The sequence below is a fragment of the Aquarana catesbeiana genome, linkage group LG05 (genome assembly GCF_042186555.1).
Source record: "Aquarana catesbeiana isolate 2022-GZ linkage group LG05, ASM4218655v1, whole genome shotgun sequence".
Taxonomy (NCBI): domain Eukaryota; kingdom Metazoa; phylum Chordata; class Amphibia; order Anura; family Ranidae; genus Aquarana; species Aquarana catesbeiana.
Window position 1 is genome coordinate 101,041,510 of NC_133328.1, and position 144,179 is coordinate 101,185,688.

The following is a 144,179-nucleotide window of genomic DNA, read 5'->3' on the forward strand; positions in this document are numbered from 1 at the left end:
ATATTTGTAGTCAGAGTCCGGATACTGGAGGAAACGTAATACCCTAACTATGACGACCTGAGGTGTGCCATGGTTGCATGTGAGAGTATGCTTAAAAGAGGGCATACCCCGAGTATGAAATATGGAAAAATGGGGAATGGGTGGGAGGAAACGCTAGTCGACAAGTGTGTAGGAAAGAGTAGGGATTATAAGCCCCAGACTCCTCCTACAAATACAGGCTAGCCAATGGCTAGCTTTCTAACATGTAGTCAGAGTCCGGATACTGGAGGAGACGTAATACCCTAACTATGACGACCTGAGGTGTGCTATGGTCACATGTGAGAGTATGCTTACAAGAGGGCAAAAAGAGACACAAACTAGGTACAGTAATGTGACGTTTAATGGAAAACATAACAAACAACTAATCCAGCAAAGTAGTAAAAGCTTGTTTGACTTCCACATGGGGATCAGGAATGTAAGGACTCTAACATGACGATTGCCAGTGCCCCATGTATTTGATGACATGGCATAGGACCCCCTGGTTGGATGCTGTGGACGCTGCCCCAATCCTAAAGAAAATTACCCACAAACTGTTTAAAGTTTAACCCCAAGTTAGCAGTCAGAATTCTGACATTTGAGATGAACTGTCTGGAAGCAAGAGGCTGCGTGGGGAAGGGAAGTAATGGGCTATCGAGAGGGGCCACTGCGAACATGGAGGAGAGCTGATCCAGGACCTCAACTGGACACCAGAAAGCACTGGTTTGTAATAATTGGTCACGAAACCCTGACCTGTCTGCCGGTTTTTGTTATTGGGAAGTTGAAGTAAAAAATGATCTGTTATGGCCGGCTTGGGACACCTCTCCGGGTCTGAGGAAACCAAAGTAACTAAGGAAAACAGCCGCCTTGAGGACCAGGCTGGGACCTGACCCAAAGGGCCACGGAAAATCTGGCTAGAGATTGGCATGCATTTCAACTGTGGTTTCCCTGACTTTTCTGGATACCTTTAAGCATGGCTTTGATAGGATGAGCTGCAAAAATGGACAGTCTGTCAGGATTGTGAAGCGAGAAGAGTTGCTGAATACCTGAAAGGTAGAACTTGATGGTGTCGAATGAAAGTGATAACTTGTCATGACAATAGGTCACAAAAGCTATCATGTACTCGACATCCCCAACCCAGTTGCAGGGATAGAGGGAAGTGAAGCTACAGAGACATCTCCACGCTCCAAGTTCCAGATGACTGACAGTAGCCACAAGTTGGAGACTTCTGAATGCCTACAGAATAGCTCTGTGTCAACATTGCTCCAACATGTGACCAACTGAAACTGCGCCCAAGTAGCAGCGACCTTAGCTGAAAATGACCGGTGAAAACGTGGAACCACCATATTTGTGGGCTAGATCCACCACCTTGTGGTGATAAAGATCTAACTCCTCTCTCCTGCCGGGACTGACCACACAAATAACATCCGTATAAATACCAAAGCAGAGTACAAATTTGGCAATGCTCAGTTTGCGGTTAAGCCTTGGATCCCTGGTTTTGAGGACCACCAAGACTTCCCCGCAAGCATAAGCCTTGTTCTCGACAATGTCCTGCGACGCTATGAGCAGGGATGCCAGGTTGATGTCCTTCCCTTCCATAATATCTTTTTTCAGATTGGCAGGGATGAAGTGCGCAGTAGATACGGATGGTAGTACTGTAAGTGGTGAAGGAACAGCCAGAGGTAACGGCACACTGGTATTACCTACAGAGGTTCTGGGTGGCACAGGGCCTATGGAAGCTGCTGAAACTTGCACACTGGCTGGACGGGCCTCCATCACATCCATCCTATCCTGTAACTGCTGAACTGAAGTGGAGAGCAAATTTAAAACAGCGTGGATCTGAGTCAGAGATGTGACTAAAGACACATGCTCTGCACTGGTGGATGGCTGTGGCTGGGACAGGATTGGAAAAAGAAGTCTAAACAACTCTGCTTTTCTGGCTGTGGCTGAGAACGGAATGCCCCTGCGTTGGAGCTCAGCTATAAATTTTGGAATAGTCCAGTTTCTTAGGGATGGAGTGCTTCCATGCTCCGAGCCCCTAACTGCAGTAGGAGGGATGAAGACACATTTGTCACTCTCCGATACCTATGACATGTTCAAATCTGTGGAAAACCAATTAGAGATAGTTAGACTAACCACCAACAATACCCTAACACGCTAACTCTGCAAACCAGTATGTGGTGCTGAAAGAAACCTGAAACAGCGCATGTGGAAACCTACTGACCGTAACCCCCTGTGTATATGTGGTGAGCGAGCCTGAGTAACCTGCAGCGCCAAGACAGGCAATTAAAAACGAACACTCAGGGATTGGTATCTACAGACCGTGGTAGGCGGTAAATAGGAATGAAAGTGACGCGCAACTTATGACGTATGACTGTACGGACGAGAAAATTTGTAACTAATACAATCCTTTAAAAACGAAACCTCAGCCTGCACAGATCTGAAAACGTGACAGATCCTGCTATGCAATGCACCTAGCTAAAAGACCCTGACTGAAAGATACACTGAACGCACCTTGCTGCTCCAGCACGTAAAGTTGAATCCACCTGCAACAAAACCATAAAGTATGCACTTAAATGATGGGGAAGCATGAGCCAGAAATTACACAGATGAGGAAGCGATCACCTGAAGCGTGTGCAAACGTGCTGACCTGGTGAAACCAGGCTGCTCGCGTACCACCTGCCCGACATGAACGAATGCTGGTGGCGTGATTGTGGCCACCCAGTGAGGGGCTGGAGTGTGGCCACCAAGATGTGAAGAAACAAGGCTCGGCAGTGTGCCTGGGAATGGCAGGAAATTCCTATGACAATAACCCCAGATGCTGGAGTGGCTGCTCGCTACCAGGAATGCCACCAAGGACTGTTACGGTACACCATGTGCGTGGGTGTTAGCTCCCCAAAACCATGATGCAGAAGACCCTAACAGCCACCAGGAAGGTGCAGCTGCCATGCCTGATCTGGTACCCCTACAAGGTCGGCACCAGCAGTCTCCCTCCCCTACCACCTAGCCCTGTACCTACCTGACCAGAATGTGGTATCTGTAACAAACCATGGAAGGACCTGTGCTGAAAAACTGTCAGACACACCCAGCACTCCTGTCTGAATGAAACATGCTAATCCTGTGAAACCCTTGCTAGGTACCCACACCACTGGCTGAGACTGATGCTGCTATGACAACGGAGGAGAGCCAGAGGGTCCAGAGCGTCCACACTGCCTGCCTCAGACCGCCGTATGGAAATCAGAAGTGACGTCATCGACCGCATCACAGAAAGGAAACCCGGAAACGCTAGCCAACAAATGCGTAGGGAAGAGGGGGGATTCCTCCTACAAATACAGACTAGCCAATGGCCAGCCTTCTAACATATTAGATTGTGGTCACCCGAAGGTTTGCAGGAAAGTCTTACTACCTACCTCCTAAGTGTAGCTGACTATCTCAGTCTTCCTTGCATCTGCACCATTTCTACTACCCAGATTAGAAGCCCCGTGGCAGCCAGGAAGTTTTACCTGCAATTTTCCTTTCAGCCTGGGTACTTACAGCCTGCCTGGTTCCCTTCACGGTTGTCCACTGCACCCCTCCCGACATGGGGTCTCCTCAGACAGTGGAGAGCTCCTCCCCCTTCACTCTACTGGTCCGCGCCCATCAGCTGACTTTCTCCTCCAGTTTCAGCCTCCCGACATGGCATTTGTCTTTCTGTAGCTGAGAACTCAGGTGAGAGGTCCGCTGTGATGATACAGACAGTCAAAACTAGAAGCGCCGTCCCCCCCCCCCGCAGTTGTGGAGCGCTGGCCGCCCACATACCGGCAACAGTGTGGCCACTTTATGGGGGCGCCACTTGCCGTCCCTTAAGACTGGCACTACACTAAAAGTGTAGGCGGGGACTCTTTTCGTGCCTTGTCGGCCTTGGACAAGATACAGCGTTGCTACATCGTGTTGTATGTTTAAGGCTATAAACATGGTATATACTGTATGTATGCTGACAATACAAATTACAAATTATGGACATTTTGGCTTCTTTGGAGTATGCTTTGGGGAAAAATCTGACAAATACCCAGTAAGGGCCAGTATTATTTTGCTCCACAGTATTGTATTTTTTGGTTGCCACTTTTCCAGTATTGAACCTCAGCACTGAAGCATGCTGACAGGTGTAATCACTGTCTAAGCAAATATATTATCTGTTTTACAACAGTTTGCATATAGTTTGTTTTTTATTTCATTGGTGAGCAGAGGAAACAATATTTTGTTCATGCATAAAATATCACCCAAGATCCTTAAAAGATTGATACTATAATAACTTCAATTTAGACATAAATAAATGATGATGTTTCATACAGGTAATTGTTATTTTTCATAACAATCCAATATGTATTTTAGTAAATATGATATCCGTTGTTTTCCATTTGCAAACTTCATGCAGGTAGAAATATAAATGTGAGTAAATTTCAGACACTAGGCTCTATAGACAATACTGCACCATGATCCGCCTATAGCATCCATCTTTCTTGCATACTTTATGTGCATAGTTGATAATTTGGGTACCCCTAGAACGTCTGAGGTGGACTATAAAGTCCTAGAGGGATTTTGTAGCCCAAAGTTTACAGAGCTAGAGGGGTGTTAGTCGGTCCAGAGACAAAATTGGATAAGCTGAAGCAATCTTTTACCCAGTGGTCACATGACATCAATTATTCTCTTTACCTTGCTTATCTAAAGGGTGAGGGGCATGACTATATCTGCAGCAACTGGCCAGGAGCCACTGTAATTTAGACTGTGCAGGGCTGGGTAGCTTAACATGTATGTCTTGCCATGTAAGAAGATAGGACGCAACATGACAACGCTATAATAGAATTGCATTCATCATCAGGACATAACAGGAAGCCCAGGAGTGGGGGAAACTGGCAGGATCACCAGGTGTTTAGTCTGCATTAAAAATTAGGAACAAATAAAAGCCAGCATTATATTTATTAAGAAGCAAAGAGGAATTTACAATTTGAGAATTGACAATTTTCTATTTTAGGCTTGCATGCAGTTTAATAGTTTACATAATGCATCCAACATGTAGGAAACATAAGAGGTATTTTTTTCTTACAAAGCAAATACACTTTTGCATGCTGAAACTGACTGATAATGCAGGATTTTTCTCTTTAATTTTCTCTCCCCACGCAGCCAACATGACCCCAGTGCTGACAGAGAGGGGTCAAACAAGTCGACTGGTGCCTGATGTCCTCCGCTGAAGGATGATCCGCATGGTGCCCAAGGTTGTAAGGTTGCACAATGAAAACCTGTGACTGTGTAACAAAAAAGTCAGGCTTGAGCCACCTGCTGGCTTGTATACAATTTTTGGGAAAATTGGAACAATTTTTTAGGCATTTTGCCAAGACATCTATGAAGAACCCAGAAGACACCTTGGTTAAAAAAGACTATTGTGCCCTACTGCTGTTGTTGTCCACAGTTTGTTTTCTGCTACAGGTTTTTTCAGCAAAGTTTTAATTTCAGGAGAAAAATATCTGAAGAAGTGTTCTTATTAGTTTCAGCATGTTGGCGTTATCCTAGAAGCGTACTGCAATTTTAGTTATATGGTCTGATTCATGTAAAACAACATTTTTTAGGCAAATGTTTCTTCCTAAAAGTTACCTGTTAAAGTCCAGCTCTAATCAAAACTTTTTATTTTGCTCTGGATTAGGGATGAGCTTCGTGTTCGAATCGAACGCATGTTTGACTCGAACATTGCCTGTTCGATCGTTCGCCGAATTCCGAAAGCTGCACTTACAGTGTATTGTGTATATATATATATATACACATCCTAGGTGTATATATATATATATATATATATATATATATATATATACACTGTATGCAGTTTAGCTAGATCCGTTCCTGTTATTCTCTTCCTACTACTGACAGGCAGGCAGGTGTTTTTACAGTATTTACAGCTACCTGAAGAAAACTGCTGGTGTTCTTCTGATCCTATTAGTCCTATTAGCTACAGTATTTACAGTTAGTGTAGTGCGTCCTCTGCACAGTGTGCACCTAAAGCTACCTGAAGAAAATTAGTGTTCTTCTGATCCTATTAGTACAGTACCGCAGGCAGCTGCAGTCTTTACAAGTTAGTGTAGTGCGTCCTCTGCACAGTGTGCACCTAAAGCTACCTGAAGAAAATTAGTGGTGTTCTTCTGATCCTATTAGTACAGTACCACAGGCAGCTGTAGTATTTACAAGTTAGTGTAGTGCGTCCTCTGCACAGTGTGCACCTAAAGCTACCTGAAGAAAATTAGTGGTGTTCTTCTGATCCTATTAATACCACAGGCAGGCAGCTACAGTATTTACAGTTAGTGTAGTGCGTTCTCTGCACAGTGTGCACCTAAAGCTACCTGAAGAAAATTAGTGGTGTTCTTCTGATCCTATTAATACCACAGGCAGACAGCTACAGTATTTACAGTTAGAGTAGTGCGTCCTCTGCACAGTGTGCACCTAAAGCTACCTGGAGACAATTGCTGTTGTTCTGCTCCTATTAATACCACAGGCAGGCAGCTACAGTATTTACAGTTAGTGCACTGTGTCCTCTGCACAGTGTGCACCTAAAGCTACCTGAAGAAAATTAGTGGTGTTCTTCTGATCCTATTAATGCCACGTCCTCTGCACAGTGTGCACCTAAAGCTACCTGAAGACAATAGGAGCAGAACAACAGCAATTGTCTCCAGGTAGCTTTAGGTGCACACTGTGCAGAGGACGTGGCATTAATAGGATCAGAACAACAGCAATTAATACCACAGGCAGGCAGCTACAGTATTTACAGTTAGTGTCCTCTGCACAATGTGCACCTAAAGCTACCTGAAGAAAATTAGTGGTGTTCTTCTGCTCCTATTAATACCACAGGCAGGCAGTTACAGAATTTACAGTTAGTGTACTCCATCCTCTGCACAGTGTGCACCTAAAGCTACCTGAAGACAATTGCTGGTGTTCTCATACTAATAATACTACAGGCAGGCAGTTGATTCTGCTAGCTGCACTATCAGTATATATATATACATCCCAGCTTTGTGCAGCTAGATCTCACTGCAGGCCATTAGTATGTCTGGAAGGCCAACAAGGAGAGGCAGACAGTCACAAGCCAATAAAAGAGGGCAAGCAGGCTTTGTGTCTAGAGGCAACAGTGCTGGTCGTGGAGACGGTGCATCCTCATCAGCACGTGGCCGTGGGACACGCTTGTCTTCTTTTTCGGCAGCTGGCTGTGTTGAGCCGCAACATGCGGAAGACTTGGTAGAGTGGATGACCAAGCCATCCTCATCCTCCTCATCCTCCTCTCTCACCCAGGCTCAGGGTACTTTGTCTGGCAAAGCAGCTGCTAACGCGGCCTCTTCCCTCGGCTCAATGGCATCAGTCACTCCTTCCCTAGCCCCACCATGTCCTCCTGAGGAGTCCCCGAACTGTTTGACCACAGTGTTGGGTACATACTCCAGGAGGATGCCCAGCGTTTTGAAGGCTCCGATGATGGTACCCAGCTAGAGGAAGGCAGTAACGTGAGCCCAGAGAGAGGGGGTGCCCAAGAAGGACAGCATTCTGGCAGTCATGTTCCCCCAGCTGCAACATACTGCCAGCTTTGCTCCAGTGATGAGGAGGGGGGATGATGAGGTCCCTTACTCCACGTGGGTGCCTGATAGGAGAGAGGAGGAGGCACATCACCAACGAGGCAGAATGCCCTCCAGGGGCCAGCTTAAGGGCAGCACACTGACTGCATCACACTGCAGAGCTCCGCATGTGCAGGGCGCTGCTGTCTCTGTGCGTTATTTCAAAAGTTCTTTGGTGTGGGCCTTTTTTTTGAGACGAGTGCATCAGATCCCACCGCTGCTATTTGCAACATATGTCTCAAGCGTATCTCTCGTGACCAAAACATCTCCCACTTGGGCACCACATGCTTGACCAGACATATGTTGACCTGCAGTTCGTTGGTAAGTGTACATAAAAGACCCACACCAAAGAACAAAGACCCACACCAAAGAACAAAGAGGACCTCTCCTTGCTCCTCATCAGCTGGGATCTCCAACCCCACTATACCTTCAGTCCTCTCTGAGACCTACACTGAGAGGAATGAAGGTGTAGAATTAGGTGTGTCACAGCTAAGTACTTGGGGGCAATCTGCTATCGGTACACCGACGTCAGATTGTACCAGGCAAATTTCCCTGCCCCAGCTGCTGCACCACCAAAAGAAGTTCGCTCCCAGCCATCCACATGCCCAACGGTTGAATGCTAGCTTGGCTAAATTGCTAGCACTTCAACTGCTGCCTTTTCAGTTGGTAGACTCTGCCCCCTTCCATGAGTTTGTGGAATGTGCGGTTCCTCAGTGGCAGGTTCCCAAACGCCACTTTTTCTCACGGAAGGCGATTCCGGCTCTCTACCTGCATGTGGAAGGCAATGTCTTGGCCTCGCTGGACAGGGCAGTCAGCGGTAAGGTGCATATTACCACTGACTCATGGTCCAGCAGGCATGGACAGGGACGTTACCTATCTTTCACCGCGCACTGGGTGACTCTTCTGGCAGCTGGGAAGGAAGCAGGACAGGGTGCAGTAGTGTTGGAGGTTGTTCTGCCACCACGCCTCCAAAATACTACTAGTGGTGATTCTGCCACACCTCTCTCCTCCACCCCTCCTCTTCTTCCTCCATGGCCTCTTCCTGTGCTGATTTGACTTCGGAACCAGCGGTGCTCCGTAGGCGTTCAAGGGACTACGCAAGCACGCAGGCCAAAAGATGCCATGCGGTGCTTGAGCTGGTGTGCTTGGGGGACAGGAGCCACACTGGGGCAGAGATTCTGTCAGCTCTGCAGGGGCAGGTTCAGAGGTGATTGATGCCACGCCAGCTTAAGGCAGGTATGGTGGTTTGCGACAATGGCACCAACCTCCTCTCCGCCCTCTGGCAGGGACAACTGACCCATGTGCCCTGTTTGGCTCACGTCCTTAACTTGGTGGTGCAGCGGTTCTTTGGCCGGTACCCGGGCTTACAGGATGTCCTAAGGCAGGCCAGGAAAGTCAGTGTGCATTTCTGCAGGTCATATAATGCCAGTGCTTGGCTGGCTGACCTCCAAAAGGAATTTAACCTGCCCAAGAACCGCCTAATCTGTGACATGCCCACCAGGTGGAACACAACGTTGGCCATGCTGCAGCGGATGCACACGCAGCAGAGGACCATCAGTGAGTACCTGTGCGACTATGGCACCAGGACAGGGTCAGGGGAGCTTGTTTTTTTTTTCCCACGCCAGTGGGCCATGATCAGGGATGCATGCACTGTCCTGTCACCATTTGAGGAGGCCACGAGGATGGTGAGCAGTGACAGTGCATGCATCAGTGACACTGTCCCCCTTGTCCACCTGTTGGAGCACACACTGCGTGGAATAATGGACAGGGTACTTGAGGCAGAACAGAGGCAGGAAGAGGAGGACTTCCTTAGCTCTCAAGGCCCCCTAATCCAGACAGTGTTCCTGCGTGCCCGCCAATCACACAGGAAGAGGATGAGGAGGAGGAGGAAGAGGAGGATTGTGTCAGCATGGAGGTGGAGACTGGCACTCCGCATCAGCAGCAGTCTTTAAGGGATCATTTACAGTCCCAAGAAACCCATGGACTTGTACGTGGCTGGGAGGAGGTGGCTGTGGATCATGTCGTCTTTAGTGACCCAGAGGACTCCGGACCGAATGCCTCAGCAAACCTAAGCTGCATTGCCTCCCTGATCCTGCAAAGCCTGCGGAAGGATCCTCGTATTCGTGGTATCAAGGAGAGGGATCAATACTGGCTGGCAACCCTCCTTGATCCACGTTACAAGGGTAAGGTTATGGACCTTATCTTGCCATCGCAGAGGGAGCAGAGGATGAAACATCTTCGGGAGGCCTTGCAGAAAGGTCTGTGCAACACGTTCACAGAGACTGGGAGGTTACAAACTCCTGTTCCTGGACAACGTGTTGCTGAGGCTTCGGTCAGTCAAAGAAGGAGCGGTGGAGAAGGTGGCCGTCTGACCGATGCGTTCAGACAATTTTTTAGTCCGCAGCCCCAAGGTATGATCGGTTCCAGCAACCATTGCAGTGTCTGTTTTACATGGTGCAGGAATACCTAGGGGCAAGATCTGACTTGGACACCTTTCCCACCGAAAATCCTCTGGGTTACTGGGTCTTGAGGATGGATCACTGGCCAGAGCTTGCACAGTATGCAATTGAGCTACTGGCCTGTCCTGCATCCAGCGTTCTTTTGGAATGCACATTCAGTGCTGCTGGAGGTTTTGTAACCGATCACAGGGTGCGCCTGTCCACCGACTCGGTCGATCGACTGACCTTCATAAAAATGAATCAGTTTTGGATCACCACCAGCTACCAAGCACCTGATGCTGATGTAACCGAATAATTTTTTTTGAAATGTCAGATGCCTTCAAGACTGCCTATGCTGATGTTGAGTGACTATCCTGTTATGCTGAGTGACTATCCTCTTCCTCCTCAATGATCATGCTGATAGCTTGTAAGAATATTTTTGGTTCTGGGCGCCGCTACCAGTGGCTAAGGCCCAATTTTTCAGCCTCTGTTTAACAGGGGCGTGTAATTACAATTTTTGATGCAATATTTTGCAAGGAGGGTTCGTTGCTGCACTCAACTAGAGTATTTGTGAGGGGTTGCAGTGTTGTGGCACCAGCACCAGTGCCTAAGGCACCATTTTTCAGCCCCTGTTTAACAGGGGCGTGTAATTACAATTTTTGATGCAATACTTTGCAGCAGGCCTTGTTCCTGTGCTCCAACTAGAGTATCTGTGAGGGGTTGCAGTGTTGTGGCACCAGCACCAGTGCCTAAGGCCCAATTTTTCAGCCCCTGTTTAACAGGGCCTGTGATTACAATTTTTGATGCAATACTTTACAGCAGGGCTCGTTCCTGCGCTCCAACTAGAGTATCTGTGAGGGGTTGCAGTGTTGTGGCACCAGTGCCTAAGGCCCAATTTTTCTGCCCCTGTTCAACAGGGACATGTAATTACAATTCTTGAGCTAATATCTCACAGCAGGGCCCGTTTCTGCACCCACCAAGAGTAACTGTGAGGACTTACAGTGTTGTGGCAACACCACCACCACCACCAAAGGCCCAATTTGTATACCCCTGTTCAACAGGTGCATGTAATTACAATTCTTGATCTAATATTTCACAGCAGGCCCTTTTTCTGCGCCCACCAAGAGTAACTGTGAGGACTTACAGTGTTGTGGCACCAGCACCACCAACACCAAAGGCACAATTTTTCTGACCCTGTTCAACAGGGGCATGTAATTACAATTCTTGATCTAATATTTCACAGCAGATCCCATTTCTGCGCCCACCAAGAGTAACTGTGAGGGCTTACAGTGTTGTGGCAACACCAACACCTAAGGCCCCAATTTCTGCAGAGAATATAGGGCAGGCCCCTACTTTCAAACATCCAACTTACAAATGACTCCTACTTGCAAACGGAAGGAGACAACAGGAAGTGAGATGAAATCTACCCCTAGGAAGGGAAATTCTCTCCTGTAAGAGTTAATATGGGAAAAACATGTCTCCTTTCCACTGATGCTTTATCACCAATGCTTGTTTCACTAAAAACCCCAAATTGTCAAAAAAACATTTGTCATTGGGACAGAAAGTGAGGTAAAATCTTCTGAAGAGGTGCACAGACAGCAAAACAAATGTCACAGGGGTGATAACCCTTCCCTATGTTTTCCAAAAAGCTTAAAAATAGATTTTTTTGGCTGGAGCTACACTTTAAAAATGTACCAGTTCAAAATTACAAACAGATTCTACTTAACAACACACCTACAGTCCCTGTCTTGTGTGCACCGCCTGTAAACTGCTGTTCAGAGTATATAGGGCCTGGGGGCCCCACGCCTTTCCTTTTTTTAATTTGGGTGCGGGGTTCCCCTTAATATCCATACAAGACCCAAAGGGCCTGGTAATGGACTGTGGGGGGGAGGGGGACTCATGCCGTTTGTCTCACTGATTTTCATCCATATTACTGGGACCGGACATTACATTAAAGCCGTAAGCATTTTTAAATGACTTTTTTTCCTTTAAAAATGTCATTTTGTGCAGGGACTGTTCTAGGCACGGGAAACACGGGCCACTTTACAGGCATACTATAGACACCCCCCAGGTACGATATTTAATGGAATACTTCACTTTTTTTTTCTTCACTTTAAGCATCATTAAAATCACTGCTCCTGAAAAAACGGCCGTTTTTAAAACTTTTTTTTGCATTGATACATGTCCCCTGGGGCAGGACCCAGGTCCCCAAACACTTTTTAGGACAATACAATGCAAATTAGCCTTTAAAATTAGCACTTTTGATTTCGAACGTTCGAGTCCCATAGACTTCAATGGGGTTCTAACGTTCGTACAAGTTTTCGGTCCGTTCGCAGGTTCTGGTGCGAACCGAACCGGGGGGGGGGTGTTCGGCTCATCCCTACTCTGGATATGGGAGAGAGTGTTTAGAACCTCTGTCAGCATTTATTTGTGCCATAAGATTTCACCTCATTTCTTGTCAGCAGAGTATGTGATGCAAAATTTCTGCATGGGGACAAAATCAAAAGCACGTTAAAAGTAAGGTGTGGAAGAGTTAGAACCTCTGACAATGTTTTCATTGGTATCTGTACTTTCCAATTCCAGTGACAACTGTTTTTCCCATTTATTGTACAGATGCCATGGGGCAGGAAATGAGGAAAAATCTCATCAATGGGGCCATAGAAATATAAACTTGAAAGAAATGTTTAACTCTTCCTCATTCTAGCCAAAACTAAAACAAATGTCTGTAGTTAGGCTTTAAAGAGCAACTCCACTTTTGTTGAGAAAAAAAAACAATCTCCTCTGGGTGATCAATGCACTTTACAAAGATTTTAACAAACTTTGTTGTAGATTTCTCCCTGTTTTGCTCTGAAGTAAAAAAAAAACTCTTTCTGCTTTGCATAATGATTCTAAATGCTAGTGACTAATTAATTTTAATCAGCTGGCACGCATTCAAGGTTCTGGTGAGAAAAGATGACGTGTCTGTGTCTATTTCACAAAAAAAGATATTTTGTTGCAGATGATGCCTAAAACCTAACTTGTACCCTAGTGCAGAGTTCTTCGCCCAAGCAAGAAATAACATTTCTGTGGGAACTCTATACACCAACTGTGTAAAGAATGCATCTGAGTTGCCATATTGCATTGCATTTTACAGAAAATGACAGTACTGCAGGAAAGGTAGTTTTTAAGAACATTAAATTACAATATGGGTTGTGCAGAAATCGTATATACACTATATTTATTATTTATTTGCTATGTCGAACTATAGGCAACATTTTTTTTTATTCTGGATAGAGCAAGGGAGGGTTATAACCCCTGTCAGATTTTTTTTGCCATCTGTGTCCCATAGCAGAAATTTCCCTTCACTTCCTGTCCCATAGCCAAACAAGAAGTGAGAGGAAATCCCTGCAAATTAATGGAATTTCTTGGGGACCCCCAGGTCACCAAAACTAGTGTCCCTGTTGGAAGATTTTTCCTCTATTTCTTTTCTTGGGGGAACCCAAAAAACTGGGATTTTCTTTTACTTTCTTTTTCAATACCAATGGTAAACAGAACAAATAAGGAGAGGGTGAATCTCCTTATTGGGGGCACAGACAGCAATAAAAACTGAGAAACATTCTAATCCCTCTCCACACTATCCAAAACTTAAAAAAAGTTTTGCCTTTAGTCATACTTTAAGTACAGTACAAAGAAGCAAGAAAATGAATGTATTTCAGTGAGTCTAGTTTACACAATTGCAGTGCTTTCATGTGTGTTTAAGAAAAATGTACAGCAGGCTGCATTTTTTTCGCACATAAACATACTGGAATGCATGTAATCGCACATAAACATGAAATTTATGTTGCTACAGAAAAACTAATTTCAGCCTAGAACTGGTTACTTATTCCAGGAACCCTTGAAGATAGGGGTTTGTTTTTCTTAAATGAACTTTTGTGGCAGTTTTTACAATTTGTAAAGTCAGACATTATGCTGCTTTTTGTGGCAAAGCACAATATTTGTTTCAGAAAGGCCTCTCTTCCTCCTCAGAAATTCTCTGTGGAGCCTTTAGAAAAGGGTCTGAACACCAGTGAAGCCAGCAAAAGGTTACCAGATCGCAAGATAGCTATTTTGCTTGGTAATGGCATTCGGTTTGGGTTATACAGTGGCTTGAAAAAGTATTCATACCCCTTGAAATTTTCCACATTTTGTCATGTTACAACCAAAAACGTAAATGTATTTTATTGGATTTTATGTGAAAAAGTGTCACATAATTGTGAAGTGAAAGGAAAATGCTAAATGGTTTTTTCAAATTTTTTTACAAATAAATATCTTGAAAGTGTGGCGTGCATTTGTATTCAGCCCCCTTTACTCGGATACCCCTAACTAAAATCTAGTGGAACCAATAGTCTTTAGAAGTCACCTAATTAGTAAATAGAGTCCACCTGGGTGTAATTTAATCGCATTATAAATTCAGCTGTTCTGTGAAGCCCTCAGAGGTTTGTTAGAGAACCTTAGTGAACAAAAAGCATCATAAAGGCCAAGGAACACACCAGACAGGTCAGGTTTAAAGTTGTGGAGAAGTTTAAAGCAGAGTTAGGTTATAAAAAAATATCCTAAGCTTTGAACATCTCACAGAGCACTGTTCAATCCATCATCTGAAAATGGAAAGATTATGGCACAATTGAAAACCTACCAAGACATGGCCATCCACCTAAACTGATAGGCCGGGCAAGGAGAGCATTAATCAGAGAAGCAGTCAAGAGGCCCATGGTAGCTCTGGAGAAGCTGCAGAGATCCACAGCTCAGGTGGGAGAATCTGTTCACAGGATAACTATTAGTTGTGCACTCCACAAATCTGGCCTTTATGTAAGAGTGGCAAGAAGAAAGCCATTGTGGAAATAAAGCCATAAGAAGTTTAATTTGCAGTTTGCGAGAAGCCATGTGGGGGGGACACAGAAAACATATGGAAGAAGGTGCTCTGGTCAGATGAGACCAAAATTTTACTTTTTTTTAACTTTTTTTTCCACCACACTGCTTTGTGTGGTGGAAAACTAACACTGCACATCAACCTGAACACACCATCCCCACTGTGAAACATGGTGGTGGCAGCATCATGTTGTGGGGATGCTTTTCTTCAGCAGGGACAGGGAAGCTGGTCAGAGTTGATAGGAAGATGGATGGAGCCAAATACAGGGCAATCTTAGAAGAAAACCTGTTAGAGTTAGCAAAAGTCTTGAAACTGGGGCAGAGGTTCACTTTCCAACAGGACAACGACCCTAAACATACAGCCAGAACTACAATGGAATGGTTTAGATCAAAGCATATTCATGTGGTAGAATGGCCCAGTCAAAGTCCAGACCTAAATCCAATTGAGAATCTGTTGCAAGACTTTAAATATGCTGTTCACAGACACTCTCCATCCAATTCGACAGAGCTTGAACTATATTTCAAAGTAGAATGGGCAAAAATTTTACTCTCTAGATGTCCAACGCTGGTAGAGACATACCCAAAAATACTTGCAGCTGTAATTGCAGCAAAAGGTGGTTCTACAATGTATTGACTCAGGGGGACTGAATACAAATGCACGCCACACTTTTCATATATTTATTTGTAAAAAATTGTGAAAATCATTTATCATTGTCCTTCCACTTCACAATTATGTGCCACTTTGTGTTGGTCAATCACATACAATCCCAATACAATACATTTACGTTTTTGGTTGTAACATGACAAAATGTGTAAAATTTCTAGGGGTATGAATACTTTTTCAAGGCATTGTATGAACCAATGTTTTTGTAAATGACCTCAGTAAGCTGATAGCCTGCCTTCTGTTTATCACATACAGTATTAGAGAAGATATTGAAAGGTTGGCTTGCTGTTCCTTTTTATTCCCTCCTTTTGTGGAATTTTAGATATCTCCTCTTATGCCTCGTACACATGATCGCAAATGCCGCCAGCAAAATTCTGATGAGAGCTTTTTGTTGGAAAATGCGACCGTGTGTATGCTTCATCGGTCTTTTGCTGGCGGAATTCCAGCCAGCAAAAGTTCGAGAGCATGTTCTCTATTTTTCGGTCTGGAAAAGTTCCTATCAGAAAATGCGTTCGTCTGTATGCAATTCGGACGCGCAAAAAATCACGCATGCTCGGAAACAATTTAACGCATGCTTGGAAGCATTGAACTTCATTTTCTCAGCTCATCATAGTGTTGTACGTCACCGCGTTCTTGACGGTCGAAATTTTAGAGAACTTTTGTGTGACCGTGTGTATGCAAGACAAGCTTGAGCGGAATTCCGTCGGAAAAACCATCCAAGTTTTTTCTGATGGAAATTCCGATCGTGTGTACGTGGCATTAGTGTTGCCACCTAGATGGGGTCCGCCCTGCTGGAGGAGAGGACACTGTAGGCTGCTCCCCCCCACCTAGATGGGGTAAGTGCCTGACCGACTGACAGACAGCGAGTGGGGGGCTAGTGGTTGTTTGCCGACCCACCCCAAAAAAAAAAACACCAGCTGCCACTGCCTGGCAGTGTATCTGTTTTCTCATACCTCGTATGGGCAAGCAGATACTCACTGACAGGAAGAATGAATGAACTACCACAGTGATCAACAGAGCCGTGGTAGTTGATTAAAGTGGCTGTTAACCCAGTATATGGACACTGTGATGGGGGATACCTGACGTAAGGGACACTGTGATGGGGTGACATGATGTATGGGGACACTGTGATATGGTGACATGATGTAAGGGGGCACTGTGATGAGGTGACATGATGTAAGGGGGCACTGTGATGGGGTGAAATGATGTATGGGGGCACTGTGATGGGGTGAAATGATGTATGGGGACACTGTGGTGGGGTGACATGATGTAAGGGGGCACTGTGATGGGGTGATATGATGTATCGGGACACTGTGATGGGGTGACATGATGTATGGGGGCACTGTAATGGGGGAGACCTGATTTAAGAGGACACTTTGATGAGGGACACCTGTTGTATGCAGGTACTTTGATGGGGACATTTGATCAATATGGACACTGTGATGGGGGACACCTGATGTAAGGGACACTGTGATGGGGACACCTGATGAAGGGGGGCACCTGATGTATGGGGCCACTGTGATGGGGAAACCTAATGTATGGGGACACTGTGATGGGGGAACCCAATGTATGGGGACACTGATGGGGGAACCTGATGTGGGGGACACCTGATGTATGGGGACACTGTGATGGGGGACACCTGATGTATGGGGACACTGTGATGGGGACATCTGATATATGAGGCTACTGTGATGGGGGAACCTGATGTATAGGGACACTGTGATGGGGGACACTTGATGTATGGGGACACTGTGATGGGGCAACCTGATGTAAGATGGGAACTGTGATGGGGGAACCTGATTTCAAGGGACACTGATGGGGACACTTGATGTATGGGGACACTGTGATGGGGGAACCCAATGTATGGAACACTGTGATGGTGGAACCCAATGTAAGGGCACACTGTGATGGGGGGACACCTGATGTAAAGGGACACTGTGATGGGGACATCTGATATACAGTATATGGGCATTGTGATGGGATAACATGATGGATATATGCACTGTGATGGGGATACCTGATGCAGGCTGGTAGGGGCCCCAGTGCATTACTTTGCCCAGGGGCCCATGATGCTAATAAGATGGCCCTATAGCCCAGAAGAACCCAGCCTTTGGTGCCCAACCAGTTAATGGGAAGCATGGAGTAAGTATCACCCCCACCTACCCTACATGCACGCCTCAATCTGCTGCCATCCTTCACCAATTGTCAGGATCAGAGGGGAAACAGGCATCTGCAAAACGGTTTATGAATGCAAAGTCTCCTTTATTGCTTAGCAAACACAAAACAAAACATAGGAGTTTCATTTAGCTTCAGTGAAAACAAATGTGTAACAAGGCCGAGACATGCTCAGCTTTAGCACATATTCAAAATACAATGAAAGAAGCAGCACTGACACTCTGACTGACCTCTGTGGCACCATGGTGCCCGTAGACCCCCTTGTCCTATTACTGAGCTACTTGGAAGTTATTGAGGGTGATAGGTATACCAAGCTCTCACTTACTTTTACTTTATTTTATGCGAGAAGGGAAATTCTGTTAAGATGGAAATCTATTAATCCCCCACCGGGCCCCTTGGCAGAAGACTGTCAACTTTGTGTCATAGAAAAACATATGAGAACAGAAACACCCAAAGAAGTTTGATAAAATATGGTCCAAATGGATTGATGCTTGTGGTTAAGACTCATTAATAGGCATTTGGAAACCTAATAGTGTTTCTTTGTTTGATGTGCTTCAGCCTTTGTCCCCCCCTCACCCTCCTCCTCCCCCCTTTTATCCTATAGTCTACATTGCTCCTCTTGCCCCCCCCCCCCCCCCATTTCCCTGCCCCCCAATCTCCCCATAGCCTTGGTGTGGGTATTTCAGAAGTAGGTTGGTAATCTTGAGTGGAATGTGTAACTCTCTCTTGCATTTATAGTAGTAGCCGAGTATGGCTGTTTTGTGAACAACCCAGTATCCATATGTACCTTACAATTCAATTTGTCCTTATAATTTTTATTGTTGTGCAATGTAACTACTTGACTATATGCTGAGTTTTGTTCTTAATTAAATAAAACTTTCTGTTAAAAAAAAAAAAAAAAGCAGCGCCGCTCAAAGTAGGCCTACTCAGGCCAGCACCCCACACTCCTCCAGCGTGTGTGCCAACCCAGTTTGTACACCTTTGCAGCGATCAAAGGAAAGTCCAGATGGCCGAACTGAAACACTAAAGTCCACTTTATTAGTCTTGAATCAAACAGCTTAATCACAACCCTGGGTTAAGTGCTGAGGTTAGCACAAAATGCGCAAATTGTTTGTCAGCAACAGGGATACTGTATGGCAGGGGTCTCAAACTGGTGGCCCGCCAGCTGTTGCAGAACTACAATTCCCATGAGGCATTGCAAGGCTGACAGTTACAAGCATGATTTCCGTAGACAGAGGCATGATGGGACTTGTAGTTCTGCAACAGCTGGAGGGCCGCCAGTTTGAGAACCCTGCTGTATGGTGTTTTTATGCTGTTTGATTCAAGACTAATAAAGTGGACTTTGGTGCTTAGTGCGTCCATCCAGACTTTCCTTGGATCATATTCAAAATACAATAGGCTGACCAAGCAGGAAAGTCCAAGACATGAGTCTTCAGTGACCCCATTTCAATTTTCACTGGGATCCAGGCTACAATCAGCTCTCCCTTCTTTTCACACAAGCCACACCAAACTGACTATTGGTTTAATAGGCGCACATAGGATCACATTACCATTGTTATTTACAAAAAAAATTGTATAGTTTCCTTTAATGTAACTCCACAGTCATATCATGCCCCCTTGTATAACACTCACCATATATATAATGTATGACTAACTTTACATTATTACGTATTTAAAATACATGCAATTATTACTGGCAGGCAAGGTGAATCTGCAAATTGCTTCAAGAGAGTGTTTATTCTCAAACATAATATTGTACAACTTGCATAGAGAGATGACTCTTGAAACGGCAAACATCTGGTAAAGGGTCCCACAGGATGGTTTGCTAGCAATGCAGACAGAAGCAGCTGTTTATTTCACTACTATTGAATGAATACAGAGCAAGAAGGTTTAAGAGAACATTGCAAGCAGATGTGCTGGTGTCTGTTCTATTTCTCATTGGACCAATCATAAGTATTGGAACTGTAATCTTCAGTGTATACCTATGATCTGGGGACACTAGTCATGTACACTTCACTGAAAAACACAACCACTATTTATTTTTTGTCTTTTAAATATTTTGCATCATTGTCTTCTACTCTTAAAGGGCAGTTTCCCAAAAAAAAGCTAATGACGCAGCTTAATTTTATAATTCTGTTCCTATGATGCAGATACTTCTTCCAGAGAGCATTGTCATGTCATGGTCTTAAGCGGAACTCCAGACAAAAAGTTCATTACAGAGCTAAACTAATAAATATGTGTGTGAACTGTCTTATTTGATTTGTAAATCTGTTTATCCAGCCTTACCCTGGGTTCACACTGATGCGGGAACCAGCACGACTCCAGTTCGGGTTCCCGCATTGCTCCTCTCCCGCAGGCAGTTCACACTGCCTTGTGCGAACCGCTGCGGGTATCATTAACAAAGTTAATGACACCCTCAGTTTAGTTCACAGATCGCAGTGCGAACTGTGAACTCGCACAGGAATCAGATCGCATAGATGAGAACACCCATGCAATCCGATTCTAGTGCGGGGAAAAAACAGTCCCTGCACTATTTTCTGTACGAATCCAATGCAAGTTCAGCCATACAACTGTATGGCTGAACTCGGATTGCTCAGAGATCGCATGTGATCGGCACCTGCAGTGCAGGTGCGAAACACATGTGATCTCTGAGATTGCGCTAGTGTGAACCCAGGCTCAAAGAAACATTAAAACTTCAGTTTTTTAAATTAAAATAACAAACCTGGTATACTCACCTGCTCTGTGCAATGGTTTTGCACAGAGCAGGTGCGATCCTCTTTTTCTGTGGTTCCTCCACCGGCTCTCCAGGCTCCTCCTCTTTGGAAGTGCTCTCTATGTGGGCCCCTGTGTTGGCTGCCTCCTGAGCCTCCCTGTTTGGGTCTATTGACACAGAGCAGCAGGCTCGGCCCACCCCCGCTCGCTTGGCACAGCATTTGATTGACAGCGGTGGGAGCCAATCTGCCCAGGGAGGAAGGAAGGAGACAGCAAAGAGAGCCACTGCTCTTGTGCACATCGCTGGATTGGATCGGGCTCAGGTAAGAATAGGGTGGGGCTGGGGGAGATTCTGCAGCACAGAAGTTTTTTCATCTTAATGCATAGGAGGCATTAAGGTGAAAAACATTAAGGTTTTAAAACCAATTTAATAACCAGGCACCCCACTAAACAGCATAGTCTGGTTAATGACCTCACTGAAGTCAAAGCAGGACTACACTGTATCTGAGCACCACAAACCACAAAACGCTATTTAATTTGTTTTTAATATTCAAAGCAAACACCCTTAGCATTTCTGGCTGTGGCCATTTTGAGTAAGGGCAGATGATTGATGTAGCATTTACATCCTTGAATCCACCCATAGCTCAAGCATAGGAGTTGTGTGCTTAGCTGAGAAAGCCCCTCCTGAAGACTCCTGGATCCCTAGCACAAGGATTAAAAATAGTCAATGTTGATTGAGAGAGTGAAGTTTTACTTTAAGCAATACAGCTTTGCCATTGACTCTACCCCAGCCTGTTAATTGGACTTCGAAGGTGCATCACGACTCTGCTCTTTCCCACTGTCAGCAGTCTCAAGTGCTGAAACACAACAAAACCTGATTGGTTTACACTCCTGGCCCTCCTTCTCCCTCTGTGAGACCTACTGTGCACGAGATAGCAGGAAACAAATAAGAATACAAATGCAGATGCCTGTCATAGTTATAATTATAAAGCATTTAATTAATTGATAATGGAGTAAATTACATCCTTTTTAGTATGTGCCAGGTGTTCACCTTTAAGCCCACAGAGCCAAGTACCGATGAGCCATCCATTCAGTTATGGTGTTCTTTTAGTGTCAGCATGTTTTGCTACTGCATACAAAAGTACGCTAACAGGATGCTGACATTGTTTTTTTTGTTTTTTTCAGTATGGCTTTGTGAATAGTCAGAACTTCAAGCACATATAGGCACATAAAAAATAAGGAAGCTCTGTATTTGTGATTAAATCCCTAATAGTGTTCCTTTTTTAAAGAATATATTACTCTGACATTTCATATGCCTGATATGTGTCTGTTGTACTATGTACTCTTGTTGAAAAGTATGCTGTTCTCCTTGTATTGCTTCCTTTATGTTAAATACCTGCCAGTCCCCCTGCTTTCCTAATTCGAACTGACCATGGTAGACATGACAGAAAATCCATCCACCACCAACAACCAGGACTTGCGGCTGACAACCCCCTCCCCACACAGCCATTCACAGGGAAGGCCAGTGTACCGCTGTTTCTCCACCCCCACCTCTCTAAGCCTCTTATGCATTTATATATATATGTAGTGATTACTCTCGGAGGAGCGGCTGATTAAATGTTATATCCGTAATATCCGTAATTCACGTACCACCTTACCCTCGCAGCCCATAGATTTACAAGTCACAGTCCTTAGTGCTTTTTCACTTGCTTTATTTAACAACACAAACTGGGATAGGAGAAGGACTTCCTCTGAGATGCTCTTTTGTTACATTATCATCTTTTAAGTGAATCTTGCAGGAATACTATGATCAGTTGCGGATAGCTAAAGAAATCATCCTCAAATGATCTCTCAAATCAGGGAAGATGGAAGTAGATTTTTATAGAGAAAATTGATAAAGAGTCACTCTGAATAGCTGCTTCATCTCACTGACTTTTAAAAGAACCGTCCGTATCTCTATATATGTGCTTGCAGCTTCACCGCTAGCTGTTTGCCACTACTTCCCATCTGCATGGTACTTCCAAGTTGAGCTAAAGAAGAGTCACTCTGAATAACTTTTCCCGCTTGACTAATTGGAATCCCCGGGGTATTGCTGAACCCAAAGTCATAGGCCATCACCGCCCATCTCACTGACTTGTGCACTAACAACCCTCAGTTTCTGGTAGTACCGTTTCCCTTGGGCTTTCACTCACGTGATCAATAATCCATGTGCCACTCACAAACGATCGATCGCCCAGTTTCCTTCCGCTTTGTTGCTACTTCTCCCGCAATGATCCTTAGCTCCTTTTCTTCTTTGTGGCCCGCATCCCTCCCCGCAGGGGGCGGCCAACGACACCAGCGATCACATGCTGTGTCGTCTGTTCCTTCTGGAGGACCAGTACTCCGTTCCCCCTTTACTGCAAGGGAAAAGCTCCATTGGTTCCCCGGAGGGGAAAACCTCCCTCCCCCCTCCGGGGACCAGGCTGGCCTCCTCTGCTTCTCAGAGCAGGACTGCAAAATGAACCTCCCCGGACACCACATGACCCCCTTTTATATGAGAGTCCCGGGTATTCCCAAGCAGATTAATGATTGACCGAGACTAGCACACAACTACCTGCCACTCAAAAATGGAAATTGACAACAGACAGGCCTGCTGCAATAGCACAAGCCTGTCCAAATTTACCTGGCACGAAAACTACCAAGAAGGGTCACCTACCTAAAAGTAGGTGCCCGCTACATATATATATATATATATATATATATATATATATATATATATATATATATATCAGCCTCTTTCAACCCCATGTACAGCAGCACTCACACTAGGAAAGGGAGCAATGTGAACCAATCAGGAGTTTTACTTGCATATGTGATAAGAAGGAATGTGCTGATAGGAGGAGAGAGCAGTGTAAGCAGGTAGTCCTCCCAATCGTAAAAGAGAGCCACTCACCTTGAAAGACAATGTAAATGTATTATAAATCAAAAAGATGCTGCATTCAATGTCCACCTGGTGCAAAAGCTACCCTGATGTTTTTCCCTCCATCACTGGAGCTTAGTCACTTATGGCTAAGATGGAGATAGGCATTGCACCGAATAGACTTCGAATGCCGCATCCTTTGTTTTATAATAAAATTACATTGGCTTTCAACGTAAGTGGCTCTCTTTTACATTTTGGAGGACTTTATGTGGATGTTTGGCAGCTCACGACCGTAAAGTGGAGTTCCACCCACTTTTACAACTCTTTAGCATCCCTCACTAAACTGTGCACTGTAAACGAATTGGATATTTTAAAAAAAATTTTCTCAGCACTTACTGTATATCTGCTGTATTCATTTTTCACTTCCTCCTCCCTGGCCGCGGCCCATCGCATCATTTCCTGTTTGCAATGCCTTCTGGGAAGGGGCGGCAACTTCCTCTGACACTGCCGTTGCTATGGAAACCTGACCTGAAACCTATTACACTGCTTGTGCTGCACTGAGCATGTGCGAGATCGGCAAGGATGAGATCCAGGAAGAAATACAGTCTGGCTTCAGATGCCCAGACTTAAGATGGCCACAGCCTGCTGTAAGTTTATAAAATAACAAACTACTGCTATAAACTAACAAAACAGACCTTAGTTTACAGACTAACTTTACTAGAATACATATAGCTGGTGTAGTAAGGAGGGGTTTGGGTTCCTGGAGGACTGGGCCGACTTCTCAGTCGGTAACCGGTACTATAGAAGGGACGGACTGCACCTAAATGAGGAGGGTGCAGATCTGCTGGGAATGAAGATGGCCAAAAAGTTAGAGGGGTTTTTAAACTAGGCGATGGGGGGGAGGGTCCAGAGACAGTGATAGCCAGCGCGGAAGATATTCCAGAGGGTAGTATTGGGGGCATTAGTGGTAGGTTAACCAAAGCACAAAAACACAAGGTGAGTATAGTAGCAAGTCCAAGTTGCAATCTTGAAACACCCAATACGAGGACAATATGCGACCGGTCTAAACTATGTGGCATGTTCACCAATGCCAGGAGCCTGGCGGACAAGATGGGTGAACTAGAGATACTGTTGTACAAGGAGGATTTGGATTTTGTGGGAATTTCAGAGACCTGGTTCAACAGCTCTCATGATTGGCTGGCAAACATTCAAGGGTATACCCTATACCGCAAGGACAGAGAGGGTAAAAAAGGGGGAGGGGTATGCCTATATATCAAGAATAATGTACAAGTGAATGTGAGAGATGACATCACTGAGGGGGCTAGGGAGGAGGTGGAATCTTTATGGGTAGAGCTCCAAAGGGATGAAGCTAAGGGGAAAATAATACTGGGAGTATGTTATAGGCCCCCTAACCTGAGGGAGGAAGTGGAGACGGATCTCCTATCACAAATTGGATTAGCAGAAAGGATGGGAAGTGTTATCATAATGGGGGATTTTAATTATCCAGACATAGACTGGGTGGAGGGAACCGCGCATTCATTTAAGGCTCGCCAGTTCCTTAGTGTCTTGCAGGACAATTTTATGGGTCAGATGGTAGACGCACCAACTAGAAATAAAACATTACTAGATCTACTCATTACCAACAATACAGACCTGATAACAGATGTGGAAATACGGGGCAATTTAGGTAACAGCGATCACAGGTCAATTAGTTTCAGTATAAATCACACAAATAGGAGACATGAAGGGAACACAAAGACACTGAATTTCAAAAGAGCCAACTTCTCTAAACTACAAACCTTGCTAAAAGGCATAAATTGGGATAAAATATTAGGAACAAAGAATACGGAGGAGAGATGGGTTTGCTTTAAGAGCATATTAAATAAGGGCATTAGCCAATGTATCCCATTGGGTAATAAATTTAAAAGAGCGAACAAACATCCTGGATGGCTTAACTCCAATGTAAAAATGCATATAAAAGCAAAGGAGAAGGCCTTCAAAAAATACAAGGTTGAGGGATCATCCACAGCATTCAGAATTTATAAAGAATGCAATAAGAAATGTAAGGGTGCAATTAGGTTGGCTAAGATAGAACATGAAAGACACATAGCGGAGGAGAGCAAAAAAAATCCCAAGAAATTCTTTAAGTATGTAAACAGTAAAAAAGGGAGGACAGACCATATTGGCCCCATAAAGAATGAGGAAGGACATCTGGTTACAAAGGATGGGGAGATGGCAAAGGTATTGAATTTATTCTTCTCCTCAGTCTTCACGAGTGAATCGGGGGGCTTCAGTAACCAAAACTGCAGTGTTTATCCTCATGACACAACACAGGAAGCACCTACATGGTTAACAGAGGACGGAATTAAAATTAGACTTGAGAAACTTAACATTAATAAATCACCGGGACCAGATGGCTTGCATCCGAGGGTACTTAGGGAACTCAGTCAGGTGATTGCCAGACCATTGTTCCTAATTTTTACAGACAGTCTATTGACTGGAATGGTACCAGCTGATTGGAGAAAAGCCAATGTAGCACCAATATTTAAAAAGGGCCCAAAAAACATCCCTGGGAATTACAGACCAGTTAGCCTAACATCAATAGTATGTAAACTCTTGGAGGGGATGATAAGGGACTATATACAAGATTTTAGTAATAAGAATGATATCATTAGCAGTAATCAGCATGGATTCATGAAGAATCGTTCTTGCCAAACCAATCTATTAACCTTCTATGAGGAGGTGAGTTGCCATCTAGATAAAGGAAGGCCCGTAGACGTGGTGTATCTGGATTTTGCAAAAGCATTTGACACAGTTCCCCATAAACGTTTACTGTACAAAATAAGGTGCGTTGGCATGGACCATAGGGTGAGTACATGGATTGAAAACTGGCTACAAGGGCGTGTTCAGAGGGTGGTGATAAATGGGGAGTACTCAGAATGGTCAGGGGTGGGTAGTGGGGTTCCCCAGGGTTCTGTGCTGGGACCAATCCTATTTAATTTGTTCATAAACGACCTGGAGGATGGGATAAACAGTTCAATCTCTGTATTTGCAGACGATACTAAGCTAAGCAGGGCAATAACTTCTCCGCAGGATGTGGAAACCTTGCAAAAAGACCTGAACAAATTAATGGGGTGGGCGACTACATGGCAAATGAGGTTCAATGTAGAAAAATGTAAAATAATGCATTTGGGTGGCAAAAATATGAATGCAATCTATACACTGGGGGGAGAACCTCTGGGGGAATCTAGGATGGAAAAGGACCTGGGGGTCCTAGTGGATGATAGGCTCAGCAATGGCATGCAATGCCAAGCTGCTGCTAATAAAGCAAACAGAATATTGGCATGCATTAAAAGGGGGATCAACTGCAGAGATAAAACGATAATTCTCCCGCTCTACAAGACTCTGGTCCGCCCGCACCTGGAGTATGCTGTCCAGTTCTGGGCACCAGTCCTCAGGAGGGACGTACTGGAAATGGAGCGAGTAAAAAGAAGGGCAACAAAGCTAATAAAGGGTCTGGAGGATCTTAGTTATGAGGAAAGGGTGCGAGCTCTGAACTTATTCTCTCTGGAGAAGAGACGCTTGAGAGGGGATATGATTTCAATTTACAAATACTGTACTGGTGACCCCACAATAGGGATAAAACTTTTTCGCAGAAGAGAGTTTAATAAGACTCGTGGCCACTCATTACAATTAGAAGAAAAGAGGTTTAACCTTAAACTACGTAGAGGGTTCTTTACTGTAAGAGCGGCAAGGATGTGGAATTCCCTTCCACAGGCGGTGGTCTCAGCGGGGAGCATTGATAGCTTCAAGAAACTATTAGATAATCACCTGAATGACCGCAATATACAGGGATATGTGATGTAATACTGACACATAATCACACACATAGGTTGGACTTGATGGACTTGTGTCTTTTTTCAACCTCACCTACTATGTAACTATGTAACATTAAGCTTGTGTATTATAGGGGTATTTTTATTTAAAAAGTATAATTTCGGCCGGAACACCACTTTAATGCCCCGTACACACGGTCGGAATTTCTGACAGAAAAAGTCAGATGGGAGCGCAAAAAAATAAAAATCGCAGAGGTGATCAAATACGACCAAAAGAAAGCTCTATTTGTGAGGAAAAAATTTATAACAATTTTATTTGGGTACAGTGTTGCATGACCGCGCAATTGTCATTCAAAGTGTGACAGCGCTGAAAGCTTAAAAATGGCTTGGGCAGGAAGGGGGTGAAAGTGCACTGTATTGAGGTGGTTAAAAAAGAAACACTATTAGGGATTTAATCATGAATACAGAACTTCCTTATTTATATGTGCCTATATGTGCTTGAAGCCCTGACCATTCACAAAGCCATACTAAAAAAAAAAACAAAAAAAAAACAATGTCAGCATCCTGTCTGAATGGGGAATGGGGAATTTATCAAACCTGAATCAGAATGAGAAGCAGCAGTGCATGGTAAAAAATCAGCTCAGAGCTTTCATTTTGAAAGCCTAACTGAACAGCCTGAAGATGGAAGCTGATTGGCTGCCATGAAACAGTTGCTTTAGATTCCGTGTGTTCCAGTTTTAATACATTTCCCTCACTGTGTGAGAAGAAGAAATAGACTCAGGGTCGTCATGATTAAGGGAGGAACAGTTAGTGGGGTAGGGGCGTAGCTTACCTTATTGGAGCATCAAGGGTCAGGTGGTCAGGGTGGAGCCGCAGGGGGGGTTTTGGTATGTGCAAAGACTGATGGGTAATCACTCCGGAAAGTTCCTTGATTGAAGAGTTCTGCTGTTCCCCTGCGGAAAGAATACAGGACAGAATGAGCGACTTGGAGGCCTTATGGGACCAGGTCAGAGTATATATATATAGATGGGGTAATGGCGCTCCCTAAAGTTTGATTGGGCAGGTGAGTGATATAGAGTGCCAATAGTAATTGGAACCGATATACAAGCTCCACGGCGAGTAGCCCCACCTGGGTGAGTTGTCACTTTTTCACCATGAAAATCGGGTGCAAATAGTGCGTGCGTGTTATACGCCAATACTTCAGTTTTAGCTGCCTCGGAGGGGACGGGGGGGGGGGGGGGGGCAGGACGAGCACCGTCAGATTACATACAGTGAGAATCTCCTGTTTACTTGGCGGCCTCTGTAATAGGAACTCCCGTCTCCTGGGCCGCTATTGGACCACTGTTCTGTCTATCATAGGAGATTCTCACTGTATGTAATCTGACGGCGCTCGTCCCGCCCCCCTCCCTGTCCCCTCTAGGCTGCAGATGGGCATCGATCAGGCTGCACTGATGGCAATGGTGAGGCTGCTGCATTGATGGCAATGGTGAGGCTGCATTGATGTGTACTGATGAGGCTGCATTGATGGCACTTGTGAGGCTGCATTGATGTGTACTGATGAGGCTGCATTGATGGCACTTGTGAGGCTGCATATGGGCATTGATCAGGCTGCATTGATGGCAATGGTGAGGTTGCAGATGGGCACTGACCCTTATTTTGCTTCAAAGTTCCTTATTTAAAATTGAAGTTTTTTTCCTGAAACTTCCCTCTTAAAATGAATGTGCGTGTTATATGCCTGTGCATGTTATACACCGATAAATACAGTAAGTACCAAACAACCGTGAAGTAACAAATCTCCCTCCACGTCCGTGAGTGTGCAAATAAAGAATAATAAAAAAATACTAAGACAATGAAAATTAATAATGAAAATTATTAGTGATAGTGTTGGTAGATATGCCTACCCTATTTAAACATACATTCCATGTGAGTGCAACCGTAGATGGTGCCTTATTTGGTATGCCAATCATATGCGTGTACACACTCCAACCATATGTAATACTGTGCCTGTGACTAAAAAGTGTTGATACCTCAAATGAACATAGGTACCAATAAACCTATAAGTGTTTATACAGTTGAGAAACTAAATATATATTAGTTGAGCCCCCAAATATATAATAGGACTCTGCCAAATTATAGATCCTCAACCATATGCATTAAACAAAATCATTTAAACCTTAGTTAATAATTAATCACTTTAAGAGTGTTTGTAAACAGTCCACAAATGTTAGCCAGTCCGTAGTTGTGAAAAAGTCTTCAATGCGGTGAAGAAGCAAACCCAAAAGTAAAAATAAAAATAAAAATTTTGACTTGAGTGTATTCAACGTCCTTGGTGACTTAGTGCCCCCCCTCACCAGATCCATTCACCCCAAAGGGGTAATTCGCATATGGATGTGACCTCTACGATCTCCCTGCCGGCGTGGTGGATGGATTTCCCTGGAAGGTCCTCAGCATATATAAGATGATGAAGCTTAGTCACTCCTGTGAGCATAAGTGACATATTCTGTTCACACCAACTGTTGTCACCCTCTCACCAAGCTGCTTGGCGATGGTCCCACTCCAGCCTTGTGTAGGTCTACAATCTTGTCCCTGACATCCTTGGACAGCTCTTTGGTCTTGGTTTTAAAGCAAGCTGATGTGCTTTGGCTAATTATGCTTCTGAGTACAATGCACACTTCCAGGAGTTGATGCTGTCAGTGGGATTTGAACTCATGGCTTGAACTTTTGGGGGCAGCAGGGTATACCGCTATGCTACAGAGCTGAGCAATTAAAGCAAGCTGATGTGCTTTGGCTAATTATGCTTCTGAGTACAATGCACACTTCCAGGAGGTGATGCTGTCAGTGGGATTTGAACTCATGGCTTGAACTTTTGGGGGCAGCAGGGTTTACCGCTATGCTACAGAGCTGAGCAGGTCAGGGCCGCAGCTGCTGCACGGGGTCCGCAGTGGCTCCAACAGCAGTTGATGGGCATGCTAGAGGGGTCGGGGGTTGATCCGTCTCCTCCTGGGTCCCCCCCTTCCTCTAAATGTGCTAGGAGAGTTCGCCCTCCTGAGTGCTTGAGCCCTTCTCACACCCCCGGGTCCGGCTGCCGCATGGGAGCTCCACCAGGAACCCTTCAGTGTCCCCTGCTGTGCCATCTGCCTCTGGCTCCAGTGGTGGGCCTGGGAGGAATCCCCACCAACGGTGGGACCTGCGGGAGGAGGGGACCCCACGCTCTCTTCCCCACTCCTCCCCCTCTCTTCTGTCTCAGGACATGGCGGTTGGCTCTCCTGCTGATGTGCCTAGCAGGAAGCCGGCTCGGCGTGGGACTCCTTCGGCTGCGGGGAGGGGCGGGAGCCCTGTCCTTTCTGGTGCTGGGATGTCAGCTGGTGGATCCGGAGCCTGCCGTGAACTCCGGTCACATCGTTCCTCTGCTGTGCCCTTGGAACGAACGGCCCCCTCCCCTGTGGCTGGGAGTGAGGCTCTGCGTAGGAAGATTTCAGCGTCAGGCAGCAGAAGGCATTTGGCGCCCTCTGCTGCTTCTCCTATGGCATTGCAGCCTGAAAACACTGGAGAAAGAGTGACAGCTATACGGGGAGTGGCCATGCTCAATTTAAGGATCGGCGACCCCCTTCCACAGTTGGGGGTGCACGGGGACCTCGCAGCTTTTCAATTGTGCCTGAGGTGGAAGAAGATACGCCAGGGCGTGCGGAGCCTGAGTCTTCAGCAGGAAGGACACCTGTGGCAACTTCTTTCTGTGAGTCTCCCGACGAATCTGGCGAGGTATCCAGTGATGACGGCAATGGGCAGTCAACGGTCGTGCGCCCTGCTCTTCGGAGCCAGCTGGGATCTGGAAGTGCGGCTGCTCGAGATTCAGCACGCAGGCAGCCTGGTAAGTCACATTCTGTATCTGCCTCTTTAGCTCAGGGTGTTGGGATTGGTGCTGGTGAGCAGGGTGGGTCCCAGGGCGGGGCTTAGGCCGTGATGTCTCCGTCATACCTCGTTCTGCGCTGCCGACGGCGGTGGGCACAGCATCACAGTGTGAAGGGCTGGGGCAGAAGGACACAGCAGTGGGTACCGAGGTTGCGTTATCCCCGGCGGTAGTCGAGTCTGCTTCCCAGACGGTGAAGGCCAGCGGCTCGGAGTCGCGTAAGGCTAAGGAGTCTGGAGATGATGGGGTTCGTTTGGCAGATAAGGCGCAAGGCGAGGTCTATGTATGTTTCGAAGGTCCGTTGGGGGTGCATCTTAAGCCCGAAATCAGGGAAAAGATTTGGCAAAGGGAAGGCGGACGAGAGTAAGAAGGAGGAGGAGGAGAGGCGTCGCTGGCGGCTTATCCCTAGGACTTTTTCCAATTGGCTGCAGGCCTTTGCTATATTGGCAAGCGTCATTGGTGAAAAGGAACCGGAGAATTGTTCTCCACTCTTTTGCTACTTAGACGCTATTGGGGAAGCCTACAGGGTATATGGGGATTGGCGTGGCTTCGCTATGACGAACAGTTTCATCAGCGTAAAGCCGTTAGGCCTCAGCTACACTGGGACCATAAGGCACGGGCTTCGGGACAGCCCTTTCAAGGGGGGGCCAGCGGTTCAGGTGTCGCTGGACAGTTGGCCACACACCGAAAAACTACTGTTGGCAGTTCAACGAAGGAACGTGCCGTTTTGGAGTGGCCTGTTGTTTCCACCATGAGTGCTCCGGATGCGGGGGCTCCCACAGTTATGCCAAGTGTTTTAAAAAGGGGAAGCACCAATCAGATGATTCTGCTTCAAAAAGAGAGGACTCCGGTAAACCTATCCGAGATGCTACCGTACCTAAATAGGTATCCCAGGAGAGCGGCGGTGGTTTTCCTTGCCGATGGCTTTGCCAATGGCTTTTGAATTCACTGTTCGTTACCTTTGACTGGGTCATCTGTGCCCAAGAATTTAAAATCTACATTTCAGTTTCCTCAGGTTGTGAGAGAGAAATTGGCTAAGGAGGTTGACATGGGCAGGATGGCCGGCCCCTTCGATCAACCACCCATACCTTTGTTGCATGTGTCACCTTTGGGGGTGGTTCCTAAAAAAGAACCCCACAAACTGCGGCTTATACATCATTTGTCGTATCCAAAAGGAGCTTAGGTGAATGGTGCGATTGAGCCTGATTTAACTTCTGTGTCATATACATCTTTCGATGTGGCCGTCAGTTGGGTTCAGCGGTATGGACAGGGGGCATTATTGGCGAAGACGGATATTGAATCCGCTTTTCGTCTGTTGCCGGTTCATCCGGAAAGCCAACCGTTGCTGGGATGTTTTTGGGGTGGGCAGTTTTATTGTTGACCGTTGTCTTCCCATGGGTTGCTCTATTTCCTGTTCCTATTTTGAGACTTTTAGTACTTTTGTTGAATGGGTGGTACGGGAGGAATTGCAAGTGCGCTCGGCCCCCCGAAGTCCACGGTTTGTTCGGTCCTCTTACGGACGTTGGAAGGCGTTGCTCAGCGTTTCGGGATTCCTCTTGCGCTGGAAAAAATGGAAGATGGAATTGCACAGAGCGGTCACGAACTTCCTCTTTTCAGGTCTTCCGTTGGCGCTCCTGGCCCCTCCCCTGTGTCCAGTGCCCACATGGGAAGCTATTTCCCATGGGGGAACTCGTGCATGCTTGCACCTGGGCCCCACTTTTGCATCCATTGAAACAAACAGTGGGACTCGGTCCTGACCCCCCACTCCCTCATCACTGGCTTTGATTGACAGCACTGGAAGCTAATGGCTCCTGGTGCCCCAGCAAAGCCAGGGAGACCCAGAAGTGAGGGGAGAGAAGAGCTGCAGATGCGCAAGGTGCTGGATCGAATGAGGGCTCAGGTAAGTAACCAGGTAAGTAAAGGGGGGATGAGGAGGGATGCTGACACCTAAACATTTTTTACCTTAATGCAAGGAATGAATTAAGGAAAAAAATGTTTAGGCGTTACAACCACTTGAATTGTCTGGTGATCAAATTCACACTTTTCCACCTTAGTGTATAGTTCATGTTGTCTCAGTTTATATAGATACTGCTTCACATTGATGTGGTACAGTTGCAAGGTAACTGAGAATATGAGAATGTCATCCAGGTAGACAATCATGAATAGGCTTTTTTCCACTTGTCACTGAGGGCAGCGATCTGCCACACAGTTCCAGGCAGTAGTCGGCAACGTGCTGGTCGCAAGGTACCAAGTCAGGAGACAGAATAATAGTCATAAGTCTAAGCCATGGTTGATAAAACAAGTGAGCAGCAGACATAACAGGCAGGAGTGATCCAAGAGAAGTATCAGGCACAGCTGGGCCAGAAACAAGGTAAGCATACTTGGAATACAGAAACTAGAACTGAAGATGATCCAGCACTGAGACTAAGCAGATCTTGGATTTAAATAGGCTGCTAGGCACCAGGATCTGTGGGAGTGCACATACAGCATCTCACAAAAGTGAGTACACCCCTCACATTTTTGTAACTATTTTATTATATCTTTTCATGTGACAACACTGAAGAAATAACACGTTGCTACAATGTAAAGTAGTGAGTGTACAGCTTGTATGACAAGCATGTCTCCAGACCTAAACCCTATTGGGCATCTGTGGGGCATCCTTAAACGGAAGGTGGAGGAGCACAAGGTCTCTAACATCCACCAGCTCCGTGATTTCGTCATGGAGAAGTGCAAGAGGACTCCAGTGGCAACCTGTGAAGCTCTGGTGAACTCCATGTCCAAGTGGGTTAAGGCAGTGCTGGACAATAATGGTGGCCACACAAAATATTGACCCTTTGGGCCCAGTTTGGACATTTTCACTTAGGGGTGTACTCACTTTTGTTGCCAGCAGTTTAGACATTAATGGCTGTGTGTTAAGTTATTTTAAGGGGACAGCAAATTTACACTGTTATACAAGCTGTAAACTCACTACATTAAATTGTAGCAAAGTGTAATTTCTTCAGTGCCACATGAAAAGATATAATAAAATATTTACAAAAATGTGAGGGGTGTATTCACTTTTGTGAAATACTGTGCTGTATGTGTCAAGGCCAGTGCATGCTCATGCGCACGGGAATGTAGGCTGCACCCCCCCCCCCCCCGAATACCTCAAAAAGAACACTTAGTTAATTAAATACAACCAACTGAGTGACCACCTCATTAAAAACAACCTTCTTGATCCCCTTCAATCTGGATTTCGCCCTCAACACTCCACAGAAACTGCTCTTTTAAAACTCACAAATGACCTACTAGCTGCAAAAACCAAAGGACACTATTCTGTACTCCTACTTCTGGATCTTTCAGCTGCCTTTGACATGGTTGACCACTATGGTGGCCACCTCATCCCTTTAAACCCGAACACATATTAATTACACAGGTTCTGTGGCTGATTAAGGTGGTAATTAAACTCACTTGGTGCCTTATCTGCATTTAATTAACCTCAGAACCTGTGTAATTCAAAGGTGTTCGGGTTTAAAGGGATGAGGTGGCAACTCTATTGACCACCCCCTCCTCCTAAAAAAACTTTACTCCCTCGGTCTCCGTGACTGTGCTCTTCAGTGGCTCTCATCCTACCTATCCCAACGCACCTTCAGTGTCACTTACAATTCTACTTCCTCTACTCCTCTTCCCTTCTCTGTCGGGGTCCCCAAAGGTTCTGTTCTTGGACCTCTTTTATTTTCAATCTACACTTCTTCCCTGGGTCAGCTGATAGCCTCTCACGGCTTTCAATATCATTTCTATGCCAATGACACACAAATCTATCTCTCCACCCCTCAACTCACTCCATCAGTCTCCTCACGCATCACTAACTTACTAACCGACATATCTGTATGGATGTCACACCACTTCCTCAAACTCAACTTGTCCAAAACCGAGCTTATAATATTTCCTCCCCCACGTGCCTCTTCCCCTGCCATTGCTCTGTCAAGAGCAATGGCAAAACCATCCACCCGTCCCCACATGTCAGGGTGCTAGGTGTTATCCTGGATTCTGAACTCTTCTTTCGGCCCCACATCCAATCACTTTCCAAAGCTTGCCGCCTCAACCTCTGCAACATCTCTAAACTACGTCCCTTTCTAACCAATGAAACCACAAAGCTCCTGATTCACTCCCTGGTTATCTCTCGCCTTGACTACTGCAACTCACTCCTCATTGGCTTACCTTTAAACAGACTATCCCCCCTTCAGTCCATCATGAATGCTGCTGCTAAACTCATCCACCTTACAAACCGCTCAGTGTCTGCTACCCCTCTCTGCCAATCCCTCCATTGGCTACCACTCGCCCAACGAATTAAATTCAAAATACTAACAATAAGTTACAAAGCCATCCACAACTCTGCCCCCAGCTACATCACTAACCTAGTCTCAAAATACCAACCTAATCGCCATCTCTGTTCCTCCCAAGACCTCCTACTCTCTAGCTCCCTCATCACCTCCTCCCATATCCGCCTCCAGGACTTCCGAGCCTCGCCCATCCTCTGGAATTCCCTACCCCAATCTGTCAGACTGTCTCCAAATTTATCCACTTTTAGGCGATCCCTGAAAACTTTCCTCTTCAGAGAAGCCTATCCTGCCTCCATCTAACAACTGCACTATTTTCATCATTAGCTCATCTCCCACAGCTATTACCCTTATGTATAACTTGACCCTCCCTCCTAGATTGTAAGCTCTAATGAGCAGGGCCCTCTGATTCCTCCTGTATTGAATTGTATTGTACTTGTACTGTCTGCCCTAATGTTGTAAAGCGCTGCGTAAACTGTCGGCGCTATATAAATCCTGTATAATAATAATAATAATAATTAAATACACTCACAACTTTGTTTGGCATATAATTGGCAAGTTTATTGGTGTAATAATAAGTAAATTAACATCATTTAGGTCATTTTTATTAATTCATAAAAAACATCAACTTGCAAATAATAAATACAAAAACAGCTCAGTCATACAGGACTCGAGCAATACAGAATATCTTATAAGCACAAGTCCCCCCTTTAAATATAAAGGGTGATGAACCACATATATGTGCTCGCGACAAGGGTAGGGGGGTGGGGGGGGTGATAGCTTGTTGCTGACCCTGACCAGCTGGTGACGAAATTCCCACGGGGCAAGCTTTATATACTGAGCCCCCTTTCTGGAATGTTCTACCAGGTCATGTGACCTTCCAGCACATTCCCAGCAGTCATGTGACGTTCCCGAAAGTTCTGCAGCGTCACATGACCCTGTTTTTTCATTCTTTTTGTATACTTAAACTTTATTTAATTTTAATTTTAAAGGGACCCTGCCTTTTTTATATATACTACACATGCGGGAAGGGGAGTGACCACATGCCTATGCTGATGGGCTCAAATCGTTAAGCCCTTTCAGTCCATTCTTGTACTTGCGCATGTAGGTTTCTATGCTCATGACCCTGCACGGGAATTTGCACATGCACACAAGAATTCACACTTGCTGCACAAGATCCCTGACAGCAGGTGGATGACTTTTACTTTCCAGTCGGCCAGCTGGGGAAGGTAGAGGACATTATTGTATTTCTTCTACAGTCTGTACCAAAGAGGGGTGTAATCTTCCAGACTGCTGTGTGGTAGTGCTAAATTTTACGAATGGTTGGACAGAAACACAGATACTTTAGCAGCTCCTTTGTATGTATTTCCTCTTTATTTTATGCTTTTTGACAGACATTCAGTTGTAATATTACCCTTACCTCCATTGTAATTCTGATGAAGGGTAAAATTAGGTAGCTATATGAAAACTGAAGCAAAGCAAAATAGTGCAGTGTAAAGGCCTTTGCTTTTGCTCATTTTATAAATCAACTGCATTGTACCTATAGTGTTATCTGCTGCTTGTGTGTGTAGAATTGGCACATTTCTGCTCTTATTCTGAGCTAATGGAAGCACAATAATTGAACTGCTCTATTCAGCTTACAGATCTTTGGTCACATACACAAATTTGGCTGGCGTTAATGTGCCGCTACATCTTTGTACTCGTCACCAAATATGGCAACTAGTCCACTCCCATTATACAGTGCTGCATGATTTCTCATATGACCCTTTATCTATATTTAGTTTCCCTCACACTTTGATTAAATCAAAACGTCAGTGAAAAGGTGACAAGCACAAACTGTCTGATAGGTCTATGAACACCAACCACAATCATGTACTATGAAAAAATCACTTGAGTGCCCTACTTGAGGTCGCTACAAAATGTCACCCACAAAAATGTAACACTTCATAGCTTGCAGGTGGCACCTTGTATATGTTATGTATGTAATACAGCATTTTTAACTTCTGCACTACCATGCTGGAGTTCAAAATATACTAAATGTGATACTTACATTGTATAGCATTTTTACTATTAGATTATTCCCTTGTATATAATTCTGATTATTTGATTTTGCTTTAATTAATAGAGATCTGCCTGAGTTCAATTCACCAAGAGTTTGCTGAATCTGGTTTGAAATTTGTCAGACTTGAATTTTGTGGTGAATCCTATTAGCTATGGTGGAAAAGTCTTGCTGTAAAATTCTGACCATTCTGTAAGCTTATAGGCAAACCATTGTCAAAAAAGGGCACAGGGAGCTGGACTCTGCCATGGGGAACACGTGTACTTGAAATATCATACAACAGGAAGAGGGTCCTTATCAGTGGCGGCTGGTGCAAAAAAATTTTTTTTTGGGGGGGGGGGTGGGCGCAAACAAATCCCTCCAGGTCTGCACTCACCAGAGGACGCTGTGAGACTTACGTACAAATGGAGCCCTGCAGCAGTCACACCTCCCCTGATACCTGGCGGCTTCCGTGTTAACCTGGTCTTCTTTCCAGGTTCCAAATCTTCAGCCTTCTGATTGGGCGGGATGAGAAGCTGGAAACCGGAAGTGACGCAATGGCAAATATTGATTAACTAAAATCAAAAGTGGGAGCATTCAGGAGGACAACCTAAAACAAGCCACTTAGAGCCTCAGGCTCTAATCAAATGCTTGTAAAAAAATGATGGACTTAATAGAAACCCATTAGTCCAGCGCCCTGCGCTGCACACACATAGAGCAATTGAGTTTTAAATAGATGATAATATGACTAACAATTTTTCAACTTTAAAATGTTAAAGAATGTTAGTCATATTTTCAGTTATTTAAAAATAAATCGTTCTATAGTTAGCTTTGTTAATTGCAAACTAACTTTGGGAAATTTGGGGGGGGGCCCCTGCGCCCCCTATGGACTGGCCACCACTGGTCCTTATAATGCAGCCTCAAGAGTGACATGGTAAAAACACTGATTCTTTAAAGTACTTGCTTGGAGATGCCTTTAAGCTGCATGTGATGCTACAGTTTTGAAAGACAGGGTCAGCGACACTGTATCCTGGCATCACATATTTTGGATTTGTAATTGATTTTTTTAAATTTTACAATTAGTCTGGCTTAAAGTGGTTGTAAAGGCAGAAGGTTTTTTACCTTACTACATTCTATGAATTATAGAAAAAAAACTTCTGCATGCAGCTGCCCCTAAATATATGCCTGAGCCCCATCTCGATCCAGTGATGTGCACGAGAGTCAAGGCTCTCTCGGCTCTCTCACTCCTCATTGGCTCAGATACAGCAGCAGGAGCCATTGGCTCTCACTGTTGTCAATCAGAGCCAGTGACGATGAAGCAGGGGCCAGGGCCGAGTCAGCTCTGTGTGTCTTGCACGCAGAGCAGGGCTCAAGAGCGAGCACACATGAGTTCCCCCGTAGCAAGTAGCTTGCTATGGTGGCACTCAGCGGGGTGGGGGGGGGAGCTAGAGCGCTGGACCCCAGCAGAGGAGGATTGGCTGCTCTGTTCAAAACCATTGCAAAGAGCTGGTAAGTATAACATGCTTGTTATTTTAATAAAATAAAAACCAAAGCTTTACAATCACTTTAAATGTGATTTAAATGTGATAAAAGGCCTTAATTGAACAGTGGAAGTAGCAACCACAACAGGTCTATAATTTATAGCTAAGACCACAAAATTCATACAAATTGACCAGCAGCACAACAGTTTGATAGTATAGGTCAGTGATGGCGAATCTTGGCACCCCAGATGTTTTAGAACTACATTTCCCATGGTGCTCATCTAAACTCTAGAGTGCATAAGCATCATGGGAAATGTAATGCCAAAACATCTGGGGTGAGAAAGTTTGCCATCACTGGTATAGGTTGTCAACTTTTTTTTTTTTGCAATGCGTTAAAAGTTTTAAAAATGTCAAAACTGGAAACACAAAAACACTTCTGAACCACAACCCCACATTCCTCAGACACCTTCCGTTCCCCAAATCCCTAATTATAACCATAAATATTGTACAGTGGCTACACAGTTTGTAAGCAGTTTGATTTGACCGCAATATAAGTATGAGTGACAAATGTACTCTTAAACAGGAAATTAGAGTGTATTATCTGAGAGACAATAGGCACAAATATTGTACAATGGCTGGACGGTATATAATTAGCGTTGTTAGGCTGCAATATTAGCAAGAGTGAAGAGGCAGATTTTAGATTAAAATAAACATTAGAGTGTAATATCTGAGAGACAACAGCTGCAAATATTGTACAATGTATGACCAGTATGTAACCAGCTTGGTTAGGCCTTACTTTAAGAGGCAGAGTTTTTAGAGTGTAGTGCTCTTTATGGATGGTCCTGCCTTAGTTGTCTCTATGGAAGTGTGGTTGTCATGCAGCATCCCAGCAAAGGGCATATATAAGGTGGAGGTGGGAGGAGCCTGTGGTCAGTTGCGCAGTGGAGGATCATGATAAGAAGGTACTATTCTTGTAAAAAGATAAAACCACCTTTGAATTGTGAGTTCTTAGGGACTTGGGATCCACTGGCAGAGGAATGGGCATACTGTATCCCTGACTGGGGTTTCTATCTAGTAAGGGCCACATTAATACAGAATGAGACAGTGGGGGCATCCATTTCCATTAACAAAGCACTGTTAAAATGTTGAAGTTTTGTGTGTTCATCCTTATCACGTTAAAGAAAAGTTTACAAAGTGATGCTTTAGAATTATTCAACACCATCTTACTAAAAGGGCACACAACATATGTCTTGCTGTTGTATGTGGATCTTGTCTCCTAAGGTTTGTGATGACATAGAGACTAGAAATGTAGGAGTCTGGCATTTTGTGTCAGTTTGATGCTGTTTTTGGGTGTAAAATTTATCTTGTAATAGAAATTAGAGCATATTATTTAAAAGACAATATCCACATATATTGTACATTGGCTGGGCAGTATGTAAGCAGCTTGGTTAGTCTTCAATATATGAGAGAGAGGAGGCAGGTTTGAACTTGAAATAGAATATAGAGTGTAGTATCTGAGAGTGAGACAATGGCCACGAACATTTTTGTGTGATGGGGCACGGAACTAGGCTGCAAACATTGAGGCACAATGAAGGAATTGCGGTAAAGAGGTTCTTACACAGAACCTCTTCAAAGTTCCACATTTTGCTCTCTCTCTGGGATGGTGGCAGTGGATCAGCCTCATTACAATTGCATCCGAGATCCAATAGTGGTCCTTCTCTTTGATGATTTGAATCCTATGGTCCTTGTTCAAGAATATGAACATAAAATATCCATTTATTATACATTTCCTGCAGCAGAGGACCCAGAGTCCTTGGTGTTTCTGAGGGCAACACTCTTATCAATAATCTCACTCCACTCACGATAACTGGAGTTTGGGAGGGGCAAAAACTTCCACTTGAAACCTGTCCCATTTCCCCCTTCATCAGCCCATCCCTCCTTCTCTTTGGCCTCCTGCCGCCTCTGCCTCACAAGGATTAAGGAAGTAGGCAGGGATTCCTGCTTGCCCTGAGATAGAAGCATGTCCTCTTCTTCCTCCTGTTGCTGTGCATTCATTGCCATGTAGTGTGTGCTCCAGGAGGAACCCAAGAGGGATTGTATCACTAACTTTTGCCTTATTGTGGACCACCAGTTTCAGTTTTATCATGTGGGAATGTGACAGATGAGGCGATTGCCAGTCAGCTGGGTATGACTGCCTAAAGTGGCCACAAACCCTCCTGGTCTGGAAAAGAAACTCTGTCTCTAAAGCTGGCAGTTTTGCCAAGCTGGCATATGGGTGGTTTGGGGACATTTTTTTCTTCCACTCCAGAACTGCAGAAGAGACACCCACCTTGGAAAGGATGCTGTTGGAGGCAATGGATGGGTGTAGGAGACTTCAAGATTCAAGACCTCACTTGATCCTTCTCAGAATGGCCTCATGCCCCCATTCCCTGCTTGTTGTGGCATACCCTAAGCCCTAAAAATCTCAATGTATGTATCACTTTGTTATCTTAAAGTGGATATAAACTCCCATCACTAAATTTTATCCATAGGTAAGCCTACAATAAGTCTTACATATAGGTAGTGTAAATATCTCCTAAACATGCACCATTTAAGAGATATTTACTGTACATGCAACCAATGACATCACTGGCACATACACACTGAAGGAACGTTCACCCATGCCGTTTCTTCAGAGCTCTGTGCCATGAACAGGGCTTCCATGTGCATAGGTGAGAGTGACGCCATTGCGGCTCTAGCCAGTCTCAGAGCTGGAGTCCGCAAACCCAGAAGCAATGGTGAAGATGGAAGCGGCCTCCAGTGATGATATTGCATCACTGAAATGCTTTGTTTTCAGGTAAGTTTCACATAATGTGCTAGTATGCGATGCATACTAGCACCTTATGATATTACCTTGCTGGTAAGAAAAAAAAATGTCCAGTGGTTTATAACCGCTTTCAGAAAAGACAAACAGGCCCATAGTGGAAATTAAACATTGCTCTGATTTATAAGGAGTATAAAGGTAGGAGAGCTGAAGTGGTTAAAGATTAATGTACATTCCAGCCATAACTGTTTGTTGAGGTGGGCATAGATGGCCCATAGTTATGCTCTTGATCCGAGAGCTGTTCATGACAAATGAGCTGTTTTTGGCCTCTCAATGGGTATGATTAACAGAAATGCTAGCTGTAAGAGATGCCATTATTATTGAAATCTCTGTGTGTGGTAAAGGATTATTTTCATGTCGGTGGTACCTAACTCTTCTATTTCTATGCAGCAGTGCCACTGTCAAGTAAGAAACTGCAGGACACAATGTTTTAATGTTCCAGTGTCCAGTTTTATAAACAAATGAATTAAACTTTTCCTCCCTTTTTTCTTCTGCTCCAAATAGGATGCCGAGGTATGATTTTTGGAATACATTAGTTTGTTTTCTGATGCCACATTTATTGCTGAATGAAGACACTAGAGGGTGGTTGGACATGCAGACATAATTTGGCCTCAGTCATTCATGCCTGTGACCTGGTCCCTAAACAGAAAAGCGCTTGAGACCCATGAAAGAAGGTTGAAAAGTCATGTTGCAGACATTTGCAGCCTATCATAAGATAACAGTGATTAGATCTAACTCGATCACTATTCCACTATTTAGGAACCTAACAGATATTATATTGTTACATGTGGGCACCTTAGGTTTCCTAATGATTAATGCCGGTATTTTAGAAATGCTGCTCTTTTGAAACAATACATTCATTACTTTTTATATACCTTGAATTTGTTGACAAATTCTGCTAAGACGTTGATTATCAGCCTCGAGCTGAACAAATCTTATCGTAGTCTTTGAAGTTTGTCTAGCTTAAGTGATGACATGAATCAAGTGCACATACTTCTTTTCTTGCTAATACCAACTACAGTAAATCTCAGCTGCTGACAACCTGGTCATTTTAAAAAAACTCCAGATATTGAACAAGTGAGATGGTATGTAAAGATATCTGACCAGCTTTTTTAAACAAGACCTTTTCTCAAGACTAAAGTCATTTTAATTTGCTTTTAAACATGCTTCCAAAAATACAGTATGTGAAAAAGAACAGTTCAGAAAATAAGCTTTGTTTGGAACACCATTGCTTTCATTGTCTTGACAGCAACATTCTCATATGGTTTCTCTGTTTTTGGATTTTCTCTCTAAACTCCTGGCTTCTACTTTGTTCTGGTCTGGATTTTGCTTAGACATTGAATGTTTGCTGCCTTCCATAGTGTTTGTGACCTGACTATAGTCTATCACTGTTCTCTCTACAGCTAAAATCATAGCTTGAAAAGGTCTTTGGACTTAACAGTTGCCTATACCTGGTAAAACAAACGTTACTTGAAGAACAACATTTGGCGCTGTCACATGGTGTTGGGAGCGAAGGCTTGTGCTTAGCATTGTGGTGCATTTTGGAAAACAGAGGCTATCCAGAGCCAGATTTTGTTACAACAACATAAATGCCAAACTAACCAAACCTTCATCAATTCTCTACCCGAAACAACTGATGGGTAACAATATTATACACACTCATTCATAGGGATTTTTTCTATTTTCTCCCAAGGAATGGGAATAATTGCAACAAGTTGTAATATCTCTGTGTGATAATAAATAATGCTAAATGCCCAACCTTCACCTTCTTTTGGACTCCTGCAGGGTCTAGTCATTGCCGATAATTGAATCAGGGATGATGTACAGGGTTTGTTATTTCTACTTAAAGTGTTACTAAACCCAGGAACCTGCATTCACCATATCTGTTTTAGTAAATATAAACTGCTAACTGTTAAATACCTATTCCCATCAGCAGTATTTAGCAGTCTTGTGACTTCTGTTTAAAGTTTATAGGAGGAGTTTTCATTCTCCCCTGATTGACCTATAAGGGTGCAGGACCCCTGACCCTCTGTCTAGACAGTGCTGATCAAATGCACTCTCCCAAGAAAAAAAATCTCTAGCAATACACACCAAACTGAGCATGTGCAGCTTGCCCCCAAGGCTCTGTACCATTTAGGTTTCACAGTGAGTATAACAAGCATGTTTTACATGAATATACAGTATGAGTGATTTTACTGTTGTGGGTTTAGTAACACTTTAAATATTCCAGGAAAACAAATCAAAATAGTCAACAAAGAATGTTGTTTCCTTATAGCTTAAAATAAGCAGAATACTTCCAAACCTTTAAATGAGAGAAATAATTTGCTTTATAAGTAAATGGCTGTGACTTTTCCCAGCCAGTTAAAGGGTTTGTAAACCCTCTGGGTTTTTCACCTCAGTGCATTCGGCATTGATCGGGATCGGCTTTGATTGGGTCTTCATAGCTATTACTTGGAAGCAATGAACTGAAATCACTCCAGATTTACCCAGATGTCAGCATCTCCATTTTCAAAATAATAAAAACATTCAAAAACACTGATCTTGGTATTTTGAATGCTTTTAAGTGCAGAGGAGGGATTTGGGGTGTTTTTGACCCCAGATCCCTCCATAAAGAGTACCTGTCATGTACCTATTGCTGTCACAAGGGATATTTACATTCCTTGTGACAGCAATAAAAGTGATTAAAAAAAATTAAAGCAACAGTTTAATAAAAAAAAGTGCTCCTGACCCTCCGTGCTCACACGCAAAGACGAACGCATGCATCAGTCCCGCAGTGTACAAACAGCGATCATCCCACACATGTGCGGTATCTCCGCAAATGTCAGATCATGGGCAATAATACTAGCACTAGACCACCTGTTTTTCGCCGTTGCACGAGTGTGCACAATTATAAAGTATGACATGTTTGATATCTATTTACTCGGCGTAACATCATCTTTTAAATTTTGCAAAAAAAAAAATGGGTTATATATAGTGTTTTTTTGCATTAAAATTAAAAAAGTGTACTTTTTCCCAGGAATTGTGTTTGAAAAACTGCTGCGCAAATACCATGTGACATAGAAGATTGCAAAGCCCACCAATTTATTTTCTAGGACCTGCTTTAAAAAATATAGAATGTTTGTGGGTTCTAAGACATTTTCTAGCAAAAAAATACTAATTGTTACATGTAAACAAAAAGTGCCAGAAATGGCCTGGAGCTGAAGTGGTTAAGCAAGGGAAACCGGCTGTGAAGCCTCGCTGCTTCACAGCCGGTTTCCCACTGCGCATGCGTGAGCCTCGCTGTGCATTGTAGATGGCCCCGCAGTCTTCTGGGACCTGTGACATGCCCGAAAAGGCTGCGGGGGAAGGGGGGAGGGTGAACTTGCCCTTGGATGGCAGCAGCGATCTGATTGGAAGTGGGTTTTGACAGGTACCCTCTCCCCCCACTCACCAAAAAGTGACAATTAATAAAGGGGAGGAGGATGCAAACAAGCGGTAATGTTACTGATGGCTGTGACATTGTAATGGGTAAACCAGTGTGAAGTTGAACTATCGCATTAATTAATGGTTTGTGCTTTGATCAGTTTCAGTCGTTAGGACAGCTGCCCGTAGAGTGTTGGACAACAACGAGGTGAAGCTTTGCAAAGGTCCCATGGGGGATAGTTGCTCACCGGTGTGTGCCCCACCAAACACTGAGGAAGAAAGAACTGACAGTATTGGTAATTGTGAAAAATATGATTTATTACTGAATGTTTTGGTGAATGAGGTTTTGGTTGCTGATGGTAACCACAAAAGGGTTGATGAACTCAAAAGAACACAGAGAATTGTGGAGGTTGATGCAAATGAGGGTAAAAGTGGCTCTGCGGGTTCCCTACAACTTCAGGACAGGATGTTGGGAAGAGGTGATAGGAAAGACAGAGTACCCTCAGAAAGTAAGAATAAGCCCAGGATCCCTGTGAGAAGAGGCAGAAGGCTGAGAATAGAGAAAATTAGGACTCAGTTGAGTTTCAAGGTAGGGCAAACCTGGAAACATTCCTAGAAATAGGGTTGGACCTATGTGGCTGACAGCTGGCACAAAGGTGCTCTACTTATGAGTGGAGAAGTTTTCTCTGGGTTTTGTAATCCCAGATCCGGGCCTGGAGTTTGAAGGTTCCGAAGTGCCTTGGATGGGAAGGAACCTTCAATTCTGTGTCTGGGCTATGCTAGATGCCTGCAACCTGGGTGAGTACACAGGGTCGATATAAGCCTGATCAGAGCAGCTGCAATTGCAGTTGCTGCCTATTAGACAGGGCCCTGCCAGGAGATCTAGTTGTTCATATCAGAGACTGCATCCCTTGTGTGGGAGACTTCTAGCTGAAAGGCCTGAAAAAATAGGGACAGGTACTTGGGCCTGGGAGATCAAGAGTGGGTTTGGGAGGCCAAGACAGCTGAAGCAGCTAGTGGGTCTAGGGAGGTTGGAGGAAGTCTGAAAGTTTCTGAAAGAGCAAGCAAAACCTGGGCGAGGCTGGAGAACCTTATTTGGAGACCAGTAGGGTACTGCAACTGAGGCTGAAGTGAGCCAAAGAACCAGGTGGCTTAGTATTTTCATTATTTTTGTCTGCTGGAGAAAAACCTCTGCATCAGCAATCCGTTTGTGTTGGACTTCTACTTTGCTTTTCATAGAAAAAAATTGGGCTGCCGAGCCCTTAACTATAGTTCCTGTCTGACCCAAAAGTGGAACTTCCGCTCATTTGTCTCCTCCCCCCCTCCAGTGCCACATTTGGCACCTTTCTGGGGGGGGAGTGGATACCTGCTTTGACATGTATCCTGTCCCCACTTCTGGGAGATCGAGCCACGGCGCATTACGTCAGCAGCTTGGCTACCTTCTCCTCCCTCTTATTTCCCCCCACCGCCAGGCCAGTAGGAGAGCCCGGCAGTGCCTCGCACATGCACAATAGGGGCCCGGTGTTAAGCCGTAATGCTTCACTACCCGGTTCCCTTACCGGCAATGGCTGTGGCAGCACCCGACAGCTGATGGAAACATCAGCTGCGGTGCCGACATCGCTGGACTCCTGGACAGGTAAGTGTCCTATTATTAAAAGTCAGTATGTGTAGCTGCTGGCTTTTCATTTTTGCAGGGGTGGGCAGACCTCCGCTTTAACATAAATGCACAGTTTGTATTACAGTACACAATTTTAAATTATTACATGCATTTATATTCATTTAGAAATGTCCTACAAATAGATATAAAAACATGCCCCTGTGAATAAGGCTGAAGAAAGGATGTGTGTTAGCACTACAGAACCCCCCTCCCACACTTCAAAGAATAGGAGGAAGTGTCTTGTGGTAGGCAGGTACCCAGAGAAATCTGGACGCGATTAAACAGGTGTAGCACCCTCTAGTGTATGCTACTAGTATTAGTAGAGTAGTAGAGTGAAATAATATATACTGGCCAGGAATAACCTGAGTCACTAAATTGGGTCATGGTTATTAGAGGACAGTAGGGATGAGCCGAACACCCCCTGGTTCGGTTCGCGGCAGAACATGCGAACAGACAAAAAATTTGTGCGAACACCGTTAAAGTCTATGGGACTCGAACGTGAAAAATCAAAAGTGCTAATTTTAAAGGCTAATATGCAAGTTATTGTCATAAAAAGTGTTTGGGGATCTGGTTCCTGCCCCAGGGGACATGTATCAATGCAAAAAAAAGTTTTAAGAATGGCTGTTTTTTCAGGAGCAGTGATTTTAATAATGCATACAGTGAAACAATAAAAGTGTAATATTCCTTTAAATTTTGTGCCTGGGGGGTGACTATAGTATGCCTGTAAAGTGGCGTATTTTTCCCGTATTTAGAACAGTCCCTACATAAAATGACATTTCTAAAGGAATAAAAGTCATTTAAAACTGCTTGTGGCTGTAATGTAATGTTTCCCCCCCTCCATTACCAGGCCATTTGGGTTTGGTATGGATATTAAGGGGAACCCCGCACCCAAATTAAAAAAAAAAAAAAAAAAGACGTGGGGCCCCCAGGCCCTATATACTCTGAACAGCAGCAGTATACAGGCTGTCCCCAGGTTGCAAACAAGATAGGGACTGTAGGTTTGTTTTTAAGTTGAATCTGTTTGTAATTTGGAACAGGTACATTTTGTAAGTGTAGCTCCAGCCAAAAAAATCTATTTTTAAGCTTTTTGGATAATGAAGGGTTATCATCTCCCCTGTAACATTTGTTTTTCTGTCTGTGCCCCTGTTCAGAAGATTTCACCTCACTTTCTGTCCCAATGACAATTGGATTTAGAAAATTTTGGGTTATTAGGGAAACAAGGATTGGTGATAAAGCATCAGTGGAGACACCTTTTCCCCATATTAACTCTTACAGGAGAGAATTTCCCTTCCTAGGGGTAGATTTCCTCTCACTTCCTGTTGTCGCTCTCCGTTTCTAAGTAGGAGTCGTTTGTAAGTTGGATATTTGAAAATAGGGCACCGCGTGTATATACTATACGGCCTGCCCTATACACTCTGTGGAAAATTGGGCCTTAGGTGTTGGTGGTACCAGAACACTGTAAGCCCTGCTGTGAAATATTATACCTAGAATTGTAATTACGCGCCCTTGTTAAACAGGGGCATAAAAATTGGGCCTTAGGCGGTGGTAGTGGTGGCACAACACTGTAAAGACTCACAAATACTTTTGTTATGTGCAGGAACAGGCCCTGCTGTGAAATATTAGATCAAAACTTTAATTACGCACCCCTATTAAACAGGGGCATAAAAAATGGTCCTTAGGCGGTGGTGGCACAACACTGTAAAGCCTCACAAATACTTTTGTTGAGTGCAGGAACAGGCCCTGCTGTGAAATATTATATCAAGCATTGTAATTACGCGCCCCTGTTAAACAGGGGCATAAAAATTGGGCCTTAGGCGGTGGTGGTGGTGGCACAACACTGTAAAGCCTCACAGATACTTTTGTTGAGCGCAGGAACAGGCCCTGCTGTGAAATATTGGATCATAAATTGTAATTACGTGCCCCTGTTAAACAGGGGCTGAAAAATTGGGCCTTAGGCGGCGGTGGTGGTGGTGGTGGTGGTGGTGGCGGCACAACACTGTAAAGCCTCACAGATACTTATGTTGATCGCAGGAACAGGCCCTGCTGTAAAATACTAGAATAAAATTGTAATTACACGCCCCTGTTAAACAGGGGCTGAAAAATTGGGCCTTAGGCAGTGGTGGTTGTGCCCTGAACCGAAAATATTCCTAGAAGTTATCATCATGAAGATTGAGGAGGAATAGGATAGTCACTCAGCATAATAGGATAGTCACTCAGCATATGCAGTCTTCAAGGGATCCCACATCCATAGAAAAATCAATCGGTTACATCAGCATCAGGTGCTTGGTAGCTGGTGATTCAAGACTGATTCATTTTTATGAATGTGAGCCGATCAACAGAGTCTGTGGACAGGCACACTCTGTGATCGGTTACAAAGCCTCCAGCAGCACTGAATGTGCGTTCAGAAAGAACGCTGGATGCAGGACAGGCCAGTAGCTCAATTGCATACTGAGAAAGCTCTGGCCAGTGGTCCATCCTCAAAACCCAGTAACCCAGTGGATGTTCTGGTGGAAAGGTCTCCAAGTCTGATCTTGCCCCTAGATATTCCTGCACCATGTAATTCAGATGCTGGCGATGGTTGCTGGAACCAATCAGACCTGGGCGCTGAGGACTGAAGAATTGTCTGAAGGCATTGGTCAGCTGGCCACCTTCTCCACCACTCTTTCTGTGACTGAACGAAGCAAGAAGACAAGAGGGACAGTATCACTGATGCATGCGCTGTCACTGCTCACCATCCTCGTGGCCTGAACAAATGGTGACAGGACAGTGCATGAATCCTTGATCAGTAGCCACTGGCGTGGCGAAAAAAAGCCAAGCTCCCCTGACCCTGTCCTGGTGCCATACTCACACAGGTACTCATTGATGGCCCTCTGCTGCCTGTGCAGCTGCTGCAGCATTGCCAACGTTGAGTTCCACCTGGTGGGCATGTCACAAATGAGGCAGTTCTTGGACAGGTTGCATTCTCTTTGAATGTCAGCCAGCCGGGCACTGGCATTATATGACCGGCTGATATGACCACAGACTTTCCTGGCCTTCCTCAGAAGATCCTGTAATACCTGCTCAAGAACTGCTACACCACCAAATTCAGGAGGTGAGCCAAACAGGGAACATGAGTCAAGTGTCCCTGTCGGAGGGCAGAGAGGAGGTTGGTGCTTTTGTCGCATACAACCAGGGCTTTTTTTCAGGGGGAACTTGGTGGAACTCAGTTCCACCACCTCTGGCTCAGACCCTTTGGTGCCTGCTCACCACAATCACTTGTAAACACAGAAGTCTGGTTTCTGTGTTTACAAGTGACAGCTCTGCACTCTGTATGTAATGCAATCCTGGTATTTAATGCCCTTTTAAGACCCCCCTACTGTTTTCATGAAATTTGCCTGAACACACCCACTATTTGATGTGATTTGGAGGGTGTGTGTAGGGGGAGGGGTTTTGTGGGGCCGTGGTTAAGTTCCAGCACCTATTGTTTGAGGAAAAAAAGCCCTGCATACAACCATTCCTGGCTGAAGCTGGCGTGGCATCAACCACCTCTGAGCCCGCCCCTGCAGAGCTGACAGAATCGCTTCCCCAGTGTGGCTCCTGTCCGCTAAGCATACCAACTCAAGCACCGCATGACATCCTTTTGCCTGAGTGCTTGCGTAGCCCCTTGCACGCCTACGGAGCACCGCTGGTTCAGAGGACAAATCTGCAGAGGAAGAGGCCATAGAGGAAGAATGAGAGGAGGGGGTGGAGGAGAGAGCTGTGGCAGCTGAGGCAACGGTGGCAACTGAACCCTGTCCTGCATCCTTCCCAGCTGCCAGCAGAGTTACCCAGTGCTCCGTGAAAGAAAGGTAACATCCCTGTCCATGTCTGCTGGACCATGAGTCAGCAGTAATATGCACCTTACTGCTGACCGCCCTGTCCAACAAGGCCAAGACATTACCTTCCACATGCTGGTAGAGAGCTGGAATGGCCTTCTGAGAAAAGAAATGGTGTTTGGGAACCTGCTACTGAGGTACCGCACATTCCACAAATTCACAAAAGGGGGCAGAGTCTACTAGCTGAAAAGGCAGCAGTTGCAGTGCTAGCAATTTGGCCAAGCTAGCATTCAGACGCTGAGCATGTGGATGGCTGGGACCGAATTTCTTTCAACGGTTTAGCAACTGGGGTAGGGAAATTTGCCTGCTAAAATCCGATGTTGGTGTACCGCTAGCAGATTGGCCGCAAGTACTTGGGACACCTATTTCTATACCTTCATTCCTCTCAGTGCTGGTTTCTGAGATGACTGGAGGTATAGTGGGGTTGGAGATCCCAGCTGATGAGGAGCAAGGAGAGGTCCACCTTGTTCTTTGATGTGGGTCTTTTAAGTGCTGTTGCCAACAGACTGCATGGGAGGTCGTCATATATCTGGTCAAGCATGTGGTGCCCAAGCGGCTGCTGTTTTGGCCACGCTTCATACGCTTCAGACATATGTTGCAAAAAGCACTGGTGCAATCTGCTGCACACATGTCAAAAAAGGCCCACACCAAAGAACTTTTCAAAATATGTGGGGAGTCAGGAGCGCCCTGCACCTGCTTAGCTCTGCGGTGTGATGCAATAGGGTGGCTGCCCTTAAGCTACCCCCTGGAGGGCATCCTGCCTCATTGGGGATGTGCCTCCTTCTCCTCCTCTCTTCTATCAGGCACCCAAGTAGAGTCAGTGACCTCATCATCCCCTCCCTCCTCATCACTGGAGCAAACTTGGAAGTATGCTGCATCTCGGGGAACATGACTGCCAGTTTCTTAACCTTCTTGGGCACCCCCTCTTTCTAGGCTCACGTTACTCCCTTCCTCAACCTGGGTACCATCATCGGAGCTTTCAAAACGCTGCGCATCCTCCTGCAACATGTACCCGACACTGTGGTCGAATAGTTCGGGGGACTCCTCCGTACATGATGGTGGGGCTAGGGAAGGAGTGACTGTTGACATGGAGCCGATGGAATAGGCCGCTTTGGCAGCTGCATTGGCAGGCAAACTACTCTGAGCCTGGGTGACAGGATGAGGAGTAGGGATGAGCTGCGAGTTCGAGTCGAACTCATGTTCGACTTGAACATCGACTGTTTGCAAGTTCACCGAACAGCGAACAATTTGGGGTGTTCGCAGCAAATTCGAATGCCGCTGAACACCCTTTAAAAGTCTATGGGAGAAATCAAAAGTGCTCATTTTAAAGGCTTATATTCATGGTATTGTCATAAAAAGTGTTTGGGGACCTGGGTCTTGCCCCAGGGGACATGGATCAATGCAAAAAAAAGTTTTAAAAACGGCCGTTTTTTCGGGAGCAGTGATTTTAATAATGCTTAAAGTGAAACAATAAAAGTGTAATATCCCTTTAAATTTTATACCTGGGGGGTGTCTATAGTATGCCTGTAAAGGGGAGCATGTTTCCCGTGTTTAGAACAGTCTGACAGCAAAATGACATTTCAAAGGAAAAAAAGTCATTTAAACTACTCGCGGCTATTAATGAATTGCCGGTCCGACAATACACATAAGTTCATTGATAAAAACGGCATGGGAATTCCCCACAGGGGAACCCCGAACCAAAATTTAAAAAAAAAATGACGTGGGGGTCCCCCTAAATTCCATACCAGGCCCCTCAGGTCTGGTATGGATATTAAGGGGAACCCCGGCCAAAATTAAAAAAAAAAATGGCGTAGGGTCCCACTCAAAATCTATACCAGACCCTTAAGGTCTGGTATGGATTTTAAGGGGAACCCCGCGCCAAAATTTTTTTAAAAAACGGCGTGGGGTCCCCCCAAAAATCCATACCAGACCCTTATCCGAGCATGCAACCCGGCAGGCTGCAGGAAAAGAGGGGGGGACGAGAGAGCGCCCCCCCTCCTGAACTGTACCACATGCCCTCAACATTGGGAGGGTGCTTTGGGGTAGCCCCCCAAAACACCTTGTCCCCAAGTTGATGAGGACAAGGGCCTCATCCTCACAACCCTGGCCGGTGGTTGTGGAGGTCTGCGGGCGGGGGGCTTATCGGAATCTGGAAGCCCCCTTTAACAAGGGGAACCCCAGATCCCAGCCCTCCCCCCTGTGTGAAATGGTAAGGGGGTACTCCTACCATTTCACTAAAAAACTGTCAAGAATGTTAAAAATGACAAGAGACAGTTTTTGACAATTCCTTTATTTAAATGCTTCTTCTTTCTTCTTTCTTCTATCTTCCTTCTGTTTCTTCCTCCATCTTCTTCTTCTTCTGGTTCTTCTGGTTCTTCTGGTTCTTCTTCTGGTGTTCTCGTCCAGCATCTTCCTCCGCGGCATCGGCGTCTTCTTCCCTTCTTCTCCTCGGGCCGCTCCGCATCCATGATGGCATGGAGGGAGGCTCCCGCTCTTCTCTTCATCTTCTTCTCTTCATCTTCTTCTCTTCATCTTCTTCTCTTCATCTTCTTTTCTTCATCTTCTTTTCGGGCCGCTCCGCATCCATGATGGCATGGAGGGAGGCTCCCGCTGTGTGACGCTTATCCTCTTCTGACGGTTCTTAAATAATGGGGGCGGGGCCACCCAGTGACCCCGCCCCCCTCTGACGCACGGGGACATGACGGGACTTCCCTGTGGCATTCCCCGTGATGCCACAGGGAAGTCCCATCAAGTCACCGTGCGTCAGAGGGGGCGGGGTCACCATCATGGATGCGGAGCGGCCCGAGGAGAAGAAGGGAAGGAGACGCCGACGCCGTGGAGGAAGATGCTGGATGAGAACACCGGAGGAAGAACCAGAAGAACCAGAAGAAGAAGAAGATGGAGGAAGAAACCGAAGGAAGATAGAAGATAGAAGAAAGAAGAAAGAAGAAGCATTTAAATAAAGGAATTGTCATTTTAACATTTTTGACAGTTTTTTAGTGAAATGGTAGGGGTACTTTTGTACCCCCTTACCATTTCACACAGGGGGGAGAGCTGGGATCTGGGGGTCCCCTTGTTAAAGGGGGCTTTCAGATTCCAATAAGCGCCCCGCCCGCAGACCCCCACAACCACCAGCCAGGGTTGTGGGGATGAGGCCCTTGTCCTCATCAACATGGGAACAAGGTGTTTTGGGGGGCTACCCCAAAGCACCCTCCCAATGTTGAGGGCATGTGGCCTGGTACGATTCAGGAGGGGGGGCGCTCTCTCTCCCCCCCTCTTTTCCTGCGGCCTGCCAGGTTGCGTGCTCGGATAAGGGTCTGGTATGGATCTTTAGGGGGACCCCACGCCGCTTTTTTTTTAATTTTGGCGTGGGGTTCCCCTTAAAATCCATACCAGACCTGAAGGGTCTGGTATAGATTTTGAGGGGGACCCCCACACCATTTTTTTTTTTTAAATTTTGGCCGGGGTTCCCCTTAATATCCATACCAGACCTGAAGGGCCTGGTATGGAATTTAGGGGGACCCCCCACGTCATTTTTTTTTTTTAAATTTTGTTTCGGGGTTCCCATGCCGTTTTTATCAATGAACTTCTATGTGTATTGTCGGACCGGCAATGCATTAATAGCCGTGAGTAGTTTTAAATGACTTTTTTTCCTTTGAAATGTCATTTTGCTGTCAGACTGTTGTTAACACAGGAAACATGCGCCCCTTTACAGGCATACTATAGACACCCCCCAGGTATGAAATTTAAAGGGATATTACACTTTTATTGTTTCACTTTAAGCATTATTAAAATCACTGCTCCCGAAAAAACGTCCGTTTTAAAACTTTTTTTTGCATTGATCCATTTCCCCTGGGGCAGGACCCAGGTTCCCAAACACTTTTTATGACAATAACTTGCATATAAGCCTTTAAAATTAGCACTTTTGATTATTCATGTTCGTGTCCCATAGACTTTAACGGTGTTCGCGTGTTCGAACAAATTTTTTGCCTGTTCGCATGTTCTGGTGCGAACCGAACAGGGGGGTGTTTGGCTCATCCCTAATGAGGAGGACAAGGAGGGCTTTGTTATCCATTCCACCAACTCTTCTGCATGTTGTGGCTCAATAACATGGCCAGCTGCAGAAAAAAAGGACAAACGTGCCCTACGGCCACGTGCTGAGGATGCACCATGTCCACGACCAGCACTCTCGACTGTAGACACAGAACCTGCTTACCCTCTTTTAGTGGTCTGTGAGCATCTGCCTCTCCTTGGTGGCCTTCCGGACATGCTGTAAATTTTGTTTAGCAAAACCACACTACACTGTATTGTGTACTATGTGCACCCACAGAAAATTAATAGCAACTGCACTATGGGTGCACGGTACTGTGTACACCAACAGAAGTGTAATTACAACTATGGGTGTACTGTATGTATTGTGTAATGTGTACACCACCAGAAGTATAATAACAACTATGGGTGCACTGTATGTATTGTGCACACCACCAGGAAAGTAGTAGCAACTGCACTAGGGGTGCACGGTACTGTGTACACCAACAGAAGTTTAACAACAACTATGGGTTCACTGTATGTATTGTGTACTGTGTACATCACCAGGAAAGTAGTAGCAACTGCACTAGGGGTGCACGGTACTGTGTACACCAACAGAAGTTTAATAACAACTATGGGTGAACTGTATGTATTGTGTACTGTGTACACCACCATAAAAGTAGTATCACTAGCAACTGCACTATGGGTGCACGGTACTGTGTACACTAACAAGAGTGTAATAACAACTATGAGTGTACTGTATGTATTGTGTACTGTGTACACCACCAGAAAAGTAGTAGCAACTGCACTAGGGGTGCACGGTACAGTGTACACTAACAGAAGTGTAATAACAACTATGGGTGTACTGTATTGTGTACACCACCAGAAAAGTAGTAGCAACTGCACTAGGGGTAAACGGTATTGTGTACACCACCAGAAGTCTAATAGCAACTATGGGTGCACTGTATCTATTGTGTACTGTGTACACCACCAGGGGTGCATGGAACTGTGTACAGTGCACCAACAGAAGTGTAGTAATAACTATGGGTGTACTGTATTGTGTACACCACCAGAAAAGTAGTAGCAACTGCACTAGGTGTGCACAGTACTGTGTACACCAACAGAAGTGTAATAACAATTATGGGTGTACTGTATTGTGTACACCACCAGAAAAGTAGTAGCAACTGCACTATGGGTGCACAATACTGTGTACACTAACAGAAGTGTAATAACAACTATGGGTGTACTGTGTACACCACCAAAAAAGTAGTAGCAACTGCACTATGGGTGCACAGTACTGTGTACTGTGTACACTGCCTGAAGTATATTAGAAAAAGTACACAAGGAACGGCCTGCAGTCAGGTCAGATATAGCTAAACTAAACTCGATACAGGGTTGAGCATGAATTAGACTCGGACATTGGTTGTTCGCCCATTCGTCGAAAACCGAACATTATGGGTCGTTCGCACTAAATTTGAGCGGCGCGTAACGGCCCATAATGCACTGCGGGAGCTCAGTGCATTGCTGTATAATATACAAGACTGTCTGTATATATATATATATATATATATATATATATATATATATATATATTAAAAACACCGCAGCTAACTGAATAACCTGCCTGTCTGCTCAATCTAAATGACACTCTTTCTATGTCCATGCCAACAACACACTACACAGAGCCTTATATAGTGTGGGGCGTGAACTTAGTCCCCCTGAGCCATGATTGGCCAAAGGCACCCTGCCTTTGGCCAATTATGTCTCTCTTAGCTGAGGGTGCTGAGATTGGCCAAAGCATGCAGGTCATGGTGCATGCTTTGGCCAATCATTATACAGCAATGCACTGAGCTCCCGCAGTGCATTATGGGCCGTTACGCGCCGCTCAAATTTAGTGCGAACGACCCATAATGTTCGGTTTTCGACGAATGGGCGAACAACCAATGTCCGAGTCTAATTCATGTTCAACCCTAACAGAAAGCTTATCTCTAGAGGCCAGGGCTGGATGACTCATCTTGGCAGTTCTCTGATACCTCCTTTTGGTCTGAAAGGTTGGAGAACCTTCTAGAACTAGAGGGTGGGGGTTAGGAGGGGCTGCCATGAATATTTGTGGGGTCCCAGCCAATCCAATCCCCAGAAATGGGCTGGCAGGAGGCTGGTACTACCCCATAAATAGACAGAGGCCATGCCAGCAGGGCAGTCGGGAGGAAGATGGAGATACAGTGTTGAGGAAGCTGTCAGTGGCCCTGAGGGGTACCCCCTAGTCTGGGGGGGTGTCCTGCCTTGGGCTTGGGCCAGGGCTCGTGTGCTGGAAGGATCCAGCCAAAAACACAATGGAAGAAGCTTTCCTGGAGGCACAGGTGCAAGAAAGGACAGAGTGAATAGTGCAACACTGGTGGGAACAAACAAAGGGGGGAGACTGCCACATGTAGCCAGTCTCTCTTGAAGACAACGGTGGGCTTAAGTCTTCTACCTTTTCCCTGAGAGATCTCCAGAGAGTCAGTCGGGTGGACTGGTGTAGAGAGACAGCTAGGAGGGCTGGTGAAGGTGGAAGCTGCAGCCAGGTGGGCTAGCATTGCCTGAAGAAGTGGTGCTGGGATCAGTGGCCACAAAGGAAGCGGAAGGAAAGGTTACACGCCGTTTCACTCCATATGTGCTGCTTTCAAGGGACTGTGAGTTCCTGCCTGTAGTGAGCCGCTACTGAACTGACAAGGAGTCAGTCAGTTGCCTCAGGAGTGAACCAGCAGAAGCTGTGCAAAGTATAGCAAGTGTGTGCAGGAGGAAGAAGTTGTACATAGGAAGTCTGTCTAGGGTTGCCACCTTTTCTTCAAGCCAAAACCAAACACTTTAGTGGCACAGGGCCAATTTCTTTTTTCTGTAGTATACACTATATAATTATAAAAGACCTGGGACACCTTTGGGTGCCCCGAGAAGAGTAGTAACTATGCGGTGAACAGTGGGTGCGACCAAACTGCTCCTGCTGACATCATCATCTCGACCCCAGTGATGCTGAACCTGCCCCCAGACAACAAATGTGTGTGTGACTATCTCGGTTATTTGGGGAGCCCAAATCCTGGACAGGTGGCAACCCTAAGTCTGTCCCTGAAGTTCTTGCTACAATCGAGTGGGCATCCCATAACCTCCTTATCCCCATCCAAGTTGTTAACCCCCTAATAAACAACAAAAACAAAGCTACAGACTATTTTGTGCTTGCCTGTGCAGGAGTGGGGGATCCCTGTTCATCTGCAGCACCTACATGGGGTGTACACAAACAGTTAATTGTTAGGGGTTTCACTTTATAAATCCTGACTTAAAGGCCCCAGCTCCAAGTATATTTATTAGTTGGTAAAACCTTGTGAACCACATGAGATGCTCTGCTTGCTTTCCCACAATATAGGAGCATGACTGACATCACTGTAAACCATCAAAATATAATAGAATATGAAAGTGCTTTATACAGTCATACTCATATATCTTGAGTAGACAACGTGCCAATGAATGCTAAAAGGCTACAAGCAACAGTTTGCAGAGCATTCACTGTCTTAGAGAACTATTCTGTAAAATATAGCAAATAACTTCCATTATAAAGACTATTTTTAGAGTGGAGAGGAATCAAGTGCTCCAAAGACCTTGTCTCTGCCATTAATAAAAAATGTCCTATGGTATGAAAAGCTTAAAAGACTGAAAGAGGACTTACAGCTGTGTCAGCAAGATTTTAAGCTTGGCTAAGGTACACATTCAAAAATAGAGTTTGATTTTTTCCTTAAAAATAACAGTAGTTCATAGTTCATAAAAGATTAATATTGTTGTACGTGGTTACAGATAGTGGAGAGAGAGAGAATGAGAGCAATAGATCGATCCTTTAAAAGAGGGGTTCTACTTAAACAAACCTGTAAAAGATTCATAACTAGTGTACAACAGTTGCCTTAAAGTGATTGTAAGCGATCACCTTGTAAAACAACCCATTCGGTTTAAAATAGAAATAAAATGCAAACATTTGTGTATAGATAAAAAAAACATTATAAATATCTTTTCTTTCCTTTTCTAAAGGTGATCACATTCCCTCTGTTCCCTCTGCTCTCAGTTGCATAAGAGCTGGGAGGAGGAGAAGCAACCGCACACTGATCTTCCCAGTGAATGGCTGTGCAGAGGGGGCGTGCCAGGAGAAGTCTGATCATTGGAAGCAAGCAGGCTGAGTTTTTCTTTTTTTTCCTTTTTACAAATAAAACAATCCCTGTTTTATTTGGTCTTGTGGTTTAAATTAGAAACAACACATTTACAGATGTAGACATATTCAGGAAACAACCCAAGGATAATCCATTATTCTATTAGAGGTTCTAGTGCTCAGCATTGCTTATTCTTTCTTCAGTTTGACAATCCTCACATTGACAGCCGATACCTTTTCTGCTTCTGCCTTGAACTGGGGCTTCAGTGCCGTCCTCACAGCCTCAGCACAGATCTGAGAGTAGCAGATGTAGCTGAGGCTCGTCTGTCTCCAGTACACCACCATAGTTACACTGAGCGGTCACCGTGCGCTGTGCTGACAGAAGGTCCTTTTATTGTCTTTTATACCATCCAAGTCAGGCCAAAGACTTTTAACCTGATTTCTGGAGCATGGTTTAATTAATGAAGCCACAAGTATCCAGGAGTTGTGATGGGTGCAATGCACACCTATGGCTTGAAGAGCTGTAAAAAAAATGAAGACCACTTCTAAAGGTGATGCAATAAAAATATGTTGCAGCGCCAAAAATTATAATAAAAACAATCCTTATGCATAATAATATAAATTCATTAGTGCTAATAACAAATCCACTATAAAGAGCTCTTCAGTGCATGTGTGTATAGACATAAATCAATTTTCATGTATGTATAATTTGTTAAATAAATAAATAGATAAAAAGTCCTATGTGCGTATTCAATCAAAAAAGTTTACCAATAAAGTGCAAAATTAAATGATAACTGAATGACAAAGGCAGTGTTGGCATTCAATAAAGTGTATCCGTGCCTTTCACAAGTTCAAGTAATGAATACCAGATGTCAAGTGAATCCACACATCCAGTGATCCCAGCACCAAAGGTAATAATATGCTTACCAAATCCCCATCCTCGCTTCGCTCGGCACTTTTTTATTCTACCTCTAGGTCCACTTGGATGGTGGGGCTTGAACCTGGACCCAGGGCGCAGGCGCCGTGTACAGTTGATTGAAGGTTTTGTGGTTCGGCTCCTTAGTCGTTCGTACTGCGCAAGCGATGCGCCTGCGCAGTACAGGGGGGGTCCTTATCCGCCGGGGGAACTTTCTCGGAAAGACACCGGGCTCTGACTTCAGGCTGAAGCCCCTGGTCTTTTTGCCACCTAGCAACGCCCCTGCATGGAACCTCTCAGCACTTCACTCTCTGTGTATCAGAGATCCAGCACTTCCTTGCTGTTCAACCACCGCTGTCCAGTTCAGATCCTGCTCCTCACAAGGAACTCGGTTGTGAAGCATGTAAAGGAAACAGGAGGTAGGCTCTCATAGTGCAATATATGTACCTTTATTTATCCAGTAGGTATTAATCAAACCCAGAATATAAACTGCAACGTTAAAAGAGAAAAAAATAAACAGACATTGGCATGTAGCGTTGGTATGCTCAGTCTTCGTCCTACACATGTTTCATCCAATCAGACATCATAAGTCCTGGATTTATTATTAACACTGATGAATTTATGTTATTATGTATATGGATTGATTTTATTATTATTTTTGGCTCTGCAACTTAATTGCATACTTGCTGGATTGACATATATTGATTCCTTGACTCCCCTCCAAACACTGACCTATCTGACACACACTGACCTACCTGACATACACTGACCTACCTGATACACACTGACCTACCTATCTGACATACACCGATCCACTTTTTTACCCTGGGATACCAGGATACACCCTTTCAAAATTTGATGAACTCTGGATGTTCACAGGCCTCTCACTTCTTAATTAATAGGCGTTGGCCATCGATCTCTGACCTTGCAAATCCCTCGGTCTCACTCTGACTGGATGCCATATACCCTTTCGACCATTTATACCTTATTGATCCCACCCCCAGAGACATCCACCACGTTGCCTTAGTGACTGGGAATGAGACCTTAATGGCACATTCAGGTCACAGCAAAAGCAACATATCTCCCATCTGCACATGAGTGCAAGAAACTAACTTTAAAATCTTAATCAGGTGGTACAGGACACTGGTGAGGTTACAAAAATGTTTTCCAGCTCTTTTTTGCTCATTGCTGGAGGGGCCAGGAGGAACGGGGAACACTTTTACATATTTTTTGGACCTGCTCCAAGCTAGAACAATTTTGGAAAGAGGTCCGTCGCATTACTCAAAAATTTACGGAGCGTCTCATTCCAGACGACCCAGCTTTTTTCCTTCTCCATGCCTCCAATGCTCCCGGGAATGTCTACAATCATTCATCACCTCTTTGACGCCGCCAAGGCATGCATTCCTCTCAAATGGAAATCTCCACAGTCTCTGACCATTGGTTTATGGCTCAAGAAACTTGGACGTTATGGAACGTGTTCGTCTTCTCTGATGAGGGTCAAACCCTCTTTGAATGTGACTCTTTAGACTGAATCTGCTCTGTTGTGTCTTTAAGTGAAATATATACTCCGGCAATACCAACCACGCAATCCGGGTGTTGCCCGTGTGGTTCACGAGTTCACATCTCTCCATCTCTCCCCTTTATTCCACCCCCCGTCCCCCCCCCCCCCCTTTCCATAATCCTTCTTTCCCTTCTCCTTTGTCCTTCTCCTTTTTTCCACTTTTCATTTTCCTTCCTCTCCACATTCCTTTTTCTTACATTCTAGGTACTTTTTTCTTTCTCTTTTGATTCGTACCTCAATGACTCTATGATACTCTTTTTCTCACATATAAATTTGAAAAATGATTTGGATTGGTTCAGTGGGCTCATCCTACCTAGCAAGTTATTCCTTGGCTATCATCTATCCTAGTTTTGTTTGGTTTAGATGTTATGCCTTAACTACGTATTGGCTAGGAATGTGAGTAATGCTCTGGAGCATTAGGTAGGCATAATGTCTTCCATTTTTAGTATTCATGCTTTTTCCAATGACAATGTTTTGTGCAGTACTGTATGCCACTATGTTTATACAGTATTTTGGGTCCTTGGATTACGTCCTTTGACTAAATAAAAGATTTGAAAAGAAAAAAATAGGCGTATGGCCATAAAGTGTAAAACCCATTTTTTCTTGTGGATACAGAGCTGCAGTGTATTTTTCTAATAGATATACACAAGCCACAAAAACAAGCATATTTCACTCTGTAAATATAAGAAAACAACATATAGGTAGCTGCATTAGTTAAGATAAATAACTGGTAAGCCTGTCTTCTCTTATTTATCAGAAGTGATATACATGGTTTCTGCATAAAAAAGTCGATAGGAAAATAAATCAAAATAGTCAATAAAGAGTTCTGTTTCTTTTTTGTACTTTTTTTAATGGGCTTTATGGAAATGCTAAACCCACTTAAAGGCAGACAAATGCAGGTTAGAAAGAGGCCAACTGCAGGTCAGATGCACTTGTCAATTAATTCTGATGGATCTCAGAAGAACCTTAAATTGATGTCAAACCGATGCCATTGACACAAGCCCAAAGTCCTTTGACACAGCCCCTTGATGTTTCAGAGGTTCATTCAGTTAGTAGGAAATTATAAGTGGTCTTTTATCACTCCACACTGCTTAAGACTGTGGAGGACGTAAGTGGACTGAAGAGTGCATAACACCATTATATTAGGAGATAGTGGGTTTGTTATTACCCCCCACCCCAATAAAATTTGCAAGCTGACCATGTCTCTTGACTCAACATGGGGTCAACCTTCTGTACCCAGTAGAGCAGAGAGAGATGGAGTATGGGGTTAATCTTGCTAGTATAGGCAGAAATATGGTCTTTCCCCATCAGGGAGGCTAGCACTTCCAGCCCTGAAGTCAAGAGAGGGATTAGTGGAATGTAGAATGGTGAGAGACCAAGAGCCTCCATGGAGTGGAGGGTGAGACCAAGAACAGCTGAACAGAGTAGTAATTGAGAGTGTGTGCAGGCTAAATCAACACACAGTCACGTTGTACATATTGCCGTGTTTTCAGTTCATAAATCATAAAAATTTGAGATTAAATTATACAATCTATTGGCTGTTTATTTATTAAAGATGCAAGCTTTCAGGACTTTAGGGTTCCTTCTTAAAGTTTCTCCAGAAGATGAAAATGCTTGTTAACCTCTACCCTTAGAGCACCCATTACACATCAAACTTGGTCCCATTCAAGTCTGTGTAGGAGTTTTCAAATAAAAGCTGAAGCCTGATTTGTGGTTGCTCCTCTGGGGGAGTTACAGCCTACACTGAAACCCCAATCCTTAATTTTGAAGCCATCTGCCTACTCTGCCATCCCCCAGGACATAACACTGGAGATGTAGACAACCACTGTCAGCTGCTAGACATTTAGGCAATTGTGCATCCCTGTGCCTTCTCTTATCTCCTCTGTATGCTTCTTTGTAGTGACAAGAAAGACTGAGCCTGGACCCGCCACCAGCTATTTCAGGGGAGAAAGAGTGAGATACTGGCAGCTTGTATTTTTTGTGCATGATGGTGGTTGAGGAAAAATTCTGTCATTCACAAAAACACAAGCCCACAACAACACATGCCAGCTCTCCAGGAAAAGTGTATTAGCACACGTGGACTTGTGATCCTCTCCAGTTGCTGTCATTCATAACAGCACAAGTTAACGGTTACTATTCCGCTGTTTCCCCCCGAATAGCTGGTGAAGTAAAGTGGGTCCAGGCTTATTCTTTATTGTCAGTTGGCAGAGGAGATCAGAGAAAGAACAGGGCAGCCTCCTTCTGAAGGAGGAGGGAGTGCAGGTTGTGTGCTCTGTCTGTACTGCCCCCTCCTCCTCTTTGTGCTGTCAGTCAGAAGTCCATCTCCTTCATTTAGTGTGGTTGGATAGCGGTGGGGGGCAAGTTTCTCAACGATACTGTTCAGCGAACCCTGCACAGATTTAAATTGGACCCAGTGTGATGAGCACTGGGTCCCATGGAGGGGGGAGGGTTAACAAGCATTTACATCTTTTGGCGAGACCTCATCTTTAAATAAATATGCTTGATGAAGAAGGAACCTAAAGAGTCCAAAAACCTTGCATCTTTAATGATTTAAATTAGCTAATTACAGGTATCACTCAAACTCTTTCTGCATGAATTGATGGCCAACACAATACTTAACTCTACTTGTGATTTGCAAAGGAAACATAAGCATGGTGTTACGTGTGCCATTGTTTCTGGTTCCTGTTAAAGTAAAATTCTACTATATACAGTATAAATAATAGGATTAGTGCATGTACCAATTATAGCATTAGTTACTGCAATCTTCCCCTAATCTTAATTCCTTAACAAATGATGACACATATTACCTTGTACTCCAAAACTATAAACCTTCAAACTTTAATAATGCATTTATTAGTACAGAAGGTCACATAATTTAGTACAGAAGGTCAGTTTTAATGTGCATTCCTGTATATTCGATGACAGTTTACCTTCTGTTTTTTTCATTTAATACTTATCTTACTGCATCACCCACCTTTTGTTCTTTTACTTTGGCAATTCATTTTGTTTTTCTTTATAATGATAATAGCACACAATACAAATGCTGCCATGTCTCAAAAAGACTAATCGTAAAGGAATGAGCTTCTGTCATCAGAACCAAAAGATAAAACAAATTAACAAAATACTGTATCAAAGGTTGAGTAACAGTTGGAATGAAACCTAAAATATACTGGAAACAAAAAAGGTAGTTATATATGGCTTAATAAAACAGATATAAACATTAAAGGTTTAGTCAAGTTATATGTTTATTCAAAACTGGTTAACCCCTTCTCACTGAGCCCCAGTGTCCCATTAATAAGGTCATTATACCTGGGGGGGAGGCAGGAAAGACAGGCCAATCATCCCTAACAGCTCAGTCACTCTGCTGGGACCAGACAGTGAGCACGCTCCCAGCACAGGAAGCTCTGCTCCCCATGGACGTATATGTGTGCTGTGAAGTTATTAAAGCCCACCATCTTTGCTGACACATATGCATTATATGGACAGTAAGAAGTTAAAGGACTGTGGTTTTTTAATATGGTTTCTTCTTTATTTGTTATATTCAGGATCACAAAATAATAAATTTTTTCCATTGCGCCCCATCAAAATATGAAAAAATACAATTTTTGCTTTATTTTTAGCCAGCAGGTGAAACCCTAGGCTCTTTCTTAAATGTTTATCAGGTTAATCTTAAAACCCATCTCAAAATGTTTTTCCATGCAGTTGGGCTGTGCCCACACTGCACGGGTTAACTGCTAGTTTTTGTCTAGGAGAGAGGAGAAAGGAGATATACTTACCTCATCCTCCAATCCTCCAGCACAAGACCAGTCCAGCAAACCCCACGCTTCAGTGTTCCTGAGTTGTCATCAAGCCCAGAGCAGGCTCCAAAGACCAGATACAGTACACTACTGGACCATGGGGGAGCACTGTTTTCCAATGGAACAAAAGGATCGGGTGAGTATAAGCTTTCTGCTCACCCCCTAGACAAAACAAGCTTTTGACTCATGCAGAAAAGTTTTATTTTGCCCACAGTTAGGCTTTAACAGAATTCCTGAAAAAAACAAACTGTTGAGTATTATAGTAGTGAAACAAAAATGACACGCATATGATGCAGTCTGTCTGTAGTATTGACACAACAGTGTTTATTTTAGTCCCCACTGCAACATATTTTTTTACACACCAAGCTGTCCACCAAGTGGCAGTGTTGAGACAAACAATTTAATACTGGGTGGGGTTGTTATTCATATACTTAAAATATATATCCTCAAAAGGAAAAAAAACTGTTGCTGTAACTGCTTAGTGCCGGTTCACACGGGGGCGACTTGTCAGGCGACCTAGTCGCCTGACAAGTCGCCTCCCGTTCTGTACAATGGAACCGTTTTAATCGGAGCGACGCAAGTCGCTCCGACTTAGAAAAAGGTTCCTGTACTTCTTTTGGGGCAACTTGAGGCGACTTGCATAGACTTCTATACAGAAGTCGTTTTGCAAGTCGCCGTGGCAGTCGTGTGCAGGTCGTCTCAATGAGGCAACCTGCAAGTCGTGCCGCCCCTAGTGTGAACCAAGCCTGAATCACTGTTTAACTACAAAGGTCAGTTGAGGCACCTGATATTCTATCTGGACACACCAGATGTGCTCCCAATGTCATTGACAGTGCATATCACAGGCAAAATGCAAAGAGCCAATAAAAGTGGCCCTGTGCCTTGTGATTGATGTAAACCAGTCACAGCAATCACAAGTGTAGATGTTGAACAAGTGGATGTGCAAGGCCTTTAAGATGTCCTATATTTAAAGTGTTTGTTATCTCAGCATTTCATATTCCTGATATGTGGCTGCTGTACCATGTACTTGTATGAGAAAGTATCCTGTTCTCTTTGTATTGCTTCCTTTCTGTGAAATCCCTGGTGTTCCTGCCAGTCCCTCTGCTTCCTTATTAAAAACTGACCACACTAATCAGGAGAACACACAGTGGTCAGTTCTCTAGTTATGCTGGGTTCCACCCGCTGATGATACTGTCTGACATTTGGCATGCAGTACTGTGGTCCACCAGCAGGTGTCTCCTGGCAGTCTGGAACTGCCAGGGGAGCCTTCCCCAGTTGGTGGTATTATATGATCCTTGGGCCGCAGTACTGGCGTCCACCAGCGGGTGGTTGCTGGCAGTGTGAGGCTGACATCATCTCCTGCAATTAGGCATCACCTGAGTGATTGCAGGAGGTGTGTATAAGTACCCGGTAGACACACTGATGCCTTGCCTTGGTATCTTTCCTTGCACCCTGACTCTGAACCTCTGCATCTGCATCTGTACCTGATCCTGTTCCTGTCTGTAACCTGAACCCTGGACCCTGAGCCTTTTACCTGTACCCATCCCTCCTGTGATCCATCCATCCTCTTCCTGTGCTGTTTGTCTTCCTTTTTCCCAGCTGCTGACCTCCCGTTGATGACCCTGGCCTGGCCCTGTTTATGATTCTGGTATTCCCCTTTACTTGTATATATTTGTCTGTTATTATTTGTGGGTTTCTATTGGTGGTTCGTTGATTGCACATTGTAGTATATTGGAGGTGGTTGTATTTATTAGGTTGTTGTATTTATTCACTTATCTTAATAAATCATATATTTTCACCTTACCTGCGTTTGTTCCTCTGTTGCCAGCCACACAGCTCTGGTCACACCTGATACTTGACAGTATACCAAGGCCATTCCTGACCAGAAATGGCTGCACAGAGGAACCATCCCGGTTCTGTTTACTTCTGTGAAAATTAATTTGGATGTTATTAGTTACTATGCTCTGCTGGCGTCAGAGAGTGGTGAATATCTCCGCCAGACACTTAAGGAGTGGACTAGTGATCAGTTGTTTGAAATCATGCATTTCGCTCACTCTCTGGTGGATCTGGGTTGTTTGCTGTTTGGGGATGTGCAGCCTTTAATTCAAATATGTACAGAGCTGGCCCTGCCCAGTATTCCCAAAGGCCATGATGACTTTTCTCCACCTTTTAATGTTAATCAGGTTGTATCCCTGGTATGGCTTTTGGAAGATGATCCCACGTACTTTTGTGAACACTACTTAGCCTGCTCACAACAAGCGATAACAGAGTGCATTGAGTCTGTTCAGTCCCTGGTCAGACAGGCAGAATTTAAACTACAGTTTGTGCAACCATTACTCTTAGCATGGTCTGATATGCTGCAATCACCTCCAGCCAAACAAACCACCTCTGCCATCAGACACCAGCCTACCCAAATGTATGTTTCCCCATCAGCCATGTCAACCTCAGTTGCAGCCCAGTATACGCTGCTCCCAACCAAATACTCATATCCGGTCTCTGCTCCCTGTACCTATTCTGCATTCAACCCACCTGCCTCTTCCCCGCTGCCTACAAACCCACAAGATCTTTCTCCAGCTACTGTTACCTTTTCTCTGCCATATCCCAATCCTCCTTTCCAGTCTGCTGCACCCCTTACCTATAGTCCTGCTGTCACCTATAGAGCTTCAGTGGCTAAGCCAAAGAAAAAACAAAAGTTTTTCCCAACCAAAACGATCCTGCCATTAACCCAACCTGCCTCCACACCCGCTAATCTGTCCCAGCTTGAAGTTCTGGTGCCAATATCCCAGCCTGAAGTGCCAGAGTTCCAGCCCAAAGTGCCAGAGTTCCAGCCCGAAGTGCCAGAGTTCCAGCCCAAAGTGCCAGAGTTCCAGCCCAAAGTGCCAGAGTTCCAGCCGGAGGTGCCAGAGTTCCAGCCGGAGGTGCCAGAGTTCCAGCCGGGGGTGCCAGAGTTCCAGCCGGGGTGCCAGAGTTCCAGCCGGAGGTGCCAGAGTTCCAGCCGGGGATGCCAGTGTTCCAGCCGGAGGTGCCAGTGTTCCAGCCTGAAGAGCCAGAGCCAGCATTCCAGCCTGAAGAGCCAGAGATAGCGTTATAGTCTGAAGAACAAGAGCCTGAACAACTGTTTTAGTATAAAACCAGACTAAAATTTTATACCAGGTAGCAACGCTAGGCAATGTTTAATAAATAAATAAATATAATGCGCTAGAGTGTGCTAACCCTGCCCTAATCCTGGCACACAGAGATACAGTGCATATACAACAGAGTATAAAATAATTTAACCCCAATATGTGCTATATCCCCCAAGATAAACAAACTTAATGTGCACAAATAAACAGTGCAGTGAGCATGTGAAATGGTAATAGAGACCGTCCCAGCACAGACAGCTGCTACTGCCTAACACTCCGTCCTGGCCCCTTCCCTACGCGTCTTCGACACAGGGCATACGTGTCATCATCAGGGGGAATGTGATTCACATTCCCCCTGATGATGACACGTATGCCCTGTGTCGAAGACGCATAGGGGAGGGGCCAGGACGGAGTGTTAGGCAGCAGCAGCTGTCTGTGCTGGCACGGTCTCCATAACCTCACTGCTACATCTATTACCTCATTGTTTTATCCAGATTTTATGCCTCTTCTGAATGGTGCACTGACGCACCCTCAAAATGTGAGTACCTCCTTCTGGGGGAGAGTTTTTTATCTGACCTTGTTAATAAACACTTTTTAAACGTTATCACACCATATGGTTCCTTTCTCTTTTTATCTATGTTTTGAGCCTATGCTGGAGCCTGTTTTCCTGTGATCCACACTGAGCCCTGGGTGGCTCATAAGCATTTCCTGACTCTGTCTAGCGACTTAGTCACATTCCCTAAGGTGAGCGCTTTACCTTGGGGGGGTCACCTTTCATTTCACCATCGCATGATATGTGGCACATGGAATCGCAGCACATTTGAAAACATCATCACTGAAGCACAGTTGTCATCACTTTCATTAAGGACTTTTGTGTTTAATATATGTCTATTTTATGATGGACGATTAAGTATATGTATTGTGTGACACTCTGCACTTTTTGGCTGGCACATGTCATTTTTCAGCTTTTGTTTGCATATATGAATCATTTATGAATTAACGTTATTTATTATTTATTTATTTATTGCACTTTCAGCACCTGGTTTGCACTGATTCAGTTTGGAGCATTTTGTTGATATTACCATTTTACATGCTCACTGCACTGTTTATTTGTACATATTAAGTTTGTTTATCTTGGGGGATATAGCACATATTGGGGTTAAATTATTTTATACTCTGTTGTATTTGCACTGTATCTTTGTGTGCCAGGATTAGGGCAAGGTTAGCACACTCTAGCGCATCATATTTATTTATTTAATATTTCACATGCATTACAAGGCGTGATTCATGTATGCGGCTGTGTAGTGCTTACTTTTAGCACTAGGTTCATTTTGGCTCATAGGAATTTTTCTTTGTTCATTTGGCTAGGCAATGTTTATCAGAAATTAAAATATAATTTATTAAATATTAATATATATATATATATATATATATATATATATATATATATATAATAGAAAAAAAAAGTAAATGTGAGCAGCCCCACATTTTGTTGTTTTATTTTTTATAAATAAAAAATAAGAAACGCAATGGTTATTAAAATTACACCAAAAGAAAGCTCTATCTGTCTCAAAAAATCATATCACATTTATTTGGGTACACTATGGCATGGCTCAGTAATTCTCAGTCAAATTTCACAGCACTGAAAACTGAAAAATGTCCTGGCAGGAAAGAGGGGTACAACATACTGGTATAGCAGTGGTTAAAACGGGTTAGCTGGCATTAGGCTTTAATTAGTTATTCATTTATATAAAGTCCATCTAAATCTATTAGTCTAACACTACTGGTCTCCACAGCTTGACAATGCTGCTCTCCAAGGGTGGCAACATTGTTCCTTTACAGATAAAGAGGAGGAGAAATCGTAGATATCCTAATGCCTAGTACACACGATGAGATTATGTAACGTAGTTACGAAAGTTATGAAAATTCTTGTACAACAGAATAAAAATTTGGAAGTATTGTAATGTATTGTATTTGTGTTGTATTTTTGGACGACAGCTGTACTGATTAAACAAAAATTTTCGTGCTTGTCCCAACAGATAATTTTGCATGAAGTATCCTGATCATCTCTCAAAAGCTGTGTACTAACAATTAGATTATCGTACGATCGCTTTGAAAGCGGTATTTTTCGTATGATTTTTTACTCGTGTGCACGTGCCTTAAGACAAGAAGTGCATTACTGACAGAGTCATGAAAGTAATTAAAAAACCCTAAAAAAAGATTAGTAAGCTGAAATATATTTCATTTTTGTTCTTTGATTAAATACACTTTAAAGAAGAAGTCTAATTCTGATTTTTATTACTGCCCTCTGTTCCCATTGGGACAAAGTACATGTTCTTTCTATGTGCTGTATAAGGCTAGCTGCGGGATCAAAATGGGAGCTCCCCCTCCCCCCACAGCCACCCGACCATGCAACTACCAAAGAGATGGCTGGTTTGATTGAAATTACTTGTCTGGCTCGTAGCACTTGCCCGAGACAAGACCCAGCACCAAAAATGCAGAGGAAGAGAGCTGGTCAGCTATATTGTTAAGGTGCACTCACATTGGAGCACTGCACAGCTCACAGCCTGTGATCCGCACACATGCACCGTTCGTAGTGGGGGGGGCTGCAGTGTCAGAACGAGGCTCCTGCTGCAGGACACGCTCATTACACAAGGGGGCAATGGCAGGTGTGCTCTGCCACCACTCCTCAACAGTAACACCTACAAATCAGCCAATATTGCAGGGAGGGATAAAATATAAGTAATTTTATGTTGAAAAATGTTTGTGGAAAAAAAAAGAAAGAAAAGAAAAGTTATTTCCTTAAGCTTTATTAATTAAGAATCATAAGCGTTCTCCTTCAACTTAACAATTCCAAACCATCACGGGTAACGATTTTACAATCAATGTTCATATAAAACTGACTATGGTAGGTATGTATGTATAAAATGATTTATTTACTTGTGCTTTGGCTTCAGAGATTTTCATTCTTTCTTGTGCTGTGCATTAAATTCCAAAATAAATTACAGAATTTTCATGTCAAGCTGAGCTTTTCTTACAATGGAGGCTTTGAATGTAAAAAAGTAGATGCACACCTCTCCAATTTCTACCTTGAAACATTTGAAGAAAAAATAAGAGAGGGCTACTAATCATTACCTAGGGTTGTATAAGAAAGCTGACATTTACCATCCATTGTTCTCATAAGTATTTCCATAAATGTCCTATTTGTATTATATGAATCTGCAAAATTAACCACAAGAACACTATAGAAAAATGTTTGCTGCTCTTAGTATACACTTTCTGCTTTTTTGATTGTTTGATCGGTCGTAAACCATTTGCAAATTTTACAACGCTTTTTTATTTCTCTAATAAATACTAATAGCGAAATACATATTTAAAGAACTCCATTCATAATGTGGGAGGAACCCCCACACCAGGGGTGCCCACTGAACCTGCATTGTACGTGATGATGTTGATGAGAGGGGTGGCAGCAAGATTCTTTTGAGTATCACAAGAAGAGCAGCTTCAGGTGGGAACTTCTGACAAGCTCGCTGACACAGAAGATAAAAGCAGCTAGAAATTTGTGTCTGGGTAGTTGCTATAAATAGATTTGCAGAGAGCTGGTCTATTCACAGCACAGCTCTGAAAGTATCTTCCTACCTCTACCTATGTGGAGGGGGGTGGTTGCCTTTCCTCCAATCAGCTCCCACACAGTGTATGCCCAGACTGCCCTCCCGCTGCTGAAACAGGAAGAAACAATTCTAACATGATGTTCACCTTCTAAAGAATGTAGAAAGCTGAAGACAGCAGATATACTGTACATGTAAAACTTATGTAGAGAAATGTGTTTCATCTCTGTGTATCATCTGAGGCTGTTCACTTCGCTGGGTGTATGTGAGGGTTTACATCCACTTTAAGCTCTGAAAGTTAACAGTTTCCTTACCAAGTAAACATCTACAAAACTGTACACATAGGCATTCACACGGGTATGCCAGATGTGCCTGAGCACACACTAATTACCCTGTGCGGCGCAGATTTCCCTTTTCAAAGGGTGGTAGGATCTGCTTTGCTAGACATGGTGCATGTGAACTATTAGAAACAATAGCAGAGAATGGACAGAGATTCCACACACTACAGTCTATAACAGTGTTTCTCAACTCCAGTCCTCAAGGCGCCCCAGTGGGTCATGTTTTCAGGATTTCCCTCAGATGAAACGGCTGTGGTAATTACTAAGGCAGTGAAACTGATCATATGTGCAAATCAATGGAAATCCTGAAAACATGACCTGTTGGGGCACCTTGAAGACTGGAGTTGAGAAACACTGGTCTATAACTTTACACATTAGTTGTTGCTTGAACAGAAGTTATTGAATGTATTTAGAGATAAACAAATACAGCACACACAAACCTTTGTATGAAAGCTGTCTTGTAGGGACAATTAGATTTGTAATATTATTAAAGAAGAGCAAATCTGCCTGGCTTCGATTCACTGGGGGTTCGGCAACTCTTGCTTGCAATCCATGAACGTCCCCCACATCTCCATATCGCCAATTATTCCTAAAATATTTAAAAAATAGAGTATTCAGGTATGTGTTTGGTAAAATTTAGCTAGTAGCTAGTGTCAGGACAGCACGCGAGCATTTGAATAGGCAGCATATAAAAAGATACAGGGCAGGATTTATCTTTTTTTTAAAAATAGAGACAATAGTCACAAATATTGTTTTTTTATTTTATTCTGTATTTTTTTCTTTCTCCGCCCATTATTATTATTATTGATTTTTTTTTTATATTCTTTTTTTTTTTTTTTTTTTGCTAGGGTATTTTTTAGGTCAGGGTGCATAGTGTACACAGATAAAGCTTCTCTTTGTATGCAGCAGGTCACTGCATACTTTTATAGCAAAGTATTGTTCACCAATGCACCATATATTTAACCCATAAGAAAATGTCAAGCAGGCCTCAATTGAGAGATAGAGGTTTTGTACAGAGAGGCTATAAGTAGGGTTACTGTTTGTTATCAGAAAAATGCTAAATTTGTCCTGAACGTTAAAGATTTTATCCTTAAAAGCTAAAACTGAATATCTGCCACTGCACTGAATTCGGATAAAAAATAGGGCAAACTCAGTGCACATAATTATATGTGGATTGCGGTAATTATATGAATATTATTATATGAATATCATTACATGCACAGCTTTTTGAAGGCAGAAGGGTCTATTTTCATAAATTCATATAATATTACCAAAATGAGATTGGGACAGTGGGGAGGAAGGGGGACCCCCCTTCCCTTTGCAAGGCACCCTTGTCCCAATATTGAGGAATTTTCACCTCTGCATGGCTCATTTACTAGGTAATGAGGGTAACAGTAAAATGTGTAAATATGAAGGGAATCTATGGTAGAATCTGGAACCCCCCTTTATAATAAGAAGGCCAGATAGTTAACTATTTTCCAGGGGAATGAGTACAAGGGTACAAGACTGCCCCTTACCCATTCTCACAAAAAGTTAAAAGTAAAAACACCAACAGCAAATCAATAATCCCTTAAAATTGATCACAAAAATAAAGAAGTAAATCCAGCATTAGTCTTTGCATCCATTGAAGTAATCTGCCAAACAAGCCATTAAGTAACTCATAACCCAAGTCAATGAGGACGACCCATTATCTGCTGATCTGTGCACAATACTCTTCTGCCACTAAATGACAGATTCTCCTGTGATCACTATAGAAAACTAGCAAATTTATTTGAATTATTACAATTATTCTAGTATATTTAGCACTACAGTGCATCCAGAAAGCATTCACAGCGCTTCACTTTTTCCACATTTTGTTACATTACAGCCTTATTCCAAAATGGATTAAATTAGTTATTTTCCTCAAAATTCTACAAACAATACCCCTTAATGACAACGTGAAAGTAGTTTGTTTGAAATCTTTGCATAATTTATTAAATATAAAAAAATGAAAAAATTCACATGCACATAAGTATTCACAGCCTTTGCCATGACACTCAAAATTGGTTTCAGGTGCATCCTGTTATTATTATTTAATATTATACAGGATTTATATAGCGCCAACAGTTTGCACAGCACTTTGCAACATGGGGGTAGACAGTACAGTTACAATACAAATGAAAAGAGGAGGGATCAGAGGGCCCTGCTCGTTAGAGCTTACAATCTAGAAGGGAGGATCAAGTTGAACAAAAGGTAATACCTGAGGGGGATTAGCTGATGGAGAAAATGAAAATTTAGTTATTAGGCGTGGGTAGGATAGGCTTCTCTGAAGAGAAGGGTTTTCATGGATTTTCTAAAAGCTAATAGAGTAGGAGATAATTGGACAGATTGGGGTAAGGTGTTCCATTGGAGAGGCTCTGGAAAAGTCCTGGAGGCGAGCATGGGAGGAGGTAATGAGGGAGCTAGAGAGCAGGAGGTCTTAAGAGGAACGAAGAGAACTAATGGGTTGGTATTTAGAGACTAGGCTAGTGATGTAGCTTGGGGCTAAGTTGTGAATGGCTTTGTAAGTTGTTGTTGGTATTTTGAATTTAATTTGTTGGGTGAGCGGAGGCCAGTGGAGGGATTGACAAAGAGGAGTAGCAGACACAGAGCGATTGGTAAGGTGGATGAGTCTGGCAGCAGCAATTATGATGGATTGAAGGTGGGATAGACTATGTAGAGGTAAGCCAATGAGAAGGAAGTTGCAGTAGTGGAGGCGAGAGATGACCAGGAAGTGAACTAAGAGCTTTGTTGGTTAGAAAGTGGCGTATTTTGGAGATGTTGCGGAGGTTGAGGCGGCAAAATTTGGACAGTGATTGGACGTGGGGTGTAAAGGAGAGTTCAGAGTCCAGGACTATACCTAGAACCTTGGCATGGGGGGATGGGCTGATAGTTGTGCCATCGATTTTGACAGAGAGATCAGGGCAAGGGGCACCTGGGGGACGTAGAATTAAAAGTTCGGTTTTGGATCAATTGAGTTTGAGGAGGTGGTGTGACATCCAGACTGATACAGTATATCTGTTAGTAAATTAGTGATACGTGAGGAGACGGAGGGAGTGAGCTGAGGGATAGAGAAATAGATTTGGGTGTCGTCAGCATAGAGGTGGTATATCAGCTGACCCAGGGTGAAAGTGTAGATTGAAAATAGGAGAGGTCCAAGAGCAGAACCTTGGGGCACCCCAACAGAGAAAGGAAGAGAAGCGGAGGAAGAAGAGTTGTAAGTAACGCTAAACGTGTGGTTGGATAAGTAGGTAGAGAACCAGCAAAGAGTACAGTCATGGAGACCAAAGGCGTGGAGTTTTTTGAGAAGGAGGTGGTGGTCAACCGTATCAAAGGCAGCAGAGAGGTCCAGGAGTAGGAGTACAGAATAGTGACCATTGGTTTTGGCCATTTGTAGATCATTTGTTAGTTTTAGGAGAGTGTTGAGGACGAAATCCAGACTGAAGGGGATCAAGACGGCTATTATCAGCAAGGTGGTCGCCCAGTCGGTTGTAGACCAGACGTTCAAGGAGTTTGGATAAAAAGGGGAGCAAGGTGATGGAGCATAGGTTGTTAAGATTGGATGGGTCCAGTGAGGGCTTTTTAAGTATGGGGCTGCCAAATGCATGTTTTAGAGAGTTGGGGAAGATGACAGAAGAGAGGGAGAGTTTGAAGATGTGGGTTAGAGAGTGTAGAATAGAGCCAGAGGGTGAACATAGAATTTGCGAGGGAACAGGATCCAGAGGGCAGGTGGTAAGATGGACGTTAGCAAGTAGTTTAGCAACCTTGTTTAAAGGGGTGGGGTTGAAAGAGAGAAGCAATGAATGTATCTGTGGGCATGAAGTGTAAAGCGTGGAGGGTATCTGAACAGTAGAGATCTCCTCGCAAGTTGTATCAATCTTCTGTTTGAAGTGATTGGCAATCTCCTGGGCAGTGAGTGAGTTGGTGAGTGGAGGCAGTGGTGGACCTAGTAGAGAGTTGAAGGTAGAGAAGAGTTGATGGGGATGGGATGATAAGTTGTTAATGAGAGTGATAAAATAGGTCTGCTTGGCAGTGAGGAGGCTGGAGTTGTATGTTTGGAGGGCAGATTTATATTGGTTGAAATCTTAGTCTTATGCCACAGGTGCTCATGAGCACGACTATGTTTTTTCAGACTTCTAGTATCATCTGTTTGCCATGGTTGAAGGGGCCTGATTCTGTGTGTAGTGAGGGGGGCCAGTGAGTCCAGTGAGGCTAGAAGTGAAGCAATATAGACAGAAGTGGCAAGGTCGGTGCAGGATAGGGGTGGGATTTTGTCATAAAGGTCGTCGGTAGCAGAGTAAAGAAGAGAAGGGTTGAGATAGCGCAGGTTTCTGCGGGTAACTTTTAGGTGGTTGGAGGGAGAGGAGGTGGAGGAGAGGGAGAGAGTGAAACTAATAAGGTAGTGATCAAAGAAGGGGAATGGATAGTTGGAGAGGTTGCATGGAGTGCATAGGTGGGAGAAAACAAGGTCAAGGGTATTGCTTTCAGAGTGAGTAGGAGGATGTATCGACTGCTTCAGGTTAAAGGAGGAGGTTAGGCTGAGAAGTTTGGAAGTGGCTGGAGTGTTAGTATTAATAGGGATGTTGAAGTCACCCAGAATGATTGTGGGATTTCAGAAAAAAAGAAAGTAGGGTAGCCAGTCAGAGAAGTCATCAAGAAAGGTTGATACTGTTCCAGGGGGCCTGTAGATCACAGATATCCTTAGAGAAACTGAAGAGAAAAGACGAATGTGGTGTGCTTTGAAAGAGGAGAGTGACAGAAAGGGAAGTGGTTGAAGTACCTGAAAGGCGCTATGTGGGGCTAGAAGGATTCCGACACCTCCTCCCGTAAGTCCACTGGATCTGGGGGAGTGAGTCCAGAGAAGACCACAATGGGATAGGGCAGCAGAAGACGAAGTGTCGGAATCATGAAGCCAGGTTTCGGTAATGGCGAGTAGATTAAAGGAGTTAGCAATAAAGAGGTAATGGAGAGAGGTGAGTTTGTTACAGACAGAGTGGGAATTCCAAAGGGCACAAGAGAAAGGGAGTCTGGTCTTGGGAAGAAGAGAAATGGGAACTAAGTTGTGTTGATTTCGGCTGCGGCCAGAGGGTGTGGGGTAATGGGTGCATTAGGTACAGTTAAATGATGGAGGCCCAGGGTTTGGGGATATATCTCCAGAGGTTAGGAGAAGCAGAAGGGTGAGGGAGGTAATATGGGAGTGGAATTTATATGTAGTGTCCTGGAGATTTTTTGTGTGTTTGGATTTAGAATTAGCAGGAGTTTGTGTGTGCAGTAATAAGGAGAGGACAGAAGTGAGGATGATATATATATGCTGTGGGGTGGAGAAAAGGGGTGAAGGAGAAATAGTTTAAGGATAGAGGACAGAGCTGTCAAAAGGAGCGGTAGAGAGTTACAAGGAGAAAGAGCTGAAGGGATAAAGAAGGTCACCTGATATCTGTGTTGTTTTTTTCAAAGTATTTTCTTGTGTTCATTCGCTTTGTACGTTCAGTGAAGTGCAGCGTCAGAAGTGTTCCCACTTATAGAAATACTCCCACTTTGAGAAAGAGCCCCAGCTGCAAATGTGCCCCCTGCAAATGCCTCCCCCAAAAGATGCTTAGATTTATACTGATAGGAATGGGGATGGGTGCATTCAAATTATCAAATCAGGAGGTAATAAAAGTTTGCTGTTTCCACTGATCATGCTTGAGATGTTTCTACAAATTGATTGGAGTCCACCTGTGGTAAATTCAGTTGATTGGACATAATTTGGAAAGGCACACACCTGTCTATATAAGGTCCCACAGTTAACAGTGCATGTCAGAGCACAAACCAAGCCATGAAGTCCAAGGAATTGTCTTTAGACCACTGAGACAGGATTGTATCGAGGCACAGATCTGGGGAAGGGTACAGAAAAAGGTCCCAGTGATCACAGTGGCCTCCATCATCCATAAATGGAAGAAGTTTGGAACCACCAGGACTATTCCTATAGTGGGTCCTATAGTGGGTTGACCCGGCCAAACTGAGCAATCAGGGGAGAAGGGCTTTAGTCAGAGAGGTGACCAAGAACCCAATGGTCACTCTCACAGAGCTCCAGCGTTTCTCTGTGGAGAGAGGAGAACCTTCCAGAAGAACAACAATCTCTGCAGCACTCCACCAATCAGGCCTATATGGTAGAGTGGCCAGACGGAAGCCACTCCTCAGTAAAAGGGAAATGACAACCCACCTGAAGTTTGCCAAAAGGCACCTGAAAGAATCTCAGACTATGAGAAACAAAATTCTCTGGTCTGATGAAACAAAGATTTAACTCTTTGGCCTGAACAGCAACCGTCATGTCTGGAGGAAACCAGGCACCACTCATCACCTTACCAATACAATGCCTACAGTGAAGCATGGTGGTGGCAGCATCATGTTGTGGGGATATTTTTCAGCAGCAGGAACTGAGAGACTAGTCAGGATTGAGGTAAAGATGAATGCAGCAATGTACAGAGACATTCTTGATGAAAACCTGCTCAAGCGCACTCTGGACCCAGACTGGGGTGAAGGTTCATCTTCCAACAGGACAACGACCTAAGCACACAGCCAAGATAAGAAATGAGTGGCTATGGGACAACTCTGTGAATGTCCTTGAGTGGCCCAGCCAGAGCCCAGACTTGAAACCGATTAAACATCTCTGGAGAGATCTGAAAATGGCTGTGCACCGACGCTCCCCATCCAACCTGATGGAGCTTGAGAGGTTCTGCAAAGAAGAATGGGAGAAACTGCCCAAAAATAGGTGTGCCAAGCTTGTAGCATCATACTTAAAAAGACTTGAGGCTGTAATTGGTGCCAAAGGTGCTTCAATAAAACATTGAGCAAAGGCTATGAATAATTATGTACATGTGATTTTTTATTTATTTATTTATTTTTTAATACATTTGCAAAGATTTCAAACAAACTTCTTTCACGTTGTCCTTATGGGGTATTGTTTGCAAAATTTTGAAGAAAATAATGAATTTAATTTGTTTTGGGATGAGGCTGTAACATAACAAAATGTGGAAAAAGTGAAGCGCTGTGAATACTTTCCGGATGCACTGTATAATGTATGGAGAAGATGGTAACTTTTTGTTGTCAAATTATGTTCCTTGCTTTAATAGATCTACTATTAGTCAATCACTTAATACAATCTAACATGTGGAGTAACCCATGACCCCCCCACCCCCCCCGCTAATAATTTAAAGCTTGAGAATGGACATGCTGTCCAAAACCTATTGCAGTGTTGCTGTGTTTTTGAGTTGGTACCAGTAAAGGTTTGTGTTTGCATGTTGAGCAAACATGATAAGACCAGACATTTATATACCGTAGATACTGTATCACTAAGTATCACTTAAGTCAATATGTTCCTTTTTTAACAATACATCAGCTTTTATGACATATGTGGCCTTACTTTAAACATTACTTTACATTATCTCACAGAAACCAAACAGAATCCACCACTAATTTATCTGACTTTAGACAATGAATCTTTATTGATAACTACTTGGCTTTTCATGCCATCGTTGGCCTTTTCATGGCTGTATTATAAATACAGTTTTGAAATGTGCTTGCCAGGCATAGATGACAAGACTGATAAAAAGTAGTCAGCAGTAAAATTATTTATAAGGGAGTACAGCTGTGTGAAATACCTGGGAAAAAACATAACTGAACTCCTAGCTGTCTTGTGATTTAATCAAGATGATTCAGTCAAAGCCTAATGGAGTTGCTACAGCAACCTTGTATGGCTGGCATGTACATAAAGCCCCCAGATATTCTGAGGACTAACAGGCTTCCATATCCTGCAGTGCCTGAAATTAATTTTTACATCCAATGTTTCCAATCCAAAAGGCTGGAACATTAGTTGATATACAGGATTAGCCACAGAAAAATATTTTTTGGAAGACATTGACATTTGTGAAGGGATGGTGTGAGTCTGAGACATGAAGACCTTATGACACATTGACACTCATTCAAATGGGACATATTATCATTCACAAGCATTACAATTAACTTTAATTAGAGGCATTTCCCAACTGTACCTTCTGAGGAATGTTTCATGTTCATGCAACTCTAGAGAGGTATAAAAAGAGTGGTAAATACAGGAGTTAAAATGGGCACTATCACACCCAGGTTTAAGGATTGGATGGAGTCCAAGAACATTTGGTACACATTTTTCCAAAGGGGTTACATTACAGCAATGGTGTTCACTGGTAGAAAAATTATATAATCATACTGAGCTCATGTAGGTATTCCTAGGACATTTCTTTTCTGGTAGCTAACAGTAAAATAACCCAATGCTGCATAATCACTATTACTAGCTGTGGCACTTGGGGCCCCGTAATAATGGGATTTTTCATTAAGAATATGTTGATAGAGAAAAGTGAATCAATTTGCAAATACGTCACCTGGATACTCAAGAATATTTTCCAACACATAATAGTCAGAGATATGAACTACATAGTACCCCTTGTTACTCATTGCCATAAAAATGTAAAAATAAATAAACCCACACCATGAAGTACTTTAGTTAGAAAATTAATAACTCATAAAAAATTAACTCCAATATAAATCCAATGTCAATTACTTCATCCTGCGATGTATATCCTTGACAGATCCCTGACTGGCTGATGTTTGTAAAAAAAACAGCCAGTAATCCTGGGTGATGTTGTTAAACGAACACCAGCCGATCGGGGATCTGTCATTTTGAGGCGGGAATGCTACGGGTGAAGCTTGTTAGGAAGGAGCTAGCTGTGTCAATATAATTGAGATGGATCATGTGACATTGGTTTTACATGGTGACATTGTTTACTTTTTTAAATAAATGCCTTTGTCATAGTATGGGTGTTTTTTTTTTTTTAATTTACTTTTACCTTTAAACTTTTTGTTAACCCTGTGTTTATACCCCTAGGGGGTGATATCTGGGAGCCCACTTTATCTAAAAGGGGCTTCCAAATTTAGATAAGTCCTCACCCTGAAAATACCCACATCCTTTTTAGGGAGCAGTATATAGGAGTGAGGCGCTTGTCCCCTTGATATGATGCCTCTCTTTGCAAGGTATCCTCCTTATGTTGAAGGTATTTGGTCCAGTATGGTGGGGGACAGGGAAACCTTCATGGGGTTCCCCATAGAAATAAAAGGGACCCTTATGCAGTCATGAAGTTTGGGTTATGAACAAATGTGAGCATCAAGGTGTTGGGGCAAATAATTAAATATTTTTATTATTAATAAAGAAAGATAGTACGGTTGCTATACAATAAAAGACAAAAGGGCCAGGGGGCTCTGCTATGGAGAGCTTACAATCTAAAAGGAAGAGAAAATGCCACAAAAGGTAGTAAGTCTGTGGAAATGTGTTATTTGAGAAAGTAAGATTCAGTTGCTAGCTAGTGGCAGGATAGGTTTTCCTGAACAGATTAGTTTTTAGGGATCCCCTAAAGGCAAACAGAATACAAGATTGCCATATAGGTTGGGGTAGAGGGTTTCAGATGGCAGGAGAGGCTCCAGAGATATTATGGTTTTGTAAGTTGTTAATATTTTGAATTGTATTCATTGGGTGAGTGTAATATGAGTCTGGCCGGAGTCTTTATGATAAACTGAAGGGGGGATAGCCTGTTTAAAGCTAAGCCAATAAGCAGTTGCAGTAGTTGAGGCCAGAGATAGGAAGATAATTAATTAGTAGCTTCGTGGTGTATTTAGTTCAGAAGGGGCACATTTTGGAAATGTTACGAAAGGGAAGGTGGTAAGATTTGGACAGTGAGTGGATGTGAGGTTAAAAGGAGATTACACCTAACATCTTGGTAGGGAGAAAGTGAAGGATAGTTGTGCTATTGATCTTGAAAGAAAAGTCTGGAGAGGGGGCTTATGGGGAAAAAATATTATGATAATATTAATATTATGCAATTTTTGAATAAGCTTTAGGAAGTGGTTTGACATTCATGCTGATATGTCATTTAAAAAATATTTGGTATGAATGGGGATGGTTCCAACTAGAAAAAAAGTGCCAATGGAGTATCTCTTCCTTAAGCCATATCAATAATATACAAAATTGAGTGACCATATCAGGATGAGTGGCTCATGATGTTATTTGTGCTGTTTTGCAAACCTTTCCTCCTTGGTAACTTTTATTTGGTATGACTTGGCCTTCCTCTTAACCTGTTTTTATACGGTTTAATATGTCTCTTATAAGATCATTTGGAGGTTAGTTTCAAATCAGCATACAGTATATTCCTTGATTCTAGTGCTGGGCAACTTTTTTCCACCTATATTTGAATCATTACTCAACGAATCTGACAAGCCGAAACACCCATCTCATATGTGGTGATTCCTGTCTTCCTACCCATAGGTGAAGTGTGTTTGAGATTAGGGATGGGCCAAACGGACCCCTGTTCGTTTCGCACCAGAACTTTCGAACACCACGAAAGTTCAGACCTGGATACCAAACCCCATTAAAGTCAATGGGACCCAAACATCAAAAATCTAAAGTGACCATTTTGAAGGCTTACATGCAAGTAATTGGGCATACAATGGTTATATGGGTCCAGTTCCTGCCCTGGGGGACATGTATCAATAAAAAAAAAGTTTGTGAAAAACGTCATTTTTAAATGAGCAGTGATTTTTTTGATTTTTAAAGTGAAAGCATAAAAATGAAAAAATCCTCCCAATATAGTGCCTGGGGGTCCCCCTAGTCTACCTGTAAAGTGGCAGATCTGTACCATGTCTAGAATCTGCTGCAGCAATAATTACATTTATAAAGCCCAAAGCTTTCCCTGCAAGCTGCCTTTATTTTGCTCAGCAACAGCTGGGGAGCCAGTGTGTATGATGAGGCCACAATGTACTGCACTGGGAACAAGATTAGAGATTTTTTGGATACATTCTGTTTTCACTTTGACTTTGGATAGAAGTAACGGGTACATAAAAATTGGTCTTTGTGTGTCGTGGTGCCTTCCCACTGTTATGCCGCGTACACACGAGCGGACTTTACAGCAGACTTTGCCCGGCGGACTGGATTTCGTCAGACAATTCGATCGTGTGTGGGCTCCAGCGGACTTTGTTTTCTCAAAAGTTGGACGGACTTAGATTTGAAACATGTTTTAAATCAATCCGTCGAAATCGAGTCCGGTCGAAAGGTCCGCTCGTCTGTATGCTAGTTCAACGGACAAAAAGCCGCGCTAGGGCAGCTATTGGCTACTGGCTATGAACTTCCTTGTTTTAGTCCGGTCGTACGTCATCACGTACGAATTCGACGGACTTTGGTGGATTGTGTGTAGGTAAGTCCGTTCATTCAGAAAGTCCGTCGTAAAGTCTGTCGAAAAGTCCGCCGAGCAAAGTCTGCCGTAAAGTCCGCTCGTGTGTACGTGGCATAACCCTACAGAGGTAATCTTGATGAAAGCAAGAATTGGCCTTGCTGTAAAAAATTGCAATGATATTCTCCTGTCAAACAGGTGCAGAAAAATGGTCTTTGGGTGTCGGTGGCGCCTTCCCACCGTAACCCTATAGAGGTACTCTTGATGAAAGCAAGAATTGGCCTTGCTGTAAAAAATTGCATTGATATGCACCTGTCAAATGGGTGCAGAAAAATTGGTCTTTAGGTGTCGGTGGCACCTTCCTACCGTAACCCTATAGAGGTACTCTTGATGAAAGCAAGAATTGGTCTTGCTGTAAAAAATTGCAATGATATGCACCTGTCAAACAGGTGCAGAAAAATTACTCTTTGGGTGTCAGGGGCGCCTTCCCACCGCAACCCTATACAGGTGCTCTTGATGAGGGCAAAAAAAATTGCAATGATATGCACCTGTCAAACAGGTGCTGAAAAATTATTCTTTGGGTGTTAATTGTGCCCATGAAACTTATACCAAAAACATTCTTCCAGATGAAATGATTGAACTCCCTCAAAGCTAGGCAGCCTCGAAGTCCTGCAGAGATTCCACATCCCAAAAAGACTTGGGACATCGGCATCAGGGGCTTCATAGCTGGTAATCCAGGACTGATTCATTTTTATAAAAGTCAAACGGTCCATGGAGTCTGTGGACAGACGCGTTCTATGATCAGTATTGAAACCTCCTGCAGCACTGAATGCCCGTTCTGAAAGCACGCTGGATGCAAGGCAGCCCAACAACTCAATAGCATAGTGGGCAAGTTTCTTTCCATTTGTCTATTCTCATGACCCAGTAAGTCAGTGGATCCTCAGCTGGAAAGCTCTCCATCTCTGTTTTGGCCCCGAGGTAATCGTCCACCATGTGATGCACAAGCTGCTGATGGGATGTGGAAGCTGACAGCCCTGGGCGGTGAGGACTAAAAAATTCCAAAAAGCCTCACTTAGGCGAATGCCTTCTCCAACGCTCCTCTCTTGACCAACAGAAGGCTCAAAACTATGTTTTCTACGACACTGTAACCTACTGGAGTCAGGAAAAATGTTCAATAAAATCCTCTTTAATGTGTCCTCAAGAGATTTTATCTTCTGCACTCTCTATGGGGACAGGATGAGTTCTGAGACCTTCCCCTTATAACGGTGGTTAAGGAGGTTTGCCAACCAGTAATCATCCTTCTCCTTTATGCCATGTATTCTTGGGTCCTTTCGCAGGCTTTGCAGTATGAGGTTGGCCATGTGCCTCAAATTTGCCAAAGGGCTTGAGAAGCATACTCCTCGGGGTTACTCAGGATGACAGCATCTGGAACTTCCTCATCCCACGTACTACTCCCAAGGGTCCTGGGGTTGGAGAGCCATCGCTTACAGATTGACGCATCTCTTCCTTTTCTTCAAAGCCTATGAAAGTGCCAGAATCCCCCTCATCATCCTCCTCCTCTTTCTCCTCCTGTGTGTTCTGTGACATAGGAATGATGGTGTCTGGATAAAGTGGGCCTTGAGAGGAAAGGAAGTCCTCCTCTTCTTCCTGCTGCTCTGCCTCCAGTGCCCTGTCCATAATGCCATCCTTGTGGCCTCCTCAAATGGTGACAATACAGTGCATGCATCCTTAATGATCAGCCATTGGCGTGGGGGAAAAAAAAGCCGAGGCGGCCTGAGCCTGTCGTTGTGCTGTACTCGCAGAGGTACTCGTTGATGGCCCTCTGCTGCATGTATAGCCACTGCAGCATTGACAAAGTCGAGTTCCACCTGGTGGGCATGTCACAAATCAGTTAGTTTACGGGCAGGTGGATTTCCAGCTGAATTTCAGCCAACCGGGCACTGGCTGTGTATGACCGCCTGAAATGGCTACAGACTGTTCTGGTCAGCTTTAGCACATCATGCAACCCTGGCTACGTATTTAGGAAATGCTGCACCACCAAATTGAGGACATGTGCCAGGGATGGCACATGTGTCAACTTTCCCTGTCTAAGGGCGGACAGGAGGTTTGAGCCATTATCGCACACCCTCATTCCTGGCTCCAGCTGGCATGATGTGAACCACCTCTGGGCCTATCCCTGCAGAGCTGCAAGAATTTCTGCTCTGGTGTGGTTCCTGTTCCTTAAACACACCAGCTGAAGCACTGCATGGCACCTTTTAGCCTGACTCTGGGAATTGCCCTTTGAACACTTAAGGGGTACTGATGTTCATAGGACAATTCTGCAGAGGAGGGCATGGAGGTGGCGGAGGAGGAAGAGGAGGAGGGGGTAGAGCTCACAGGTCTGGCATCATCACCACCAACTGTATGGAGACATGGGGGCACAACAAGCTGCAGCACCAAGCCCTGTCCTGCATCCTTTCGAGTTGCAAGCAGCATTACCCAGTGTGCTGTGAACTAAACATATCGTCCCTGCTCATGCTTGCTGGACCACGTGTCAGAAGTAAGGTGGATTTTACAGCTGACTGCCTTGCCCAACGATGCCAGAACATTCCCTTAGACGTGATGGTAGAGGTATGGAACGGCCTTGCGTGAAAAGTAGTAGCAACTGGGAACCTGCCATTGTGGTACAGCACATTCTGTGAATTCACAGAAGGAGGCAGAATCCCCCAGGCTGAAAGGCAGAAGTTGGAGAGCCAACAGCTTTGACAAGCTTGCATTCAGACCCTGGGCATGTGGGTGGCAGGGACTGTATTTTTTTTCCGGCTGCAGCAGATGGGGCAGAGAAATTTGCCGGCTGCAGTCCCTGTCAGTGGAGGCTGCTGAGAGGTAATGACTTGGTATAGCCAGGGCAGACTGAAGTGGGTAAGGAGGAGGGACAGATTTGTGCCCCTTTTGTGTGGCTTTTAGGTGCTCTTGCCAACGTGCTGAGTGGTTGGACGTTAAATGCCTTGTTAGGCATGTGGTACCCAAATGGTTGTTGTTTTTGCCACAGTTGATGTTCCTGAGACACAGTTTGCAGATAACAACAGTGCGATCTGCTGCAGATGTGCTGAAAAAGGCCCAGACAGCTGAGCTTTGGGGAGATAACAGCTGCAGAATGTGATGGAATAGGGTGGCTGCTCTCTACTCTTTCCTGATGTCAGCCTCCTTAAGGTTGTGCCACCTCACCTTCAGTTCCTCTGCTCTATCTGGCACCCAAGTCGCATCAGTGACCTCATCATCATCTCCATCTCCTCCATCTTCATCATTACCACTGGACAACTTGGCAATACGCTGCGGCTTGGGGAACATGAATGCCAACTTGTCTACCAGTGTTCCTCCCTCTCTCTAGGCTCATGTTCCCATCATCCTCAACCTCAAAACCAACATCTGAATCCAGAAATGGCTGGGCATCATCAAGGAACAAGTGGCTGACGCTGTGGTCAAATAACTCAGCTGACTCCTCAATGGCTGATGTTGAGGCTATGGCAGGAATAGATGTGGACAAGGAGGTAGGTTTATCCACTCTGGCAACTGCAGGGGACTGCACACTTATCTCTGCTTGCGTGACAGAGGATGAGGAGGATGAGGAAGGTTTAGTAAGCCAGTCTACCACCTCCTCTGCATGCTGTGGCTGGATAGCACGGGCAAACTCACTAAACAGAGGAAATGATGCCCTGCCTGAGGACTGACCACCACCTCCACCTTTGCCTGTGGACACATTTGTTCCTGGCCCCCTTACAGTGCCAAGGGAACGTCTGCCTCTCCTTGTTGTCCTCCTAGACATAATTGGGAGGGAGGGGGTGGTGCTTATAAGCAAATGTAAAAAAGAAGTTGAAATCTGTACGTAGATGCACTTTAATCAATGTAAAGAGGTGTTTGGTGCACTTGAGTATTCACACTACACAGACACAGTCCACGGATACACTATAATATACTGCAATATAATGCGCCAAAGGTCAAGTGACGCACAGAACTATATGGCGTTAAACTGGCAGTAACGCACACAGAACTATATGGCGTTAAACTGGCAGTAATGCACACAGAACTATATGGCATTAAACTGGCAGTCACACACACAAAACTATGTGGCATTAAACTGGCAGTAACGCATACAAAACTATATGGCGTTAAACTGGCAGTAACGCACACAGAACTATATGGCGTTAAACTGGCAGTGACGCACACAGAAGTAAATAGCGTTAAACTGGCAGTAACGCACAAAACTATATGGCGTTAAACTGTCAGTAATGCACACAGAACTATATGGCGTTAAACTGGCAGTAACGCACACAGAACTATATAGCGTTAAACTGGCAGTAACGCACACAAAACTACACTACTACACTCACACTATCCCTAGACTGACACTAAACTAATATTCTACACTGACAAAATGAAGCAAAATAGCACAGTATAGCACACTAACTAACTAATAACACTGAACAGAGCCCTGTTTTATCTCTCTCCACGCCGAAATCACACTGAAAATGATTGCCATTGAAAGAATACTTTTATACTGTGGGGCGGAAATGAGCCCTGATTGGATAAAGTCATGATGACAGTGTCCAATCATGACTCTGACAGTGCTCTGTGCCCTGATTGGCTGAAGCTTTCACTGCTTTAGCCAATCAGGGCACTGTTCAGCGCCGGGATGCATTGTGGTCGGTTCGGGGGGGCGAACAACGGTCGAACGACTCATTTGTTCGGATGTTCGCTGAACGACCGAACAACGAAGTTCAGCCCGAACTTATGCTCGGGCCGAACCTTTCGCCCATTCCTATTTGAGATATGCCCAGACCTATCTGTTTATTTAATTATAACTCACTGGCCCTTAATGAATCTATAATTAATTTTATTTTTATTTTTAATCAAGCAGTCACATGGCTAGTATTATTACTATTATTTTTTTTTCTCTCTGTGTCGCCTGTAGTACCATATCTTTTGGTCTGGGCATCCTTCCACGGGCCAACGAGATTTGATCTATGCCAGTCCCTATTATTTCTTTAAAAAGTATTAGTTTGTAAACAGATATATATATATTTTCAGATGTGTGGTTTTTTTTTTGTTTTTTTTCTTCTTTTCTCCCCCCCCCCCCCCCCCCCCCCTTACCTTTGGGGATAGTTACTTATTGTTCAGCTATAGATTGTTGTTAATGAATGTAATCATATACTCTGATGATATGTGACTAATATGAATATTTTTGCCTTTAGAAGTCATTCTAAGGTCCATCTGTACCTGTATATGAGATTGGAGGTCCTGAAAAAGCGGATGTTTCCACGAAATGCGTCAACCCAATTTTCTTATCTCTGCAAGACTACCATGCTATGCACCTTTTATCTATCTAGTGGATGGTGATTAGTAGTATCAATGTTCATATATGACACTGTTTTTTATTGAATATTTTACTGGATGAAATAAAGATTTGTATATATTTTTAATATTATTCGATGCTGCAAAATCCTACTATACTTTGTATATTGTTTATATGTCAGTTAGGAGATTAGTCATGCACAAGGAGACTGAAGGTATGAGGTAAGGAGTAGAGAGATAAATTTGGGTGTCTTCAGTATAGAGTTGGTTTCAGAAGGCCTGCAAGTTTATCAACTGGCCAAGAGAAATGGATCCCTACAGAAAGTGGAAGAGAAAAGAAGGAGATTGAGTTGTAGGTAATGCTGAAGGAGTTCTAAATAGGCAGAAGTAGAACCATCAAACATGGTCAGTTTGTTCACCCATTTGCCAAACTGTGAACAGAACTTGAAGCTCATTCAATGGAAAGGCAAATTCATTGGCTGCTATATAGCTAACTTATATGTCTTTCATTTGTGTATTTAGCTGTTTGTTCACGTTTAACCACTTGCTGACCGCCTAACACAGATATACTGCAGCAGAATGGCACGAGCAGGCAAAATCACATACCTGGTACGTGATTTGCCTCCCGCGGGCGGGGGGCGCATCGCCCGAGGTGGTCGGCATCATTAGGGGAGCGATCCGTGCTGAGGGGGAGGCCACTCATTCCTGGCCACCCCCTCAGATCGCTCCCAACAAATGACAATCTTCCTCTGCTGCTGTAAAGTAAACAGCGGCAGGGGAAGTGATGTCATCTCTCCTTGTGTCGGTATTTTCGTTCCAGCGCCCAGGAGAGAAGACATCCAAGTAAGTCTGCACAACACTACACTAACAGTAGAACACTCTAGGCACACTTTTCACCCCCCGATCACCCCCCCTGTACCCCCTGTCACAGTGACACCAATAGCAGTTTTTTTTTTCTGATTATTGCATTGGTGTAATTTTGTGACAGTTATAAGTGGTAGGGCAGTTAGTGTTAGGCCCCTTTAGGTCTAGGGTACCCCACTAACCTCCCCTAATAAAGTTTTACCCCCTTGATCACCCCCCCATCGCCAGTGTCACTAAGCAATAGTTTTTCTGATCGCTGTATTAGTGTCACAGGTGACACTAGTTAGGGAGGTAAGTATTTAGGTTCGCCGTCGGCGTTTTAAAGCATCAAGGACCCCCATATACTACCTAGTAAAGGTTTTAACCCCCTGATTGCCCCCTAGTTAACCCTTTCACCAGTGATCACCGTATAACTGTTACAGGTGACGCTGGTTAGTTAGTTTGTTTTTTATAGCTTCAGGGCACCCGCCGTTTATTACCTAATAAAGGTTTAACCCCCTGATTGCCCGGCAGTGATATAAGTTAAGTTTTAGGGTCATATGGGGTCTGCTTCGCCCCAGGCAGCGTCAGGTTAGTGCCAGTACCGCTAACACCCACGCACGCAGCATACACCTCCCTTAGTGGTATAGTATCTGAACGGATCAATATCTGATCTGATCAGATCTATACTAGCGTCCCCAGCAGTTTAGGGTTCCCAAAAATGCAGTGTTAGTGGGATCAGCCCAGATACCTGCTAGCACCTGCGTTTAGCCCCTCCGCCCAGCCCAGTCCAACCCACCCAAGTGCAGTATTGATCGATCACTGTCACTTACAAAACACTAAACACACATAACTGCAGCGTTCACAGAGTCAGGCCTGATCCCTGCGATTGCTAACCTTTTTTTTTTTGGTAGCGTTTTGATACAGTTGCTAACAGTTAGGAGCTTTTTTACCCATGAGTCTCACTAGTGTACCACTAAATTTAGAGCCCAAAATGGCAAATCGAAGGCACACTAGTGAAGAGGCCTACATGTTTCTGAGCATGACAGATAGTGAAGAGGAAGTCACTCATCTGTCAGATTCAGGCTCAGAATACCATCCTGTAGAGGACAGCGGCTCCATGGCAGATGGCTCTGACGACTGAGTTGTGGTCCCTGCCAAGGTGAGGCGTACCAGACCCCGAACTTCTTCTGTCGTTGATGTGCAAGAACCGCAGGTCCCTCGTATGGAGCAGAGCAGTACTAGCGCCGCTGAACTGGCAAGCACCAGCGGCCTAGTACACCCTGGTCGTAGTCAATCCACCACTGCAGCATCACGTGGTGACGTGGCTAGTCCCATAAGTGCAGTTCAAGCTGGTGAGGTGGCAAGCACAAGTAGTGTCCCGCTGCCACCAAGAAAGGAACACAGGCCCGTCGTGCCCATAGTGCCCTTCCTGCTGAATTCGCCAATCCTAATTGGGAACCCACCACTTCTGCAGCACCTGTACTTCCCCCATTCACTGGCCAACAGGTAGAAACAGTTGATTTTACATCACTTGATTTTTTTTTCGCTGTTTTTCACCGAAGATCTCTATAGATCTATTGTGGACCAAAGCAATTTGTACGCTGGTCAACACATCGCCACTATTCCCCAGCCCTCCTTTGTCAGAGATTGGAGACCAATTACGGTTTCCGAATTTAAGATCTTTCTGGGCCTTTCCCTCAACATGGGCATAACTAAAAAGAGTGAGTTGCGGTCATATTGGTCCACTGACCCAATTCACCATATGCCCTTGTTCTCTGCCTCCATGACCAGGGCACGATACGAGCAGATCTTGCATTTCATGCACTTCAATGACAATGAACTCTGTCGTCTTCGTGGAGACCCCGGATACGATTGGCTCTACAAAATTCGGCCCCTCGTAAACTACTTCAACCAGCATTTTGCAGACTTGTTTACTCCCCATCAAGTTGTCTGCATTGATGAGTCCCTGATTAAGTTTTCTGGCCGCTTGTCATTCAAACAGTACCTTCCCAGCAAGCGTGCCAGATACGGGGTCAAGATGTATAAGCTCTCTGACAGGGCCACAGGCTATACATGTAGTTTTATGATTTACGAGGGAAAAGATAGCCACGTAGAGCCAACAAACTGCCCTGACTACATAGGAAGCACTGGCAAGATTGTGTGGGACTTGGTGTCATCCTTATTCGAAAAGGGGTACCACTTTTATATGGACAATTAATACACGAACGTGCCATTTTTTAGTCACTTGTTTGATCAGCAGACTGGAGCATGTGGCACCGTGCGAACTAATCGCTGGGGCTTTCCCCAGCGGCTTGTAGATTCCCGTCTTAGGCTGGGGGAGAGAGCCTACTTCAAGTGTAATAACTTGCTCGCTATGAAGTGGAGGGATAATAAGAATGTTTTCGTTCTTACCTCTCTTAATGCAGACACGACGGTCCAAATTACTATGGTGACTGGTGTTGTGGAGAAACCCCTCTGTGTCCACGAATATAACCAAAATATGGGAGGGGTGGACCTCAACGACCAGTTGTTGGCGCCATACCTAATTACCCGTAAGGCCAGACGCTGGTACAAGAAAGTGTCTGTTTATTTATTTCAATTGGCTTTGCTGAACGCTCATGTGCTATACAGAGCTTCAGGATGGACTGGATCCTTCCTTAAATTCTAGGAAGAGATCATCAGAGCCCTTCTGTTTCCAGACTGTGCTCCACCTCACCTTCCCCAACCAAATGCAGTAAGCCGGCTGCATGAGAGGCATTTTCTTTATGTCCTCCCGAGTACCCCTACCCAACGAGCCCCCCAAAAAAGATGTCGTGTCTGCAGCAAGTCTGGATATAGGCGTGACACCCGCTATTATTGTCCCTCCTATCCTGACAATCCTGGTCTTTGCATTGGTGAATGTTTTGAAAGCTACCATACACTAGTTGAGTATTAGCGTAGGGTACAGCACTGCACAGACTAGGCACACTTTCACAGGGTCTCCCAAGATGCCATTGCATTTTGAGAGATCCGAACCTGGAACCGGTTACATTTACAAAAGTTACAGTGACAAAAAAAGTGTAAAAAAAAATAAATATATAAAATAAAAAAAACAAAAATAGTTGTCGTTTTATTGTTCTCCCTCTACTCTCTCTCTATTGTTCTGCTCTTTTTTACTGTATTCTTTTCTGCAATGTTTTATTGTTATTATGTTTTATCATGTTTGCTTTATAGGTATGCAATTTTTTTATACTTTACTGTTTACTGTGTTTTATTGTTAACCATTTTTTTGTTTTCAGGTACGCCATTCAGCTGCAGAGCGGATTTATTTATCTTGACAGCAACAGCGTTTGCTCCCACGATACATAAAGCCATGACTCCAGCGCTGTCGGAGGTGATTTCACCACCACAGTTATAAAAAAGAGCATGGGGGCAGCAGGGGCGGAGGAGCGATTTGCTCCTACCTTTTGCGGGTGGATGCCCCCATGCTTCGGCATATATATATTTTAGGCACAGGTTGCGTAAAAAAATGTTTTATTTTTTACTATGTTTTTTTTGTATTTGCTTTGCAGGTATGGTAAGTCTTACTGTTATACTATAATGTTACTTTGTGTTATTGTTAACCATCATTTGCTTCTGCATATATAAATGGTGCATGTATGCCCATCATTAGAAGTGGGTGGATGAAGGGAGGTATTCTAATGGTGGGCATAACCACCGATCAATCTATTTTTTTCGTTCAGCCCACAGGCTGCATGAAAAAAAAGTTTACAATATATGCCAAACAAGGACCAGCAACGTACTGGTATGTTGCTGGACTTTGAGTAGTTATACCAGAAAGGTGCCTGCAGGTTTAGGTATCATCTTGGTATCATTCTTTTCAGCCAGCGGTCGGCTTTCATGTAAAAGCAATCCTTGCAGCTAATTAGCCTCTAGACTGCTTTTACATGCAGTGGAAGGGAATGCCCCCCCCCCCACCGTCTTCCATGTTTTTCTCTGGCTCTCCTGTCCCAACAGGGAACCTGAGAATGCAGCCGGTGATTCAGCCAGCTGGCCACAGAGCTGATCAGAGACCAGAATGGCTCCAAACATCTCTATGGCCTAAGAAACCGGAAGCTACGAGCATTTTATGACTTAGATTTCGCCGGATGTAAACAGCGCCATTGGGAAATTGGGAAAGCATTTTATCACACCAATCTTGGTGTGGTCAGATGCTTTGAGGGCAGAGGAGAAATCTAGGGTCTAATAGACCCCATTTTTTTCAAAAAAGAGTACCTGTCACTACCTATTGCTATCATAGGGGATATTTACATTCCCTGAAATAACAATAAAAATGATTAAAAAAAATAAATGAAAGGAACAGTTTAAAAATAAGATAAAAAAAGCAAAAAAAATAAAGAAAAAAAAAGAAATAAAAGCACCCCTGTCCCCCCTGCTCTCGTGCAAAGCAAGCGTCGGTCTGGCGTCAAATGTAAACAGCAATTGCACTATGCATGTGAGGTATCACCACAAAGGTCAGATCAAGGGCAGTAATTTTAGCAGTAGACCTCCTCTGTAAATCTAAAGTGGTAACCTGTAAAGGCTTTTAAAGGCTTTTAAAAATGTATTTAGTTTGTCGTCACTGCACATTTGTGCGCAAATTTTAAAGCATGTCATGTTTGGTTTCCATATGCTCGACCTAAGATCATCTTTTTTATTTCATCAAACATTTGGGCAATATAGTGTGTTTTAGTGCATTAAAATTTTAAAAAGTGTGTTTTTTCCCCAAAAAAATGTGTTTGAAAAATTGCTGCGCAAATACTGTGTGAAAAAAAAAAGAAAAACCCACCATTTTAATCTGTAGGGCATTTGCTTTAAAAAAATATATAATGTTTATATATATGTTAAATATATTTTTTTTTCATGTAAACAAAAAGTGTCAGAAAGGGCTTTGTCTTCAAGTGGTTAGAAGAGTGGGTGATGTGTGAGCTTCTAAATGTTGTGCATAAAATGCCAGGACAGTTCAACCCCCCCCAAATGAACCCTATTTTGGAAAGTAGACACCCCAAGCTATTTGCTGAGAGGCATGTCCAGGCCATGGAATATTTTATATTGTGACACAAGTTGCGGGAAAAAGACTTTTTTTTTTTTTTTTTTTTTTGTCACTAAATGATATATTGCTTAACCGGTTCAATACAAGGCATTTTCACCCCCTTCCTTCCCAGGCCAATTTTTAGTTTTCAGCGCTGTCGCACTTTAAACGACAATTGCGCGGTCGTGCGACGTTGTACCCAAAAAAAATTGATGTCCTTTTTTTCCCCACAAATAAAGCTTTCTTTTGGTGGTATTTGATCACCTCTGCGGTTTTTATTTTTTGCGCTATGAACAAAAGAAGAGCGACAATTTTGAAAAAAACACAATATTTTTTACTTTTTGCTATAATAAATATCCCGTACAAGGGGAGGAGACCGATCAGTGTTCCGCTGTACTGGGAACACAGATCGGTCTCCTCTCAACTGACAGGACGTGGATCTGTGTGTTTACACACACAGATCCACGGTCCGGCCCGGTTAACGGGCAATTGCGGGTGCCTGGCGGACATCGCGGCCGCCGGGCACACGCACCGGGTCCCGAGCAAAGCTCGGATGGGAGATCCCATCTGTGGACGTCATTTGACAATAGCCGGGTAGGGAAATGGTTAAACATGCCATGGAAATATGTAAAATTACACCCCAAAATACATTCTGTTGCTTCTCCTGAGTACGGGGATACCGTATGTGTGAGACTTTTTGGGAGTCTAGCCGCATACGGGACCCCAAAAACCAAGCACCGCCTTCAGGCTTTCTAAGGGTGTAAATGTTTGATTTCACTCTTCACTGCCTATCACAGTTTCGAAGGCACAAATCCCCCCAAATGATCCCATTTTGGAAAGTAGACACCCCAAGCTATTTGCTGAGAGGTATAGTGAGTATTTTGCAGACCTCACTTTTTGTCACAAAGTTTTGAAAATTGAAAAAAGAAAAAAAAATGTTCTTGTCTTTCTTTATTTTCAAAAACAAATGAGAGCTGCAAAATACTCACCATGCCTCTGAGCAAATAGCTTGGGGTGTCTACTTTCCAAAATGGGGTCATTTGGGGGGGTTTGTGCTATCTTGGCATTTTATGGCCTTCAAAACTGTGATAGGTAGTGAGGAGTGAAATCAAAAATCTACGCCCTTAGAAATCTTGAAGGCAGTGACTTGTTTTCGGGGCCCCGTATGCAGCTAGGCTCCCAAAAAGTCCCACACATGTGGTATCCCCATACTCAAGAGAAGCAGCAGAATGTATTTTGGGGTGTAATTCCACATATGCCCATGGCATGTTTGAGCAATATATCATTTAGTGACAACTTTGCGCAAAAAAAAAAAAAAATTGTCACTTTCCCGCAACTTGTGGCAAAATATAAAATATTCCATAGACTCAACATGCCTCTCAGCAAATAGCTTTGGGTGTCTACTTTCCAAAATGGGGTCATTTGGGGGGGGTTTTGTGCCATCTGGGCATTTTATGGCCTTCAAAACTGTGATAGGTAGTGAGGAGTGAAATAAAAAATTTACACCCTTAGAAATCCTGAAGGCGGTGCTTGGTTTTCGGGGCCCCATACGCGGCTAAGCTCCCAAAAAGTCCCACACATGTGGTATCCCCGTACTCAGGAGAATCAGCAGAATGTATTTTGGGGTGCAATTCCACATATGCCCATGGCCTGTGTGAGAAATATATCATTTAGTGACAACTTTGTGCAAAAAAAAAAAAAAAAAAGTTTGTCATTTTCCTGCAACTTGTGGCAAAATATAAAATATTCCATGGACTCAACATGCCTCTCAGCACTTGGGACGTCTTCTTTCCTAAATGGGGTCATTTGGGGGGGGGGGTTGTGCCATTTTGGCATTTTATGGCCTTCAAAACTGTGATAGGTAGTGAGGAGTGAAATCAAAAATTTACGCCCTTACAGATCCTGAAGGCGGTGCTTGGTTTGCGGGGCCCCGTACGCGACTAGGCTCCCAAAAAGTCCCACACATGTGGTATCCCCGTACTCAGGAGAATCAGCAGAATGTATTTTGGGGTGCAATTCCACATATGCCCATGGCCCGTGTGAGAAATAGATCATTTAGTGACAACTTTGTCCAAAAAAAAAAAAAGTTTGTAATTTTCCTGCAACTTGTGGTAAAATATTCCATGGACTCAACATGCCTCTCAGCAAATAGCTTGGGAGGTCTTCTTTCCAAAATGGGGTCATTTGGGGAGGTTTTATGCTATCTTGGCATTTTATGGCCTTCAAAACTGTGATAGGTAGTGAGGAGTGAAATCAAAAATTTACGCCCTTAGAAATCTTGAAGGCAGTGATTGGTTTTCGGGGCCCCGTATGCAGCTAGGCTCCCAAAAAGTCCCACACATGTGGTATCCCCATACTCAAGAGAAGCAGCAGAATGTATTTTGGGGTGTAATTCCACATATGCCCATGGCATGTTTGAGAAATATATCATTTAGTGACAACTTTGTGCAAAAAAAAAAAAAGTTTGTCATTTTCCTGCAACTTGTGGCAAAATATAAAATATTCCATGGACTCAACATGCCTCTCAGCAAATAGCTTGGGATGTCTTCTTTCCAAAATGGGGTCATTTGGGGGGGGTTGTGCCATTTTGGCATTTTATGGCCTTCAAAACTGTGATAGGTAGTGAGGAGTGAAATCAAAAATTTACGCCCTTACAAATCCTGAAGGCGGTGCTTGGTTTGCGGGGCCCCGTACGCGACTAGGCTCCCAAAAAGTCCCACACATGTGGTATCCCCGTACTCAGGAGAAGCAGCTAAATGTATTTTGGGGCGCAATTTCACATATAACCATGGCATGTGTGAGCAATATATCATTTAGTGACAACTTTTTGTACATTTTTTTTTTTTTTATCATTATTCAATCACTTGGGACAAAAAAAATAATATTTAATGGGCTCAACATGCCTCTCAGCAATTTCCTTGGGGTGTCTACTTTCCAAAATGAAGTCATTTGGGGGGGGGGGGGTTGTACTGCCCTGCCATTTTAGCACCTCAAGAAATGACATTGGCAGTCATAAACTAAAAGCTGTGTAAATTCCAGAAAATGTACCCTAGTTTGTAGACGCTATAACTTTTGCACAAACCAATAAATATATGCTTATTGACATTTTTTTTACCAAAGACATGTGGCCGAATACATTTTGGCCTAAATGTATGACTAAAATTGAGTTTATTGGATTTTTTTAATAACAAAAATTAGAAAATATCATATTTTTTCTAAATTTTTGTTCTTTTTCCGTTTATAGCGCAAAAGATATAAACCGCAGAGGTGATCAAATACCATCAAAAGAAAGCTCTATTTGTGGGGAAAAAAAGGATGCAAATTTCATTGGGTACAGCATTGCATGACTGCGCAATTAGCAGTTAAAGCAATGCAGTGCCAAATTGTAAAAAGTGCTCTGGTCAGGAAGGGGGTAAATCCTTCCGGGGCTGAAGTAGTTAAAAAAAAAAACACAAAGAAACTGACCATTAGGGTCGGTTCACACTGGGGCGACTTGGGATCCGACTTGTACGCCCTCAAGTCGCCCCAAGTCGCCCCAAGTCGCTTTGTATTTAGATTAACATGGTAGGCAATGGGAGCGTCTTAATTGACACTACTGAAGTCGCTCCGACTTCAGAAAAGGTTCCTGTACTACTTCTATCCGACTTGTAGGCGACTTGTACCCATTCAACTCAATGTAAGTCGCCTGCAAGTCGGATCTCTCTGTAAAGTCAAGCGACTTTGCAGAGAAAACCCCTCCCTCCCCCCCTCCCTCCCAGAGAGGTGATTGGCCACAGGCAAAGTCGCCTGTCATGGAGGCGACTTCAAGTCGCCTCGTAATTTGCCGAAGTCGCGCTGAAGTCGCGCTAAAGTCGCGCTGAAGCCGCGTTGAAGTCGCGGTACAAAGTCGCGCTAAAGTCGTGTTGCCCATGTGTGAACCGACCCTTACAGTTTTCCAAAGTATTTCTCTTGAAAGTTATACAGTATATGCTATAGTAATTATAGTTGTAATCACACATAACAGGTGCCCTTTGGGATACATTACATATAGCATAACAAAAAAAAGTAAAAAAGAAAGCTTCAAGATAACGAGGTTGCTAATTCTTGAACTACTTCACTATTTAGCACATTGCAAACCCTGAATTTGATAAGCAGGGTCCTGACCACAAATTTCCTTTCAGGCTAACAGCTGTGACCGTAAGAACAAGTGCTGAAATAAACTTAATGTGTTTAATCTGTTTTGAACAGTGAACTCTAATTGCAAGGCACCTGTCGCTCTCAGGGTGAAAAGCCGATAGCATATTGAACATTTAACTTCTATGTATATTTCTAAATGTTTCAGCTGGAAAGTAAGTGAGGCTCTATAAATAGCCTCTAGTCCATAGGTTTTGGAAGTCAATATTTTCCACTCTGCTGTTGCACTGTTAATATGACATTTTATGGAAACTGCTTTGTGTTCTGCTAAAAAATAGAAGCCGATCAGGTATTCAGGAAACTGCAGTACTGTAGTAGGCAGTCACAAATATTGAGGTGCTAAATACTCTTGTCATTAAAAATAAACACTGACAGATATATTTCCTACAGAAACCTTTCTGCAATTTAAAGTGATTAAAGTAGACATAATCCTAGCAGAATGTCATTTAGTTTGCTATAAGCAATTTCTTTTTGACAATACTTTTTACCTTTTTTTATCCTTTGTTTCATCTACTGCTGAACTACAGCCTATTTGCAGACACTTCATGTCTAGATGCACTCCACAGATGTTTGCATAGTATTTTTCAGGAAGGTTTCCTATGGTGACAACAGTGCAGCATACCTGTATGATATGTGACACTTGTAGAAAATCATGTGACATTATGAGACAGTGACAGAACATTATTATATACAGGTAACAGGCGCAGAGAACTAGAAGCAATAGATATCACACAGTTTTGCGTTTGAGTGCTGTATAGCCATAGATAGCGTATGCTATCCCAAAAGTACACAGTCTTAGTAGTAATAAAAAGAGTCCACGGACCATATGGGGTGATGGTGGAAAAGGGGTTATCCCACATTTAGGGCTGTCATCAGGGGGGAACTGAAACCATGTTCCAACTGTACTGAAAAAACACAAAGGAAGAGGCACCTCTGGGTGTAGATATAGGACAAGGTTTTAATGTAGATAAATTAACAGGCAACTCACATTTAAGTGGTTAAAATGAGCATGGTCCCATAGGGGGTATCGTCAGTTCAGTCAATCCGTTTCTGCTAAGAGGGCCCTTCTCAGCTAGCTGCAGACACCGCTGGATGGTAGCCGGCCAGCCGCAGTGGAGATTTACTTAGAACGAGTCTTGAGGCGCAGATGGTTCCAGGCAAGGACGGATGACGTTACTGGTATGCGACGCGTTTTGTGAGCATACAGGCTGCGAATGATGTGGCAGCCGCACTCCTTCATCAAGCTAAAAGATGGGACTCAGAGGCTAACAATATAACAAGTGGAGGGGGGGAGTGGCCAAAGTAAGAGGCGCATAGTAATTGGTTGGCGCATCGTGATAACACACAAACGGCAATACAGGCACTAAGCGGAAACATGCTATAATAGTGATTAGGGATAAAAGCAATTAAATTTAGGGTTAGATAAAATAGATGACAATGGTGATATAATATAATATAATATAATATAATATAATATAATATAATATAATATATATATAATATATAAACCCAATCCCTTTCTCCTATTCTAAACAGATATATACGTAATCTCACTCTCAAGAGACACTTCCATATCAAACACGAGAAAGAAATAAACAACATCTTCACAGAACCCATCATCTGCTCCCCAGCTGAATCCACATTTGACCAATTCGAATCCTACTCTGAACTTTATAAATGTGACAAGCTTGATGTGCCACCTTTTGGCGATGAATCGCTAAGATTGCTCACACAACATTTAGCCACTTCTCCCCCCCATTATCCATTCCTTCTTAAAACCCAAATCCATTTTCTTCCCAACATATTCCAAGGGTCCCTACCTGGAAAGCTTCTACAGAGTGGTCTACGCAGATTTAGTTAAACTCTGCAATTCCACTTCCACACCTATACCCAATAACCTCTCGCCCTCTGAAACCAAAGCTCTTGACAAACTAATACATGCACAAGACCTTTTGATAAAGTCCACAGACAAAAGAGGAGGAATTGTACCCCAGAACAAGACTGATTATGTGGAAGAATTACTTTCAGACACAGCAACATATGTCAAGCTGAACTAAGACCCCATGGCCGATTTTTCTAAAGAAGCCGACACTTTAATTTCCACTGCCTTCCAGGAAGGCATAATCACCAAAATTGAGAGTTCCTTCCTACAATAGGAATTCTACCAAATACCCTATTTCTATCACCTACCCAAGATACATAAAAATATACAACACCCCCCAGTAGACCCATTGTAGCATCTATGGACAGTGTCACCTCAGGTTTCAGTCCATATATAGACCAATTTCTACAACCATTAGTACTCCAATTACAGTCTTATATCCGTGACGGAACACATCTACTGGAACTGCTGTCCCCGTACAAATGGGAACCAATGTATGTCTGGCTCTCACTTGATGTCAGTTCTCTCTATACCTCTATCCCTCACAGTTTTGACCTAATAGCCTTGGAACAATTTTTAGCTACTAATCCACTCATTAACCCTCGCCAAGCCACCTTTATTGTAGAAGCCTCTAAATTTTGCCTCACATGGGTTTTTGGGAAAATCAACACATTTACAAAACAACCCCTTTTCAGCAAACATAATTTTCTGCGTGCGGTACATTGATGATCTCATTATCATCTGGGATGGTGCCCCTGACCTCATGACTTCTTTTGTTCAACACTGTAATGACACCACATATGGGCTGTCGTTTACATTTTTAACTAGTGCGAGTACAATGGCCTTCCTGGACCTAGAATTAGGACATGATAGCCAGACCATCTATGCCAAGAATTATGTAAAACCTACAGCTGGCAACTCTTATCTACACTTTAAGAGCTGCCATTATCTAATATGTATCAAAAACATCCCAAAAGGCCAATTCTGTAGTCTCAGACAGAACTGTACTAGAGACACTGATTACGTTGAACTTAGTACTAACCTAAAGAGGAAATTTCTTGATAAACAGTACCGCGAAAGCATACGAATCGTACCTTCAAGGAAAGCCTTCAAAAACTAGCCAACCCCCACCAGACTGCTCCACCAGGTTCATAACCACTTTCCATTCCAAATACAAAAAGAGGGAAAGGATACTGTCTAACCATTGGGATATTCTACAGCAGGACCCACAACTAAAGACCATTCTCCCCCACATCCAAGAGTCACATACTGTAGGGCTTCAAATCTAAAGAATAAAATTGCCCCAAGTAAAGTCAAACCAACCACCATTTCACCATCTGTACCAATTCTAATTCCCATAGTGGGCATGTATCAATGCCACAAAGCACAATGTAAGACTTGGAAATTTGTACAGCATGGTCAAAAATCATTTAGTACAAAGGGCAAAACCTATATACTAAAAGAATTTTATAATTGCTCATCCCTTGTGGGTTAATCTATGTGGGGCAAATTATCTGAGCTTTCAGGCAAAGATTCGGTGAACACAGACGGTTCATTGAGGGTGGCACAGACCCACACAGTGTCCCAAGACATTTTGCAGAAGCCCACCACAAATCCACCATGGGACTCAAAGTATGGATCATCGAGCAGATCTCTAGATCTCTCTCTGCAGCTGAGAGATTAAAAAAACTGTGTGCCAGAGAGACCTATTGGAAATATAGTTTAGATGCCCTCTCACCAGGGGGTATCAACGAAAGTATAGAAATAGCCACTATCCTCTAACTTTATATCCTAATTCATCACTACCTTGTTTAGACTTATTTATAGTTCACTATATTTGTTCTGTACTATAGGCCCATATTATATTATATCACCATTGTCATCTATTTTATCTAACCATATTTATACATTTTTTAGGTTGGTTCTCCTTTCTTTCTCTTTGGGAGGGTGGCAGGTACCCGTAAGTATGGTCACCCTCTGTCTCCCCAAAAAAAAAACAAAAAAAAAAACAAACCCACTTTGTGTCCTGGAGGCAGATACAGATCCACTGTGTAAAAAAAAAAAAAGAAAAAAAACGCGCTGTCTTAAAGTGATAAATAATAGCTGCCAGCACAACAGAAATCTGTGGATATGTGAACAAATGGGAAAGTGGTAAAGTGCAGCGCTAAATGTGAAGGTGAAAGAGAGATTCCCCTGATGGGATCAAACTAGTAACAAACCACTACTGATGTGCATAAATCATGATAAAATACATACAATATTACTCTAATATACAAACAACAATAATGATGATGTTTACATAAACCAACAGTGCATATATATATTAGAATGAAAGTACCTAAAGTTATTCCAATATATAAAGTGACTTGCGAGATAAATCTGTGAACTAGTTGTCTGTTAATAATCCACCACCAAAAGGAAAGAGGCTTACCAGACAAGTTGAACCCAACTAGGCATACGCCTGAAGAGTCAACAGAGCTTGTGGTGTAACACACCCAGGGAAGAAAATCAGCATACACGGTTTCCGAAGTAGACCAATCAGGCAGGGTCCGTCACAATGTATAACATCAATGGGTATCCAACAAGGGAACAGTGACCAAAGATCAAGAACAGATCCTCCCAGTATTATATATGGTAAAAGAAAAAAAAATGGGCCACATAGTGTGATTCCATTTACATAAAAGGCATTTTATTGAAATAAGTAAAATGGTCACTCACATTTGAGAAGGCATTAAAAGGCATGTAAGTAAAATCAAATATCGCAGTGGCATCAGCAGAGCCAGTCCCGACTAGTTTCGTCTCAATAAGACATCATCTGGGGTGCCTGTCCACTGCAGTCACTGCGTAGTTATAGAGTAAGAGGATCACCCCTAATGAGAGCCAGCTCCATGGCCGCCGAAAATCAAAAACCATCACTTCCGGTTTGTAAAGATGGCCGCTTGGCTTGCAGTGCAAGCCTCACTATGTCAAGCCTCAATATGAGTCTAACCAGGAAGTAGTGACTCACATTCAAACCATCACTTCAGGTTTGTAAAGATGGCGATTTGGCTTGTTATGCAAGCCTCACTATGGTATCTAAATCAGGCCTCGATATGAGTCCAACCAGGAAGTAGTTGGACTTGTTTTTTTTCTTTGGCTTGCTGTGCAAGCTTCAACATGAATCTGGCTGGAAATGATAACTCCCTTAAACTCACTGCTGGGCGAAAATATATTTAGAATGTCCATGATGACAAACATATGTACTCATAGAAAGAGAATTGTACTCAGTGGAATTTTTAAAGGTCAAAAGTTTGTCCTTTATTTCTTTAATTTCCCTATCAAGTATCTGAAGTCTGTTCCTCTTTCTAGTGACAAGGAAACCAAGAAATTCAGTACCTGCCTCATTGAAATATTTAAACCAGGAGTCGACCTTAAGGACACTGGCCACACCATCAAAACATTGGAAAAGATCAATACACAGGGTGACTATCTACTGGCTACGGCAGATGTGGCTTTGTTATACACCTGCATTCCCCACACTCTAGGTATTGAAGCCGTTAAACATTTTTTGAGTAAACACAATGTGACAAACACAATGTGACTACATTATTGAATTACTCGAATTTGCAACGGAACATAACTGTTTTTAGTTTGACCGTAAATTTGTATCCAACAAAGGGGCGTGGCTATGGGGGCTAAGTTTGCCCCCGGCCTTGCCAATTTGTTTATGGCCAAATGGGAGGAGGATGTCGTCTATCATGAAGGTGGTCCCTCCCTGATCTTATGGACCAGGTATATAGACGACATCCTCCTCCTTTGGGATAGTAGCCCTGAATCTCTGAGATCCTTTTTTTCTATACTTCAAATGACAGAGGCATTTCTCTGACATATGAGCTGCCACCATCCATCGTGGCTTAATGCAATCCCTAGAAGTCAGTTCCTGAGACTTCGTAGAAACTGTATGGACACAGAGATTTTTAAAAAACAGGCCTCCACTCCGACAAAAAAAAATTTGGATAAGGGATATGATCCAATGTCTGTTCATTTACAATATGAAGATGTTTTAAATATGGATAGAGATTTGTTGTTGGCAGATCGTCCTCCGAGAGAACAAGACAATTCCTATAAATGGGCAATTCTAACCTCATATTCATTGCAACATAGGGACATTAAAAAAAATATTGAATAAACATTGGAACGTCCTTAGAATGGACAAAGTTTTACATCCCTTGATACCAGAACAGCCCAAAATTACATTTAGGGATGTACCTTCGTTGCAAACTAAGATTGCTCCAAATATAATCAACTCACCTGTTCATCCTTCCTTTTTTCATCATCTAAAGCAGTGGTTCTCAACTCCCGTCCTCAGGACCCACTAACAGGTCAGATTTTAAGTATTACCTTGGGGAGATGCAGACTAGAATACTGCAATCACTGAGCAGCAAATGATATCACCTGTGATGTATTTCAGTTATCTTGCAAACCTGGCCTGTTGGTGGGTCCTGAGGACAGGAGTTGAGAACCACTGATCTAAAGGGATACTATCCTTGTAAGAAATGCATTGTATGTTCCCATAATCGACATGGAAGGTCTAAAACTTCGGAATTCAGTTCCACGGTTACTAACTGTGTACATCTGATAAAAGGGTTTTACACGTGTGCCACAAGATATGTTGTCTATTTGATAACGTGTCCATGTGGCAAACGATACATTGGACACACTACCCGCACATTCTCGATTAGATTAGGTGAACATATTGCCAAAATAAAAAGTGGGGATACTAAACATACGGTTCTAAGACACTACAGAGAACACCACAACTGTAATCCTGAGGGTGCTAGTTTCCTGGTGATCGATAGTTACATTCCCCCATGGAGAGGAGGGGCAATGACTAAAGGCGTTTCGCAACTCTAAACGTACTGGATTTATGAGCTCCAATCGTACCAACCGTGGGGAATTAACGTTGATTGGGACATAAATTCATTTTTGAACAAAGCCTAATCTCTGTGTATTTGATTATCATATTGTGATTTGGGGCACCATGTGATCTCTGTATATCCATGTTTTCGAGATTTTTCCTTATTTTATATTTTATGTTTGTGTATCTTAATTTTAGGTTGATCTTATAGAGCTCTTGGTATCTTATATATATTTTTTAGCGATAGGATTTCTGCTTTTGTATGTTTATTACATGTTTTAGTGTCTTGACCCTTTCTGTGAGAGCCAGCTCCCTGTCACCTACGAGGTCTAGACCTATTATATGTTGTTGGTGTATATGCATTATTACATTAACATTCCAGTGATTTTTACACCCAGGCGTAAATCACATATATGTATCACTATATATGTCCTTATTCTAACCATTCTGATTTTAAATACGTTTCTTCGTGTCGGTGACACCGTTCAGTTTTGACTGACAGTTCCGGGCGATTTTCCATTCCCCGGAATGCAGGGACATGTTTTGGAGCAAGGCTTGAATGGCATTTTTGGTTTAGACGCCATGTTTACTGTGACAGTCATTAGAGGAATACACTTCCCGCTTCGGGCGCCATTTTGGTGACGCCCCACGCTGTAAGCGCCCAGCTTTGTCCTTCAGCTGTGTCACCCTTTCTTTTTTAGCTAATAAATGCCAGTCTATTGTTGGACTGTGTTTTATTTATTTATTTTCATTTTATTTTTAGAGTACATATGTTTGTCGTCATGGACATTCTGTATATATTTTCGCCCAAAGGTGAGCTTAAGGGAGTTATCATTTCCGGACAGATTCATGTTGAGACTTGCACAGCAAATTAGTCCAACTACTTCCTGGTTGGACTCATATTGAGGCCTGGTTTAGATACCATAGTGAGGTTTGCATAGCAAGCCAAATCGCCATCTTTACAAACCAGAAGTGATGGTTTGAGTGTGAGTTATTACTTCCTGGTCAGATTCATTTTGAGGCTTGCGCAGCAAGCCAAGAATAAATCTGGAACTGGTGTGAATCACTACTTCCTGTGTAGACTCATATTGAGGTCTGATCTAAATGCTATAGTGAGGCTTGCATAGCAAGCCAAGTTGCCATCTTTACAAACCGGAAGTGATGGTTTGAATGTGAGTCACTACTTCCTGGTTAGACTCATATTGAGGCTTGATTTAGATACCATAATGAGGCTTGCACTGCAAGCCAAGCGACCATCTTTACAAACCGGAAGTGATGGTTTTTTGATTTTCGGCGGCCATGGAGCTGGCTTTCATTAGGGGTTATACTCTTACTCTATAAATACGCAGTGACTGCAGTGGACAGGCACCCCAGATGATGTCTTATTGAGACGAAACTGGTCAAGACGGGCTCTGCTGATGCCACTGCGATATTTGATTTTACTTACATGCCTTTTAATGCCTTCTCAAATGTGAGTGACTATTTTACTTATTTCGATAAAATGCCTTTTATGTAAATGGAATCACACTATGTGGCCCAATTTTTTTCCTTTTACCATATATAATACTGGGAGGATCCATTCTTGATCTTTGGTCACTGTTCCCTTGGTGGATACCCATTGATGTTATACATTGTGACGGACCCCTACCTGATTGGTCTACATCGGAAACCGCGTATGCTGATTTTCTTCCCTGGGTGTGTTACACCACAAGCTCTGTTGACTCATCAGGTGTATGCCTAGTTGGGTTCAACTTGTCTGGTAAGCCTCTTTCCTTTTGGTGGTGGATTATTAACAGACAACTAGTTCACAGATTTATCTCGCAAGTCACTTTATATATTGGAATCACTTTAGGGACTTTCATTCTAATATATATATATGCACTGTTGGTTTATGTAAACATCATCATTATTGTTGTTTGTATATTAGAATAATATTGTATGTATTTTATCATGATTTATGCACATCAGTAATGGTTTGTCACTAGTTTGATCCTGTCAGGGGAATCTCACTTTCACCTTCACTTTTAGCGCTGTACTTTACCAGAATCAGATCCACTACCTATATAATATTATAGGGCAGTTCATTTTTTATATTATTTATTTAATTTATACCATTTATTTATTTAATTGTATTCTATCCCATTTTATATCACAACATCCCATCCTATTTAAGTCCTTACTATATGTACAAATTAAATCACTTACCATTTTGTACCACCATCAACATAGATAACTTCATAAGTGCTCCCCTAGTAATAATACACCCCATATTGTATATTATCATTTATTTATATACCCAATATATATCCACTTGTATTTGTCATCATATCTTTAATCCTATCTGTTGATCGTTATGTACAGTATTTTGCATGATCATTTGTTATTTAGTTATTCTTCCATGATCATCTGATCCAGCATATCACTATGTCCCATTAGACATATCAACGCAGGTCCCACCCACCCTTCTCATGGGTTTGCTTTCCCCTGCCTCATGTTATTGTTGTTTTTATAACATTTTTGCCATGTGTTTTAATGTTCATTGTTGCCATGTATGTTAACTTATTTTATTTTACCATACATCTGTGATTGCTCACCTATGTTTCCCAGTGATTGCTAATTCCGTTTTTTATTGCTCAAACCTTGGATCTCGCCATGCATTTAAAAATTTAATTTAATTGCTTTTATCCTTAATCACTATTATAGCATGTTTCCGCCTAGTGCCTGTATCGCCGCTTGTGTATTATATTGCTTTGGTCACTTCCCCTCCACTTGTTATATTGTTAGCCTCTGAGTCCCATCTTTTTGCTTGATAAAGGAGCGTGGCTGCCACGTCATTCGCAGCCTGTACGCTCACCAAACGCGTCGCACTCCAGTGACGTCATCCTTCCTCGCCTGGAACCATCTGCGCCTCAAGCCTCGTTCTGAGTGAATCTCCGCTACGGCCGGTGTTCTGCCGAGAAAGTTCCGCTCGGCGGATTAGTTCCCCCCTCTACTGCGCATGCGCAGTAGAAGCCGGCGGAAATAGCCGAAGCGGAACAGCTGAAAATCAGCTGTACACGGCGCCTGTAAGAGGGCCCCTCGCGGGCTCGCTTCGCTCGCCACGCTTTGGGCACGGCCTCGCTGCGCTCGGCACTTTTAGATTCCCCCTCTAGGTCCACTTGGATAGTGGGGAAGGAACCTGGACCCAGAGCGCAGCTGATTGAAGCGTTTGAGCTTCGGCTATCTCCGGCGGCCGACAGTAGTACATACTGCGCAGGCGCTGCGCCTGCGCAGTACAGGGGGGGAACCTATCCGCCGAAGGAACTTATTCGGCAAGACACCGGCCAGCTACCATCCAGCGGTGTCTGCAGTGAGCTGAGAAGCGCCCTCTTAGTAGAAATGGATTGACTGAACTGATGATACCCCCTATGTTGGGACCATGCTCATTTTAACCACTTAAATGTGAGTTGACTGTCAATTTCAACAGCAAAGGACAAAACAGTCCTCTGCAAGGTTCTTCCTAGCACCAGAGGTAGCAGTGATAATGTGATTGCTGTATATATTTCTGGTAGCTAACGAGGAGCTGAGTGGGTGATCTATAGATTGCTACCTCTTTCTCTTTGCTGGGACCTGCCAATCGACATTATCGCTCATTGGCTGCAGGAGTAGCTGCACATACAGCAATTCCCTACAGTTAAAGGCTAAGTTCACCTTTTGGAACATGTTACATGATCCAACGTTATTCAGGTTGGAACATGTAACATGTTCCAGCACCTGCCACCAGTTCCACCAATCTCCTTTTCAGGAGGAAAAAAGCGTACCCATCGGGGCTCCACCCGCATGGCCGCATTATTCATTCACAGTTTACTCTAAATGAATGAACCACAAGTACTGTCAGCCACCGCAGCTGACAGGTTGTAGTTCTGAATGAACTGAGAGAGGTGGATGAGCACTCTCGTAGTTTGTTTACAAGCCCTGCAGCTTTAAACCGCAAGCCAATATGAAGGTACAGGTAGAGAGCTGCAGGGCTTATCTGCAGAAGCCTGACATTGCACCCCAATCCACTGACCATTTTTTTTTCCTGCAAAAATATGTGCATTTATTATTTTTTCAGAAAAGGTGATCTTATCCAATAAGCTGTTAGAAATCAGCTGCAACACAACTTTAAGCTGGCCGTACACAAAACTAAAATTTCCTTCAAAAATATTTGTTATGAAAAAATTGCTTTTCTAATGGTTAATGGTTAATGGGACACACAGATGGTCATTTTTGATCGTAGTGACAAGAAAAATCAAAGGCAAAGGGTGGAAAACCTTATCTGAATAAACAAAATTCTATCTGTTAATATGGTCCTCTGTTGGAAAAATCCTACATATTGTAATGCACATGTGCTAATAAAAGTTCCATCTGGAATTAGAAATAATATGGTCTCAAACATTTGTTTTAAACTATTTTAAATGATTATGTATGGTAAAGGAATGTATGGAATGTATGGAAGAACAATAGGTTTCGGTATAGTATATGCACATATGGATTTATAGGTATACACCTGTGCTCATAAGTTTACATACCCTGGCAGAATTTTTGATTTCTTGACCATTTTTCAGAGAATATGATAACACAAAAACTTTTCTTTCACTCATGGTTAGTGTTTGACTGAAGCCATTTATTATCCATCAACTATGTTTACACTTTTTAAAACATAACCACAACAGAAACTACCAAATGACCCTGATCAAAAGTTTACATATCCCAGTGCTTAATACTGTGTATTGCCCCCTTTAACACCAATGACAGCTTGAAGACTTTTGTGGTATTTGTGGATCAGGCTCTTTATCTTCTCAGATGGTAAAGCTGCCCATTCCTCTTGACAAAAAGCCTCCAGTTCCTGTAAATTCTTGGGCTGTCTGTCATGAACTGCACGTTTGAGATCTCCCCAGAGTGGCTTAATGATATTAAGGTCAGGAGACTGAGATGGCCACTCCAGAATCTTCACTTCATTCTGCTGTAGCCAATGACAGGTCGACTTGGCCTTGTGTTTTGTATCATTGTCATGTTGGAATGTCCAAGTACGTCCGATGCACAGCTTCCTGGCTGATGAATACAAATGTTCCTCCAGTATTTTTTGATAACATACTGCATTCATCTTGCCATCAATTTTGACCAAATTTTCTGTGTCTGTGTAGCTCACATATCCCCAAAACATCAGCGTTCCACCTCCGTGTTTCACAGTAGGAATGGTGTACCTTTCATCACAGGCCTTGTTGACTCCTCTCCAAATGTAGTGTTTATGGTTGTGGCCAAAAAGCTAAATTTTGGTCTCATCACTCCAAATGACTTTGTGCCACAAGGTTTGAGGCTTGTCTCTGTGCTGTTTGGCGTATTGTAAGTCGGATACTTTGTGGCATTTGCGTTGTAATGGCAACTCGACCATGCAGCCCATCTTTCTTCAAGTGCCTCCTTATTGTGCATCTTGAAACAGCCACACCACATGTTTTCCGAGAGTTCTGTATTTCACCTGAATTTATTTGTGTTTTTTTCTTTGCATCCCGGACAATTATCCTGGCAGTTGTGGCTGAAATTTTAGTTGGTCTACCTGACCGTGGTTTGGTTTTAACAGAAGACCTCATTTTTCACTTCTTGATTAGAGCTTGAACACTGCTGATTGGCATTCTCAATTCCTTGGATCTCTTTTCATATCCCTTTCCTGTTTTATACAGTTCAACTACCTTTTACCACAGATCCTTTGACAATTCTTTTCCTTTGCCCATGACTCAGAATCCAGAAACATCAGTGCGGCACTGGATGAAAGATGAAAGGGTCTGTTAGGAGTCCAGAAACAAACTGACCTTTTATACACACACACTTATTACAAGCAAACAGATCACAGGTGAGGATGGTTACCTTTAATATACATTCAAACCCCTTTGTGTCAACTTGTGTGCATGTTATCAGGCCAAAATCACCAGGGTATGTAAACTTTTGATCAGGGTCATTTGGGTAAATTCTGTTGTCATAATGATTTAAAAAGAGTAAACACAGTTGATTGATAATAAATGGCTTCAGGCAAACACTAACCATGAGTGAAAGAAATGTGTATGTGTTATCATTCATATTCTCTGAAAAATGGTCCAGAACTCAAAAATTCTGTCAGGGTATTTAAACTTATGAGCACAACTGTGTATATATATATATATATATATATATATATATATATATATATATATATATATATATATATATATATATTATCCATTACATACATAAATACTAATGTGTATGGCCAGCTTTAAACTCTTTTTGTGATCTCTGAGTATCTTTGAGAATATATATCTTTGCACTGAAAACAAATAGAGAGATCAGCATTTTTAAAGCTCATTTACTGCTTGTTTACCTTGCCTAGATAATTATAAAAACGGCAGCTGGAACCAGACTACTTACCACTGGTTATTATTGATTGCTACTTCCATTTGTTTTATTTTTCAATAAATTTACAATACTTGCATACAGTGCCTTGAAAAAGTATTCACACCCCTTGAAATTTTCCACATTTTGTCATGTTACAACCAAAAATGTAAATATATTTTACTGGGATTTTATGTGATACACCAACATCAACACAAAGTGGCACATAATTGTGAAGTGGAAGGAAAATGATAAATTGTTTTCAAAATGTTTTACAAATAAATATTTGAAAAGTGTGGCGTGCATTTGTATTCAGCCCCCCTGAGTCCCCCTTGTAGAACCACCTTTTGCTGTGGTTACAGCTGCAAGTCTTTTTGGGGATGTCTCTACCAGCTTTGTACATCTAGAGAGTGAAATTTTTCCCATTCTTTTTTGCAAAATATCTCAAGCTCTCTCAGATTGGATGGAGAGCATCTGTGAACAGCAATTTTTAAGTCTTGTCTTGGATTTAGGTCTGGACTTTAACTGGGCCATTCTAACATATGAATATGCTTTGATCTAAACCATTCCATTGTAGCTCTAGCTGTATGTTTAGGGTTGTTGTCCTGCTGGAAGGTGAACCTCCGCCCCGGTCTCAAGTCTTTTGCAGACTCTAACAGGTTTTTTCTACGATTGCCCTGTATTTGGCTCCATCCTTCTTCCCACCAATTATGACCAGCTTCCCTGTCCTGGCTGAAGAAAAGCATCCCCACAACATGATGCTGCCACCACCATGTTTCACGGTGGGGATGGTTTGTTTGTGCAGTGTTCATTTTACTCCACACATAGCGTTTTGCTTTTAGGCCAAAAAGGTAAATTTTGGTCTCATTTGACCAGCACCTTCTTCCACATGTTTGCTGTGTCCCCACATGGCTTCTTGCAAACTGTAAATGGGACTTCTTATGGCTTTTGTTCAACAATGGCTTTATTCTTGCCACTCTTCCATAAAGGCCAGATTTGTGGAGTGCATGACTAATAGTTGTCCTGTGGACAGATTCTCCAACCTGAGCTGTGGATCTCTGCAGCTCCTCCAGAATTATCATGGGCCTCTTGGCTGCTTCTCTGATTAATGCACTCCCTGCCCAGCCTGTTAGTTTAGGTGGACAGTCATGTCTTGGCAGGTTTGCAGTTGAACCATACTCTTTCCATTTTCGGATGATGGATAAAACAGTGCTCCGTTAAAAGTTCAAAGCTTGGGATATTTTTTTTATAATCTAACCCTGCTTTAAACTTCTCCACAACTTTATCTCTGACCTGCCTGGTATGTTCCTTGGCCTTCATGATGCTGTTTATTCACTAAGGTTCTCTAACAAACCTCTGAGGGCTTCACAGAACTGCTGAATTTATAATGAGAATAAATTACACACAGGTGGACTCTATTTACTAATTAGGTGACTTCTGAAAGCAATTGGTTCTACTAGATTTTAGTTAAGGGTATCAGAGTAAAGGGGGCTAAATACAAATATGCACCATACTTTTCACATATTTATTTGTAAAAAAAAAATTAAAACCATTTATCATTTTCCTTCCACTTCACAATTATGTGCTACTTTGTGTTGGTCTATCACATAAAATCCCAATAAAATACATTTACGTTTTTGGTTGTAACATGACAAAATGTGGAAAATTTTAAGGGGTATGAATACTGAGCACTGAATATATTTAAAAAACATTTAATTTCTAACTTTTAAATTAAACTATCACTGTTGTTCTGTCTTAACAAAGATCAATAGTAAATCCTTTTTTAATAATCTGCACAAGCGAGATTAGTAATAAACCTAAGACTGCCGATATGATAAAACTCAGCAAGAATGCATCCATAATGTGGAAGTTGTGAGCAATGACCAGAAAGGATTAACTGTAATTGTTACACTGATGGTAAGAGAGTAAAAATGAGAACACTGTTATCCACTCAGATTACCTTGTTCGGCTCTGCTTTGCGGAGCTGAGTACTGCCACCCCATTTATGCATTTTTTAACAGATACTTTTAACATATGCAGTTATGCTTACACTATAAATTACTGAGATCAGCAGATTTTATTTTTTTGATGGGACTTCATACATTATTAGCCATGCTCTTTTTTTAACGTAACCAGGTAAAATGCTTAGGCTAAAATCAACCAGTGAACTGACATTGTTATACCAAGAAATATTGCCATTGTCCTTAAAATGAATCTATGGCCAAACTATGAACATTAAAGTATTTACATATTTTTAACAGACAGTGAATGGGCTTTAAATCAGGGGTCTCAAACTGGTGGCCTACCAGCTGTTGCGAAACTATAAGTCCCATCATGCCTCTGCCTGTGGGAGTCATGCTTGTAACTGTCAGCCTCGCAATTCCTCATGGGACTTGTAGTTTTGCAACAACTGGAGGGCCGCCAGTTTGAGACCCCTGCTTTAAATTAAGCCCTAGCTGACCTCTGTAGCTGGAGCAATTGAATCTCATAGGCAAACTCTGAAGTCAGGCTGTAGTCTGTTCCTAAACACCTTAGAGAACCTACTGCTTGCTTACATTGGACAGCTGGCAGACTGTAATGCCCCGTACACACGGTCGGACTTTGTTCAGACATTCCGACAACGAGATCCTAGGATTTTTTCCGACGGATGTTGGCTCAAACTTGTCTTGCATACACACGGTCACACAAAGTTGTTGGAAAATCCGATCGTTCTAAACGCGGTGACGTAAAACACGTATGTCGGGACTATAAACGGGACAGTGGCCAATAGCTTTCATCTCTTTATTTATTCTGAGCATGTGTGGCACTTTGTCCGTCGGATTTGTGTACACACGATCGGAATTTCCGACAACGGATTTTGTTGTCAGAAAATTTTATATCCTGCTCTCAAACTTTGTGTGTCGGAAAATCCGATGGAAAATGTGTGATGGAGCCTACACACGGCCAGAATTTCCGACAACAAGGTCCTATCACACATTTTCCATCGGAAAATCCGACCGTGTGTACAGGGCATAAGTCCTTCCTGCCTGGGTAAGGAAAAATATGCTGTGATTTTGGTGCCATTGTTGTGAACTTTGAGGATGAATTACGCCACAGAGTGCTTGTGGCTACAGAGGTCAGTGAGGGCTTATTTTAAGCTGGATCCACTCCTTATTTGCTTTGGTGCACCCCATCACATGCTACTACACACCTGCATTGCAATGAACTACGATGCACAGTAACACATGAAAAACAGGTGCAGGTTTTCTGTTCTCTCTGGTGCATTGGCAGCCCCTTAAAAATGTGCAACAGAGTGGACAGGTGTGAATGGGCCATTAATGAGCATTTACCGTGTATTAAGAACTAGCAAAAATGTTTCCACTCCAAAACAGGCAAAGTTGGGGTAATGGGAGCACTGGTGTGGGTGCAGAAAATCACAGGTGAGAGAAGGAGTGGTCATTGTGGGTGGTGAGAGGAGGCGGGCACAGGCAAGGTGGTGGTATGAGAAGAAGAAGTCCAGTGGGTGGGTGATAAAAAGGATGCAGGATAGGAAGAGTGAGAAGGGAGGATGAAGGTGCAGTGGGTGGTGAAAGATGAAGGATGCAGAAACGGTGTAAGGAGGGGATTGCTAATGCGATGGTGTCATACGGGAAGGGAACTGCAAATCTGGAGGATGGTGTAAGAAGGCGGTATGCAGCCATTGTTTGAGATGATGGACACAAGCATGGTAGGTGATCTGAGTTGGTGGGGGTGGGGTGCAGGTGTGTTGGGTGGTGAAAGTACAAGGGCACAGATGCAGTGGATACTGTGAGAAGGAAGGAACTGAAAGTGAAAAAAAGGGTGGAACAGATGCAAGGAGTGGTGAGTGGGGAGAGAAGAGGCATGGTGGCTGGTCAGGGAGATGTGTTTGCTGATGATAGAAAGGGCACACAGTCATTGTGGGCGGTAAGAGAAAAGGGGCACAATTGCAATGGGTGTAGGAATGGTGTGCAGGTGGGGTTTAGGAGGAGCAGGAGCATGGGTGACTTGAGGAGGAAAGCTCAGGCATGATGGGCGGTGAGAAAAACAGGGGCATAGGCATGGTAGATGGCATGAGAGGGGGGGCACAAGTGCAATAGGTTGTGAGAGAAGGAAAGCGTAGGTGTGGTGGATGGTGTGAGAAGGAGGGCATAGATGCAGTAGGTAATGAGAAGGGAGTGCAGACACAATGAGTGGTGTGAGAATGGCAAAAGAAGGGAGGAGGAGATGCAGGGAGTGGTGTGAGAGAGAGGGTAACAGTCAGTGGGGAGAGAACGGGGCCTGGTGGGTGATAACAAGGGGTGCATGGACTGGTGATAGAAAGGAAACACAAACACAGTGGGTAGTGAAAGAAGGGTGGTGCAAGTAAGAAGAGTGATGTGAAAAGGGGGTGAAGGGGCAATGGGTGGTGTCAGGAGTATGTTGGTTGGTGAGAAGGAGTGGACATGGGGCGGTGGATGGCAAAAGAAGGGGGGGCATAGGGGAGCTGGGCGGTGAGAGAAGAGGGGCCCAGGCATGGAGATTGGTGTAGGAAGGGGGTGCAAATACAGTGCTTGGTTAGGGAAGTGGGTTTGTAGGCATGTTGGGTGGTGAAATAAGGTTGCTGCATTTGTGCTGTCTGGTGTAAGAGGGAGATGCAGGTGGGATGTGGGAAGGGGAATACAGGCATTGGGCGTGGCTTGTAAAGGGAAGCTCAAGCATAGTGAGTGTTAAGAAAAAGGGGGGAGGCATAGGTGTGGTAGATGTCATGAGAAGGGGGTACAAGTGTGATGAGTTGTGAGGTGGTGGGATGATGGATGTTGCATGTGCGCGGTGGGTGGTGAGGGTAGAGGAGGTCAGAGGGGGAGACTGGTGGGGATGGGTGCAGGGGCAGTGAGAGGAGGTGGGTGCAAGGCAGAGTGTAGTGAAATAAGGAGGTCTGTAAGGAAGGTTTCTTGGTAATGGAAGGGGGTCTGCAGGAGTGGCAAGTGGTGTTAAGGGAATAGTGTTGGGTGCTGCGAGAAGAAGGGCTGAAGGTGTGGTAGGTGCTAATGTAAGGGGAGCACAGGGGTAGTGGGTGGTAACAGTAGAGTAGAGCAGGGATGGTGATGAAAGGGTGGCAAGGACATGGTGGGTATTGAGGAAGAGGGGGGCACAGGCAAGGTGGGTGGTGAAGGAAGGGGATATACAGATTTAGAGGCTAGTGAGGGAAGGGTGTCTGCAAGTACAGTGAAAGGTGGGGAAGGTGCAGTGGGTTGTGAGGGGAGAGGAGGGCAGTGGTGGAGAGTCGTGAAGGGGGGTGCTGGGGCAGTAAGAGGAGGAGAGCGCAGGGGTGGTGGGTAGTGAGAAAAAGGGTCTGCAGACATGTTTTTGAATGAAGGGAGTTTGCAGGTGTGTCGGGTGGTGAGGAAAGAGGGCTGCAGGTCCAGTGGATGATGTAGGAAGAAGGTCTGCAGGCATGGTGGGTGTTGAGTAAAAGGGAGGGCAGGGGTGGTTGGTTGTAACTGAAGAGGAATGTAGTGGCGATGGGTGGTAAGGAAAGGGGGTGCAGCCCTCCATATGTTATCTGTATGGGGGATATATAAGCAGACAGAGCTTCTCAAACAAGATTGTGTGTGTTCTTAATAGTGCCGCATAGCTGGAAATTAAATTACATTCAGAGTCTTCACAGCACTGATGTAAAACCCTGAAGAACGCCTCTAGTCAGCCAGTTTGTCAACTTCAACTGGCATGACACATCTTCAACATTACAGAACCAGTCCAGTTAAATGTGACTGTTACTAGGTCCTCCAATCAGCAGATTCTAGAGCACCACCTTGTGGCAGCAAGAGATAACAAAAAAATATACAGTGCATGCAATATTTCATATTTATCTGATTAGAAAGAAATTAGTAAACAAAATCCATAAGTGTTAAAATGAAAATAAAGATGTGTTATAAAAAAATACTGTAGAATAATTTAAAATTTTCTCATACTTTAGTTTTAGACTTTGTGATGAGATATACAGTAGGTGAGGCACAGGTGTCAACTGTGACAGCCGGTATGTCAGTGCAAAAAAATAGGACGACCTTTTGCTTTAGAGGGTGCTGCTTGAAACCTGGGACACTTGGAGCTGACATTTGTTATTATATGACAATAACATGTAGGGTAATTTAGCTGTTAATTGGGCTGTAGTACTAAAGTTGATCTATATCATCTAAGCCCAATGTAGCCTTCTTCATTTATTATTTTATTGCAGTCAGGATGCATTATTAGTAATAGATATGCTTGTGTTTTTTTTTGTACTATTTTCTTCAAGGGTAAAATAAGATTTGGTTGTACTGCTGCTCTCATACACAACTGTCACAGACTGTTAGATATCCATGTTACTGCATTGCCTGTGAAAGTAGGTGTCCAACTTTCCAAATTGTCCCAGCAGAGGGTATTTTAACTGCTTGCCTACCAAAGCAATTTCAATATTTTTCACATACATGTTAAAATCTATTTATTTATTTTTTGCTAGCAAATGAATTAGAACACCCAAGCATTATATATTTTCTGAAAGCAACGGCCGTGGAGAATAAATGGGGACTGTTGCAAATTTCTATGTCACACGATCTTTGCTCAGCCATTTATCAAATGCAAATTTTCAGGAAAAAATACACTTAAATGAATTTTAGTTCACACAGGCAAATTATATTGCCCAATTTTTGGTAAAATATAAAAGATGATGTGTCAAGTAAAGAGATACCAAACGTGTCAAGATTTAAAATTGCACACACATCTGTAATGGGAACAAACTATGGTACCTAAAATCACTCATGGGTAATACGTTTAAAACCTTTGCAGGTTATCAGTTTAGAGTTAATCATGAAGGGCCTTCAAATTGTTTTTCTCACTCTAACATTCAGGGCGATATGTCACATGTGTGGTGAAATCTCCATTTACATATTCGTGCTGGACTTACATGCATGTTTGCATTTGTGTGAATGTGCATTTGTGTGAATGAATGGTCAGGGGTGCTTTTACATTTTCTGAAATTTTTTTTATTTATTTTGTTTACATTATTTTTACACTTTTTTTTATCCTTTAACTTTATTACTATCAAAAGGGGTGAACAAGCCCTACATCTGCAGCCATGATCCTGTTATAATGGCTTGCTGTCCAGGTTGCGGTTGAAATAAAACTAAAAGCAAAGATTTTTTTCATTTTTAATAAAGTAAGTGATGTTGTATTCCCATCTGTTTTTTTTCTTTTTGTCATCCTTTGTGTCCCATTGGGGAGATTTCCCTTTACTTCTTTTTCCATAGCCAAAACAGGAAGATTTCCACTCTGCTGTTCTTGTGATGACCCATAATTTCGGATTTTCTTTCTGCTTTCTGCTTCATAACAGTAAACAGGACATATAAAGAAGGTGAATCTCCCTAATGGGGGCACAGACCGCAATAAAAACATGACAGGGTTCCCAGTCCCTTTCTTCTCTATCCAAAAAAAAAGTTATACCTTTAGATATACTTTAACTGGTGCTGTGGCAGAAAGTAAAAAAAAAAAACAACCAAAAAAATACTGTATATGCAACCTGACTCCATTATGGTAATGAAGGCAGAAGGTTTAATTGAGCTTTAAAATCTTTAATGTTGACTGGCTGAAAGGAATTATTTAGCACAGTTTTTGTGAAAAAACAAATCAGTGAAAAAAGAAAGGACCTTTTTCATACACTGAGTGCATACACAGCTGAGTGCATCCACACACAACAGTCCTTGGGTACCCTTCATCTCTCTGGCCTCAAGGATGTGTATCAGGAGTTTGATTGGCATGCTTTACCCAACTTCTGCTTCTAAATACAATATATGATGGTGTCCTTATAGGTTGGGAAATTAAATAGTGGGCCTGGGCAGTGGAGCTGCTATAAATGTCTACTGTGAGTGCTATATCATTCATACGTGACTATTCTTGCACTGGTAAAGGGAAAACTGAATTTGGTTCACTTTAAAGGAATGTTTTTTCAGTTTGATTGGCCTTTTAGATAAGCACGTGTTATTCCTAGGAGAGTAACAGTTAAACATAGGTGTCACCATCTGGCCAAAACTGTGTTTGTATCACAGTGACCTGTCATCTGGTTCGGATCATGGTGTCATACTCAATGACCTGGAAAGTTTGGAAAGTTTTTGAAGTTGTTGATAAGCAGCAGCACGCATTATCCTCAATACACACTCTCCAGCTGCAATCTAATCAGCGACTCTTGAGATGCATTCTGCGCATACACTTCAAACTCGAACACCATAGAATAAATTCACACTTGGCACTAGATATCATTTCCCTTTCACAGTCTTATAGTTTAGTGATGGGAAGTATTGTAAAGAGGATCTATGGAAGGGGTACTGAATAAAGATTCAAGGAGACTGGTCAGTAAAATCTCCTTCCAGTGGTGGTCCAACTCCTATGTTTGTGTGTGCAATGGCTTGGACAGGGCTGGTGGTAGACTATTTTACAGCATAGGCAAGACTAGATACTTGCACCCCCCTCCCATAAGAGAGAGTGGGTTGAGGGGGCTGAGAGAGGGAGGGGAGAGGGAAGGCTGAGAGAAAGGGGGGCCTGAGAGAGGGAGGGCTGAGAGAGGCAGGGGTAAGAGAGGGCTGAGAGCGGGGGGCTGAGAGAGAGGGGGGCTGAGAGAGGGAGGGGAAAGGGAGGGCTGAGAGAGGGAGGGCTGAGAGAGGGAGGGCTAAGAGAGAGGGGGACTGAGAGTGGAAGGGGAGAGGGAGGGCTGAGAGGGAGGGGGGCTGAGAGAGGGAGGGAGGACTGAGAGAGAGGGGGGTTGAGAGAGGGAGGGCTGCGAAAGTGGGTGCTTAGAGAGGCAGGCTGAAAGAGGGATGGGAGAGGGAAGGCTGAGAGAGGGGGCTGAGAGAGAGGGGGGCTGAGAGAGTGGAGGGCTGAGAGAGAAGGGGGGTGAGAGAAGGGAGGGAAGAGGGAGGACTGAGAGAGAGGGGGGTTGAGAGAGGGAGGGCTGAGAAAGTGGGTGCTTAAAGAGGCAGGCTGAAAAAGGGATGGGAGAGGGAAGGCTGAGAGAGAGGGGGGCTGAGAGAGTGGAGGGCTGAGAGAGAAGGGGGCTGAGAGAGAAGGGGGCTGAGAGAAGGGAGGGCTGAGAGAAGGGGGCTGAGAGAGGGAGGGCTGAGAGAGGGAGGGGAGAGGGGACTAAAAGAGGGGGGCTGAGAGAGGGAGGGCTGACAGAGGGGGGCTGAGAGAGAGGGGGGCTAAAAGAGGGGGGCTGAGAGAGGGGAGGGCTGAGAGAGGGGGACTGAGAGAGGGGGGCTGAGAGAGGGGAGGGCTGAGAGAGGAAGGGGAGAGGGAGGGCTGAGAGAGAGGGGGCTGAGATAGAGAGAAAGGGGGTGAGGGGGAGATGAGAGACCCCTAGCCCTGTCCCTATCTGCAGTCCCTCCTCTATTTCATTGTCCCAGTCTCTGTCTGCAGATCTTCAGGCCAGGACGGTGTATGATGATTGACGGTACCTTACATGCCATGATGCCAGTCTGTCCCCTTGATCTGCTTTGATCCCTCAGTTCCAGTGGCTTCCGCAGCAGCCTGCACCTCCCGGCCATCCTTTGTCACAGCTCTGTGCCCCCAGTCAGCCTATCCTCCGGCTTCAGGCCTCACGTTAGAATGGCATCGCAATGTGGCGATGAATGCCCACCTGCACCTCCCCAAGGGTGCTGCTGATTGCTGCCATGCCGCCACAGACAGGACCAGTGCTAGACAGCCGGGCAGAAGAAGAGGCGCACTGACAAGCTCCAGACACCCTCTCAACCCAGTGTAGAGTAGGTACGCCAGTGGCCATGGCTGCGCCCTAGACAGCAGTGCGCCCTAGGCGGCTGCCTAGTTTGCCTATTGGTAGCACCGGCCCTGGGTTTGAATTCTTCACATCACTGCCTCCCGTACACATCATAGTAACCTCAACCCCTTTAGGACCTGATAACCCTGGCCTTTATATTTAAATGCAGGGTTCTACTGTATGAGCACCTGTTAGTGTGAGGCTCAGGATGTAACGGTGCAATTGGCATTTAAGTGTGTCCTTTTTTTCCATTCAACTTTATTGAAACGTCAGAATTACATTTCATTCATTTTTATGCACCACAGCTGTGCAGATGGTCCTAGCAACCAATCACCAGCTTGTTATAAAATGTTAACTCTGGCAGCTCCTGCTCCTGCCTTCCACCCAGCACTGTGTTGTCTCCTGATCTCCTTTCTGCTGTACACATGCTGGCAGGTAGGAAGTGCTATCTACACAGCCTGTGTGTATGGGGGGGGGGGTGATGTGAAGGGGATAGAGGAGATACTGTTGGAGGGGGGACGGAGTACACTACAGTGAGGGGGGGAGGCACTGTCATGCAAAATGGACAGAGGACACTGCTTTGGGAATGGGGAGGCAGAGGGCACTGTTTTCCGGGGCCAGAGGACACTTTGTGGGGGGGCAGAAGGGAGGACACGGCTTTGGGGAGCAGACACTACTGTAGGAGGAGGGGGCAGAGAACACTGCCATGGGAGGCAGAGGACACTACAATGGGGGGGAGGGGGTGATGTGAGGACACTGCGTTGGGGGGGCACGGAACTCTACATCTATGTCTTTTTATTGGGAGCTTGATATTTGTTTTTTTTAAGGGTGCCGCCTAGTACCTCTCAACCTCCGATTAGTTGCCTACCCCTGCCCTATAGAGAACCAAAAAGCAAAAAAAAAAAAAACTGACAAGAATTCTAAGCCTTCCCCATTTTATTCAAAGCCAGAAAAAGGTTTTTGTTACACTTTTTAAAACACAGTTTCCAACTAATGCATACTGTTAGTGAAAATTAGCATATGATAATATGGAGGTCATATTTAAAATAGCTTTCAAGTAATTTTCATATCAATATTTTAAATGTTAAAAGATATATTTTTCACGATACAGAAAACAGATTCAAACAGACAAAAGTTCTAATGCCGCGTACACACGAGCGGACTTTATGGCAGACTTTGCCCAGCGGACATTTCTACGTACTTTACGACAGACTTTCTGAATGAACGGACTTGCCGTCGAATTCGTACGTGATGACGTATGACCGGACTAAAACAAGGAAGTTCATAGCCAGTAGCCAATAGCTGCCCTAGCGTGGCTTTTTGTCCGTCGAACTAGCATACAGACGAGCTGACTTTTTGACCGGACTCGATTTCGACGGATTGATTTAAAACATGTTTCAAATCTAAGTCCGTCCAACTTTTGAGCAAACAAAGTCCGCTGGAGCCCACACACAATCGAATTGTCCGACGAAATCCAGTACGCCAGACCAAGTCTGCCGTAAAGTCCGTTCGTGTGTACGCGCCATAAATATGACTCCAGCCAAAACAAAATTTGTAAAATGCAGCACCCAAATGATGTTTTTCAAAGCTGAATTCCAGGCACAAAAACTTTCATTAACTTATATTCCTCAATAGCAATGCAAGATATAAATCCACTTTGTATGCACCAAAAGGCTTTGCATACCCAGTTATTACCTTGTAAAAGTAGTGGTGGGATCATCATTGATGGATACAAGACCAGTCACACTGAACAAGGGAGAGGGTAGCAGTGACTAGCCCTAATACAGGAAGGTCCTGCACAGTTTAGGAGATATTTACTTGCGAAGCCGACTGTGACGTCACTGGCACATGCGCTCTGACAGAACGGCATTTCTTCTGAGCCCTGTGCAGTGAACAGTGGCTCCCATGCGCATGCGTGGGAGTAATGTCATCGTGACTCGTCCAATCAAATAACCAGAGCCTGCCAATCCAGAAAGACGACCAGGTGAAGATGAAAGCCCTGTCAGTGGTGACACTACGCCGCTGGAGGCTTCGTTTTAAGGTACGTTTCACATAATGTGCTAGTATGCGATGCATACTAGCACACTATGACATTGCCTTGCAGGAGGTAATTTCTTTAGCAAGATTTATACAGCTTTAAAATGGAAGAAAAGTCTAACACTAACTACTGTATTGTTAAAAATATTCCTTCCCTCCTCCTCCTACCTATCCTGCATACCCTGTCTAAAAAAGATCAGTATGTGCATCTATGGTAGTTTAGCCTATTTTATTTGTGTTTTTGTTGTATTTGTTGTTTTGTTTTTCCAGTTTTTGGTGTAGTTGATTACTACTTGTGGACTGTTGCTTTCACAGTTTTTTCTCTTTCAATCGCAGGGACATTTTTTGGCACAAGAATAGGTCCAGTTGAAAGCTGGTTTAATAATCATCAAGAGACCTTATTTTTTTTCTTTCCTATTGACTGCAATAGGTTTTGTCAGAAATTTTAGGGAAATGTAAACTGTTATGCTCATCCCTGGTATTACATATACAGTATCTCACAAAAGTGAGTACACCCCTCACATTTTTTTAAATATTTTATTTTATCTTTTCATGTGACAATACTGAAGAAATGACACTTTGCTACAATGTAAAGTAGTGAGTGTACAGCTTGTATAACAGTGTAAATTTGCTGTCCCCTCAAAATAACTCAACACACAGCCATTAATGTCTAAACTACTGGCAACAAAAGTGGGTACACCCCTAATGAAAATGTCCAAACTGGGCCCAATTATTCATTTTCCCTCCCCGGTGTCATGTGATGTGTTACAAGGTCTCAGGTGTGAATGGGGAGCAGGTGTGTTAAATTTGGTGTTATGGCTCTTACTCTCTTATACTGGTCACTGGAAGTTCAACATGGCACCTCGTGGCAAAGAACTCTCTGAGGATCTGAAAAAAATAGTTGTTGCTCTACATAAAGATGGCCTAGGCAATAAGAAGATTGCCAAGACCCTGAAACTGAGCTGCAGCACGGTGGCTAAGACCATACAGTGGTTTAACAGGAAAGGTTCCACTCAGAACAGGCCTCGCCATGGTCGACCAAAGAAGTTGAGTGCATGTGCTCAGTGTCATATTGAGAGGTTGTCTTTGGGAAATAGACATATGAGTGCTGCCAGCATTGCTGCAGAGGTTGAAAGGGTGGGGGGTCAGCCTGTCAGTGCTCAGACCATACTCCATACACTGCATCAAATTGGTCTGCATGGCTGTCGTCCCAGAAGGAAGACAATGCACAAGAAAGCCCGCAAACAGTTTGCTGAAGACAAGCAGACTAAGGACATGGATTACTGGAACCATGTCCTGTGGTCTGATGAGGCCAAGATAAACTTATTCGGTTCAGATGGCGTCAAGAGTATGTGGCGGCAACCAGGTGAGGAGTACAAAGACAAGTGTGTCTTGTCTACAGTCAAGCATGGTGGTGGATGTGTAATGCTCTGGGGCTGCATGAGTGCTGCCAGCACTGGGGAGCTACAGTTCATTGAGGGAACCATGAATGCCAACTTGTACTGTGACATATTGAAGCAGGGCATCACCCCTCTCTTCGGAGACTGGGCCGCAGGGCATTATTCCAACATGATCATGACCCAAAACACACCTCCAAGATGACCAATGCCTTGCTAAAGAAGCTGAGGGTAATGGTGATGGACTGGCCAAGCATGTCTCCAGACCTAAACCCTATAGAGCATCCGTGGGGCATCCTCAAACAGAAGGTGAAGGAGCGCAAGGTCTCTAACATCCACCAGCTCCGTGATGTCGTCATGGAGGAGTGGAAGAGGACTCCAGTGGAAACCTGTGAAGCTCTGCTGAACTCCATGCCCAAGTGGGTTTAGGCAGTGCTGGAAAATAATGGTGGCCACACAAAATATTAATACTTTGGGCCCAGTTTGGACATTTTCACTTAGGGGTGTACTCACTTTTGTTGCCAGTGGTTTAGACACAAATGGCTGTGTGTTGAGTTATTTTGAGTCGACAGCAAATTTACACTGTTAAACAAGCTGTACACTCACTACTTTACATTGTAGCAAAGTGTCATTTCTTCAGTGTTGTCACATGAAAAGATATAATAAAATATTTACAAAAATGTTCGGGGTGTACTCACTTTTGTGAGATATTGTAAAGCAGGCAGCATTCTGTTTTCAATCATAGGTGCTATCATGATTTTATTTTACTTAAATCATCACATGACACAAGGGGTGATGCTTGTAAAAAGCTCATTATTTAGGTGTGCTTCGAACACATGCCTAAACCATGAGGACTGCATTGAGTCCTCCTGAATGGATTTCTTGATGAATGGGTCTCACCAATCTCATTAAGATGTTTATAATGATCTTCAAATATTTGTAAAATTATGTTCAGTATTTTGGTGTATTTTTTTACTCTCATAAATGTGATGTCTGAGTTGAATATCCCCTACCTTAAAGCAGAGCTCCACCAAAAAGGGGAAGGTCCGCTTGTTTGCATTCTTCCCCCCTCCACTGCCACATTTAGCACTTTTTTGGGGGGAGCGGAGCGGGTACTTGATTTTGACAGATACCCGCTCCCACTTCAGGCTCAGATCGCTGCGGTAATCTGAGCCAGAAGTTTGTGCCTCCTTCTTCCCCCACAGTCTTCTGGGACACATCACAGGCCCTATAAGACTTTGGGACCAATCACAAGGTGCAGCGCGACTCGCACATGCGCAGTAGGAAACCAACTGTGAAGCTGCAAGGCTTCACTTTCTGTTTCCATTACTTGCTATGCCAGCGCCTGCACCTGAAGCCGATTGAAGAATTGGTTTGGGTGGGGACATTGCTGGATACCTGGACAGGTGAGTGTCCTTATATTAAGTCAGTAGCTACAGTATTTGTAGCTGCTGAGTTTGATTTTTTTTAGGGGAGCCTGTACCTCCTCCCTAAGGAATTAATACATAAGACACAATTTTTTGAAGAAGCGAGAACCAGATATAAACATAACACATGAAGCTAGACCAATTCACAGTGCTGTCATGACTAGGTGACATGAATCTTTTACTCACTTTGAACTCTTTCTGAATCAGCACTATCTCTTATTACACTAAAAACTGCCCTCCTTCCAGTATCTATCTTCTCAGATTTCATCGTAAGATTATTCTTTCTATCCCATCTAATTAGCAGATTTGGATAGGCATGTCAATATCCATGGCTAGACCGTTATGCATTCATTACATTTATTGTGTATTGAGTTTAACCCATTCAGGATCAGTTCTCTAAGAAAGAATCTAAACCACTTCAACTTCACTGTTTATATAGAGAGACAGCATACAATAATATATCAACTCTATAGCACAGACATTTAAGTAAGTGACAAATTAAAGTCCAACTCCTGCTAGCATTTGTAAGCTGTGGTAAGGCAGGGTAAAGTGTATGTTACCTCAACGTTTCATATTTCTGATTAGGGATGAGCTTCGTGTTCGAGTCGAACCCATGTTCGACTCGAACATCGGCTGTTCGATCGTTCGCCGAATTGCGAACGTTATGGGCCGTTCGCGCTAAATTCGTGTGGCGCGTCACGGCCCATAATTCACTGCGGCATCGCAGTGCATTGCTGGCTGATGATTGGCCAAGCATGCACTATGACCCGCATGCTTGGCCAATCACAGCGCCGTCAGTAGAGAGAGCTGTAATTGGCCAAAGCCAGGGTGGCTTTGGCCAATTATGGCTCAGGGGATTTAGTACACACCCCACACTATATAAGGCCGCCTGCACGGCGGCCCTGTGTAGTGTGTGTTCCGGTGTGCTGAGAGATAGAGAGAGAGAGAGAGAGTGTCATTTGATTTGAGTTAGATAGATTAGGCAGAACAGTCAGTCAGTTAGCTGCACTTACAGTGTATTGTGTATATATATGCATCCCAGGTGTTGCATATATATATATACACTGTATTCAGTTTAGCTAGATCCGTTCCTGTTATCTTCTATCTAGACTATTTACATTTAATGCAGTGCGTCCTGCTCACAGTGTTCAGCTAGATCCGTTCCTGCTATTTACATTTAGTGCAGTGCGTCCTGCTCACAGTGTTCAGCTAGATCCGTTCCTGTTATCTTCTAGACTATTTACATTTAGTGCAGTGCGTCCTGCTCACAGTGTTCAGCTAGATCCGTTCCTGCAATTTACATTTAGTGCAGTGCGTCCTGCTCACAGTGTTCAGCTAGATCCGTTCCTGCTATTTACATTTAGTGCAGTGCGTCCTGCTCACAGTGTTCAGCTAGATCCGTTCCTGCTATTTACATTTAGTGCAGTGCGTCCTGCTCACAGTGTTCAGCTAGATCCGTTCCTGCTATTTACATTTAGTGCAGTGCGTCCTGCTCACAGTGTTCAGCTAGATCCGTTCCTGTTATCTTCTAGACTATTTACATTTAGTGCAGTGCGTCCTGCTCACAGTGTTCAGCTAGATCCGTTCCTGCAATTTACATTTAGTGCAGTGCGTCCTGCTCACAGTGTTCAGCTAGATCCGTTCCTGCTATTTACATTTAGTGCAGTGCGTCCTGCTCACAGTGTTCAGCTAGATCCGTTCCTGCTATTTACATTTAGTGCAGTGCGTCCTGCTCACAGTGTTCAGCTAGATCCGTTCCTGCTATTTACATTTAGTGCAGTGCGTCCTGCTCACAGTGTTCAGCTAGATCCGTTCCTGCTATTTACATTTAGTGCAGTGCGTCCTGCGCACAGTGTTCAGCTAGAGCCGTTCCTGCTATTTACATTTAGTGCAGTGCATCCTGCTCACAGTGTTCAGCTAGATCCGTTCCTGTTATCTTCTAGACTATTTACATTTAGTGCAGTGCGTCCTGCTCACAGTGTTCAGCTAGATCCGTTCCTGCTATTTACATTTAGTGCAGTGCGTCCTGCTCACAGTGTTCAGCTAGATCCGTTCCTGTTATCTTCTAGACTATTTACATTTAGTGCAGTGCGTCCTGCTCACAGTGTTCAGCTAGATCCGTTCCTGTTATCTTCTAGACTATTTACATTTAGTGCAGTGCGTCCTGCTCACAGTGTTCAGCTAGATCCGTTCCTGCTATTTACATTTAGTGCAGTGCGTCCTGCTCACAGTGTTCAGCTAGATCCGTTCCTGTTAAATTCCTACTGACCGGCAGGCTTGTCTGGTTACAGTATATAAAGCTACCTGAAGAAAATTACAGGTGTTCTATTTGATCCTATTAGTACCACGGTCAGGCAGCTAGACTATTTACATTTAGTACAGTGCGTCCTGCTCACAGTGTTCAGCTAGATCCGTTCCTGTTATCTTCCTACTGACAGGCAGGCTTGTCTGGTTACAGTATATAAAGCTACTTGAAGAAAATTACAGGTGTTCTATCCCAGCTTAGTGCAGCTACAGGCCATTAGTATGTCTGGAAGGCCAAGAAGGAGAGGCAGACAGTCACAAGCCAATAAGAGAGGGCAAGCAGGCTCTGTGTCTAGTGCTGGTCGTGGAGACGGTGCATCCTCATCAGCACGTGGCCATGGGACACGCTTGGCCTTTTTTTCGGCAGCTGGCCATGTTGAGCCGCAACATGCGGAAGACTTGGTCGAGTGGATGACCAAGCCGTCCTCATCCTCCTCATCCTCTCTCACCCATGCCCAGGGTGCTTTGTCTGGCAAAGCAGCGGCCTCTTCCCTCAGCTCAATGTCATCAGTGACTCCTTCCCTAGCTCCACCATGTCCTCATGAGGATTCCCTCGAACTGTTTGACCACAGTGTTGGGTACATGCTCCAGGAGGATGCCCAGCGTTTGGAAGGCTCTGATGACGATACTGAGCTCGATGAAGGCAGTAACATGAGCGCGGACAGAGGGGGTGCCCAAGAAGGACAGCAATCTGGCAGTCATGCTCCCCCTGCTGCAGCATACTGCCAGGTTTGCTCCAGTGATGAGGAGGGAGGGGATGATGAGGTCACTGACTCAACGTGGGTGCCTGATAGGAGAGAGGAGGAGGAGGAGGAGGAGGAGGAGGAGGCGGCAGCACATCACCAACGAGGCAGGATGCCCTCCAGGGGCCAGCCTAAGGGCAGCACATTGACTGCATCACACCCCAAAGCTCCACATGTGCAGGGCGCTGCAGTCTCTGCGCGTTATTCAAAAAGTTCTTTGGTGTGGGCCTTTTTTGAGACGAGTGCATCAGATCGCACCGCTGCTATTTGCAACATATGTCTCAAGCGTATCTCGCGTGGCCAAAATATCTCCCGCTTGGGTACCACATGCTTGACCAGACATATGTTGACCTGCCATGCAGTTCGTTGGCAAGCGTATCTAAAAGACCCACACCAAAGAACAAAGAGGATCTCTCCTTGCTCCTCATCAGCTGAGATTTCCAACCCCACTAGACCTTCAGTCCTCTCTGAGACCTGCAGTGAGAGGAATGAAGGTGTAAAATTAGGTGTGTCACAGCCAAGTACTTGTGGGCAATCTGCTTTTGGTACACCGACGTCAGATTGTACCAGGCAAATTTCCCTGCCCCAGCTGCTGCACCGCCGAAAGAAGTTTGCTCCCAGCCATCCACATGCCCAGCGGTTGAATGCTAGCTTGGCAAAATTGCTAGCACTTCAACTGCTGCCTTTTCAGTTGGTAGACTCTGCCCCCTTCCGTGAGTTTGTGGAATGTGCGGTTCCTCAGTGGCAGGTACCCAAACGCCACTTTTTCTCACGGAAGGCGATTCCGGCTCTCTACCGGCATGTGGAAGGCAATGTCCATGCCTCGCTGGACAGGGCGGTCAGCGGTAAGGTGCATATTACCGCTGACTCATGGTCCAGCAGGCATGGACAGGGACGTTACCTAAGCTTCACGGCGCATTGGGTGACTCTGCTGGCAGCTGGGAAGGATGCAGGACAAGGTGCAGTAGTGTTGGAGGTTGTTCCGCCACCACGCCTCCAAAATGCTGATTGTGACACACCTCTCTCCTCCACCCCCTCCTCTTCTTCTTCCTCCATGGCCTCTTCCTCGGAACCAGCGGTGCTCCGTAGGCGTTCAAGGGGCTACGCAAGTACGCAGGCCAAAAGATGCCATGCGGTGCTTGAGCTGGTGTGCTTGGGGGACAGGAGCCACACTGGGGCAGAGGTTCTGTCAGCTCTGCAGGGGCAGGTTCAGAGGTGGTTGACGCCACGCCAACTTAAGGCAGGAATGGTGGTTTGCGACAATGGCACCAACCTCCTCTCTGCCCTCCGACAGGGACAAATGACCCATGTGCCCTGTTTGGCTCACGTCCTTAACTTGGTGGTGCAGCGGTTCTTGGGCAGGTACCCGGGCTTACAGGATGTCCTGAGGCAGGCCAGGAAAGTCTGTGTGCATTTCCGCCGGTCATATAATGCCAGTGCTCGGCTGACGGACCTCCAAAAGGAGTTTAACCTGCCCAAGAACCGCCTAATCTGTGACATGCCCACCAGGTGGAACTCAACGTTGGCCATGCTGCAGCGGCTGCACACGCAGCAGAGGGCCATCAATGAGTACCTGTGCGACTATGGCACCAGGACAGGGTCAGGGGAGCTTGGTTTTTTTACCCCACGCCAGTGGGCCATGATCAGGGATGCATGCACTGTCCTGTCACCATTCGAGGAGGCCACGAGGATGGTGAGTAGTGACAGTGCATGCATCAGTGACACTGTCCCCCTTGTCCACCTGTTGGAGCACACGCTGCGTGGAATAATGGACAGGGCACTTGAGGCAGAACAGAGGCAGGAAGAGGAGGACTTCCTTAGCTCTCAAGGCCCCCTTTATCCAGACAGTGTTCCTGCGTGCCCGCCGATCACACAGGAAGAGGACGAGGAGGAAGAGGAGGAGGAGGAAGATTGTGTCAGTATGGAGGTGGAGCCTGGCACTCAGCATCAGCAGCAGTCTTTAAGGGATCAGTCCCAAGAAACACATGGACTTGTACGTGGCTGGGAGGAGGTGGCTGCGGACCATGTCGTTCTTAGTGACCCAGAGGACTCCGGACCGAATGCCTCAGCAAACCTACGCTGCATGGCCTCCCTGATCCTGCAAAGCCTGCGTAAGGATCCTCGTATTCGTGGTATCAAGGAGAAGGACCAATACTGGCTGGCAACCCTCCTTGATCCACGTTACAAGGGTAAGGTTGCGGACCTTATCTTGCCATCGCAGAGGGAGCAGAGGATGAAACATCTTCGGGAGGCCTTGCAGAAAGGTCTGTGCAACGCGTTCCCAGAGACTGGGAGGTTACAAACTCCTGTTTCTGGACAACGTGTTGCTGAGGCTTCGGTCAGTCAAAGAAGGAGCGGTGGAGAAGGTGGCCGTCTGACCGATGCGTTCAGACAATTTTTTGGTCCGCAGCCCCAAGGTATGATCGGTTCCAGCAACCATCGCCAGCGTCTGTTTTACATGGTGCAGGAATACCTAGGGGCAAGATCAGACTTGGACACCTTTCCCACCGAAAATCCTCTGGGTTACTGGGTCTTGAGGATGGATCACTGGCCAGAGCTTGCACAGTATGCAATTGAGCTACTGGCCTGTCCTGCATCCAGCGTTCTTTCGGAACGCACATTCAGTGCTGCTGGAGGCGTGGTAACCGATCACAGGGTGCGTCTGTCCACCGACTCGGTCGATCGGCTGACCTTCATAAAAATGAATGAGTCTTGGATCACCACCAGCTACCAAGCACCTGATGCTGATGTAACCGAATAATTTTTTTTGAAATCTCAGATCCCTTCAAAGACTGCCTATGCTGATGCTGAGTGACTATCCCTGAGTAATTATCCTCTTCCTCCTCAATCATCACGCTGATAGCTTGTAAGAACATTTTTGGTTCTGGGCGCCACCACCAGTGCCTAAGGCACAATTTTTCAGCCCCTGTTTAACAGGGGCGTGTAATTACAATTTTTGATGTAATACTTTGCAGCAGGGCTCGTTCCTGCATTCCAACTAGAGTGTCTGTGAGGGGTTGCAGTGTTGTGGCACCAGCACCAGTGCCTAGGGCCCAATTTTTCTGCCCCTGTCTAACAGGGGCGTGTAATTACAATTTTTGATGCAATACTTTGCAGCAGGGCTCGTTCCTGCGTTCCAACTAGAGTGTCTGTGAGGGGTTGCAGTGTTGTGGCACCAGCACCAGTGCCTAAGGCCCAATTTTTCTGCCCCTGTCTAACAGGGGCGTGTAATTACAATTTTTGATGCAATACTTTGCAGCAGGGCTCGTTCCTGCATTCCAACTAGAGTGTCTGTGAGGGGTTGCAGTGTTGTGGCACCAGCACCAGTGCCTAAGGCCCAATTTTTCTGCCCCTGTCTAACAGGGGCGTGTAATTACAATTTTTGAAGCAATAATTTGCAGCAGGGCTCGTTCCTGCGTTCCAACTAGAGTGTCTGTGAGGGGTTGCAGTGTTGTGGCACCAGCACCAGTGCCTAAGGCCTAATTTTTCAGCTCCTGTTCAACAGGGGCATGTAATTACAATTCTTGATCTAATATTTCACAGCAGGGCCCTGTGAGGGCTTACAGTGTTGTGGCCACAGCAACACCTAAGGCCCAAATTTCTGCTGAGTATATAGGGCAGGACCCTACTTTCAAACATCTAACTTACAAACGACTCCTACTTGCAAACGGAAGGAGACAACAGGAAGTGAGATGAAATCTACCCCTAGGAAGGGAAATTCTCTCCTGTAAGAGTTAATATGGGAAAACAATTTCTCCTTTCCACTGATGCTTTCCAATCCTTGTTCCACAAAAAAACCCAAATTTTCAAAAAACATTTTTCATTGGGACAAAAAAGTGAGGTGAAATCTTCTGAAGAGGAGGAAAGACAGCAAAACAAATGTCACAGGGGTGATAACCCTTCCCTATGTTTTCCAAAAAGCTTAGAAAAGATTTTTTGGCTGGAGCTAAACACGTTAAAAATGTTCAAAATTACAAACAGATTCTACTTAACAACAAACCTACAGTCCCTGTCTTGTTTGCACCGCCTGTATACTGCTGTTCAGAGTATATAGGGCCTGGTGGCCCCACACCTTTCCTTATTTTAATTTGGGTGCGGGGTTCCCCTTAATATCCATACAAGACCCAAAGGGCCTGGTAATGGACTGGGGGGTACCCATGCCGTTTGTCTCACTGATTTTCATCCATATTGCCATGACCCGACATGACATTAAACCCGCAAGCAGTTTTAAATGAGATTTTTTCCTTTAAAAATGACATTTGGTGCAGGGACTGTTCTAAACATGGGAAACACGCGTCACTTTACAGGCATACTATAGACACCCCCCAGGTACGATATTTAAAGGAATATTTCACTTTTTTTTTTTTACTTTAAGCATCATTAAAATCACTGCTCCCGAAAAAACGGCCGTTTTTAAAAGTTTTTTTTGCATTGATACATGTCCCCTGGGGTAGGACCCGGGTCCCCAAACCCTTTTTAGGACAATACCATGCAAATTAGCCTTTAAAATGAGCACTTTTGATTTCGAACGTTCGAGTCCCATAGACGTCAATGGGGTTCTAACGTTCGTGCGAACTTTCGGTCCGTTCGCGGGTTCTGGTGCGAACCGAACCGGGGGGTGTTCGGCTCATCCCTATTTCTGATAGTTGTCTGTGGTATCATGTAGAGCAAAGTTTGTTAACACTGTGGTACATGTAACCCTGGGGGTGCGTGCACCAAGGGCAGGGGGTACATCGCTCAGAGCCGGTGCCACCATAAGCAGGGCTCAGGTCTTGCAGGAACGCCGTTCCTGAATCTGATCCTGGCGCGCCGTGCAATTCTCCGCTCTCTCCTCCTCCTCTCCTTGTGTGTGACACAGTGACGATCTCCCGCTGTGTCATGGATCTTGAGTCCCACCTCCTAGATAGGTGCTCCTGTGATAGACGGAACACTGATCCAATTAATTCAGTGTGATGTGTAACATAGGAGGCGCGGCTAAGAAATGGGCTTTGAGGCTAATCAAGCCTCGGGACTTTATTGGTGTGTTGAATTAGCAATATTCGAAATATATCGATTCAAAAATTATATTTTGTTAAAACAAGAGAATTTTATTTAAACAATGTTTAACCACTTCAATACAGGGCACTTATACACCTTTCTGCCCAGACCAATTTTCAGCTTTCATCGCTGTCGCAGTTTGAATGACAATTGCGCGGTCATGCTACACTGTACCCAAACTAAATTTTTATCATTTTGTTCCCACAAATAGAGCTTTCTTTTGGTGCTATTTGATCACCTCTGCGTTTTTTATTTTTTGCTAAACAAATAAAAAAAGACCGAAAATTTTGAAAAAAATAAAAGTTTTGCTTTTGTTTCTGTTAAAACAATTGTAAATAAGTAAGTTTTCTCTTTCACTGATGGGCACTGATAAGGCAGCACTGACAGGCACTGATACGGCGGCACCGATGAGGTGGCACCAATGAGCGGGCACTGACGGGCACTGACGATGGGCACTGGTAGGCGGCACTGATGGGCACTGGTAGGCGGCACTGATGGGTGGCACTCATATGCAGCACTGATGGGCATTGATAGGCGGCACTGATGGGCACTGATGGGTGGCACTGGGTGGCACTGGTTGGCACTGATGGGCACTGATAGGCGACACTGATGGGCAATGAAAGGCAGCACTGATGGGCACTGCTGGGCACTGATAGGGTGGCGCTGATAGGTGGCACTGATAGGCGGCACTGCTGGGCACTGATAGGCAGCACTGCTGGGCACTGATGGGCACTGATACGTGGCACTGATGGCCACTGATAGGCGGCACTGATATGAGGCACTGATGGGCATCCCTGGTGACACTGGCAGTGGTAGGCATTGAAGTGGGCACTGATTGGCAGCTGCCTGGGCACAGATTGGCAGCTGCCTGGGCACACAGTGGCATTTCCCTGGGGGTCTAGGGGCATACCTGGTGGTCCAGTGTGGATTGCTTCCCTGGTGGTCCTGGGCAGCTTCCCTGGTGGTCCTGGGTAGGATCCGAGGGGGGGCTGTGCTGATAAACAATCAGCACAGACCCCCCGTCAGGAGAGCAGCCGATCAGCTCTCCTCTACTCGCGTCTGTCAGACGCGAGTGAGGAAAAGCCGATCACCGGCTCTTTCTATTTACATCGTGATCAGCCGTGATTTGACAAGGCTGATCACGTGGTAAAGAGTCTCCATCAGACTGACACCACGCAACAACGATCGCCGCGATGCACGCCCCCGGGGGCGCGCAGCGGCTCAATATTCCTGATCACGTCATATGACGTCCGGTCAGGAATATCAAACCACTTTGCTGCCGTCATTTGGTAATAGGGCGGGCGGCAAGTGGTTAAAAGATATAAGACCAATACCACTTTTCTCAACATGTTTCGCTCACTAGAGCTTCTTCAGTAGCATGTGGCATCATTGTTGTACTAAAAAAAATGTTTATTTCAATGGGTTACACTCAGGACTTGAGATCCTGGATGCTTTGGGTTTCAATCCATGTATTGTCTCCCCCCATAGCCCGGCGCCTCATAGAAAAGTCTGCAGAGATAATACAAGGGTGATCAAAGTTGAAAAAGTCCTTGCTCAGCGGTATTAATTAGTAGAATCAATCTTATCCAATAGTCACATCCACAGTGTTAGTTGGACAAAAGCACTTTGTAGATAGGATGTATGGAGTAGGTAAAGCGTAATAAGTCAGGAGTATTGAGGGAAAACTGTAGAGAAAGAAGGCAGCGCCCGCTCAGTCTAAACTAGACCCTCAATAAAGCGACGAGCAAGGATAAGGGGAAATCCACCAGAGAAGGAGAACACCTTCAGTCTTATCACTAGTGTGTCCAGCAGAGAAGTGACGGGGGCGCGGCTAATTTAAATACAAGCTCTGTGACATTGCGGGAGATCACGGTCCAGGCACTGGTATACTGCATTTGGTGAGAACTGCACTGGTAGGTTGCATTTGGTGGGCACTGCACTGGTAGGCTGCATTTAGTGGGCACTGCTGTGGTAGGCTGCATTTGGTGGACACTGGTAGGCTGCATTTGATGGACATTGGTAGGTTGCATTTGGTGGGACCTGTACTGGTAGGCTGCATTTGGTGGGCACTGGTAGGGATGCATTTGGCAGACACTGATAAGCTGCATTTGGTGGGCACTGATAAACTGCATTTGATGGCCCTGCACTGGTAGGCTGCATTTAATGGGCACTGCACTGGTAGGCTGCATTTGATGGGCACTGGTAAGCTGCATTTGGTGGGCACTGATGAGGCTGCATTTGGTGGGCATTGATGAGGCTGCTTTTGGTGGGCACTGCCCTGTTGGGCTACATTTGGTGAGCACTGCACTGGTAGGCTGCATTTGATGGGCACCGATAAGCTGCATTTGGTGGGCACTGCACTGGTAGGCTACATTTGGCGGGCGCTGCACTAGTATACTGCATTTAATGGGCACTGATACGCTTCATTTGATGGGCACTGATAAGGCTGCATTTGGTGGGCACTGCATAGATGGGGCTCCATTTGGTGGGCACTGCACTGCAAGTGCGTGCATGTGTCTACTTGTGTGTTAATTTGGGATTATGTGCATGTTTGCAGCATGCACACATATAATGATATTGCACACAAACAAAAACCATCACAAACACACACAGAAATCATCACAAACACATAATGACATTACACACACACAGAAACCATGAGATCATGTTTTTATATAAAGAGAGAGAGAGTATATATATACAGTATCTCACAAAAGTGAATACACCCCTCACATTTTTGGAAATATTTTATTATTTTTATGTGACAACACTGAAGAAATGACACTTTGCTACAATGTAAAGTAGTGAGTTTACAGCTTGTATAACAGTGTAAATTTGCTGTCCCCTCAAAATAACTCAACACACAGCCATTAATGTCTAAACTACTGGCAACAAAAGTGAGTACACCCCTAATGAAAATGAGGGGTGTAGAACTACACTGGAGAATCTTGTCAATGATCTCAAGGCAGCTGGGACCATAGTCACCAAGAAAACAATTGGTAACACACTACTGGGTGAAAGTGTGGTCAGATGAGACCAAAATCGAACTCTTTGGCATCAACTCAACTCCCCATGTTTGGAAAAGAAGGAAAGCTGCCTATGATCCCAAGAACATCATCCCCACCATCAAACATGGAGGTGGAAACATTATGCTTTGGGGGTGTTTTTCTGCTATGGGGACAGGACAACTTCACCGCATCAAAGTGACGATGGACGGGGCCATGTATTGTCAAATCTTGGATGAGAGCCTCCTTACCTAGACCAGGGCATTGAAAATGGGTCATGGATGGGTATTCCAGCATGACAATGTCCCAAAACACACGGCCAAGGCAACAAAGGAGTGGCTAAAGAAAAAGCACATTAAGGTCCTGGAGTGGCCTAGCCAGTCTCCAGACCTTAATCCCATAGAAAATATGTGGAGGGAGCTGAAGGTTCAAGTTAACAAACATCACCCTCGAAACCTTAATTAAAATGCAACTCAATTTATAACTTTTTTGGAAATATGTTTTTATGGATTTTTTTGTTGTTATTCTATCTCTCACTGTTAAAATAAAGCTGCCATTTAAATAATTAACTGACCATTTCTTTGTCAGTGGGCAAACGCACAAAATCAGCAGGGGATCAAATACTTTTTTCCCCCTCACTGTATTACTGTGCAAAAGTTTTGGGCAGGTGTGAAAAAAAATCTGTAAAAATTAAGAAAGCGTTCAGAAATAGAATTGATAATAGTTAATTTTTATCAATTATTGAAAAGAGTAAAAAAAAAAAAGTATGAACTGAGGAGAAATCCAGATCAAATTAATATTTGGTGTGACTACCCTCTGTCTTCAAAACAGCATCAATTCTTCTAGGTACGCTTGCACACAGTTTTTGAAGGAACTCGGCAGGTACATTGTTCCAAACATCTTAGAGAACTAAGCACAGATCTTCTGTGGTGCTGCCTCAAATCCTTCTGTCTCTTCATGGAACCGCAGACACACTCACTGATGTTGAGATCAGGGCTCTATGTGAGCCAAACCACCACTTCCAGAATTCCTTGTTTGTCTTTACTGAAGATAGTTCTTAATGACATTGGCTGTATGTTTGAGGACATTGTCCTGCTGCAGAATAAATTTGAGGCCAATCACACATCTCTCTGATGGTGTGGCATGATGGATAAGTATCTGCCTGTATTTCTCAGCATGGAGGACACCATTGATCCTGACCAAATCTCCAACTCCAACTCCATTTGCAGAAATGCAACCCCAAACTTGCAAGGAACCTCCATCATGCTTCACTGTTGCCTGAAGACACTCATAACTGTACCACTCCAGCCCTTTGGCAAACAAACTGTGTCCTGCTACAACCAAATATTTAAAATTTTGACTCATCAGTCCAGAGCACCTGCTGCAGTTTTTCTGCACCCCAGTTCTCATGTTTTTGTGCAAAGTTGAGTCGTTTACCATTGTTTCTACATCAGAAGTATGGCTTCTTGGCTGCAATTCTTCCACAAAGACCACTTTGAACAGACTTCTCGGACTAGACAGTATATAGGTGTACCTGGGTCCCACTGCCAGTTCTGTTCTGATGGCACTGCTGGACATCTTCCGATGCCGAGGGGAAGTAAGAATGATGTGTTTTTCTTCTGTTGCATTAAGATTCCTTGGTCGACCACTGCATCTATGGTCTTCAACGTTGCCCATTTCTTGACTGCTGAGAAGCATAGGCATGTCTTAAACCCTTATTGAGACCAAAACCTTTCTCTCCAAAACGACACAGAGACTACTTTAAGTTGGAAGTAGGGCAAGGCCACAGCTTTATTGAACTTACCAAATATAACAACCTTAAAAAATACCAGTCACAGTTATACCGTGAGCATCCACAACATAAACACAGATAGTCTAAGAGGCCTGTCTCCGCCATCAATCACTGGCAAGGTAAACCGCCAATAAAGCTGCGACTAACTCACAATGGCCGGGTGGGTGGGCTACTCTTGTAACGTCAGAATCTCCTGATAGTAGGGGGACATGCCCCTGTGTAGCCTTTTCTAGAGTTCAGGCTCCACCCAGTCACCTCATGCTTCCGTAGCCAATCCCAAAGGAGCCACTTAAATTCCTTGTTTAGGTAGACGCCCACATAGATGCCAAGCTTCCAGCAGTCAAGGCTACCTTTCCTTAGGGGGGTCAAGAGGACTTTGTTGTGCTTTTTAAAAGAGCTTGAACAGTACATCTTGAAACTACAGTTTGCTTTGAAATCTTTGCCAGGGAGAGACCTTGCTGATGCAATATAACTACCTTGTGTAAATTTATTTTAACATTATTATGTTATTCTAACATCCTTACACCTTGTGTGCTCAGTCTTAAATGACAGTCTACATATGACTCTATTTCTACAAGTTTCCTGACTTTGTGCAAGTGTACAAAATGTGCCGATGTAAGAACTGATGCTGGTTTGAAGCCAAAGGGAAATCATACCAAATGTTGATTTTGTTTAGATTTTTCTCACTTTGCATTTTGTAAATTGATAAAAATAAACAATTAAAATATATATTTTTTTAAATCGTTCTTACTTCACAGCATTTTTTCACACCTGCCCAAAACTTTTGCACAGTAAGATATATATGTGTATATATAGGTACTTTCGAATGGTTGTGAAAAAGAGAGGGCTGCAGACAAACAAGTACAACTTATGTAGGAGAATTTGCTTCATCACCGTGTATCACCTTAGGCTATTCACTTGAGTGGGTATATGTAAGTGTTTGCATCTCCATGCACCTTCACAATGCAGCAGGTACCATTTTTGTGATGTATTAGGCAGCCCATTCAAATAAATGGGCTGCCTAATGCCACGCATGTTAATGTGCAATGTAATGCACATTAATGTGTTTGTATTACCGCAATGCATTGGACCAAATTTGTGTCAATGGGCTCTTAAAACTGTAAAAAGCACATGCAGAAAAGCTCACTGTAAACACCCAGTGTTATATGGTTTGTTGCAGCTTATGTAACAGTCATGTTTGCGCACAGCTTGGTTACAACTAGAATACAATATTATTATTATTATTATTATTATTTTTTTTTTTTTTGCAATAGTAAGCATTCAAATCATGCCCATCATGTAAAAGAGGAGGATTTGTAAGCAATATTTACACCATCATTTTACTGGCTGTCCTACACAAACTGTACAATTTAAGTATTTTGACATACTTGGCTAATGTGACACTTGAGCAGACAGAGCTGAGAGGATTAGAATGGAATTCTAAAGTAATGTAGGCTTTCAACACTTGCAAGTGTTGTGCCCAGCAGCCAGGCCTTAGAAAACAACCTGACGTGCTCATACCAGGCTCTCTATGACACCATCCTGCAAAAAAACAGGGTAAGCCGCCTTGGTCACAACCGCCAAGGCTGATCTATCTAAGCGCTTTTAGGTCTTGCTTCATGAAGTTTAAGCCACTGAAATTTGCCATGGTTAACAACAGGTGCACCATCCATACAGCCCACACTGAAAGGAATCCAGTTCTGCATTTTTGTGGCCGACAGGGAAATCAGACGGCAGTTTGCTTACAGTTGCTTTCAGGAAGCCCAATTATTATACTGTATGCTGTATGGGAAAAAATAAATAATTAACAAAATGTACACAAACATATTTTATTACAAAGTAGTCATTACTGTAAGTGCAGCATAAGGGGGCAATGTGTCAAGAAGATGGGATTTCAAAGAATACTTACTGCTATATCTTAATTCAAAATTGCACTTAACAGATACAGAGTAACTAATGTATAGACACAGATGTCTTGTGGATTGGGTTTTATTTACATGAGAAATAAAAGGTGAAGGTAGAACTCCACACAAACAATTAAATTCAGTCACAAATTATATACGCTTTGAGATTGTAGAGCAGACCAAAATAGACAATTGGGGTTAATAAGAGTTTACTTTATTGGTGGTTGTAAAGGTATGCCAACACATTTTGTGGGTAAAAGCCTACCTCGTTCATTAGGGTTAGTTAACCACTTCCCGACCACAAGTGTAAACAAGGCCGTAAATTTTCACACAGTTTGATGTACCTGCAATGCATTTAGCTGATTTAAAATGAAAGCTCAGTTGGGCTTTAGGCCCCTTTCAGATAGAGCAGAATCCATCCAAGCGGATCCGCTCGCTCAGCGGGGGATCTCTCCGCTGATCCCCGCTGAGGCAGATGACAGGTCCGTGTCCGCACTGCATAGCCCGCTGTTCTCTTTGGGGTGGTTGGATGGAAATAGACTGCCGGCAGGTGACAGTGGACATTTGTCCCCATAGAGAACAATGGGTGGTCTGATCTGGTCCGCCTGAAAAACGGTCAGGCTGACCATATTGGTCCGCATGTGTGAAAGGGGCCTTACAGATATTTGTTGCATTTAAAGCTGAATCTTCTCTAAGTCATATCAGAGGTTTTGCTTGATATGCAATGTATTCTGGAGGAGGTGGAGCCTATGACATCAGCGCATACTCCTGGAAGTATGTAGGCAGGGGTGAATACTGGCTATGTTCTACCTCATCTTAGTAATTTTGTACTGCTTTTCACAGGTTAAATGTGTATTGTGTAATTTGCTGTCCGGCAGCCCTGAGGTTAGGAAGGAGTTAATGTTTCGGTTCCTAGGTGTTCATGGCTCTGTTCCCTTGTTGCAGGATATAAATATAAACAGTGGCGGCTGGTGTTTTTTTGTTGGGGGGGCGGCAAACAATTCACCCCCCTATTCAGTTGGTCGGCCCCGCACTTACCCCATCTATGGCATGGGCAGCACTTCCCTCCAGGTGACGGGTGGCGGCTTCTCCTGTCTCCTCACGGCAGCCGTGCGACTCCTCCCTCCTCCTCACTCCTCCTTCTCGGGCAGCAGGGTCGCTTCTCCTTTCAGGCAATTAGGAAACGGGTCTCAAGACCCACTTCCTGGTTGGCCAGGAGGAGAATCAGCGTGACAATAGCGAATATTCATTCACTATTGTCACACAACTGGGTGGAGCCCTTTTTGAAGCCTATTAAAGCCTCTGGTTCTAATCATAAGCTTCAAAAAAAAAAAAAAAACCCTGTTGGAAGCAATGCGTCCGGCGCCCCACATGTAGATTAGGGGGCCAGACGCATTGGATAAGGGGGCTACACTCATGGGCCCTGCATTATGGGCCGCCACTGAATACAAAGGGGAGCAACCAAGCTGGATCCATAGATGGGGAATTGCATGAAAGACTGCTGCCACATGTAACTCTGTTCTCACTTTTGGGGCTCCCCCTTAGTCATCATTTTTAATAATAAAGTGGTTTTAATTTAGTGGGAAGTGAATGATAGCTATAATTATTTTTTTTTTTTTTTTTGAGCCACATGCTGGAGAATCTTCCACTGGAAGAAGGTTGGTCACTTTAGGTTACCTAAGGAACCATATAAGACAGAGGCATGGTGCCTATTCCGGAAATGTTCAGGAAGTACTTGAAGGGCAGTGAGACCTATTTTTCCATATAGGTCAATATTTCCAGGTGAGGGGTTAAAATGACAGGTGGTGGAGCATGTAAGCTTCACAGCACTGGAATTATTCACTGGGACATGATGAACAGACATATTTGATACAAAATACATGTGTTGCTTCCTGAGTATCTTCTCAAAGAATGGTGGCTGCTTCACTTCCTGTGAAGATTCTACCCAGAATTCCCTGCGTACTAACAACTTCCTTAACTACACATACAGTAATCAAATAAAACAGAACAACTGCAGCAATACCGAAAAGAAATGCTAGATGAGCCTGCACACCACTTATGATGGTCTTATGTAAATTTCACACTTTACATGTAAATTTAACAACACAGGTACAAATAGTCAGTATAAACTATGTCTCTTAACTCTGGTATGCTCCTACTACTACAGCTCCAGCCAGAATCGCATTAGTGAAATCTGTCTCCTATGTCTCTTAACTCTGGTATGCTCCTACTACTACAGCTCCAGCCAAAAACTGAAACACTGCTATCTTTTTTTCTTATGTGTGTCTAATAATGCTGGTATGTTATTTTTACTTAACTGTCTGTAGACCTGTCCACATTACAATGTTTTATTATCTCCCTTGTCTTACCCAAAATTATGGCCCTCTGAACTTTAGTGCCCTCTTGCTAGTCTGTTTGTGACTTAAGAATTTTGCCCTATTAACCAGCCAAGCTTTATAACCTCTTGATTGCTAATTGAAATCCGCCCACACCCTACCCCTATCAGTATATATTTAAGCTTCTCTTGGGGGAAGCATTTGCAGGGGGCACACATTTGCAACTTGGCTCTTTCCCAAAGTGGCGATTTCTACAAGTGAAATGCACTTCTGACTCTGCACTTCAGCGAAGGCACAAAGCG

At 43.9% G+C, this 144,179-nt stretch overlaps 1 pseudogene; it reads right to left on the reverse strand.

Annotated features, from left to right (window-relative positions):
- Window positions 1-59,149: 59,149 nt before the first annotated feature.
- LOC141145814 (ATP synthase subunit epsilon, mitochondrial pseudogene) lies at window positions 59,150-59,305 on the reverse strand (annotated as a pseudogene).
- Window positions 59,306-144,179: the final 84,874 nt, after the last annotated feature.